At 38.0% G+C, this 144179-nt stretch overlaps 2 protein-coding genes, 1 long non-coding RNA gene and 1 pseudogene across 8 annotated transcripts in view; 1 reads left to right on the top strand and 3 right to left on the bottom strand.

Annotated features, from left to right (window-relative positions):
* TGFBR3 (transforming growth factor beta receptor 3) overlaps window positions 1-7469 on the bottom strand; it is a 207880-nt gene extending 200411 nt beyond the window's left edge. For both annotated transcript variants that reach the window (XM_078451688.2, XM_078451687.2), the window contains exon 1: window positions 7145-7469. The gene's annotated coding sequence lies outside the window, so the exon portion shown is untranslated. The remainder of the gene's footprint in view (window positions 1-7144) is intronic.
* A 20075-nt stretch (window positions 7470-27544) lies between these two features.
* Window positions 27545-61597, bottom strand: LOC132671328 (uncharacterized). The gene is made up of 2 exons (XR_009607053.2): window positions 61412-61597; window positions 27545-27776 (listed from the first exon to the last, which is right to left on the bottom strand). It is a non-coding gene; the product is annotated as an uncharacterized LOC132671328 (long non-coding RNA).
* A 44-nt stretch (window positions 61598-61641) lies between these two features.
* Window positions 61642-142504, top strand: BRDT (bromodomain testis associated). 5 transcript variants are annotated; one of them, XM_078451675.1, is made up of 20 exons: window positions 61645-61889; window positions 63403-63504; window positions 72860-73000; window positions 73164-73403; window positions 74191-74328; window positions 78899-79013; window positions 84130-84302; window positions 84967-85320; window positions 90806-90934; window positions 97531-97719; window positions 98306-98475; window positions 98558-98847; window positions 98934-99047; window positions 99124-99282; window positions 107105-107163; window positions 109528-109699; window positions 116973-117073; window positions 136192-136397; window positions 137040-137214; window positions 142291-142504. In XM_078451675.1, the coding sequence occupies exons 4-20, from the start codon at window positions 73215-73217 to the stop codon at window positions 142357-142359; spliced, it is 2802 nt and encodes a 933-aa protein (XP_078307801.1). In that variant the 5' UTR covers window positions 61645-61889; window positions 63403-63504; window positions 72860-73000; window positions 73164-73214; the 3' UTR covers window positions 142360-142504. The 5 variants fall into 5 exon arrangements, with proteins under 5 accessions (XP_078307805.1, XP_078307801.1, XP_078307802.1 ...); XM_078451677.1 differs by lacking the exon at window positions 61645-61889 and adding an exon at window positions 63212-63308; XM_078451676.1 differs by lacking the exon at window positions 72860-73000.
* On the bottom strand, window positions 114644-114948 carry LOC132671327 (protein S100-A11 pseudogene; annotated as a pseudogene).
* Window positions 142505-144179: the final 1675 nt, after the last annotated feature.

The following is a 144179-nucleotide window of genomic DNA, read 5'->3' as shown; positions in this document are numbered from 1 at the left end:
AAAGTATATATTAATTCCAAAGAAAACACTTAAATCCCTCATTATTATACAAAAGTGAATTTTGTCCTAATGAATTAGATGCTACTTTCCCTTTTCTACCTGGTTAAACTAAACAGAATCCTGCTTTGTGTTCAATTATCTCCCATTTGAACTTTACCAAGAGCCCTCCACCCAACAAGGTATCTAAATGGGGTACCTTCCGGAACTATTTTTAAGAATTTAGTAGGACGGGTTCTACAGGAAACTCCTTGTTTGCCCACACACTGAATGAAATGAAAATCTTGAATATCTTAGAAAGCAACCACTCTAATAATGAAATAAAGATGCCACAAACTGAAAAAGGCATAAATACAAAAGAATATGAAATGTATCAAAGTAGGTCATCCTTCCTCAGGCTCCAAAAACATGATGCAACAATTGTCATGGATGAGTATGATGAAGTCAAAAGAAAAAGACAGGAGTGCCTTCACAAAGTTGGCTGTTATCTTAAATATTTTTTTCACGATTCAGATAGTATATTATGAATACGACGACAGGTAACAATCTCTATAAAAAATTTAAAAACTAAGCAATGTCTGCTCAGAAAGGCTTTGACAAAAGGAGACAGACCAACAATAGTACACAATGCTGATTTAGAAGATCAGAAACTTCTCCCACACACATAGGGAAGACCTTACAATGTAATAATACAAAATGTATGTAATGAGTCAGTGGTGCTTTCCCTCAAAGTTGAAGTTAATTTGCCAGCCAACTGCACAAAGTCTAATATAACAAAAGGAGACATTTATTCTTTATGGACACTCAGAAGAGAGTTCTGTGTTTGAGTATGTTTTGTTTTAAAGGAAAAACAGAAAAGAGATCACGTATAACAACACAGGCAATACCACACAAAAGGAGTTGGGTATAACATTGGAATCTAAGTATTTCACCTAAAATAACCTTCCAATTATGGGGGAGGAGGGGAGCCACATTCTGCTCCAGCAACCATCATACAGTGAATGATGAAATGAAATTTGCAAATACACACCCGTGTATTTTTGCATTCATTGACCAATTTCATACTGTCAAGACACATAAATCACTAAAAATGCTAATAGAAGTATACTCTCAAAAGGGAATCTTTTCATGTGCCAAGTTGAAATTAAGTATTCACCAAGTTTCCATTAATAAAACAGTAAGAACAAAATAAGAAATCCAAAGTAGATTTCTTTGGTAGACCATCCACCTGGTCCATGTGGTGTCCTTACCCATCAATGGAGGTTAGTCATCTCACCTGTCACACTGCAGCCCTTGTCTCACAGGGCAATCCGATCAACAGGAAAGCTCAAGGACTAGTATCTGTAAAGACTGTTTTCTAAAGATCATTCTTTCAAGGACTAATCAACCTACACGTGTTTTTGCAAATGTTCCATTTGCAATTTCACACAAAATCCTGACCTTCAGCATGTGCCAGGGAAATGAATTATGGTACTTGGAAGGAAAGGCCAGCAGGTGCTTCTTCCTCCACAAAGAGCACCCTACTCTGACCCCCTTCCCCCTGGAGTCCAGTGCCCAAGACACAGGGAGACTATATGCTTCTGTATTACCATCCTTTCTCATAGAGATAGAGCTTGCATTTTAGATTTTATCTTCAATTTTTATTGTGGCAACAATTTAACAGTAAATCCTAAAAATGAACTTTGCCATGCTCTACTCTTATTCAGAGTCCTCTTCCCAGACTTGAAGAAACTTTCAGCACAAACACTAGTGTTAATCTTTTTTTTCTTCCGCCCTGTAATTACCCTAAGCAGGAGATATCAGGATGGCCTGAGGGCATAACTCTAGGGCTCTTTTTTCAGACCTTCAATAATAATTGAAGATTAAATAAATTAAATAAAGATGCCCTTAGTTGTCCTTCTATAAGTCTTGATGGTTGGCCTAGGAAACTAAAGAATAAAAAAAAAATGTGTAAGGTCCAAATGAGAGTGGCCTCATGCAGAATTTTTACAAATGTTGTTCCAAACACTAAACACTGTGCACATCTTGGTTGGTATAAAAGTCATTATTCTCTCTGAAAGAAGGAAAATTGTTTGGAAATCTGTGCTAAATCTTTAGCAAGGGCTTTGCAAACAGAGAAAAGAAAGCTCAATGTCAGTTAACAAACAAATGTTGTATTTCAAAAAGGTACAGAAATGAACAGAGCCCAGGAAATGGACCTAGATCATTTTTTATAAAGTCCTTCCAAACTGTGTTATTTCAGCTTGACTGGAAACCAAACAAATTAGCAATAGCTTTTGTTTTATGCAATGCTACAAAGAGACAATGCTGTATCATTCCAAGTATTAGCTCTGAAGATGTGGAACTAGAGAAATTACTGCTGTGTATCTTGGTGCAGTAATTTTCTTCCAAAACCACAACAGCTCTTGCTGAAACTGTTAAAGGCTAACTGTTATTTGTGAAAGGCTAGTTTTTCATATAACCGCAAATTACTTTTACATTGCAAACTGTCAATATTCCTACAGGTGATACAAGGTTACTTATAAGTTAAAGATCCTTAAAAACATTTGCTTACTTGAGTTATGCAAATTTCAAAAAGTAGTTAATATTTCTTAAGTTTCAAAATTTCAAGTTAAAAAAACACAAGGAAAATGCTCCAATATACAGAATAAAAGTAACAAAATCTTTTTTCAAATAGCTGTTAAGAGCAAAAGAAAGAAAAAAAAAAGGGAAGGCTGCCCTCATTAACTAATGAACCTGACAATTATAATTAGTTTTTGTCCAATAGCAACAAAGGGGGGGGGGGAACATGTTCAAGATAGATTGTCAAGAATAGGGATAATTCAAAATGACGACAGCAAATTCATCCAGAAAAATATATTACAGCAATGTAATACTTATCAGTCTGAATTCTAACTGTTCTGTTACACCTGAAATGTAAAGTCAGAACTTTCCACAGATTTATGATCCCAGGAAATTGGTGATCACTTAGGTACTAAAGAAGTCAGCAGAGATCACCTTAGCAGCATACTCAAAAGGACACTTTGAGTTCCCTGAGATAAGGTTAGGCCCAGATTCTCCCTGCAGGAAACTCACCTGACTTTCACAAGCTACAACTAAGTTTGCATGCAAAAGGGAAAGATTAATTACTTTGAATCTTTTTTTTTTTAAGTTTACTTATTTTTGAGAGACAGAGAGAGAGACAGAGAATCCCAAGCAGGCTCCTCACTGTCAGCACCAACCCATGAGCCGTGAGATCAGGACCTAAGCCGAAATCAAGAGTCAGACACTCAGCTGAGTGAGCCACCCAGGTAACCCTAATTCCTTTGAGTCTTAAAAAGAATTGGACAATCCCTTCCTTTAAATTAACCAATTCTGTCAATCTATAAAGGCTTTCCAAGACAAAGCCTTAGGAAGCCTTAAGGCATCTTGGCCCCCTGCTATCAGAGGCTTGAAAGAGGACAACTAATTCGCCAACTCCAAGACTCGGAACCAGAAGCCTATTAGGAGTAGGGGGTTTGAAAAATGTTTGCTAAAGGAGTGTAAACTACATGAGAGCATGGAAAATTAAGTTAAATCCTAAATAAAATGCTAATCTGAAGTAGCTTTTGCAATGCTGAGATTTTGAAAGAAGAGACTAAATTTTAAAGTTATTTTTTAAAAGGATCCACATGATCCTAACTTGCTAAATGAAATAAAGTCAAAACTACCTAATACACAAGAAACAAGCTGGGGCACCTGGGTGGCTCAGTCAGTTGATCATCCGTCCAACTCTTGATTTCACCTCAGGTCATGATCTCACAGTCAAGGTATCGGCTCACATCAAGCTCTCTCCCTCCCTTTCTGCCCTTCCCTCCCAGCCCCCAATCACACACACACTCTCTCAAAATAAATAAATAAATAAACAAAGAAGGAGGAGGAGGGAAACTGGCCTACCAAACTGCAGGCAAAGATTGAAAACTTTGCTTAAAAGTCAGTTTAACTGTTTTTCCAGGCACGTTAATTTTTTAAGTTTTTTAAAATTTGAGACAGAAAGCACCAGCGGGGGAGGGGTAGACAGGGAGGAGAGCGCGAGATCCCCAAGCAGGCTCTGCACCACCAGCCTAGAGGAGGACGCAGGGTTTGAACGCAGGAACAGTGAGATCATGACCTGAGCCAAAGTCGGACAACTACCTGACTGAGCCACTCAGGTGCCGCCAGGCATGTTAATTCTTAAATAATGTTTATATTTTATTTACAAGATCAGTGTCTATAGACACGTCACACCTCTACAAGACAAATACAATACGTCTGAACTATCACTATATACGAAAATATAAGCCTCTGAAGAATGCCTAGAATTGCTGCTACTCAGGATAACAATCCCTCAGTCTTTCAGTCTTACACTTGGAAGATGCTAATGAAGAATTATAATGACAGGATTGTGAGTGTACCAACCTTCCCGAAAACAAACTCACTACATCCAATTTTCTACAAAAGACAAATGAGGACCATTACAAAAGGATACACAATGGATCTCTCTGGACTCCCAGTTCTCCTGGATAATTGAAATATTGTTCAAATTACACAAAATTAGGGGCGCCTGGGTGGCGCAGTCGGTTAAGCGTCCGACTTCAGCCAGGTCAGGATCTCACGGTCCGTGGGTTCGAGCCCCGCGTCAGGCTCTGGGCTGATGGCTCGGAGCCTGGAGCCTGTTTCCGATTCTGTGTCGCCCTCTCTCTCTGCCCCTCCCCCGTTCATGCTCTGTCTCTCTCTGTCCCAAAAAAAAAAAAAAAAAGTTGAAAAAAAAAATTAAAAAAAAAAATTACACAAAATTATCTTACATACACTTCTTAGGGAAAACAAATGGAAAAAACTACATGCACGTGTATTTAATATCTGTCCAGCCACGAGAGAGTTGACATATATCCAACATATAGGCCTGGTCCTCAAGGTCATTCTTATTATAATCAGTTGAAATTAAACCCAGTTTTCCAGTGTAAACTCAGAAAGCAACTTGGTGATTTCGCTAGATAAAGCCACATTTCCCACTTCTTAAATGTATTTTTAATACCCTAAAAACTGGTTTAAGTGTCTGACAGACATCAATAGTGTGTTATACTCCCCCTATTGGCTAATATTCAAAATAACAGTGAATTCCCCCAGGGTTGCCTTTGAAGTGCTGGGGTTCAAAAGTTAGTTGGTGATTTTTATATTTAAAAACATGAGCTGGATCAACAGTTGTTAAGCAAAGCTGCCATGTAATGGTCAGATTCCATCAAAACAGGAAAAATTAAAGTTGACAAATGACAAAGACAAAGTGAAGGGCTGAAACTATGCTGAAGCCTTGAAACACTAAACAATGCAGAATTCAAGCCAAAAGCAGAGAACACCAAGAAACAGAGCAACATCCTTTAACTGACACAATGGCATGAAATCAATTTCATTTTAATAGCCCTTAAGGGGGTAAGAATTATTTCCCTGCCTCCTGTGCCAACCCCAAGCTGTTTCCTAAGGAAGCCAAGTAACTCTGACAATGTGTAGAGAATAGAAGAAATTAAGAATAAATATTCATATGAATTAATCCAAATCAAGATTCTGTTTCTAATTACTTGGATCCAGTTTCAGAGCTGTAATTTGGCATCCCAGTAAGTATATCACCTAAATTAATTACAGATACTTTGTTACTGTTTCAAGAGATATGTCCAACTCAAACGGGAACCTGAACAACAGAAGATGCCTGGGCTCACCCCACACAAATCTGACTGCACTTGTTAGCTCTCCCTGGCTAAGTTAGCTCTGGAGTCACAACTAACAGAAAGTTATGCGTTAGCTTGGGCAAATTACTAACCTCTACAGTCTTATCTGTAAAATGGCCCTGATAATGTTTTTACCACAGAGTTGGTATGAGGTTTAAATGGTCCTCAAGGCATGCAGGAGAGTGACACAGTTTGGGCTCAATAAACGGTAGCTATTATTACTAGAGAGAAATAGCTGATTTCACAGGGAAGTAACTGTTTGCAGCCTTAAAGTACCATTTCAGGACAACTAAAAGGTCTTGGCATGTGCTTTGTTACCTCTAGATGCTTCTTTCCACCCAAACCGCTCACTTACTTTTCTTAGATGGGAGATGTTCAGAAAATGCCTGGTTCCCCATCTCCGGCTGTCACTCCTAGCATCCTTCACCCTCTTTGCTCTTTTCCCATCACCTCCGTCTCCGGACAAGCAGCTTTCACACCTGTGTAGCGCTTGCTCGGCACCAGGCACTGTTCTATACTCTACACATACTAAATCATTCAATCCTCACAGTGACTTTATGAGACCAGACCTATTATTATTCCCATTTCACAGCTAAGAATATTGAGTGATTTTCTTTTCTCAGCTCTTCTGGTACACACTAAACTAAGTTCCACTGTGCCCAGGTAATTCTCGCTTGACCACGCCGACTCCCTACACTACGTGATTCTGGAAAGTGGGCAAATGCCCACTTTAATAACAAGTCTGCAAGCAGATTCTTGTAGCCACAGCCCAAGATTTCCAGTTTGTTCTAACCAAATGAAGATGCTAAGGGAAGCCTTCAAAATGAACTGGGTAAGGGGCTAATCCGTTAACAGGGGGCGCGTTCTCTGCGGGGCCCGGGTCTGCAGCGCTCCGCGCCGCCCTCACTAAACCAGGAGGGCGCCGGCTGAGGGGAGCGCAGCTCCCGTCGGTGCGCGAGTCTCCGGGCGCAGCCTGTGCAACTGCAATTGAATGCAAACCCACAACAAACCTTTCCCACCGACGCTGTCACGCGCCCCGGGTAAGTGGCCGGCGCGCCCCGCGGGGATTGGAAAAAACCGTGGAGAGGAAGAGTGAGGACAGGCGTGGAGGAGGAGACGTCTTCCCCAGGACAGCGCATCGCCGGGAGCGCTGCCCACCCGACCCAAGACGGCCGCTCCCCACGCACCGCTGGCCACGGGTCGCGGCTCCTCCGAGCGTAAACAGTGCTGGACCAACGCCGCCCTCCCGAGCCCGAGGGGTCCGTGCGGCCGGAGCGACCCCGGCCGTGAACAGACACGGAGCCTCGTGCAGCGCCGACAGGCACCGCGCAGCCTGCAGAGCCCGAGGCCGGAACGTGTGCAGGGCTAGTGGCGCGGCCAGGGGCGTCCCGGCACGGGCTGTAGCGCCGCGGGGCCGGGCCCGCACGTACCTCGGAGGCGGCGTGTCACGCAGAGATCCACCCGCCGCAAGTCGGAGGAACGCGGAGGAAAGTTTCCCCGCCCAGCTCTCGGCGGCGGTGAGCTCCAGCAGCTGCTGCGCCGCGGCGCAACTACGCCATCCGGACCCGCCGGGACTTTCACCTCCTACAGGGAGCTCCGGGAATCGTCCAGGGAAAGTGGCCGAGCACGAGAGCCGCCGAATGCCCTCCCTCACTCACTGGGAAGAGGAAAGCGCCACTCCGCGTCCCCGAAACCCTCGATTACCCCCATCGGGCCGACCCAGCGCTATAGCTCTCCCTCACACACACACGCGGGCGGGGCCGGGCGGGACGCCGCAGCAATCAGCGCGCGGGGGGAGGGGCGCTCCTCCCCCGCCGCCCCACCGAGGGCTCCGCGCGGCAGAGAAACTCCTCCTCCCGCCGCCCGCCCCTTCCCCCTCCCCCTTTTCCTCCCCGGCTGATGGATGAGCCCCGAGCGCTGCTGGAGCCAGCGTTTCCCTTTGGGCTGAGGGTGGTGGAGGAGAGGAGGAGCATCGCGGAGCGGCCGGGCTGCTGCGCGCCCGAGGTGGGGCGGCGAGTGGGTGTCTCAGTCCTGCGGGCGGTGGGGGTCCGCGGACGCTAGCTGCAGGGGTTCGCTAGCTGCAGGGGTTCGCTCCCTCAAACTACGTCCTTCAAACTTTCTAGGTCTCTGGAGGAGTTGGGTTTTTATTTGGTTACCTCGGGCTCGATATAAAAATTCTAAATCCTCCAGTAAACTGATCACACCCTCCTGCCCACTTTTTAGCAAAGCTCCTTCATGCACACCTTCATTCTGTCCCTGTTTGTTTTTCTCACCTCCGATCCTGCTTGTTCTCTCAAGTGGCGCTCTGAGGGTGGGCGCCAATGGGGTCTTGCCGCCGCCTCTCTAACAGCGGAGAGCGCGTTACCCGGCCATTCTCCGTGCTCGATAAATACATGAATACAAATAGAGGAGCTAAGTCAACACTACTGGCGTGATCCTGTCGTCCGCTCGATGCAAACGAAGGTGCAGCCTCTGCGTACCTGCGCCTGCGAACTGTACACCGCAAGAGTGACGAATGCAGTAATCAGAACCCCACTTTGACACTACCGTTTACACCTTGTTTTTCTATTACAAGACATGCTTAAGGCACAGGACACTGTTTTACCAACAGGCTGCTGAAATGATCATGTGGTGAGAAGTTTCTGAGACTGGACTTCCAGTCCTGTCTTTTCACCCTTAGACCAGCTGTGGGACCTTGGACAGACAACTTCAACTCTCCAAGGCTGTTTTCTCCTCCGCGAAATGAGGACCTTGGCCTAGGACCCCTCTCCCAGCTTTAAAGTGCTCCGGACCTAGGCCTTTAATATACTGGAATGGAATAGGGAGGTTTCTTACACTATTGTTTATATCATTATTTGGGAAGTTATTCGATTTCCCTACTTCCCTTCCCTACATTCCCTACTCCCTTCTTTGAAGAGGAAATATTTCTTATCCTCCTTTGTCTTGTGCCGATACAGAGGGAATCCACGAGATATTTTTATAAAGGTCAAATGGTCTCTGATTACCTGGGTTACCTAATTACCTGTAAAAACCTCCTCCATGAACCATTTGTTCCATACCCATATTTATGGACCACCTAGCTTGAGAGGGCTGAGCTAGTCCTTGGAGATATACATAGGCATACTACCCTTAAGAAAGAAACAGTCTAGGTGAAGTTAGCCTCAGCTTTGATATAGTCTTTATAGATTTAAGGCCTTAGATTTCACATAGACTCAAATTACATAGTATTCATGCCTCACATTGTCAAGTTTTAGTTTCAAGTGCAGACATGAACACTTGAATTGGGTATGAATATCTAATCCCACATTTAAATGTATCAGTCATGTTAAAGCTCTCTAATTTTTTAAGGGTTTTTATTTTGTTTTGTTTTCAAGTAAACCCTACCCTAACATGTGGCTCCAACTCATGACTTTGAGATCAAGAGTGGCCTGCTCTACTGACTGAGCCAGCCAGGTGCCCGAAGGCTTTTTAATTTCTAGATAAAATGGCATTGTTGAAGAAGAGAGAGAAAAACCAAAGTAACTTAATTCTTAGGAGTGTCTTGTCTTTTAAGAGTGAAGTGACTGTTCACAATGGAGCCACATTCTCAGTCATGTAACCATCGAAATCTATTGAACAATTACTCTGTGCCAAGCAAAGTCCAAAATATTCTATACTTGTAAATATATTTACTTCTTACAGTCCTATAAGGCTATATACAAACTGAGGCCTGTCAACAAACCTACATATATAGTGAGGCCTTATAACTTGTCAAGAGAGTATAACTAATAAGTGGGAGGGCCAGGATTCAAACCTACATCCATCTAGCTCTTGGCCCAAGTCTTCAACTACCAGGACATACTCTCCACAAAACTTTACATATTGGCAAAATGAAAGATTTGAGAGATTTGGGGTTGGTTGGGTTTTATTGTGAGTTTGTTTGTTTGTTTGTTTGTTTTTGGCAAAACATCTTTAAAACTCAGGGCTGTTTGGGGTACCTGGGTGGCTCAGTAGGTTGAGTATCCGACTCTGCCCAGGTCATGACCTCACAGTTGGTGAGTTTGAGCCTCCAATAGAGCTTGCTGCTCTCAGCACATAGCCTGCTTTGGATCTTCTGTCCCCCTCTCTCTCTGCCCCTCCCCTGCTTGCACTTTCTATTGCAAAAATAAGTAAAACATTAAAACTTTTTTGAAAAGATAAATAAAATAAAATTCAGGGCTTATTTAATTAGTTCAGTAGATGATATGGAAAAATACAAGAAATTATATGGAAATTTACAAAACTGACAATGTCTTAGAGATGTTTCCTCTTTAAATCTTAATTTTTTTTAACATTTATTTATTTTTTGAGAGAGAGACAGAGAATGAGTGGGGGAGGGGTAGAGAGAGAGGGACACACAGATTCCAAAGCAGGCTCCAGGCTCTGAGCTCTCAGCACAGAGCCCAACGTGGGGCCCGAACTCACAAACTATGAGACCATGACCTGAGCCAAAGTCGGATGCTTAACTGACTGAGCCACCCAGGCGCCCCCTCTTTAAATCTTTACACGAATAATGTGATACTATTTGCATAAATCCAGACCCCTGAAGCATTGAGCAAAGCTTTAAAATAAATTTTTGGCTCTCCAGCAAAGTTTAAAAAAAAAAGGATACCCCTACCCTTTATTAACAGCAATATTAACTGATTTGGGGGAATGAAGCCTCTCCTTTCACTGGTTACAAATCAGGACTACATTCAAGTTATAATATTTGTCACCATAAGACACAAGATTCTTTTGGCCCAAGGTGGTGTCTTGGTTATTTGTTCAGAAATATTTCAAAAAGAATTGTAAGTAGAGGGCTGAAATAAAGAGGTACACTTTACTGCACTTGGATAAAAATGTTTGACAGTGAAAGCCTCAGTAATTTACTGAGGCTGTGTGAAACACCCCTGCTACAAGTGCAGACCCACCCATTTTACGAGGATTCATATTCAGTGTTATATCTCTAGATACTGTTGATTAGCAGACAACTGAACAAATTCAGACTAACCTGTTACTGTTCCTTACAGAAGTGAACACCTCCAATTTCTGAAAGACTATATCATTAGAAAATCATTTGGTTTTGCCTTTTTTTTAATGTTTTATTTATTTTTGAGAGAGTACCAGCAGGGGAGGGGCAGAGAGAGAGGGACAGAGGATCTGAAGTGGGTTCTGTGCTGACAGCAGCGAGCTTGATACGGGGCTTGAACTCACGAACCACCAGATCATGACCTGAGCCGAAGCTGGACATGTAACTGGCTAAGCCACCCAGGTGCCCTGGTTTTGCTTTTTACTTTTTTTTTTTAACAAGTCCTCATATAGTATTTAGCACATGCTTTGCACTTGACAAATTGTAACTCATTAAATCCTGATAATAGCTCTAGTTTCCTCATTTTACAGATTGGAAAACATGCGCAGAGAGCTTAAGTCACTTCTCCAAAATCACACAAGTGGCAGGGTCTGGTTCTCTAAGTCCAGAGTCTGCTCAGAACCTCCACTTTGGGCTGTGACAGGTGAAAGTGATCCCCCTTCCACTCAGGGAGAGAGGGTCTTATTTTTTTAAGCTCGATCCTTTAAAAGTTTCAAAAGATAAAAACAAAAGTTTGTTTAGGAGAAATATTACCCTCTACCACCACATAAAAATAAATTACTTTCATGCAGTAAAGAGGGGAGAAGGGACCCTAACTTTAAAGGTTGTCTAAAACAGCCAACATCTTGGAGGCAATTGCATAACAATTCTTAAGAATGTGTGACAGAATATAAGCCAAATGTCCCAAAAGTGTTGTGACAGGATACTGGTCTACAAACTACAGTATGTTCTCCTATTTTCTGCTCAGTTGACATATTACCACAGACAGATTTACTACTTTATTTCTAAAATTTGCCTATAAAGATTCCAATTCATACTTGTATCATCGTAATCTAAGGCCACAATCTAAAGTTGCATTTTCTGTATATCTATATCCAAGATTTGATTTTGGTTTTCACTGATAAAATTTGAGGCTAGCCAATTTCAAATTAAAGAGGAAAAGTACTGTCAGATGAACCTACATGCAGAGCAGAGCCTAAAAGAGACACCTAAATTCAGAGAATTTAGAAATAAAAATCCACAGCCAATTCCCTTACAGTAACCACAGAGTTCCTGAAAACTTGTCATTTCCTGTGCCTCCAACGGAGGTTTTCACGATGCACCTTCAATTTCCCCCTCAGAAGGGCTTCCGACAAAGCAGGAAACCTCACACCATTTCAAAGTAACAACAAAACCCCCTGAGATCCCTGCGTTCTTCCCTCCTTAGGGAATGTGGCAGAGTGACTGCTTTCTTTCTGTGTCAGGGAGCAGGGATTCCAGAGGGAAGACTTTACCCTGCCCGCCCCCGCCCCCCACCTCCTTAGCTGCCCTACAGAGCACTTTTGTTTTGGCCTGGAGAAGGAAGACAAAAATCACAAACTAGGACCTTATTTTATATGGGAAACCAAAAAAAAGACAAGGAGCACCCAGGACATATATTAGTATCTGTGAATATTACAAATCTCATTGCTTTCATTTTAACAAATACAAGAAACTCTGCTTCTTAAAAATACCCCAAATTTAAAATTATTATTGCCTTTGTTATCAACCCTCTGTCATTATTATTTTTTAAGTTTATTTATTTATTTTTGAGTAGAGGGGAGGGGCAGAGAGAGAAGAAAGAGAGAGAATCCGAAGCAGGCTCCACACCGTCAGTGCCTAGCCGGACACAGGGCTCAAACCCATGAACCGTGAGATCATGACCTGAACCGAAACCAAGAGTCAGACACTCAACTGACTGAGCCACCCAGGCGCCCTCTGATGTTATTATTATTATTACCCTTTATTGACCCTTTATTACCCTTTATTGACTTACTCTGTGCAAGACCGTGTTTTAAGTTTGGCCTTATAAAATTCATTTCCAAACATATTTTGAAAATGGATATTTCCATGTATTCGTTATAAAATTACCCGTTATAACATTTCTTTAGGTCACTTACTGTTCTTTTCATATGCAATGTAAGCAGGAGAATTTCTCAACTGGGTCCTGCAGACATATTCTTTTGGTTTCAATAAGTTCAATAAGAAATTTGTTTTTATTGGGGCGCCTGGGTAGCTCAGTCAGTTAAGCATCTGACTTTGGCTCAGATCATGATCTAATGGTTTGTGGGTTTGAGCCCCGCATTGGGCTCTGTGCTGACAGTTCGAGCCTGGAACCTGCTTTGGATTCTGTCTCCCTCTCTCTGCCCCTCCCCCACTCATGCTCTCTCTCCTCCCTCTCTCTCTCTCTCAAAAATAAACATTAAAAAAAAGAAATTTGCTGTTATTATTTTTTTGTTTTAATCATAATGATAATATCTAAAAGGCAATTTTTTACTCTCTTTTGGGGGGGCAGAGATAATTAAAAAACAACAGACTTTCTTATAATAAAAGACTTTAGTTTCTTAAATCAGTGTTTTTCAAAGTGGGAAATGTATCCTCAGAGTTCACTAAGAATTTTTTATTTAAAAAGGGTCCTTACATTGTTAACGTTTGAGAAATGTGTTATAAAATTTTTAATTAAAATTTCTTTAAAGTTTCTCCAGTTTACTCTTACAATTTATGCTACTTTCTGGAAGATGTTAGTTTCTTTCATGTTCCAAAACCCAACCAATATTCATTGAAAGTTGCAAAGCCATATTATAAGGTAAAAGATGCATAGAGAGGTGACAGGAAATAGAAATAAAAAGACAACTAAGGAACAGAAAAGTGTTATATGTTAACTATCAAATGTGACTGTAAGTGCTAAAAGAATTGAGATGATCAGAGCAAGGTATGAAGTGAGTTGAAGATATTCAGTGGATGCAGACAATGGAAAAAACATTCTGAACAATGAGAGACTGGTCCCAAGAAAGAACCTAGAAAAGGAATGGATTATTCACTACTCTGTAAGAGGCTGGGTGGCGGGTGGTGGGCTCACAATCCTTTTTCCATCTAAGGCTTCTAAGTCATTGCTCATTACCTGGATTCTTGACACTATATGGCTCAACATCCCCTAATCTAATTCAATTTCTCCTTTTCTCAACCTTCCAGTTTGCCCTCTGAAATTTATGACAAATTAACAGTAAGATCCCTTGTATATTCCACCTCTGGGAAACTCTGGGTTCTCAGTTCTTTGACTTTCTCCCTTCTAGCAAGCTGCTTTTCCATCCTACTCTGGTTGCCTAGTACCAAGATAATGTCCAGGTCTTTTCATTAGAAATAACTGTTCCACCTCCCAAATCTCAGTTTCAAGCATTTCTCTCTGACCCCCAGTCTTTACTGTTCTAACTGTACCGGCCTCCAGTAACTTGGCTCCAACAATTCTTTGGCCACCCCCCCCCCCCCACCAGGATCTCTAATCCTTTGACCACGTTTTCACTGTTCACCACCATGTGTGGTCTCACTTTAAATTTAAGACCACAATCCTCAGTAGGTTCTTAGTGCTGCTCTGCAATCTTACTGTTTTTTCCTTATCAGCTCACTATTATTCCCCAAGAGGTTATTTTATTTCTCCTCCTCTTTCCTTAAATCTTCATACCTTCCATTCCCTACTTGAACTCAATTGATGTCCTTGCTTCACATTTTACTAAGAATATTGAAGTCCTCAGAAGAAAATATCTTCACCTTCCTGCCACCACATCTGCAGATTTATCTGTGTCTATTTTTCTCTGTTCTGATTTCTTTCTTTTTACCCTGCATGAATTGGTCCTGCTCCCTCTATCTGCACACTAGATTCCATTCCCTCAACTAATTAAGGAATTTCATCCTGTAATAATTCCTCTTCACCTGCATTCTCAGATTTCTCTCTCTCAGATCATCCCCATCAGCTTACAAACATGCTATAAAGTTTCTGATTTTAGAAAATCCTACTTGACCCCACATACGCATCTCATCCCCATTTCTCTACTCCTTTTGTAGTAAAACTCCTCAAAAGGGGTATCTACATTTCTTGTCCATGTTTTTTCACTCACCATTTCCTCCTTAACCAGTTCCAGTCAGATCACCCTTGTCAAGGTCACCCCATGGCCAGACCAGTGACAAATTCTCACTTTACATTTTACTTAGCCACTCAATAGCTTATGACCCAGAGCTCACTCTTTCTTTTTTGAGACATTTTATTTGGCTGCAGGAATATGGAGCATTAGTGTTTTTTAGTGTTTTGCCTCCTAACTCACTGGCTCTTCCTTCTAAGTCACCTATGCTGGCTTTTCTCCTTGCTCCCAGAACCTAAATGTTGGCTTGTCCAAGGGTAGTGTCTTTGATCTCTTTTTCTTCAAAGTGTTATCATCTAGAACCATCTCATTAAGTATACCTACACATTTGATCCTCAGAATTTTATCTCTAGCTTAGACCTCTCTTTTGAACTCCAAACTCACGTATTTAGTTGGCATCTCAACATCTCCCCTCAGTTTGCTCAATAGAAAAATCACATGTTAGTTCTTCCTTCAAATTATTACTTCCCACTATTTCTATTGTAGTTAAAATACCATAATCACTAAACCATTTTTTTCACCTATACAATTGTGATAGCTCTAGTCTCCCTGCTTCTAACCTTGCTTCCTACCCATTAACATACATATATATGCACACATACATCCTTAGTATTTTCTTTTCTTTTCTTTTTTTAATGTTTACACAGGATCTGAAGCAGGCTCCAGGCTCTGAGCTGTCAGCGCAGAGCCTGAGGTGGGGCTCGAACTCACGGACTGTAAGATCAAACCTGAGCCAGTCAGTCACTCAACCAACTGAGCTACACAGGCACCCCATTTATTCAGTATTTTCTATGTACAGTTCATATTGGTGAATAACCTGGCTCCTACTTAGATCAGGCTTCCTGTATAAGATCACATTAGACTACAGGCTCATGAGGCAGGGACCATGACTATCTTAATCAGCACTGTATTCCCTCCTCCTGGCAGAATGTCTTGCATCTAACAGGTACCCAAGAAATATTACCAAATTAATGAATGGCTTCATTCCAGAGATAGATACCCACAGCTGAGAGACTGAGAACAGTGAAATTTTACAACAACCATTGAGAGAGATGCACCTCTAAAGGCTTAACAAGAGGCTGACCCAAGAGCTTTGGATGTTATGTAGGCCAGGACCTGGGAGACAGCAGAATACACTGAATCTGGAAGAACTGGCACCGATTTATCCAGACATGAAGCATGTGGTATAAACATGAATGAAGCTTGACCTGGAAGCCAGAGGTTCTAGCATGAGGAAGGGGCTTCCCGATCTCAGCCAGACCTGTTAACAGATAAACCAAACCCCCAGATTATAGCAAATAAACACACTAACTAAAGTTAACTGAAAGAAGAGAAAGGGTTAAGTGCCATAAAGAGTGGAAATAATATGTAATGCCTTAGCATACCAGTCTTATTTTATTCTATGAAAGATAAAAATCATATCCATACTGCTATCATCCTGCTGGAAAATGCTGGCCATCTTGAAAGGCTAAAGGCACTGATACTATAGGAGAAAAAACAGAAGTTAAAGGATCTTTGGCTACTCCCCAAGTGTGAGAGAAAGGAAGGAAGCATTCATTAACTTCAAGTCTCCTCCCTTCCCACTCACCTTTTCCCTTGGAGAAAGGACAACATACTTTCTTCTTCGCCTCTGGTCCACTTCACTACACAGCCCCACTAGTAGGGGCTACTCTCTATAGAATAGCTTTCTGTATAGAATGTGGAAACAACTTCAACTCTGTTTTAAAAATCAAGGGAATCAATTGTTCAGGCCCTATTTAAAAATCAAAAGGCTCCTAGGGTTTTGTGCATTCTGTAAAGCTTTATATTCCTCTTTTTTCTTCTCTTTTTTTTTCTTCTCTTTTCCCTTCACCAAATTTCCTCCTGCTTTTCCTTAAATGTAATTTTACTAAATTTAAATGCATAAGCAGGGGTACCTAGCTGGCTTACTTGGTAGAGTACGTGACTCTAAATCTCAGGGTTTTGAGTTTGAGCCCCACGTCGAGTGTACAGATTAATTAAAAATGAAAATAAAATTTTAATTTAAATGCATAAGCAAAGTATCTACATTTGTAGAGTTCATGAACATTTGTAAAAACTTACATACAAATTAGCAAGTTTCATAGATTTTTTTTTTTCCCTCATACGAATTATCTTCCAGTCTTTCATTGTGCCAAATATCTTCAAAACTTCACTGGGTATTCTTTCAACTCTTCTCAAGGCCTGAAAAATTTCAGAATACAAAGTTTGGAGGGAAGAAAACTTTCACTGGGAATTCTAAACTACAACGTTGCATATGACCTGGGATAGTCTCAGATTTCATTCTGTTGGATGGAAATCTCTTTCAACATTTTTTTCCAGAGAGCTAAGTGGTATGTATCTTAAAACAAAAAAAAAAGAAAAAAGAAAAGAAAAAGAAAGACAGACTGAGGCTCCCAAACTGGTTCTTCAGATACTTGACTTTTCTTAAATAACTCCAACTTCACCTCAGCTGGAATTTCAAGCGTCGCTCGAGTGCACTTGTGTCCTCACCTGCTTGCTTTTCTTTCCTCTTTTTTTTTTTTTTTTTTTTTTTTAACTGACTGGTATTTCAGCGTATGCGATGATCTTTAAGAGGAGGATATAATGGTCTCTTCCATAGAATTCTGCTGCTTTTACAGGTGTCGTTCCACTAAACTATTGTAGCCCGCTAAGGTATCGTGCAGCATCTGGGTATTCATACCGTGGACGTGCAGCATTTAGCACATTCTAGAGAATATACAACTTGACTTGGGGAAGAGGTATATCAGTTGGAAAGGGTGATATGCCTGAAAAGCATATTTTTAAAGGCTTTGTTATCTTTAGGAAAACCTCATGTAGAAACACTAGAAAAGCATCTTGTCCCAAGGGCTTTGATGTGGGACGGTTCTGGTTACAGAGTATTTTCCTTGTATATATTGGTACATTAAGCTCAAACCAACCTCATAATTATGTGATTGTGACGAGATTAACTGAATGGACAATCCAAAATCCTGAAGGTCAGCTGAGGGGCCCTCTATCCAATAATACTTTTACTCTTCAGTTATTTTTAGGCTGGCTTGGTGAGAATGCGGCTCGGCAGCTATGCAGAGGCTTACACATGTTTTGTTTCAAGACCCGTTTATTACTATTGTGTGGGCTGAAATGGGTGCAACTTACCAACTCAGGCACAAAGTAGAAGACCGACCTCAAAAAACAAAAACAAAAAAGTTCTTATTTATAAGAAAATTTCAAAATACGAAGAACCTAACAAATACCCGCGTATCAACACCCAGAATTGGTAACTGTTAACATTTTAATAGTTCATTGTCTTTCCAGTTAAGAAATAAAACACTGCAGATAAAATTAGTCTCCTGGATCTCCCGCTCCAGTCCAGTTCAGACTGATTACCCTCCCAATCTCTTCAGGGGAAACCACTTTCATGAATTAAGTGTGTGTCCTTCCAGAGTGTTTTGCTATACTTTTACATGTACATACATGTGTGTTTGTATATAATATATATACATATGTTAATATATATAGGGAGAGAGCAATGCTTTGTAGTATGAATGTGTCTATTTCACATTACATAAGTAGCATATAATTTAAACTTGCTTTTTCATTCAAAGTAATGATTTTTATTTTTTACAGCTTATTTGTCACTTATTTTGCAGGGGGGAGAGTGTGCAGGAGGGGCAAATAGAGAGGCAGAGGGAGAGAATCCCAAGCAGGCTCCTCAGCACCAGCAGCGCGGAGGCCCATGAGGGGCTTGAACTCATGGTTTGTGAGTTCACGAACTCACCTGAGCTACCCAGGTGCCGCCAAAGTTAGGATTGTTAAATCCATCTGTGTTGCATATGTGGACTAAGTTCATTTTTCTTAGCTGCTAGATAATATTCTACAGTATTAGTATACTATTTTAAATTTATCAATTCCCAGGGCACCTGGGTGGCTCAGTGGGTTGAGCAACCCAATTCTGGATTTCTGCTCAACTCATGATCTCACTATTCATGAGATGCAGCTCTGTGTCTGCTCCACACTGACAGCATGGAGCCCCCTTGGGATTCTCTCTCCCTCTCTCTCTGCCCCTCCCCCTGCTAGTGCTCTCTCTCTCTCTCTCTTTCTCCCAAAATAAATACATAAACATTTAAAAAATATAAAAAATAAAGTTATTTGCTTTGCCTTGACTTCTAGTAAAGTCAAACATGGTTTCATATGTTAGCCACTCAATTTTCTTTCTCTGTGATACATGTTCCATTCTTAGAATAAGCAAAACTTAAACAAAATTTATAAACTAGTATCTCAAAAAGCAATCATATTAAAATCCTGACATAAGTAGTTACTGTTCAAACTGGTATCTTAAAACATTTTTTCATTTTTGTGCATCATGTGGAATAAACTGCTTTAATTGTTCTTTTTAAAAATTAATTAATTTCTTAATTTACATCCAAGTTACTTGGCATATAGTGCAATAATGATTTCAGGTGTAGATTCCTTAATCCGCCCTACCCATTTAGCCCATCTCCCCTCCCACAACCCTTCCAGCAACCCTCTGTTTGTTCTCTATATAAGATTCTCTTATGTTTTGTCCCCCTCCCTGTTTTTATATTATTTTTTGCTTCCCTTCCCTTATGTTCATCTGTTTTGTATCTTAAATTCCTCATATGAGTGAAGTCATATGATATTTGTCTTTCTCTAATTTCACTTAGCATAATACCTTCTAGTTCCATCCACATAGTTGGGAAGATTTCATTCTTTTTGATTGCTGAGTAATACTCCAGTGTGTGTGTGTGTGTGTGTGTGTGTGTGTGTGTGTGTGTGTGTGTGTATACCACATCTTCTTTATCCATTCATTCGTTGATGGACATTTGGGCTCTTTCCATACTTTGGCTATTGTTGATAATGCTGCTATAAACATTGGGATGCATGTGTCCCTTCGAAACAGCACACCTATATCCCTTGGATGTATACTTAGTAGTGTAATTGCTGGGTCGTAGGGTAGTTCTATTTTTAATTTTTTGAGGGACCTCCACACTGTTTTCCAGAGTGGCTACCCCAGTTTGCATTCCCACCAGCACTGAAAAAGAGATCCTCTTTTTCCACATCCTCACCAACATCTGCTGTTGCCTGACTTCTTAATTTTTGACATTCTGACTGATGTGAGGTGGTATCTCATTGTGATTTTAATTTGTATTTCCCTGATGATGAGTGGTGTTGAGCATTTTTTCAAGTATCTGTTCGCCATCTAGATGTCTTCATTAGAGAAGTGTCTATTCATGTCTTTTGCCCATTTCTTCACTGGATTATTTGTTTTTTGGGTGTCGAGTTTGTTAAGTTCTTTATAGATTTTGGATACTAACCCTTTATCTGATATGTCATTTGCAAATATCTTCTCCCATTCCATCGGTTGCCTTTTAGTTTTGCTGATTGCTTCCTTCACTGTGCAGAAGCTTTTTATTTTGATGAGGTCCCACTAGTTCATTTTTGCTTACGTGCTGAGTAAGAAGTTGCTGTGACTGAGGTCAAAGAGGCTGCTGCCTGCTTTCTCCTCGAGGATTTTGATGGCTTCCAGTCTTACATTTAGGTCTTTCATCCATTTTGAGTTTATTTTTGTGTATGGTGTAAGAAAATGGTCTGGGTTCATTTTTCTGCATGTCTCTGTCCAGTTTTCCCAGCACCATTTGCTGAAGAGACTGTCTCTATTCCATTGGATATTCTTTCCTGCCTTGTCAAAGATTAGTTGACCATACGTTTGTGGGTCCATTTCTGGGTTCTCTGTTCTGTTCCATTGATCTGTCTGTTTTTATGCCAGTACCCTACTGTCTTGATGACTACAGCTTTGTAATACATCTTGAAGTTTGGGATTGTGATGCCTCCAGCTTTGGTTTTCTTAATTTTTCTTAATGCAAATAAAAATATGCTTCGGAGTAAGGCAACAGGTAATTTTAGAAGGAACATGTCAGAAATAGTGCTCTGCTAAAGATAAAACTATATACTAAAAAAAGTTAAAAATACACAGTCAATACTACTCTCTCCTAATCACATTATGTCTTGTAATGACTCTGGTGGCTCTACTTTTTAGGTTCAAAATAAATGTTTCTAATGCTAATGTCTTAAGCAAAGTGACTTTTTAAAAATTCAAATATAGTTGACACACAATGTTCCATTAATTTCACGCGTAGAGCACAATGATTTGACAAGTCCAAATATTGTGCTTTGCTACCACGAATGCACCTACCATCTGTCACCACACACCACTATTACATTGACTATTTCCCTAACCAAGGTGACTTTTATCAGGGACTCACTATGAAAAGTCTACACAGAAGGATTTTAGGTCCTCCCTCTGATGTGTCCTAGCTTTGACTACAAATAAAACAAACAACACTAATTGAGTGTAGTCATAGCAACCCTGAATTTTAAGCTGAAAAGGTAGCACATGTAAGGAGTCTTAAAATATCAAGAAACTGCTTTGACTCTTGACTCTGTTGACTTGAATTTTGTGTGCAGATACTTATTGTAAAAGAGTTTCTTCTTAAGTTTTTATTTTAATCACCTGGTGCTCATCAACATGTGCACTCCTTAATCTTCATCACCTATTTCACCCATCCCCACACACATTTCCCTTCTGATTATCATCAGTTTGTTCTCTATAGTTGAGTCTCTTTCCTGGTATGGGTCTCTCTTTTTCTCCCCTTTGCTCATTTGTTTTGTTTCTTAAATTCCACAGGAGTGCAGTCACATGGTATTTGTCTTTCTCTGACTGACTTATTTCACTTAGCATTATACTCTCTAGCTCTACCAATGTCTTTGCAAATGGCAAGGTTTCATTCTTTTTTATGGCTGAGTAATATTCTATTGTATACAGCATATCTTCTTTCTTTATTCATCTATTGATGGACACTTGGGCTTCTTGGCTATTTTAAATAATGCTGCTATAATCATGTTGAATTAGTGTTTTTGTATTCTTTGGATAAATACCCAGTAATGGAATTGCTGGATTGTAGAGTAGTTCTATTTAAAAAAATTTTTTTTAAAGTAATCTCTACACCAACGTGGGGCTTGAACTTAAAACTTAGGAATTAAAGAGTCCCATGCTCTACTGACTGAGCCAGCTAGGCACCTCTCTATTTTTAACTTTTTGAGGAACCTCCATACTGTTTTCCACAGTGGCTGCACCAGTTTGCATTCCCATCAACAGTGCAAGAGGGTTCCTTTTTCTCCATATTCTTGACAACACCTGTTGCTTCTTGTGTTGTTGATTTTAGCCATTCTGACAGGTGTGCTCACTACAGTTCTGATTTGTATTTCCCTGATAAGTAATGATGAGCATCTTTACATGTGTCTGTTGGTCATCTGGTTGTCTTTGTTGGAGAAATGTCTGTTCATATCTTCTGCCCCTTTTTTAATTGGATTCTTTTTTGTGTATTGAGTTTTGTTAAGTTCTTTATATATTTTGGATACTAACCCTTTATTGAATATGTCATTTGCAAATATCTTCTCCCATTCCATAGCTTGCCTTTCAGTTTTGTTGTTTCCTTCACTGTGCAGAAGCTTTTTATTTTGATGTAGTCCCAATAGTTCAATTTTGCTTTTGTTTCCCTTGCTTCAGGAGTCATATCTAGACAAAAGTTGCTACAGCCAGTGGCAGAGAAATTACTGCCTATGCTCTCTTCTAGTATTTTTATGGTTTCAGGTCTCACATTTAATTCTTTAATTCTGTAATAGGGTTCTGGGTTTTGTTTTGTTTTTTTAGGATTCTGAAATATATTCCTCCTAGAAATCACTCTACTCCTACTAAGTTTAATTATTTAAATCTAATCTGTTAGCTCTTAAATAGACCACTTCTTTTGTTTGTTTGTTTCTTTCTTTCTTTTTTTCTTTGAGAGAGAGAGAAATTGCAGAGTGCATGCGCACACAAGCAGGCGAGGGGCAGAGGCAGAAGGAGAGAGAATCTTAAGCAGGCTTCACACCCATAGCAGAGTCCATGTGGAGCTTGATCTCAAGACTATGGGATCGTGATCTGAGTTGAAATCAAGAGTTGGACGCTTAACCAACGGAACCACCCAGGAACCCCTTAAATGGGCCATTTCTAAGCTAACTGTCATTATTTTAGTAACATTCAAAATATCTAGTAATGAGAATTCAAAATATGCCAACAGTAATTTCCTAATACAACAGCTAGTTTTTTCTTAAAAATCAACACTGTAAAGTATCCCATACAAGAAACTCTATACCTTGACTATTTTCACCTTGGAATACGCATTCTTGACTCACTATTTTATGTTGACACCCTTGCAAAATCAACAAGGTGGTCCAATATTAAAGCTGTCTGTTTAGAAAATAGTTGGGGTTACAGAAAAGCTGAATCATCATATAGCTTTACAGTATCTCAAAATAATAACTATGAAAACTGCTGCAGTCCCACTCTCTCTTTATTTCCCCAATGGTGCTCACGGTGAAAGAGAGGGACTTCACAGCAAACTCAGGAGAAATGAAAGAAAGTTACTCTCTTAAGGAAAGCAGCTGACAAAAATATCATGCCTTTTATGATGTAGGGCAGCATTCTCACACTAGTTTGCCAAGGACTGCTTCCTTGGTCAAATGGACTTAGGAAAAACATATTAATATACTCACAAGGAGGGGGGGCACCTAGGTGGCTCGGTCTGTTGAGCATCCAACTTCAGCTCAGGTCATGATCTCATGGTTAGTGGGTTTGAGCCCCGTGTGGGGTTCTGTGCTAACAGCTCAGAGCCTGGGGCCTGCTTTAGATTCTGTGTGTGTCTCTCGCTCCCTGATCCTCCCCTGCTCATGCTCTGTCTCTCTCACTCTCAAAAATAAATAAACATTAAAAATAAAAAATATATATTCACGTGGATATTATTAACCACCAACATATTAACCAGTAAATATTACCATATAATATTTAATGTTGGCACAGTTACATTAACATTAACATAGTAACGCCTCTAAAAAGTTCTAGAGTAAAAAAATTCAATTTTTAACTGTTTTTAACCCCACATTTCCCAAACTTTTTGACCCCAGTGTCCTTTTTAAAATATAATACCCATAGAACTAATATTCTACAGAACATAGTCTGGGAAACTCTGATGTAAGATAAAAACCATAATTTATTATTTGATTTAAACAGTTATGCATTTCATCAGTGTATTTCATCAACAAATATTTCCTCTACTGGTGACTGATATCTACCAGAATGAGGTTCCAGAATGTTGTCCCTGGCTCACATTTCAGAGAAAGAGTTCTAGACCAAAAATCAGGCCCTTTCCTTCCCTGTCTGCCTTTATGCCCTACAAATGGCCTTTATTTAGTCCTTATAAAATGGCAAGAAACTCTCTGACCTGAGATACTGCCCACCTACCCACCTTGAATCAAACACTAGGCTTGAGGACTACTGTACCTCAGTTCCTTGTAATCTGAGTCAAATACCTGGGCTGCTTCTCCTGAGCTCCAGTGTGAAGATAAAGTACCATCAGGCCTTAAGATACTAAAGGAGTATTCTGAATCACCCCCCAAATTAAACTAGGTTCATATACAGTATTTTTTCAATTGTGATAGAAAAAACATAGCCTAAAATTTATCATCTTAACCATTTTTAGGTTTGCAGTTCAGTGTTCACACTGTTGCACAACACATCTCCAGAACTTTTGCATCTTGTAAAACTGAAATTCTATACCCATTGAATAACAACTTCCCCTTTCTCCCTTCCCCCACCCCCTGACAACACCATTTTATTTTCTGTGTTTATGAATTTGACTACTTTAGATTCTTCCTATAAATGGACTCATACAGTATTTGTCCTTTTGTGACTGGCTTATTTCACATAGCATAATGTCTTCAAGTCTATTCATGTTGTAGTATGTTATGGGATTTTCTTTTTTAAGGCCAAGTAATATCCCATTATATACATTTTATTTAGTAATTTGTCCATTGATGAACATTTGTGTTGCTTCTGACTCTGGACTATTGTGAATAATGCTACAATGAACATGGAGGTACAACTATCTCTTTGAGAGTCTGCTTTCATTTTTGTCTATTTAGCCAGGAGTAGGATTGCTGGATTGTCAGGTAATTCTATTTTTTACTTTTTGGGGATCTTCTGTACTGTTTTCCACAGTGGGTACACCATTTTACATTCCTACCAACAGAGCACAAGGGTTTTCTCCACATCCTCACAACACTTATTTTCTGGTTGTTGTTGTTGTTTTTTTTTTTTTTTTTACAGTCTTATGTAGTTATTATGTGTATTTTTATTGGCTTTTATTTTATGAAAAAAATATAACAACTCTTCATTAATCCAAATTTTTCTTTTTAATTTTTTTTTAACGTTTATTTATTTTTGAGACAGAGAGAGACAGAGCATGAACGGGGGAGGGGCAGAGAGAGCGGGAGACACAGAATCGGAAGCAGGCTCCAGGCTCTGGGCCATCAGCCCAGAGCCCGACGTGGGGCTCGAACTCACGGACCGCGAGATCGTGACCTGAGCTGAAGTCGGACGCTTAACCGACTGAGCCACCCAGGCGCCCCAGTCCAAATATTTTAATTACCTGGAACACAGACAAGTGGTCTCCAAAGAAAAATAAGTAGTTTCTCCAATATGAAAGGAAATCACAGTAAGAACCAAAATTACAAATATACATTAAGGTAAACTATATTTAAAAATCAGAATGAAACAAGTGAATCATTTTTGCAATTGCTTGATCTTTTATATAATTAAAATAGTAAGAAATTGAATTTGTTTTTAGTCAGCTATTTGTTCAGATAATAGCATTGTATACATTTGAACATTACAAACACTATGATATACTGCATTATAATAAGTTTAAAGATATTAAGCTGACTTTTTCAACTGTTTTTGAAATTCTCTGGAAATAAACATATGAGAATGAATGGTGTGTGTTTCTCTGATACTAGAGAGATTTCTAAGAAGTTTTCCTATCAATAGTAGGAGGGCCTATTTTAATATTAGTGCTTTAAAACTTACAAAGTACTGGGGCACCTGAGTGGCTCAGTCAGTTAAGTGTCCGACTCTTGATTTTGGCTCAGGTCATGATCTCATGGTTTGTGAATTTGAGCCCCGGGTTGGGCTCTGCGCTGTCAGTGCAGAGCCTGCTTATATTCTCTCTCTCCCTCTTTCTCTGCCCCTCCCCCTGCTCATGCTCTCTCTCTCTCTCTCTCTCAAAATAAATAAACTTAAAAACAAAAAGAAAAAGAAAAACTGAGGTACAAATTATCTGTCCAAAACCATATATATGAGTGGTTAGCTGAAACTCAAAGCCAGGTGTTCTCTCTCCAAATCCCTCTTTTCACTCCTCCATGAGAAAACATAGTTCTATTTGGATTAGTTTAGTTTTGAAAATATTTTTTCACATCATTTTGGGGTCTCTAAATACACAGAACATTTTTTTTCTTTTTTCAAATAAGGGCTCAATTAATTACATTTTGGACTTAGTCTCTGTGTGGGAAGTTAAAGCAAACATGCAATGCCAATACAGCTCCCGGTTATGAAGAGTCAACATGAAAACAAGTTATTGTCACACATCCAGATGACAGGGGTCAGCAGCCCACACCCACACAAGAGACTTGGCTTATGAAAGAAGAAGTTTGTAGATGAGGACCAATGCCATGCTTTCCACTCCCTTCCTGCCTGCTATGCCTAGAATCTCATAGATCAGCAGAGATGCCTTCCAAGGCTTCCAAAATTACTGAGGGTTTGTGCAATTCTGGAAACAACAGCAACCCCAAGGTTCTGCTAAAAGTCTAACGGATTGGTTAGTTCACTTTTTTTTTTCTATGCCAGCCTAGGCCTCTTTCTCTCATAAGAGAAAGAATTTAAAATTCAGATATCATACAATCAATCAATACTAAGATAAAATAAAATAAAAAATAAAAATAAATAAAATTCAGATATTGAATTGCTGATGCCAAATTGTGATTTACCCATAAGAGGTTTGAAATAGGACTCTCATGTGAATTATAAATTCTTAAACTTGGCTCATAGTAGGTATAAAAAGCATACATATATTCATATACATATAAGTTCATAAGAAATATCTACTGGGAAGTACACATATTACATATTATATAATTGTATATGGATATAGATATATCCACTAGGAGCCAGGAATATCTCCAAAATATGCTGGAAATTTTGATAATTGAATGAATTCTTACGAAGTTTGGAAACTTAAAGAGAGAACAGTGGTAAAAGCCTATGTTTTGAAATTAGAAAGATACAGGCTTAGATGTTGGTTCTCCTACTTGCTGGCTGTGTGAACTTGGGCATACTGCTGACCCTGATTCCTTATCTGTAAAAGGGAAATAATAACATCTACCTTTTAGAATTTCTGTGAGAATTAAATGTAAAACAATGACAGGCTTTGCACACTTCCTGGCACATAGAATGTGCCAATACATTGTAACTGTTATTAGCACAGAGCTTTCCGATCATTTCTCTTGGCATCAATTCCTATAGAATAATCCTATTAAGGCTGAAGATATAGGTGATTAAGCTGAATCTGTAATGACACTCTGACATAACTTAGAATTACATATTTGAATAATCCTTAGGGTCAGTTTACTTAACACTTGTCTCTAGGGTACAGGAAAATGTTAGTTATTTGAGCTTTCTAAATTTAGTATTCCAAACCAACAAAAACTTAATACTTTTCCAAAAGAAATTTTGATAAGATTTTCTATTACTCACAACTGTTGACGAGTTACTTTTGCTTGTACTGACTTGATCATTCTCACCTCTAGATGGAAAGCAATATTCAAAGCTCTTTTGGTTGAAAGTGATAGAAATGACACTCAAATTAGCTTAAGAAAAAGGGAATGTATTGGCTCCAGCAACTGGAAAGTTGAAGGGTTGGTTTAGCTTCAGATGGTGGTAAATGTTGCCAGAGCTCTGGCTCCCTCCGTGTGTTGGCATCATTCTGCAGAGAGCTTCTTCCATGAAGCCTGGGGTTAGGACCATAAGCTGCAGGCTTATGTGGTTCTTTCAGCTTGACAGCACAGAGTAAAAGGAGCTCCTCTCTCTCCTGGCAGCTATAGACCGGAGAGAAACAAATCTTAGAGAAGATTCTTACTAGTTCAGAGTAGGTGGGGCACTGCGGTCATCTGACTGGGACCACATGGCCTGGGGAGAGGAGATTCCCAAAAGAAAATCAAGATCTGATTCCTGACAAAGGAGGATGGTAAAGCAAGAGATACCCACAGCAGATAGTCTGAATTGGATTGTCTGAAAACAAGGACCTGAGCAAGGCCATCATGGCATCTATTAAAATATACACTATTTCATGGAACCACATAAAAATGTTTCAAAGGGCATTGGGATGGGACATGCTTGACTCATGACTTAGCTTCATGCTAAGCTCCACATGTGGTAAACATCTGCAAAAAAAAAAAAAAAAAAAAGAACTTGTTATCCTCATGTGTTCTGTATCCTAAGCAGTATAGTATGTGTGTGATTACATGGAAAAAAAGGAAATTATTTTTCCATATTGCAAAAGCAAATAATACTATTAATAAATAATAATCACATACAATTAATGAAGAAGAAACAAAGGAAATATGCCTCCATATAAAAAAAGGACATTGGGATATTAATAAATAATAGTCTAAAATTTTGCGAACTTCAAAATAAGAACAAAAGAGTTACCATTCTATAACCGATTTACATAATACCAAAAATAAAACAAAAAGAAGACATTAGCATTACTTGCATTAGCAGATGACTGTTGAGTCCATTTTTCTAAGTGAAACAGTACAATTCTTTTTGCAAGGGAAAATAAGTTACTGTGAATGTAAAGTGCAAAAAGGAAAACTCTATTTTCTTCATTTAGCCCCATTGATGAAAATAACTTTTAAACTCCTGATTTCATTCCCCAGCATTTCAGTAAGCAAGTTCATAAAATACTGATGCCTTTCAAATTAGAAGATTCTTGCTGAGACCTCACTCTGCTCTACAAACATGATCTCATCTTTCAGCTTGGTTACATTCCAAATCCAGGAGTGAGGGCAAGTTTATGATCAGGGAGGAAAAAAGGAAAATATTTACATAAGCCCCATAATACAACTTTTCTAAAAATCAAAAAGAAATCCATGCTATATATATATAAACTCTCTGATACAATCCAAATAGGGAATAGTCACAGAATATGGGGAAGAGGTTTGAAAAAACAGCCACCCTTTGCAATGGAAACATGAAAAAGAATGAGATGAGCCATCTGAAGACACCCTCCCAAGAGTGACACACCCAAAATTTGATGCCTTATTATCAATCTAGTGCACAGTGTCTCCCTAAATCACCAACATATTACATTAAAAATCCCATATGGAAGGTATCACATCCAAACATCAACTTACTAATTAATATGTAATAAACTAGCATCCCAGAAATGAAATATCGCAATGAGGAAGCTTTTGCAACTCGTAAGCTGAACATCAAGACTTTTCTTTTCTTTTTTTTTTTTTTTTTTGGTTTATCTCCAGAGCCCTTTTGAAGGTCAATGGACACTGTACACCCTATCATACATGGTAAGTTACTAATATCACTTTATGAAAATCTAATTTTTCCTCAACTATTCTCAAAATACTTACTAAGTTAGGAATGCCTGGGTGGCTTAGTCGGTTAAACATCTGACTTTGGCTCAGGTCATGATCTCATGGCTCGTGAGTTTGAGCCCCGCGTTGGACTCTGCTGAGAGATCAGAGACTGGAGCCTGCTTCGGATTCTATGTGTCTTTCTCTCTCTGCCCCTCCCCTTCTTGTGCTCTCTCTCAAAAATAAATAAAAACTTAAAAAAAAACTATTTCCTAACTTCTATCCTGACAGTTTTGGTACCTTATCTGTACCATTTCAATTTACCTAAATAGGGTATAGTGTAACACCACCAGCCTTTAGTCATGATGTCTATACAACCAAATGTGAAAGGTAGACTGGACAGCTTATTCACTCAATACAATTAAGACAGATATTTATTCTACTCTGTATAATTCCATGTTAGATCTGTGTTTGAATTATGGAGTTTCTTTCCTTAACATTCTAATTTTATTGTAAACTCTTTCATTTTTGATTCAGATTTTTCAATCCATTTAGATTTGGATTAAGATTCACTCTGTTGTAGCTCCTTCTTTTCACTTACACATGTCCCTTAAAGTATGCCTTCGGGTCCGCCACTTTGTCTAGCATACAGCCACTTATGCCTAGGTGTTCAGATAGCATTCCTTAAGTGAATGACTAAAAGCCCCAAAAAGTTCCAAAAAAAGGGAAGATACTGTTCCCAACACGCATTTTTAGCCAGCATTTATGCTGCCAACCCCTATTTTGCTGAATGAGTATGAGGAAACCATTCTGTTCTTTCACTGGCGCCTTCAGGAAATGCTCAGGGCTCAAGCAGAGAACTACTGTTTTCTGTTACCTTCCATGTAAACCCACTGCAGACCCTCACCCCATCTGCCCCAACTTACAACAGCAAGTCAGCAAGTCTCCAGCTGAAGTTTCCTTTCTTTTTTGTTTCTTTCTTTCTTTAAGGGATATTATTTTTTTAAGAGAGAGAGAGAGCACAAGCAGGAGAGGGGCAGAGGGAGAGAGAGAATCCCAAGCAGGCTCCATGCGCAGTGCAGAGCCCACTTGGGGCTCGATGCTGTGACCTTGGGATGGATCACGACCTGAGCCCAAAGCAAGAGTCAGACGCTCAACCAACAGAGCTACCGGTACCCCAAAGTTTCCTTCCTTTAGGTCCCCTTGAGTTAGATCAGTGAATCCAAGGGGAAAGAGAGGGACAGCCCACTTCGGTGTGCATCCTACTAGGGACCTGGCTACTAGGGAAGAGGTTCTCTGATCATGTGGGATGTTGTCCTAGATTAAGCAGTGTTCCCTCATTTGCCCCTCCCCCTCACCACTTCCTTTTGGTGACATTCATTGAAAAAATAGGTTAGAAGTCTGGGCTCTAGCCCAACAACAATGTCAAGTTTGAGTCCTGGCTCTGCTAATTCTGTGACCACAGGCCACTGAATCTCTCTGAAGCTCAGTTTCCTCAGCCATAATTGGGGGTTAGTAATTATTGCCGTGAAGATGAAATGACACACTCCATGTAAAGTACCCAGCACAATAAGTGCTATTACATGTCAATTATCATTAGAACTTGTTGTCAGACATGAATTTAAATGTTGATTATTATCCCTACTTTGGATTCAAAAGGCAATCTAAATGTAAAGAGATGTATGGTTTTCACTCCGCTGTAGCCTGGCACAGAGGAAAGCTGAGGAACTATGTCCAAACTTCAGTCTTGTTACTTATTGTTTATTTATCTGTTCAGAAAAGTCTTCTCTTTTGTGAATTATGTCTGATAAGACCTGCCTCTCCATATATGTCAAGTACTGGTTCATAGCAAATACTTTATAAATGTCAGTTCTCACTCTCCAATCCAGAACAGATCGCTCTGGCAAGGTTCTAAATTGAAGATAAAGTGACTAATTAGATCAAGGGATAGCAAATAAAACAGCAAAATCTGTTACCAGCTCTGCCACTAGCTAGCTGAGTAATCTTAAACTTTTTGGCTCTCCTACAGAGAAAAGCAGAATTTTCTATGGAGATGTATATAGATTTAATCATAGAGAAAGCAATCACTTGTATATAGTAAACTATGAGCTAATGTGATGAACTTTCATACTTTTTTAAAATCAAGAAAAATAATATATCATGATATATTTATTCTATAGGTGTTCTTGGACTCAATCTATAATGATCTCAAGAGCATTTTGATAGCATGTTATTTATACTTAGATTAAGATGTGGTTAAATGTTAAGCATTTCACTTCCACCTACCAACATAAAAGCTACCCAAAACCATCTCTTTAGCTCACTTCTGTGTCCTCAACATGTTGAACTGTGCCTGGTATGTGGGAAGCCCTATAATACTTGCTCAATTAGTGAACAAAAGGATGATGGAAAACGGTTTTTTATGATATGCAGTCAGGGCTCCTATCTCAGATCACCTGATGTTTACAAGTTGTTGGGCAACTTCCCATTACTAAGCATTCTTTTCAACCCTTAAATGATAGATATGTTAGGCAAGAGGGTTCACGTCTCTGTAAAATCTGGTAACACAAGCAGGATCCAGTCAAGTACTAGGGTTTTTTTGTTTGTTTTGTATAGATTATAGTGCAATTTTAACAATAACAAGAAAAAAAATGAGGATCTGAGGCTTTAACTCTACAAGGTCAAAATCACTAATTAAAAAATAAACTTTTTTATTAAAAAAAAAGAGATTACCTTATTTCAATAAAATGTTTTGACCTCTATTTTTGCTAAAGCACCTTCTTGTTTGGGCATTGCAGTAAAACTATAAGTCAATTTTGAGACTGTTAACCCCAAAATTCTATTTTGTTTGAGATAAACTCTTTTTACAGATTCATCTCAAAGAGAAGACATCTTGTTTTTCTGTTCAGGCATCTACTGATAAGCAGCCAGCTGTTTATGCTCCAAACACTTCGAACACACCCTAAACAATGAGATCTGTGAAACTGGAATGAAGCTTTGAAAAATATGAATAACAACGACAATTATGACAAAAGATTAGCTGCAGTACTCAATATTTTCTCATGCACACTTATATATTTAAAACTAATAGTACTAGTTTAAGAGTACTAATATGTTTCGTACTCTACTAAAAACACTTGTTGCTTTAAATTTCAACTGCCCACCCAAAATATCAATTGAAACCAAAAAGTAAGCACTTTCATTTATTTATATTTCTACATCTACAAATACCCAGAAAACACAGCATCCATACAGCATTATTTTTTAGAGGAAAGAAATATGCTCACAGTGGAATGTCTCTGATGTTTATATTAAATGAATGTAGATACTAATCTCTCAAAGAATCTGAAGACTTCCTTTCCGTCCTAGACAAAGTAGAGTCCTCTGATTTAATATTTAGTTTGTTCATTAATCATCTTAGCTCTGCATTAAAAAAAAGCCCAATATGTTTTACAAAGCAAAACTGCTGACTCCTTGTTTACTTAAAATATGGTAGAAGCAAGCATGAACGAATCATAGAAAATACATTTTCGTCATCAAAATACAAAAGATTAAAAACATACTCTGTCTACATTAATAAAACTTTCAAAGGGATCGCAACCAATTCTGTCAGCCTCAGAAGTTCCTATTTTGGCAGTTAAAAGAGAAGAACATGAAATATTTTGTGAATTATTTTTCTTTGTGGATAATTAAACACAAGCCATGAGAAAACAAATGTACAGATGTACACCATATTTTCATCACTCTGAAGACTAGAGTCATTTATTTGGAGACTTAATATTCAAAAGAACTATGTTTGAGACATGTTACTCTTCTCCTAGATTAATGTTTTTTGGTAATTCTATCAAGTTTTGCCCCCGTGTTCTCCTTTTTATTTGAAGTAACTGAGTTTGTTTATCATCTTTATTCTTCTAGGGAAGCCAAACACACTGCCAAATAACCATGCATATGATTAAGGTGTGAGTGTCGGGTGAGGGTTGGCTCTGTATGCTGACAGGCATATCACAAAAGCAACACCATTTCTCCTGGGGCCTGAAAGAATGTAGAATGTGTCTTCTTCTGTTGGGTGTGGGAACTGATGTTCATAAGTGGACACTGATAAGTAACTATATGTACACTATATTCATATATGTACACTATACACACACACACACACACACACACACACAGACACCCTAAACGTATCTACACACAACTATCATAAGGACTAGGCAGAAACAGTATACAGCGCCATAAGGCTGAAAATAGGGGATTTGATGTAGTGGGAAGAGAGAGATGTCAGGATAGCTTCCCTAATAAAGTGGGTGTATTATTAGCTTCCCTAAAAAGTGAGAATATGGGGGAAAAGAAAGTATTCCAGACTCAGGGAGCAGTGAGGAGGGTGCCCGGGGAGCTGGAGAAATGTCAGTGCAACCGCATCTCACATGCAAAGCTGATAGGGATGGAAGAGGAGATGAACTCAGAAACACAGGCAGTTGTTAGATCAAGGAAAGCTTTATGGTTTTTTCTCCAAGGACACTGAAGGGTGAGAAGTGTGCTTGCATGCTGAAATCCTCACTCTGGCAGCAGAGCTCGCAGGAGGGTCTGGGACAGTGGGGCTAGGTGTGGGGCTCTCTCGTAGTGTTTCTGCTGTAGGAGAATCACAGGGGGCCTGCTGCTAAACTGAGGACGGGAGCAGCGGAGACAAGAGAAGGTAATATCAACTGGCCAGTAAATGTAACCATCACCTTGGAGAAAGTAGAAACTTCATCCCTTAAAATGCTGCAAATTCCATGCAATAGATTTTCTCTCATCATAGAGTAAAGCCATCTGCTGTGTCACTGGGGTTTCTTCCACTTTTCTTCTCATTCTGGAAAAGAGTCTGCCAGCTTAGATTCCATCAGCAGTACACCAGGGGGAGAGGGAAGGAAGTCTGACAGTGAGTTTCCAGGCTATGGCAGAGATGGGAGGAATCTGAGGGGGGCCATATATCTTTTGGGGGGCCACCACTCAATCCAATACATTCTCCATTACCCCTCACAGCCAATTCATCCATAAGTCCTGGAGAATGCATCTTCAATTTTTATCTCTCAGCCATCTCTCCTCATTGCTATGAAGATGCTATGCTCCACTGCTTTATTGCCATGACCCCCACTAAAGGTACTTTGTGTCTCTTGAGAATTTCTGCAATGGCTGCCTAGCAGCACTGGTCTCTGGCTTCTTCTACTCTTGGCCCCCTCCTCCAGAGTTCATTCCCTATAGAGCAGCTTTTTAAATATATAAATCAGACCATATCACTCACATGCTTAGAAACTTCCAAAGCACTTAGAACTCCCTTTGCACTTAGTACAAAATGTGGCATTATCCAGTGCCTGCTCCCATACCCAGCCATCCACCAGCCTCTCCTGCGAACAGGCCCAGCCATGTGGGCCTCCTTCTAACTGGCCAGAGAGGCTGCCTCTGGCTGCCCTGCGTAAGGTGTTCTCGGCTACCCTCTAACACAGCACCCTATCCGTGACCCCTTAGCATTTCTCCACTTGGAGTTCATTTACCAGTTTAGTCGCCATCTCTTGGCACTGCACCCCTCAGAGGTAGGAACCAAGCCCTTCCTATTCAGCACTATATATCCAGTGATTGGCTAAATACATGGTGGACGCCCAATACGTAATTTGTTAAACAAATGATTGAGCTGATTAATTAATGGTTCCTGTTGCTTATAGAACTAAGAACAAAACTTGCCTGGCATTCCAGGTCCCTGGCCTCTAGTCACCACCTACCACTTATGCTGCTCATGGGCCACTCTCAGTGGGAAGCCCCAGCTTCTACAGATTCTGTCTTATCTTCCCACTTTGATTCATGCCATTTTCTCCTTCAGGAATGTCTACTCCCTCCTTTTGCTTACTACATCTTCGTTGTTTTTCTAGACCATTTGAAATCTCTCCTCCTCCAGGAAGCCCTCTTGACATCACCTCCACCTATGTTATTCTCTCCCACCTCTGTTTTCTTCTGGCTACTTTGTGGCACAAACTGTTCTAAGTGATTCTCACCTTTGCCTCCAACTGGACTAAAAGGTATAAGAGTAACTCTCTGTTTTATGCTTCTTTGAATCGACATTATAGGAACTGAGACAATGCAATGCCCCAGAAACCAGCTGGGACTATTTTCTAGTCTCAGTTCTGTCCACAAGTAGCCATGTGACCCGGGGCACTTTACCTCACCTCTCAGTTTATTTTCTTTATGTGTAAAATAAGGGGTTAGACCATACTATGTAAAGCCTCCTTTAGCCCTAAAATGACAAAATTTTAATAATCAATCAATTTATTTAACAAATTTGCTTCAGAAGTGGCTATAGAGATTTAGTTATTATATAAGGAACTCAGAAGAGTGCCAGGAACTGAGAAAGCCCTCACTAAATGAGTTGCTGGTTACTTCATTTTTTTTTTTTTCCAGCAAGAAAATGAAGGCTTGGCGATTTAAATAAAGTAACCCAAGGTCAACAGCAGGTAATGACAAAGCCCAGGACCTCCAACTTAAAAAAAAAACAAGCTTTCCCATGACTCTGTGATAACAGTCACCTTACATACAGAGATTTTATAATTTAAGATTTTATTTATTTATTTTTAAATGTTTCTTTATTTATTTTTGAGAGAGAGAGAGTGCATTCAAGTAGGGGATGGGCAAAGAGAGGGGAAGAGAATCCCAAGCAGGCTCCATGCTGTCAGCACACAGCCTGACACGGGGCTCAATCTCAGGAACTGTGAGACCATGACCTGAGCCGAAATCAAGAGTCAGATACTTAACTGACTGAGCCAGGCGGCCCCAAAGATCTTATTATTTTTAAGTAATCTCTACACCCAACACAAGGCTCGAACTTAAAACCTTGAGATCAAGAATTGCATGCTCCGCTGACTGATCCAGCCAAGCGCCCCTACAGGGATTTTAGTTTATAAACCTTTCCATAATCATCTTATTTCACCTCCGTACCAACTCTGTGAGGCAGGTATTATTATATTATTTTTCACACAAGTGAAAGTTCAGTGAAGTTCAGGGGGGCTGAATCACTTGCTGAAGGTCTCACAACCAAGTGAGCAGGTAAACAAGGATCACACCCAAGACTTGAGCCTCCTAGCCTAAATTGTCTGTAATAGGTACAATTAATGAACATTGTCAAATCACGTTTCTGCCAATAAAAATGTAAGCTAAAAATATACCGACAGAAAACTTAGCAACTTAGAAAACTTAAGAACAATCATTGGATGAATTGAAGTGATAGCTTCTGCTATTCCACTCGAGTGGTCTTCCAGATCCATCCAGGGCTCAGTGCATGTGTGGTTCTCATTAATACTAATGTGAATCGCACACGCCAGCTCTTCACAGAAAACACACCCGAAAGCACTCAGCCATTTAAGAGACAGAAACTTCCAAGAGTCAGGCACAAGAAGTCATGTGACTAGGCACCCTGCTACCCACTGACTCTGTCTGCAGACATAGTGTGTAAGCTTCATAACTCAAACTATTTTTCCCCCTGAACATACTTTGAAGTTTGGGAAGATGCAAAAAGATGCATTTCAGGATCAATCCCAAGCCAAAAGGGGAGGTTGGAAAGCATTTATGGTTTGTTTACTTTTTTTTTTTTTTTTTAAGATTTTATTTTTAAGTAATCTCTACACCCCACACGGGGCTTGTGCTCACAACCCCGAGGACAAAGAGTCACATGCTCCACCAGCTGAGCCCCTGGTTTGTTTCCTTTTTAAAAGCTAAAATGGATTTATATTTTCAGACTCTTTCACCATGGGAAATTTAGACTGACTAGCCAATTTCCAGGAAGGTCATTTCCCTCAATTTGAGTGAAACTGTGGAAAGAGGCCTGGACTACAAGGCCCAGGACATGGGTTCTAGTTCTAGCTCCAGTTTTAGCTTCTTTACTTGGATAAATCCCTTAAACTCGAGCCTCAGTTTCCCTGCTTGAAAAAGAAAACAGATTAAAAATAAACAGAGCGGCACCTGAGCAGCTCAGTCGGTTAAACGTCTGACCGGCTCACGTCATGATCTCAGTTTGTGAGTTTGAGCTCCACATCCGGCTCTGTGCTGACAGCTCAGAGCCTGAAGCCTGCTTCGGATTCTGTGTCTCCCTCTCTCTGCCCCGCCCCTGCTCACCCTCTCCCTCTCTCTCTCTCTCTCAAAAATAAATATTAAAAATTAAAAATAAATAAATAAATACTAAACAGAAAAATATCTGTCGTGCCTACTTCACAGGGGCATCATGAGATATTGTTTGTGAAAGTATTTTGCCTACTATAAAGTATTCCTCAAATAATTAATTAATATTACTGCTCCCAAAAGGTGAACCTGAGGGGGGAAAAAAAAAAAAAAAAGCCTCCATTTGCAAAGTATATACGCATATCCTGCCACCTAGTGGCCACATGAAGTTATTTTTAATTTTGCTCCTGGTATTAAGATCAAATTAAAGATATAAACCTTGTTAATATTTTTAGAAACTTTGACCCAATCCACTCAACTTATCAAATCTCCCATCAACTTTTTCTGACTCTATGTTGTATCACCGATGGAGCAGAAAAAATAATCATCAGAAACATAATTACAAAACAGTAATCTATTTGAACTAAAATTTATAACCTGCCTAACACCACATTTTTTTCCATGTCAGATCTGGGTTTTTTTACCCCAGCATATAATCATTTAACATGAGAGTAGTTATCAGGTGCTGCCTTGTGCCAGGGCTACAGCAGGCAATGAAACAAAGTTCCTGCTTTTAAGCGAGCTTACATCATAGTGGCAGAGGCAATCAACGGATAAATATAAAATATGTTAGTTGATAACGAGTTGTATGAGAAGAAACAGAATAGGGGGAATAGAGAGTGACTGGCAAGGCAGTACACGTTCCACTTCAGATACCATTATCAGGAAAAGCCTCTCAGGTTTTCTTCAGGAAACCTAAAGTGAGTGGGGGCACCTGGGTGGCTCAGTCGATTAAGTGTTCAACTCTTGATTTTGACTCTGGTCATGATCTCATGGTTCACGGGATCGAGTCTGGCTTCAGGCTCTGCGCTGACAGCATGGAGCCTGCTTGGGATTATCTCTCTCTCTCTCTCTCTCTCTCTCTGCTCCTCCCCTGCTCGTGCTCACACTCTCAAAATAAATAAAATAAACATAAAAAAAAAAAAAAGGAAACCTAAAGGAAGTGAAGGAGAAAAATGCTAAAATTTGGGAGGCAAGAGTATTTGACTCCGAGGGAACAGAAGGTACAAAATCCTGAAAATGGTGTAAGTTTGACATGACTGAAGAACAGCAAGATCAGTGGAGCAGAGAATAAGGGGGTGGTAGGGATGCCAGGTTGGTAGAGGCCATGGTTAGAAAGTCACATTTGGCATTGGCATCCCTGAGTCCAATAGGAAGGCATTGGAGGGTTATGAGTAGTGGAATGACCTAATCATTCTGAATAACCCTCTGACAAACAAAATAAAATACCAAATAACCTGACAGACAAGTTTAATGGAATGCTTGGGGAGAAACGGTTCCCGTAAGAACATAAATTTCTCAAAACGTTTATACAAGCAGCTCTTTTAAGGGAACTCACAGGGAGGGTGATACAAGAAGAATGCATAACATCTTTACACTGAAATAAGTGAAGTCAGAAAAGCCAGAGTTATTTTTACTCATGATTGCCTCAAAAAAAAAAAACAAAAAAACACACCAAACTTTCGTAACAATTGTGCATAAATGCTGAAGACACTCTTCAACGCAGAAAGTAAATATTTACTGAATGTCCACTACAGGTAGGTGACCTGGCAAGTTCAGTTTGGATCACACAAGACAGGACCCTAACCTTAAAAGCACTCAGAAGACATCTAAGGAGATAAAAGGCATGCACATAAAAGACAACACAAAGCAATGTATAAATGCTGAAGGGGAGCTGGTGCCAAGGCCACAGTTCATGGGAGAAAGGGCTTTGTGAGCTGCAGGAACTGAGGCAGGGAACACGGTGGGGGCAGGGTCTAGGAGAGGTGGCCTGGGTCTAGGACAGAACCCAAAAAAGTCAAGAAGCTGTGCCTGGAATTAGAGACTCACAAAATTTTAGAACTGGAAGAAACTCATCACAAGAAAAAAAAAAATCTGTGTCTATGTATGGTAACGGTTGTTAACTAGACTTATTGTGGTGATCATTTCGCAATAGAGAGATGATACTCTACTTACAATGGTTTGATTTACAGTTTTTCAATGGTGTAAAGGTGCTATGCATCCAGTAGAAAGCACACTTTGAATTTTGAATTGTGATCTTTTCCCAGGCTATCGATATGCAGTACAATGCTCTCTCGTGATGCTGGGCAGGGAGCCGAAGCTCCCACTCAGCCACACAATCACAAGGGTACAAAGCCAATACACCTACAACTACACTGTACCCATACAACTATCCGGGCTTTCACTTTTAGTACAGTATTCAATCAGTTACATAAGATATTTAACACTTATAAGGGTGCCTGGGGGGCTCAGTCAGTTAAGCGTCTGACTCAATTTTAGCTCAGGTCACGATCTTATGGTTAATGAGATCGAGTCTCTCGGCCGGCTCCATGCAGACAGTGTGGAGCTTGCTTGGGATTCTCTCTTTCCCTCTCCTTCTGCCCCCACCCCACTTGTGCACTGCTCTCTCTCTCAAAATAAATAAACTTTAAAAAACAGATATTTCGGGTGCCTGGGTGGCTCAGTCTGTTGACCGACCGACTTTGGCTCAGGTCATGATCTCAGGGTGCATGAGTTCAAGCCCCACATTGGGCTCTCTGCTGACAGCTCAGAGCCCGGAGACTGCTTTGGATTATGTGTCCCCATCTCTCTCTGCCCCTCCCCCATTCATGCACGCACGCTCTCTCTAATATAAAAAAAATTTCTTTTTTTTTATAGGAGGAAAGTGAGCTGAGAGCCAAATCTTATTCGTCCCAGAGAAGGACAAGAATCAAGGCTAACTTGGGTGCACTTTCCTCTCCCTTTTCTTTTCACTTCTCCACTCTTCCATTATCTTCATTCATTAAACAATGTTGAACTCATGCCAAGCAGACAGTGTTAGTCACTACAAGAGATGCAAAAAATGAAAGGGACATTGGGTCACATTAGGTCTTGCTCTGAGTCTGATGGTGAGGAGAGAATGTGTATGGCAAATATCTTAAACATAAAGAAGAGAGTAAGGACTTTGACAGAGCACTAAATGTTTAATGTACTAGTTGTGGAAGGTATATTCTATAAATGGAGGACCTTTCTCTTTGTCTATGGGCTGCTCCCTGGTCCTTGGCAACATTAAATGAATGAATGAATGGGAAATAAAACTGGAAAAGTAGGTGAAAACCTGAAGAGCCTTGGATGACAAGCTAAATTTTTGCTATTTTTGCTTATTTAAAGACTGTCAGGTGCATAGAATTGGATTGAGAATAATCCTTGTTTCATGACATACTCTCATCATTGGATCATCCTTTATTAAATAATAAACTAACTAGTTAGTTTTAACAAGGCAAATAAACATCCATGAACCCAGCCCCAACATAAAACCTACCACTTAACTTTGTCTATCTGTGCACACCCTTCTTCCTATCCCCTACCTCACCCTCCAGGGGGAATCCTGCTCCTCAATCTTGTCTCCATAATTGCCTTTCTTTTCTCGCTCTTTCTTTTTTAATTTTTTTTTTAATGTTTATTTTTGAGACAGGGAGAGACAGAGTATGACCGGAAAAGGGGCAGAGAGAGAGGGAGACACAGAATCTGAAGCAGGCTCCAGGCTCTGAGCTGTCAGCACAGAGCCCAGCATGGTGCCTGAACCCACGAACTGTGAGATCATAACCTGAGCTGAAGTCAGACGCTCAACTGACTGAGCCACCCAGGCATCCCCTTCTTTCTTTTTGAGAGAGAGAGAGAGAGAGAGAGAGAGAGAGAGAGAGAGAGACAGCGTGCACAGGGGTGGGGCAGAGGGAGAGGGAGAGAGAGAATCTTAAGTAGTCTCCATCCCCAACACGGAGCTGACAGGGGCTCGATTTCTTGAACCGTGAGATCAGGACCTGAGCTGAAATCAAGAGTCGGACACTTAACCAACTGGGCCACCCAGGCGCCCCCTCCTTACTTTTCTTTTTAATAGGTTTGTTTTAACAGATAGATGATAAATATTTCCTAAAAGTACTTTTTAGTTGTTTATTATTTTCTTCAAAGAGTACCATGTCATAAGCTTTTGGGACATATATTTTTTCACTGAATCTGTTGTATGATATGCCAGTATGTATATATGCCAGTTTATTCATTCACACTCCTGTCAGCAGATGAGTTATTCCCTGGTGTCTGCTATTCTATTGTTAACTGTACTGTTAGGAACATTCTCTACATGTTTCTTGATGTAGATGGGCTGGAGTTTCTTTTGGGGATATATCTAAGAGTGCAATTGCTGGGTTGTAGAGTATGTGAAATTTCAATTTTAGAAAATATGGGGCGCCCGGGTGGCTCAGTCGGTTGTGTCTGACTTCGGCTCAGGTCATGATCTCATGATTTGTGGTTTGAGCCCCACGTCAGGCTCTGTGCTGACAGCTCAGAGCTGGGAGCCTGCTTCCAGTTCTGTGTCTCCCTCTCTCTCTGGCCCTTCCCTGCTCATGCTCTCACTCTCTCTCTCAAAAATAAACAAACATTAAAAAAAATACAAAAAAAAAAAAAAAGAAAGAAAAGAACGCCAAACTTTCTGAAAGTGTTTGCATCAATATGCTCTCTTCAGACTCATTTTAACTTCTTAAAAAATGTTGTTTAACGTTTTTATTTATTTTTGAGACAGAGAGAGACAGAGCATGAGCAGGGGAGGGGCAGAGAGAGGGAGACACAGTATCCAAAGCAGGCTCCAGGCTATTAGGACAGAGCCCGACGCAGGGCTCGAACTCACGGACTGTGAGATCATGACCCGAGCTGAAATTGGACGCTTAACCGACTGAGCCACCCAGGCACCCCAGATTCATTTTAACTTAATCACCTCTTTTAAGGCTCTATCTAAATACAGTCACATTATGAGGTACTGAGGGTTAGGACATCAACATACAAATTTTGCAGGGTAAGGGGGTTACACAATTCAGCCTATAACACCTTCTATTCCTTATTTACTAAGAGTTGATATATGAATGGAAATTGAATTATATCAAATGCTTTTTTTTTTGCATCTATTGATAAGATCGTGTTGTTTTCCTTCTTTAATCTGTTAATGTGATTATTTTCACTTGTGCTAATTTTAATATACATTTATTATAAGTCGGTATACTATATTCAAACTTATTTTTCACTCTTCTTTCAGGTTTACCCCCTTTATCCTATGAAGGGTAGCAAAATATACCACCCTAAAATATACCCCTTTGGTACACTGATTATTTTGATTGTATGTACTTGGAAACAGCAAATTCAGGGAAAAGTTTTCTCTGAACTAATATGTGCCTAAAGACAGATCCTCTAATAGGAATTCACTTGTCACAAATCCCCTCCCCAGGAGTTTCATCAACCAGGGAGGATTGACCCTTGTCACAGGAGATGAGAAGCCAACACCAAACCCTAACAACCTTTGTCACAAGCTGTCATACCTCAGATCTGTTCTTCCAAGGGCTCATTCACCTCTCCTAAAAATCAGTTATTTTTCCCTAATGGGCCTATGTTTCCCCCTCCTCTTTTCTTGTTAAGATGAAATTTAAGTCTAAACTCTAAGCCACTTCAGAGTTACTCATTTTTCCCTGGGTATCTTTCATAAATACATGAGGCATATACGCTAATAAACTTCTGTTTTTGTTAACCTTTCATTACAAGGGTCTCAACTAGGAACCCAGGGAGGTACAGAGAAAATTATTTTTCCTCCCCTATATCTATAATCAGCACAAAGCAAGAAAAAGTTTTTCCAATTTGTGTCAAGTAAAAGCCTACTCCTGAATTTGGTAATCTTTAAAAAAATTTTTTTTACATAAAGTTTGCAATCTTGTAAAAAAAATTTTTTTAAGCAGAAATTTAAATCCACGGACATTTCAGCTCCTTTCTAATGGGTTTTAAAAATGGGGTGCAATGAGCACAAGCCCAAGACTTGATCCATGAAAATAATATAATAATAATTTTACTTATTATTGTTGGTATTTGTTGTGGATTAAATTGTATTCCCAAAAAAGTATATGCAAGTCCTAACCTCCCTATCCCCATATCTGTAAATGTCATCTTATTTGGAAATAAGGTGTTTGCAGACATAATTGAGATGTAAGATGAACTGTCCACAAGATAAGGAATGCCAAGGATTGTTGGCAAACCAGAAGCTAAGAGAAAGGCATGGATAGATTCTCCCCTGCAGCATGTCCCTGCCAACATCAGGATCTCAGACTTCAACCCTCCAGAATTATGGGAGAATATATTTCTGTTGTCTCCCATCATCCAGCCCGTGGTACTTTGTATTTGCAAACAAATACAGTATCTCTTAAGTCCAGTAAGCATCCAACTTCGGCTCAGGTCATGATCTCACAGCTCCTGAGTTCGAGCCTCACGTGGGACTCTGTGCTGACAGCTCGGACCCTGGAGCCTGCTTCAAATTCTGTGTCTCCCTCTCCCTCTGCCTCTTCCCCACTCATGTTCTGTCTCTCTCTCTCTCTCAAAAATAAACATTAAAGAAAATTAAAAAAAATAAAAAGAATAACTGTCTTTACTAAAGAGAGTAAATGCCTCTCTAAATCACAAGATTCCCAGTTTACTCTGAAATTCATTCCCAGCTAGTTATATAAAACTTTGTCATGGGGCGCCTGGGTGGCTCAGTTGGTTAAGCGGCCGACTTCGGCTCAGGTCATGATCTCTTGGTCCGTGAGTTCAAGTCCCGCGTCGGGCTCTGTGCTGACAGCTCGGAGCCTGGAGCCTGTTTCAGATTCTGTGTCTCCCTCTCTGTGACCCTCCCCCATTCATGCTCAGTCTCTCTCTGTCTCAAAAATAAATAAACGTTAAAAAAAAAAAAAAACAACTTTGTCAGATAAATGTCACATAAATAGCCTTAAAAATCAAGCAGGGAAGAGGAAAATATCTTAGTGATAGACCCAAAGCCTAAAATTAATCTTTTGAGTTCTTTAACCTATTGGTTATGTATTTTATAAGGTCTACCTTCTTAGAAAGTACGATTGCTTTGTCTTTTACTTCTGAGATTGTATCTTATATACTTGTCCACTTTAAACAAATTATGTACAATTGTTAGGCAAGTACCAATTATGGCAAGACATTAGTTAAAATTAAAGCACTTCTTTTGATTATTGTGCATAAAAAACATTCATTCTGCTTTTGTGTGTGTGTCTATTTCTTCCCGGTACTTTATTATGAATTTTTTCAAACAAATAGCAAAGATGAAATAAATTTAAGTGAGTACCAGTATGTCACTCTCTACCATTTTACCATTAACATTTTTGTACACTTGTTTTATCACCTATCCATTCCTCTGTTGATCCATTAATCCATCTAATTTTCTGATGCATTTCCAAGTAAATTTGAGAAATCAGTACATTTCCCCCTACATACTTCAACGTGTGTATAATTGACTAGTGTCAAATATTTTTCAGTTTAATTTCTTTTGACGTAAAATGTACATACAATAAAATGTTCAGATCTTAAGTGAACATTCAGAGTTTTGACAAGTAATATGCCTGTGTCACCCTAAACTCTATCAAAATATAGAATATTAACATTACCTAAGAAGGTTTCCTCATACCCCTCCTGGTCATTTCCCACCCCCCCCCCCACCCCCACCCCTCCCAAGCCACTACTTTTCTGATTGTTTTTCGTCCTTTTGCCTGTTCTAGAACCTCATTCATCATTCTTATTTTATTTTATTTTATTTTATTTTATTTTATGTATTTATTTTACCAGGAACCAAATACAGAGGTATTTTAATTTCATTGGATTTTATCTTATGTAAGTATTTATTTTACCAGGAACCAAATACAGAGGTAATTTAATTTCACTGGATTTATGATGCTTTGTTTGGACTCTCTCTTAAGAAAAGTTGAAGTGGGTACGTTAATCATCATCCTTTTTTTTTTTTTTAATTTTTAATGCTTATTTTTTGAAGGAGAGAGAGAGAGACAGAGTGTGAGCAGGGGAGGGGCAGAGAGAGAGGGAAACACAGAATCTGAAGCAGGCTCCAGGCTCTGAGCTGTCAGCACAGAGCCCACAATGAGGCTCGAACTCACTGAGCTGTGAGATCATGACCTGAGCTAAAGTCAGATGCTTAACCAACTGAGCCGCCCAGGTGCCCCATCATTATTCTGCTTTTAAAATGGACTTTGCTTGGATAAAAATGTGTGCATCAGTAGGAAGGTAGACAGTCAAATCACTGTATGTAAATTTTTTTTATTACACAAGCCATTTGTTAACTTCCACATCTAACAGGAAGGATAAAACTTAGAAGAGAATCTTTCATTCACAAAACTGTGGCAAATTTTGTATTTTTATTATTTTTTTAAATTTTGTTTATTCATTTGTTTTTTGAAACGGGGGGGGGGGGGTTGCGGTGCAGAGGGACAGAATCCGAAGCAGGTTCCAGGCTCCAAGCTAACAGCACAGAGCCCGACGCGGGGCTCTGACTCACAAATGGTGAGATCATGACCTGACATGAAGTCAGATGCTTAACCAACTGAGCCACCCAAGTACCCCAAATTTTGTAATTTTAAAATGAGATTGTGATATAATAAAAATTAAATATTTGTTCTTTGTTCCAGTTCCTGGCATAGAGGTCCTAAAACCCTTGAAATCTGTAGAGCGATGAGTAACTTTTCTATGGTAACAAGATGATTCAAGGTGGGAGCCCCTAGCTAGTTCCAGGATTGGGGGCTAGCTGTCAAATAAACCACTGGGTAACCAGAGAGTTCGAACTTTTAGCCCCACTTCCCTGGTCTTCAGGGAGGGGAAAGGAGTCAGGAGACTGAATTCAATTACTAATGGCCAATAATTTAATCAGTTGTGCCTGTGTGACGAAACCTAGATAAAAGCCCCTAGATGATGGGGTCTGGGAGCTTCCAGCCTGGTAAGCACGATGATGGGCCCAGAGGGCGGCCTGTTCAAGACAGCATGGAAAGTCTGTGCACACACACTCACCTCTCCCACCAATACCTCACCCTATGCAACCCTGCAGTTTGGCTCTTCCTGAGTTGTATTCTTTATAACGAGCTGGTAAGTATAATAAATAAGGTGTTTTTTTCTGTGCTAAGTCATTCTAGGGAATTATCAAACTTGAGGTGGGGCAAGGGGCTTCATGGAAACCCCTAAATTTTAGTCTGCTGGGCAGAAGTGTGATTACCCAGGCTTTCTACATGTTCACTATTAACAATGGCTTAAATTTCTGCTTCTCAGTTATGTTTTAATAGGAATATGGCCCATGACCACTAACTATGTATTTGGTGCTACCTTCTCCTTATAAACGCTAGTGTCAGAGAATTATATAAATAAGTGAGGTGCTAAAGCTCCTGTTGAGAGATTAAGAGATCAACATAGTAGAAAAATAAAGTTGAAGGTTTAATTGGGATTGTGCTTTTCTGTTACTCAATTAGTCCAGTAAGTAGACCAACTTTGATGACAGTTTGGAACCATGTAAAAGCAGCTCAGAAATGTGGAAGCTCTTCTCAAGCTCATGCCACTGTGGGTCATTATGTATCATCTTTCCTGAGGCTCAAAACAGATTCTGGAGTCATTTGAGAGATGTCTCTCAACCCTTTGTTTTTTTGTTCCAATTGAAAATCTCTTTCCTGATGCTGCTCATCAGGTTTTCAAATGACTGCTGCCATTTCCATATTTTGGTCACATTATGTATTTTATTCTGATTTGCTTGCAAGCCCTTCATGTTGAGGTATTTCAAGGATTTATCAAGGAAGAATTTGGCGTAGTTATAACATATGCCAACCTAGGAATGCTGCTTTTTTTCTTTAATATTAACTAATCTCTACACCCACTGTGGGGCTTGAACTTATAACCCCGAGATCAAGAGTTGCATGCTCTCCTGAGTCAGCAGGCACCCCTAGGAATGCTGCTTTTTATACAAGGGTCATTTCTTTTGCTAGATATTAGCAACCTAAACTTCTATTCTTCGTACTCATTCATTTTAAGTGTTGAAGTAAATGTTAAGTTTCTCTGGCAACATACACAATCCTGTTTTCTTCAACATTTTTTATTTATTTTTGGGACAGAGAGAGACAGAGCATGAACGGGGGAGGGGCAGAGAGAGAGGGAGACACAGAATCGGAAACAGGCTCCAGGCTCCGAGCCATCAGCCCAGAGCCTGACGCGGGGCTCGAACTCACGGACCGCGAGATCGTGACCTGGCTGAAGTCGGAGGCTTAACCGACTGCGCCACCCAGGCGCCCCCACAATCCTGTTTTCTTATTGCAATTCTGATTTGTCTTTTTCTTGCATATTACTGGTGTGGATTATAGTTAATGTCTTCAACTTTATTAAGTTCTTAGACATCTTCTTAATACTGCTTCATCTCCTCTATTCACTTGTTTAGACCCATAGATTATTCAGTAAGAGATCCTGCTGCATTGCCATGACCTCTCAATATCTTAACAAGAGCTTTTAGCACCAGCAAGTATCTTCTTTATTTGGACAGTTCATTTTGGCCTCAATCCTTTGCAGCCATCTGCTGTGGCAGTTGGGGCTCAAAGGTGCCAGAGGGACCCACAGCCCCAGCAGAGACATTCCACACACCTGAAGAGTTTCCTCAGTGGTGGAGCTAACAGGGCTTCTGTCCCCTGCTCCATATCTGCTTTTTAATCAAACAAAAAAAGAAAGTAAACTATTGTAATATTTAATATACACAATGACACAGGTACCTAGACTAAGGAATGTAGGTAGACATTTGTTGTATTCATGGATGCCCAGCATTTTTTTATTAGCCTTTCCACATGGGTAGAAATTCCCACATTATGAGGCCATTAGCCTCGCTTGAACACACAGCAGGTGCAGTGGCTCAGCCAGTTAGTGATACCATCAGACTTCGATTCATTGATTCAGGAGTAAGTAAGAAAGGAAATTAATTGGGCTCTGAAAGGAATGTCTATCCTTGATGGCACAGTTGATGGCAGAGGCATCCAACTTTGGGGGGGGGGGGTGGGTAGCGAGGACTGTAAGGTCAAGTTCCTGATGCAGAGAGGTCACCGTGAAAGACAGAAGGAGCAACTTGAGTAAAGTTTAGTGGGGCAGTTGATAGCAGCAATTTTCATTTAAGGCTAGTTCCACAGCAGGTGTGGAGTATTCCTGAAGTTTAGCTTTGAGTCTAGACTTCTCAACAATTTTGTGAGCTCCCTAATATCTGGTCCTTTTCCTGCTTAAATTAGCTAAGGTAGACTCTGTTCTTCGCAATTAGAAACTCTGATACAGCGAGATATTGGAAGTGTAAGTGGGAGCTAATAGTCGCAACCTTACTCAATAGTGAGTATTAATAGGAATAAAATCGTTCATTTTCAGCACACTGTAGTTGCAATTTTCATGGCTCTGCTTAAGAGTCACATAGGATATTATGTGGCATAATAAAATATAGGTATTTAATTTTGTTCCCCAATGCTGGCACAGAGCTCCTAAACCCCTTGGAATCTCCGGATAGAAGCATGGGAGTGCCTTTGTTATTCAACACAAACCCTTTGTGACCACACCCGAGTTTGTGCCAACAAGGTGGCTCCGCGTGAGGCCCCTAGATTGCTTCAAAATGTGAGCTGGTCACCAGAAAGACCATTGATTAGAAGGTTGGAACTTGCAGCCCCATCCCCGACCTCCAAGTAGGGACCAGAGATTGAATTCCGTAAAAACTCTTAAACAAGAAGGTACAGGGAACTTCCCTGTCAGTCAACACACACTGAAGGGTCTGAAGGTTGGCTGCCAAGGAGAGGGTATGGAAGTTCCACACAGGCTCCCCTCACCTCCACCCCTTATCTTGCTCTGTGCATGTCTTCCATTTGGCTGTTCCTGAGTTGTATCCTTCATAATAAACCTCTAAATGTAAGAAAAGTATTTTTCTGAGTTTTGTGAGGCATTCTAGCAAATTATGCATTTAAGGAGGGGTCATGGGAACCCCACGGGCAGAAGTGTGGATGGCCTGGGTACCCCGTTTGTGAGTGGCATCTAAAGTATGGGCAGTCGTAAGGGACTGAGCCCTTAACCTGCTGGGTTTGTGCTAACTCCTGACAGTGTCAGAATTGAATTAAATTACTAGAAACCCTGTTGTTGTTGGAGAACTGGTTGTTGGTGTCAGAAAAATCACACATTATACAGTTTGACTTTAAAAGGTTTCTGCAAATAAGACACAAACTGAAAATAATAATAAACAGAAGCAGTGTTATAACAGAAGTATTAACAAACAGCAGTGTTAATAGACAGAAGTATATTATGAGTTTTCCAGGTAAAAACTGTGGCACTTGATTAGATATAACAAGTAGTTATAGAATGAAGAAGAAAATATCTGCTTTTTAAACACTCATGCTATGGAAAGAATATTTTGAAAGTTGATCTATAAAATTATCTCCATTGTTTGGCAATTTTGTTCCCCAAAATGATGTAACTGTTACCTCTAAAGTCTTGCCTGGACAGTAAAAAGACTTGGAGATGTAATTTATGGTTTGTTTAAAAACTTCAACAGGTTTTGAAACTATTTGCTAAAAATACTAAAAATGCAAAATCTCCTGGTTCACAAAAACATTGGTTAACATCAGGAAAGAAAGAAATTTACTAGCCAGGTCTTAAAAACTGAGAAATTTGTGTAATGAATTATAAAAATGAGTATCAAGACTTATTAAGTACATGGTGCCTGGGTGGCTCGGTCATTAAGCATCTGACTTCGGCTCAGGTCAGGATCTCACTGTTCGTGAGTTCAAGTCCCACATTGGGTGACCCCGAGCCCTGCTTCAGGTGAGCCCCGCTTCTTTCTCTCTCTGCCCCTCACTCATTTGCATCCTCTCTCTCTCTCTCTCTCTCTCTCTCTCTCTCTCTTTTAAAAAAAAAAAAAGACTTACTAAGTACGGGCAACAGTGTATTTCCATTTGAATCTTTATCAGATAGAATTGTTATTAAAACCAATACCAAAATAAACTGAACTAGATCTTTAAATCTGAGACTGAAACCATAAAACTCATTAAAAAAAAAAAAACAAAAAAAAACAAAAAAACAGAGGCAGGGGCCCCTGGGTGGCTTAGTGGTTAAGTGTCCAACTTTGGCTCAGGTCATGATCTCACAGTTTGTGAGTTTGAGCCCCGCATCAGGCTCTGTGCTGACAGCTCAGAGCCTGGAGTCTGCTTCACATTCTGTGTCTCCCTCTCTCTCTGCCCCTCACCTGCTCACACTCTCTCTCTCTCTCAAAAATAAATAAACATTAAAACAAAAAAAAAAACAAAAAACAAAGGCAGTCATCTCTTTGACAGTGCCTTTGCAACATTTTTCTAGATATGTCTCCTCAGGAAAGGGAAACAAAAGCAAAAATAAGTTCCGGGGACTACACCCAAATAAAAAACTTTTGCACAGCAAAGGAAATCATCGACAAAACAAAAAGGCAACCTACTAAATGGAAGACAATATTTGCAAATGATATATGTGGTGAGGGATTAATACTCAAAATATAGGAATATAAACCTCTATGCAATTCAACAAAAAAACCCCAAATAATCCCATTAAAAATGTGCGGAGGATCCAAATAGACATTTTTCCAAAGAAGACATCCAGATGGCCAACAGACACATGAAAAGATGCTCAACATCACTAATCATCAGGGAAATGCAAATCAAAACCACAACGAGATTTCACCTCACACCTGTCAGAATTGCTAGTGTCAAAAAAACAAGAAATAACAAGTTAAAACAAGGATGTTGAGAAAAAAGTAACTATGTGCACTGTCAGTGGGAATGTATGTTGGTGCAGCCAGTGTGGAAAACAGTATGGGGGTTCCTAAAAACATTAAAAATAGAAATATCATATGACACAGTAATTCCAATGCTGGGTTTTTTTTTTTTTTTTTTTTAATTTTTATTCTTAATTTAAAGAGAGAGAGAGCATGAGTGGGAGAGGAGCAGAGGGAGAGAGAAAGAATCTTCAACAGGCTCCATGCTCAGTGTGGAGCCCAATGCAGGGCTCGATCCTATGACCCTGGGATCGTGAACTTAACTGGAATCAAGAGTCAGATGCTGAGCCATCCAGGTGCCCTTCCACTACTAGGTATTTCACCCAAAGAAAATGAAAACACTAATTTAAAAAGATATATGCATCCCTCTATTTACTGCAGCATTGTTTACAATAGCCAAGATATGGAAGCAGCCCAAGTGCCCACTGATAAATGAATGGATCAGGAAGATGTGACACACACACACAAACACACATACACACACACTGAAATATTACTCCGACAAAAAAAAAGAATGAGAGCTAGCCATTTGCAACAACACAGATGGCCTAGAGGGTATTATGCTAAGTGAAATAAGTCAGACTGAGAAAGACAATACCACATCATTTCACTTACATGTGGAATCTGAATAACAAATCAAACAAATAAAGGAGCAACAGATCCATAAATATAGAGAACTCAGGATGGCCAGAGGGCAGGGAGGTGGGGGGGGTGAGTAAAAAGGGGTGAAGGAGAGTGGGAGGTACAGGCTTCCAGTTATGGGATGAATAAGTCATAGGGGTGAAAGAGACAGCATAGGGATTACAGTCAATGCTACTATGATAATATTGTATAGTGACAGATGGTAGCTAAACTTGTGGTAAGCACCACATAACACATAGAGGTGTCAAATCACGATGCTGTACACCTGAAACTAATGTAATTTGTATGTAAAATAGACTTCAATAAAAAAAGGAAAAAGCAGGGGCGCCTGGGTGGCTCAGTCGATTAGGCATCCGACTTCGGCCCAGGTCATGATCTCGCAGTTTGTGAGTTCGAGCCCCGTGTCGGGCTTTGTGCTGACCGCTTGGAGCCTGAAGCCTGCTTCGGATTCTGTGTCTCCCTCTCTCTCTGCCCCTCCCCCGCTCATGCTCACACTCTGTCTCTGTCAAAAATAAAATAAACTAAAAAAAAGCAAAAAGCAAAAAATTATCTAAAACATTAATTTAAAAAGCAACAAATACGTACAAATGCATTACTCTGACTATATCACTTATTACATTAAATATTACGGGTGTATGCTAAAATTTTTACTCATGGGATACCTGGTCATACACACACACAAACTGGATTGATCTATGCCAGTGTTTTCTAAATGTTATTTATGGATGTGTACATCAGAATCTCCAGGGTACCCCTTATATGCTATTTCTTGAGCCTTGTATTCAAGACAAACCAGCACCAAACTGACCTATTCTCTTGGGTTTAACAAGGGGTGAAAGAGAATTAAACATGTAATAATTTCATGATGCTGTGACTCCCTGTTTTTTATTGCTATTGTCTGTGAAGCATCTCAAATCACTCACCAGTGAGTTCTTCCCACACTTTAATCCATTGATTTGCAGCATTTCAACACAGATTCCATGTTAAGTAAAATCAGCATTAATGAAAAACCTAGACTTTATGCCATCAGCTGTTATTTACGTGTTTTTGTCACTTAGTGAACTAAAGGAAGGCACCAGAGGTAGAGAAGACACAAATACAAGGAAATGAGTGAATACAGCTGGAAAGAGAAGAGCAGAGATGGCTTTTCCTTCCAGGACACTCTTGCCTCCCTGTTTCTCAATCTCCTCAACTCCAGAGACTTTCATTTCTACCGTTTTTCACCCATCCACCTTGGACCCAGCCCTCACTCAGAACTGCATGACCTCCAGGGCTTCAAAGGGAGTTTCCTTTCTCTGATCACATCCCTCTTCCTTCCCCTTCGCCTGAGTTTGTTGACCTGCTTTTCCCTGTTGTAACTCTGGTCCCTTTGCCCTTCTCTTTTTTATCAAACCAGCTGGATGACCTCATTTCCGGTTTCTCTTTCCCTGATCCTTTGCCTAAAAAGGATCTAATATTGGGAAAGGGTTGTAAAACCCTGTTCCAAATGCTTCAGAGCCCAGAGTCCTTCATGCTACTGACCTCATTTTTTTTGTGCCGAGTGCCACGCAGGGCCTGGTTAGAGGTTCCCTACATACTTAGGCGTGAGCATAAGGCGTGAGCATACATGCTGGCGTGAGCATAGCCCATAGACACAATCCAAAGCCTTACAGCTGAAACTTATCATCTGGGATTCTAAGACTTCTTAAAAATTGAACTTAATAAGTTCTTTGAATGCCATTCAGAAGTATAAAAAGCGTACACCTATTAGATTTCTATACTCAAGTATTTGTTAAATAGATGATAGTGAAAAAAAAACAACAAAACTGTTCATTTTCAACAATTATCGCATTGGAGACTTTCGCTTATAAAAGAGACAGTAACAACATTGATCAAAATAGAATGAAAGGCATATACGGTTTTTAAATAAGTAGCATTATCTCTCTGAAATTATATTACCTTATTGTACTTTTGAGAGACAATTTGCTTATTCTATTAGCCTAAGGGATCATAGGTTATAACACATTATCTCATTACTTATAATTTGAATTGCTTCATCTTCTGGTAGAACTTAGGATAAAGAAGTATAAGCATTGATACTGTAACAGTGTTGGTAGCTACACTTGTGGCCAGCCCAGCATAAGCTATAGAGATGAGATGCATCATTACATTGTACACCTGAAACTAATGTGTGTAACACTGTGTGTCAACTACACTCAAAAAATTTTCTTAAATACAAGCATTAATGGGGTGCCTGGCTGGCTCAGTCAGTGGAGCATGTGACTCTCAATCTCAGAGTTGTGGGTTCAAGCCCAACCCTGAGTATAGAGATTACTTACAAACAAAAATCTTAAAAAAAAAAAAAAAAAAGAAAAGAAATATAGGCATTATTAATTCTGACTTCAAACCTCAGCATTTCTAGGTGAATACATAGAAGTTATAGATTCAGCTATATAAAAAATTTTTTTTTAAATTTTACCATTTTAAACATAGTCAAAAATCCTTTTTTTAACCACTAATAACATGTAAAATTTATCTACATGTCAATAATTAGCTCTCAAAGTAAAGTAAAACAAATTCAAAGGAAAACTAACCAAAATGAGTGAATAAGAATTTCCTCCCCTTTCATGATCTGTACTCCACTTTGTCAAAATAAAATCTTTCTGTTGCTTATTTTTCTCTGAGGAGCCTTTGTGTACACTGTAAAAATTACCTATGTGCCAATAACAATTTAGGAAGTGGCTGAGTAACAATGTGCAATTCTCCAATAGAAACGAATCCCTAGAATGTATTAGGTCAGGACAAGGGGTCAGAATTCACTAAAGTTAACATAAAAGGCTCCTAAGAAACAAAGAATAAGCAATGAGTAGACAACAAAAGAATCTTGACAAAAAGGTCTGGTTTCCTTTGAATTTAAGTGCTCTCATTTTACTAATGGCTCTTTCTCTGATTCTGTCAGAGGGGAATTTCGCTCTTTTGAATAACTTATTTTAGTTCTAATAAAGAGTTCAGATATGGGAAAGACCCACTGGATCACTGAAGGGATCTTCTTCAGTCTCCTAATATGGATTATAATTGTTGAAAGGAGCCAAAAGACCAGTCATTATTACACACATAAATTTTTCCTGTGGTCTCTTTGCTTTTTCAGTACAATAGAAAATATATGTGCCAATTTCCAGCCAATTGGTAGGGGTTTAGATCCATAGAGTTTTCATAATTTCAATGACATTTGAAAGCTGGTAGCCTGTTTAAATTGCTGGGCAACACCAGCAAATATTTAGGAACTCCCTAATCCACTCCAATACAAGATAGTCTCCTGTACTTAATACAGGCCGTGTCGGGGAACTTCAGGCCTCTTCTCAAGCATAAGTCAGGGCACCATCTCTTACTTTTCACTTTGGACAGTGGATTTCTCAACTGAGAAATATATATCACTTTACATATTTGTCCCTTTTGGTGAAGAGTAGGTCTTTAGGCATAAATCATTTATTCATTATTAGACCACTATTAATTGAATACCTGCTATGTGCCAGATACTCTAATGGGTACTGAGGATAAGGCAGTGAACAAAACAGACAAAAATTTCTTCTAATGTTTATTTTTTTATTTTAATATGAAATTTATTGTCAAATTGGTTTCCATACAACATCCAGTGCTCATCACAACAGGTACCCTCCTCAACGCCCATCACCTACTTTTGAAAGAGAAAAAAAACATACGAGCAGGAGCGGGGGTGGGGCAGAGAGAGACAAGGACAGAGGATCTGAAGCTGGCTCTGTGCTGACAGCAGAGAGTTGGATGCGGGGCTCTAACTCAGCAACCGTGAGATCATGACCTGAGCCGAAGGGACACTTAATCAACTGAGCTACCCAGGCACCCCAAAAGACAAAAATTTATTTTCCGAGCTTCCATTCTATGGAGAGAGAGATATATTAAGTAAACGATTCTATAATGTATCAGATGGTTATATGTGCTATGGAGAAAACTATAGGACAGAAAATGATTCGGGAGTGTGGGGATGGCAGTGGTAGCTATTCTTTTCTTTAAAAGGCAGCTTGACAAGCATTGTTGTGACTTTTCCTTCAGTCACACTAAACTATAAGGCAAAGAGTAGAATGTAGACCTAAAAAGGATTAAATTTAAGGTTTAATAAGGGTTTAATAAACGTTGTAATCTTCCCAAGCATGAAATAAGGAAGAGGAGGTAGAGGAGTTAGGAGTGATTGCAAGAAGGGATTATCATGATTGGCTGTAATATGAAAGCTGGATAAGAAGGGAATAGGGGACAGTAGGTGGAAGGATAGCAAAAAGGTAATAGGATTAATGGGTTACTGACTGATTCCTGTGTAAGTGAGGAGGTGCAGGATTGTCAGAGTCCTTAAGTTCCTAATACTGTCCTGGGACGGAAATCAGAAGCCCCACGGAAATTTGATCCTCCATTTTTATTTTGGAGTATGTGGCTCATCAACACCCCTCTTCAGCCCTTTAGGAATCTAGACTTGGACAAATGGACACTTCATAATGGGTCTTCTCATAAAGAGCCTGAAAGTGCGATCAAAGCCAAACAGACAAGCATCCTTGCTACTCTAGAGGGCTGGGAATTTCTGAGGACTTCCAGATTAGGTTATAGCCTTTTCACAGATTCTCTGTAACTTCCTACTGGACCTGATTTATATTTTTTATGCTGATAGAAATTCTTTATATCATATAGTTTCAGCATTGTAGATGCAAAATTAACTTTTAGTATTTTCCATTGTGATTTTATTATTTACAAAATCTTGATTGACAGGGTTAATGGGACCAAATCTTACAAATAAATCTTAAGCTGATTAACTAAACTCAAGCTTTGTGGTACTACTATATAAAATTTGTGGCTCTTTTCTCACAGATGGGGCTCATGATTACTGCCCACCTCCCCAAAATTATTTGTAATCTTTATTTGAAATGATTATATTAAGATAACTCATTGTTTGTTACACATGTACATTCACATCCAAATTTGAATCTTCTACACATTTAAGTTACATTTGAGAAATATATATTCAATTATATTTAATGCTATTTCCAAAATAAATTTGATAAAGGAAATTACACGCTTATACCTATGGAAAAACATTACACATTTTGTTAAAACGTTTAACATTTAAAAACTCATTTAATTTTACTTTAAAAAAAATTTTTTTAACGTTTATTCATTTTTGAGAGACAGAGTACAAGTAGGGGAGGGACGGAGAGAGAGGGAGACACAGAATCTGAAGTAGGCTCTAGGATCCCAGCTGTCAGCACACAACCCGATGAGGGGCCTGAACTTGAGATCATGACCTTGAAATGCCCAGAGTCCAAGAGACCCCCAAAAACGAACCACCAGAGTCCAGAGTCAAAGCTAAGCAGCAAGGGTCATTTATTGCAGGTTCGAACCTGGACCTGTGCGCACTCGTTGCCGGTGACGCTAAGAGGCCCCGAGAGAGGTTTTTACACCCCTTTTATAGACAGGTACAAATAAGTCATGGGGAAACCAGGGATTTTCCACAGTTACAGAGCTGCAATTGGTTGATGTTTAAAGTTGGACACTTAGCAGTATTCGATTGGTTCCTGCCTTTAGGTCAGACAACAACCGGGGGTACAGGTATCACAATGATTGATCAGGAATACACGGATGTGCCAAGCAACAATGATTGATCAGGAATACACGGGCGCGCCAAGCAATTGTACAGAAGCGGAACAAGCTGGTTAGGCTTGGTTAGGTTTCAGTTTCCCGTAACTTAAGCTTTTAAGTTTCAGTTTTCTCAGGCCTCTCAACCTGACCCGAAGTCGGCCGCTTAACTGACTGAGCCACTCAGGTGCCCCTCGTTTAATTTTACTTTTAAAATAGAATGGAAAGTCTGCTGGTAAAAATATTGATATCTAAGGCAAGTAAGTAAAAGGTCAAAATTTTCAACTATGAAATTGAATAGGGAGGAAGCAAGACTGGGACTACAAGCCATACCTCCCCTTGAGTTAAGTGTATGTGTTATTTGACTCAAAACATTTTTCCATGCTTTGTCAACTAATAGGCAGATGGTGTAGAGCCTTGGAGATCACTGCAAGACTTTTTCACTGAGGGTCATGGGTAGCCATTGAAAAGTTCTGAGGAGTGGAGTGACATGAGATGATTACCAAGATCATTCTATTGCTGTATTGAGGCTAGACTGAAGAAGACCAAAGGGAGAAGCAGAAGCACTGGCGATCTGTCTGCTGCAATAAACTAGATGAAACATTATATGGACTTGGACTACTTTGGATTCTGGATAGGTTGTGAAAATGTAGCCACAAAGATTTGCTGATGAATCAAATCCTTTTAAACTTGATTGGCTGTAAGATGTGAGACAGGGGATGACTGAATTTTTTTAATTTTTAATTTTTAATTTTTATTATGTTTATTTATTGTTGATAGAGAGAGACAGAGCACAAGTTGGGGAGGGGCAGAGAGAGAAGGAGACATAGAATCCAAAGCATCCAAAGCAGGCTCCAGGCTCTGAGCTGTCAGCACAAAGCCCGATGCAGGGCTCGAACTCACAAACCGCGAGATCATGACCTGAGCTGAAGTGGTACGCTCAACCAACTGAGCCACCCAGGAGTCCCGAAATGTTTAGCCTAAGTAACTATTATAAGACTGGAGCTGCCATACACTGAGATGTGGAAGACTGTGGGCAGAGCAGTTTGAAGGGGGATTATCAGGAACTCAGGTCTGGACATAAATACCAAGTTTAAGATGCTCATTAGACTTTCCACATGGAGATATGCAGTAGGCAATTGGAAGTATGAGTCTGGAGTTCAGGAAAAGGGTTCAAGATAGACATGTAAATTTGGGAGCCAAGGACAGATAAGCCTTGAGACTGGATGTGCTGTTCCTAAGGGTGTTTCAGTAGGGAGAAGGTCCAAGGAGTGAGCATTGGATAATTCCAACATTGAGAAGAAAGAACTAGCAAGAGCTGACTTGCAGATTTAGCAACACAGAGTTAACATATTTTTATTTTTAGTAACAAATTATCCTCTATAGCTGTATGTATTAAATTGCTTCCAAATTCCTATACAAAACCATTTACAAATTTAAGTTCTTTTTTTATGTTTATTTATTTTGAGAGAAAGAGACAGAGTGGGGGAGGGGTAGAGAGAGAGGGAGAAAGAATCCCAACAAGGCTCCACACCCAGCACACAACCCACTTCAGACCTGAGCCAGATAATCAAGAGTCAGACACTTAACCAATTGAGCCACCTAGACACCCTGTAAATTTAAATTCTCTCAGTTATCTGGGGATCCTTGTAAATCCATAGGAGACCAGAAAGATGGGCTTCCTCTTGTTGAATGTGATGCTAGAATGTAAGATGGAAAGTTGAAAATGTCTTTCATCTATATTCATGTGATATATTGATTTAAACTAAAATGGAACTTTTTTATGTTTTTCTAAAAAAAACCCATAATTACAACTATTTTATGTCACAGAATAGCCTTGTGATATCCTAGTCTTACTATATTATACTGTTGCTGGTCTTCAGCCACTTTTTTACCAATAATTTAGAAGCAACTTTCTGTATTATCTGTCACACATTCCCTGGAAAATCTCAATACTGGGGAAAAGCAATTATCTTCTCCATGAACAATTACAAATTTCTCCATCTTAACTGTCTCAGATATGTCTTACTAAGACATTTTCCCAGTCAATTTTTTCTCCTGTTCTCCATAAACATTATTTCAAAACTATTCAAAAATATTCAAAATATTTTCCCAGTCAATTTTTTCTCCTGTTCTCCATAAACATTATTTCAAAACTATTCAAAAATATTCAAAACTATTTTACTCTTGTAACTTCTTTCCTGCCTTCCTCTCCCATCTTTAACTTAGACTGAATTTTGAGCTGTATAATAAACTCACCATTCAAAACCTCTATCCAGATATTTTATGGGCACCCTAAATTCATGTTCAAAACTGCACTCATTATCTTCCTCCTCCCCCAAACTTGCTCCCCTCCTACAATCCCCTTTCCAGTAAATGGTGCCTTCCTCCAAATGCTCAAGCCAGAAACACCATATCATCTTTACATCCACTCTAACAGCAAATCTTTGGGAGTCTACCTCCCAAATAAACCCATTCTCCAGATTCTCCATTTTACAACCATTTTAAGTTTCTTTAAAAAACTCAAATCTGTTTTTGTCACTGTCCCCCTCACTACCTCCCCCACCTTTAATTCAAATCTGATTTGTCACAGTCCTTAAAACTTGGCAGGATCAAAGGATAATGTACTTAATGATAATACACTCTGACTTTTGATACTTTGCATTCATGGTGCTTACTGTGTAGTGGGGAAAATAGACATTAACTATTTGCCTGGCTGTATAATTACAATTGTAATGGGTGCTATGTAATATGGTTGTAATGAGAGTGTATAATAGGAAGACCAATCTAGTGGAGGCCTCCTTGAGGAAATGACTGAGCTGAGACCTGAGGGTAGGATGGGAGTAGAGAGAAGAAACCATCGTAGAAGCCCTGGGGGGAGAGGGGGAAGAAAGGGAGGAGAGAGTAATAGGGTACTGGGAAGAACTAAAAGGTCAGTGTGGCTGGAAATACGGGAACTGTTGGTGGGGTGGTTGGAGCTGGAGATAGAGAATTCATGTAGGCCTTGTAGCATTTCTTTTTTAAGTTTATTTATTTTGAAAGAGAGCCCGTGTGTGCATGGGGTGGGGGAGGGGGACAGAGAAAGAAGGAAAGACAGAATCCCAAGCAGGCCCTGAGGCCATCAGCACACAGCCCAATGCCTGGGCTCCGATGTGAGATCTGGACCTGAGCCTGTGAGATCATGACCTGCAGCAAAATCAAGAATCGCATGCTTAACCCACTGAGCCACCCAGGTGCCCCCTCTTGTAGTTCATCTAAAAGGTTTTGATATTTATCTTAAAAGTAATGGGCAGTAATTGAAAGGTTTTAAGGGTGTTAACAAAATGAGATTTAGCTTTTTAAAAGATCACTGGAGTGTGGACTATGCGCTTCTCCCTTATATTGGTTCTCAGGAGGAGAGCCAAAAAGTTGACAGCTGAACAAGATTTGCACAGGTCATTCCTGGCTTTTACTTCCTTTGACTTCCCTTAGGCCTTTCCCAGCATAAAGGTCACACCCTAGGTCTATACCTAGATCACACCCTAGTTCCAATCTTTTTCCTACCTAATAAGGGTTTAAACAACAAAAACAAGAACACAAACATCAAATCTAAACCAAGTATACGCTACGGTATTGACTCTTCGGTGTTAAATACACTCTTCTAATACACGTCCACAAATAAAAAGGAGTTAGTCGCCAAGACTCTCAAAATCTTAAATCACTCTCTTCAAGCAGCTGTCTTTAAAATACTCTTAAGTGCCATTTTAAAACCAATGAGCTCATGTGGGCTCCCACCTCACCTGCTAATACTGAGCATTCACTACGTGCAAGAGATGGGAACTTTGGGGGGAACTGGAGAAAAGTACGAAAACGACGAAAACAATGCAAGCCAAAACTCAGGACCCCCTCCCCCCAAAACAACACAGGTCTAATGCATTAAATTGTTTTAATGATAAACTATTGGGTGGCACTCCTTCTCCTAAACCCCCAGCTCTTTGCACCATACCTGGCATTCAGTAAAGGCTCAACAAACGTGCACTCCCAGGGTGAAAGACCTTGAACCTCGGCGAAAGCCGGACTGCGGAGCTGATACCTAGCGCACTTTACCCGCCGCCGGGCTCCAGGCGTGGCCACGTGACACGCTCAGGCCAATGGGCGGGCCGCCTGCAGCAGGTCTCCCATAAAGGCGCCTGTCGCTGCCGGCTAGTGGCCGCCGCCATTAGGGCGAGAGCTGGCGGCGACGGTCGGTGAAGGACTGCTACCTCGCACCGCTTCATCTTGTGCAAGCTGGAGGGGACGATCAGATAAGGTCTTTTTCACCAAAGGTGACAGAGCCTCTACCTGGAGCATTGCTTTGGGATCCGGGCCCTCGGCGGGACCCTGAGTAGGAAACAACCGTTTTTTTCTCTTCTCCCCTCCCCCATCAACACTGCGACTGGCGAGGCAGTTGGGGAGGCCATACCCGTGCGTGCGTTGCTGCCCAGGTGAGCTGCCAGTTGCTTTTCTTTGGCTTACCAACTGCAAGCTTGTTGCCCCAGTGGACCCTTTTAAAAACTGGGGACCTTCCTCTTAAAAGCTTTGGCATTTTTTGCAAAGAAGGGGTGGGAAGAAGGAGGTTAGGGCGAGGGGGTGACGTTCCGGTTACACAACCGCCTACTCCCAACTCTTGAAAAACATTCCTGGTCTTTGTGCAGCTCTTAGGCCTAGGATTGGTGGGTCTCTGGATGTACTGTAGTTTTGGGTGTCCAGAAGAAAGTACGGAGCTTTAGCTGTTGCTGGCATTTTATTGTTCATCCTGGGTATCATCGTTTGGGACAGGAAGATCCCCAGCCTTGATTTATTCCTTTATTTATTCGTTTAACATTATTAAGCTCTTAACATGCTTAATTAATCCTCTGTTGAGTGCGGCAGGTCAGGCTCACCTAACCTCAAGGCACTGGCTTACGTTAAGAATTCAGATGAAGTATCTACAAGTATCTACGTGGTGCTTTGGGACCCGTGGGAAGGACCCGAGTGGGTAGAAGGGGATGGGGGAGGTATCTGGGTAGAAGTGATAAATGAGCTGGGTCTTGAAAGACAGATAGAAATTAGCCTAAAGAGTGATGGGAGGAGCTCTGGTAAGCAGGGGAAAAATTTCAAAACCATGGACAGGTGTGAGCACAAAGTGGGGGCCGGGGGTCAGTGAAGAAGTGTAAATTTTTGGGTGTGGCTTATGCAGGTTGGGGATTGGGATAGTAGCAACATGAGTCTAATGAGACAGGCAAGGGGGGTTATATATGTGTATATCATGAACAGCAGTGGGTTGAACAGTGTGGTTGTAAATTACTGAACAAAAATCACAACCTCACCTTTGTATCAATTCAGGTGGGAGTAACAAGTGATTGAACAAAAAAAGTGGTTTGGGGGATCGAAAATAGAAATACCCTATGTACTCAGAATATGTAAATTTATATACCAGAGTCAGGGAGTGTGTAGATGGAGTTTAAAAAAAAAAAAAAACCCAAAGAGCAAGGGAAGAACGCTGGAGGATATTAATAAGTTAGCAGAAAATGAGATAATGAAGGAGATAACATCCTCTGGATTTCCAGCCTGACTCCATTTGTTCCCATATCACCCAGTTCCTATCTCTGTCAAAGCAGTAATTATCAGTATCCTGTTGTAATTACCTATTTGTAAGTCTCTATAAAGAGACTGTATCCTCAATTCCTAGTTCAGTGCTTGGCACCATTGTAGGTGCTTTATAAGTATGTAATAAAAGAACAAATAGAATCTGGAAAAGAAAATAGTGGTATCCTGGAAACCAGATAAGAATTTCAAGAGAGTCAAGATAGTCTAGTGACAGATATTGCTGAGAGGTCAAGTAAGATGTAACTCAAAAAGAATCCATTTAACAACTAAGTATGGTAAGTATTAGCCTTAGTGTAGGGGGAATTTTAGAGGCATGGCTGGGACAGAATTGAGTGTGAGGTGGGGAGTAAAAACAGTGTCATTTTTTAGGATGCTCCGGTGTGAGGTACAGAAGAGAGAAGATTGAGGCTTCAAGGAGACAATAAGATCGAGAAGAATTTTTAAGGAGACTTGAGAAAGTGTATATGGAGGGTAAGCTAGTATAGAAATGTTGATGATACAAGCAAGAGAGATCAAGGACTGTTGTTATCTCATTATGTAGAGTACCTGGGAACCAAGTTCTAGACAGGGAAGGTGTCCCATTTCTAGAATGAAAGGAGTAGACGAGAAGATTGAATCATTGTGAAGAGTATACATTTTCTAGAAATTATTTGTTTGACTTTAAGTGAAGCCTGATTTTAATTTGAAGAAACCATTTTCTCCCTTGAATTGGAGACTGCTCATTTGATGAGGCAGGATTTGGAGTCCCTATGTGAGCTCACACTGGGTGGATTGCCTTTGACCTTTCTGAGCCCTGGAACCACGTGGTATTCAGAATCCAAACTCTTGAGTTCCTTGCTGTACTGCTTCCCTGCATGTGTAAAATCTACCATGAAGTTCAACCAGAAGTACCACCACACAGCAGAATAACTTATTCTGTGCTATTTATTGAAATGATGGAAGATGTTTTTGAACAATCTTTATTCAAAACCTCAAAGTTCAATTCCATCCAAAATTGAGGCTCAAAATATATTAATTTACATTATTTTGTTTTTCTTTTTTTTTTTTTAAACAGTTTGGCTGCTTTTTAAAAAAAAAAAAATTTTTTTTAACGTTTATTTATTTTTGAGACAGAGAGAGACAGAGCATGAACGGGGGAGGGTCAGAGACAGAGGGAGACACAGAATCCGAAACAGGCTCCAGGCTCTGAGTGGTCAGCACAGAGCCCGACATGGGGCTCGAACTCAGACCATGAGATCATGACCTAAGCCAAAGTCGAATGCTTAACCGACCGAGCCACCCAGGCACCCAATTATTTTGTTTTTCAATCAGCTCAATTCCTTGAGACTTCAGTAAGCATATAGCGCAATACAATTTAATACTTGCACCACTGAGGTGGTAATAATTGAAGAATTTTGTAAACATTTTTTTCTTGGCAAACTCAAGAAGTTGGTTTTTGCCAAAGAGATCAGACTCTTCCTGATATGTCTGTGCCTACATTGAATTTGAGGTGAACTTGTATGTTTCTTGTAACATTTTGGAAACATGTTTTAGCTTATTTGTGCATTTCAGGAAACCTTTGGCTTGGTTTATAACTTTTGTCAGGAATGACTGGAATATTCACAACCGCTTCAAAGACTTTTGTTTCTTAGAAGTTTAAATTTTTATTCTTGTATGTTGGTAGAGATATAAATTAGAATCTCTCAACGGCAATTAAACATATAGCAATATGTAAAAGTGTTGTCCTAAAAATCATTAATAGAAATATATCCAAAGGCCAGGCCAAAAAAATATATATATCTCTAATAGGTATTGGCAGATGTAAGCAATGATGTATTTATGAGGATATTGATTGCAACATTATATATATTTAATGGGAAGCCATTAAAAATAGAGGGACTGGGGGTACTTGGAGGCTCATTTGGTTAAGCAAGTGACTCGATCTCTGTTCAGGTCATGATCTCATGGTTTGTGAGGTGAAGCCCTACATCAAGCTCTGCACTGATAGTGTGGAACCTGCTTGGGATTCTCTCTCTCCCTCTCTTTCTGCCTCTTCCTCTCTCTCTCTTTCTCAAAATAAATAAACTTAAAAATGGAGCTGCCCTGGGACCATTTCTAATATGAATTAAGTGTAAAAAAGTTTCTAAAAGGATGCACAAGAAACTGCTAACAGTAAGGAGGGGTCCTCGTTGGCTAAGGAACAAGAATGGGAAAGGAAACTTTGTATGCCACGTGGATGTTAAAATTCAAATAAACTCATTTTTTAATGAAGTCTATAAATAGTATATAATCCTTAAGAATTTTCCCAAAACTCAAAAGATTATTTTATAATGAGCTATTAAGTGAACAAAACAGGTCTGATTTTCAGGGCAGCTGGGTGGCTCAGTTGAGTGTCTCTTGATTTCAGCTCAGGTCACGGTCCCAGGATCATAGGATGAAGCCTTGCATTGGGCTCTGTGCTGAGTGTGGGGCCTGCTTGGGATTCTCTCTCTCTGTCCCTCTCCCCTGCTTGCATGTGCTCTTTCTCTAAAATAGAAAATAAAATAAAATAAACATCTGATTTTCAGCCAATTTCTTCATGGAACCATAGAATGATCTGACAAAGTGATACTAATTGTGTGATTATCTTCATCAAAGTAAACCAGAACTTTTCAGAATTTGTTACATTGTCTTTGTGCAATTGTCAGTGGTGGTTGTTATATAACACTGAATTCTTAAGAGATGAATTCTTAAGAGATAAGATTTCATTTGCCTTCACTGTCTTTCCATGGATAAAAAGTGTCTGAAAGCAGAAACAATAATAAAATGACAACTCACCATGAACATTGGAAACAACAGTGAACTTTCACAGAGATAAGAGAGGCTACAGGTTATGTATATTTGGCAGTATACTTGTAACTCCATAGTTTAATCATGTTGGAGTATAAGTAAGTGACACCTTTGAGCTGATTAGAACCTACCATTATATCAAATAAGGTGAAAATCTTTTGGGGGTTTGTGTTGCTGAACTATTATGCTGGCATTTTGTTTTCTATTACTGAGAACATTTTCTAATAAAAATTAATAATAAAATTATTAGGATTAATAATAAAAGGCTTTAGAGAAAGTAGAATCGTGTCAGTTAACAGAAATTTGCCAAATATAAAACACCACAACTCCTTAAAAAAATTTTTTTAATGTTTTATTTTTGAGACAGACACACAGCATGAGCAGGGGAGGGGCAGAGAGAGAGAGGGAGACACAGAATCCAAAGCAGGCTCTAGGCTCTAAGCTGTCAGCATAGAGCCCAACGCGGGGCTTGAACTCACAAACTGTGAGATCATGACCTGAGCTGAAGTCAGACACTTAACTGACTGAGCCACCCAGGTGCCCCCACCACAACTCCTTTAAAAATTTTTTTAGATAAGGGGGTGCCTGGGTTACTCAGTCAAGCGTCTGACTTTGGCTCAGGTCATGATCTCACAGTTTGTCAGTTCGAGCCCCATGTCAGGCTCTGTGCTGACAGCTCAGGGCCTGGAGCCTGCTTTGGGTTCTGTCTCCCTTTCTGTCTCTCTCTCTCTCCCTTTTTCTCCCTCTCTCTCCCTCCCTCCCTATCTTTCAAAAATAAATAAACATTAAAAAACTAAAATTTTTTAATAAGAAATGGAAGATTAAAATACATTTAAAAGAAAGACTGGGGTAATTACAAAGAATATTTTATAAAGGAAATAATTAACTATTCTTTTGCCCAATGATAAATCAGAGCTCTTGTTCATGATCAGTCCATTTGCAGCCTTCAGCCACAGTGTACCATAAGTTTATTGCTTAAAATTTCTAATATATAGAAAAAATAGACCAAGAACACCTGTATATCTACCAACAATTGTCAATATTTTGCCCTGTTTGCTTGTGTATATAGGTTTTTCTCCCAAATCATTTAGAACCTATTTTAATGTTGTTATTCACATCAAATTTTTTGAGCATACATTTAAACACTTCTCTTACATAATCACTATACTATTCTCATATCTATCATAATGTATTCTCAAACCTGTCAAAATGAACAATTCCATAATTTTCCCTAGTTGTCCCCAAAATATATTTAATAGTTGATCTCAAACCAGTATTTGATCTAGGATGATAAAATTGAGTTCTGTTATGTCTTCAGACATTTTCTTTTATAATCTTTTTATAAAAGATAGACCATTTGTCTTTTTTTATTTGTTTTAGGTCATTTGTCTTATAGAATATTATATATTCTACATTTGTCTGTTTTCTTAATGGTTTTGTTTCATTTTTTTTCTAGCACTGTACCACAGAACTTTCCTGCAGTGATAGCAATGTTTTATAGCTGCATTGTCCCATATAGTAGCCAATAGACTTATAACTTATGGCTATTGAGCATTTGAAATGTGGATGAGTTTTTGACTTAGGAAATTTTGGTTAATTTGAACTTAAATACTTCCATGTGGCTAAAGGTTGTTATATTGGACAGTGCAGCTCTAGCCTTTTAATTTTTTTTTTAAGTTTATTTATTTCATTTTGAGTGGGAGAGAGAGAATCCCAAGCAGGCTCTGCACTGTCAGCGCAGAGCCTGACATGGGGCTCCAAATCACAAACCGTGAGATCCTGACCAGAGCCGAAACAGAGTCAGGTGCTCAACCCACTAAGCTACCCAGATGCCCTAACCCTTTAATTTTGTTACATGAAAATTAAATCTAAAAGATTGTTAGATATTTTTGGCAAAATATGTAGATGAACCTACAATGGTAGCTCATTATCACCCAAAGTCCTTGTTTGCTTTAGAGTTCACTCTTGGTGTTGTACATTCTGAGGGTTTGGGCAAATGTATAATGGCATTTATCCATCATTATGATCTAATATGAAGTCTTTTCACTGCCCTAAAAATCCTCTGTGCTCTCCATCTTTTTCTCCTTCCCTCTCCCCAACTCCTGGTAACCATTGATCTTTTTGCTGTCTCCATAGTTTGCCTTTTACAGAATCTCATAGTTGGAATCATACAGTATGTATGTAGCCTTTTCAGATTGGCTTATTTTGCTTAATATGCATTTAAGATTCCTCCATGTCTTTTCATGGCTTGATAGTTCTTTTATTTTTAGCGCTAAATAACCTTCCGTTTTCTGGATGTTTCCCAGTTTATCCATTCTCCTTCTGCAGGACATCTTGGTTGCTTCCAAGTTTTGGCAAAGTTTTAATAAAGCTGCTATAAACAACTGTGTGCAGGTTTTTGTGTGAAAAGGTGTTTTTAAGGAAAAAATTTAAGGCTGACTAGAGCATATCTACAGACATAAATACTAGCAGAAATTAATTATAAATAACTAATTTGTAAAGGCAAATTACAAATAAGACTTAATTACAAATAAGACTATAGAAAATATAGTCTTAAGAGCAGGAAATATAATTATGTATTGTATAATCTTTAGAGGAAAACTTTCTTAAACCTAATTTAAAAAGGAACCTACAATAGCAGAAATGAAGGAATTGTTAATGAAATAATAGGATTCTGGAAAAGGGGAAAGATCTTCATGGAAAAGGGGAGGCACTTATGAAGTAAGAGGAAATAGAACAGGAAGTAAAAGAAGTCAAGGGAAATTAATTTTTAAAGGGTGTCTCTTCGGGACACCAGGGTGGTTCAGTTGGTTAAGCATCCAACTTCGGCTCAGGTCATGATCTAACGGTTCGGTTCGTGGGTTCGAGCCCCACATCGGGCTCTGCTGATAACTCAGAGCCTGGAGCCTGCTTCAGATTCTGTCTGTCCCCCTCTCTCTCGGCCCCTCCCCCACTAGTGCTCTGTCTTTGTCTTTCAAAAATAAATGTTAAAATTTTTTTTAAATAAAGGGTTTCTCTTATAAACTGAGATCCTTTGCAAAAGGGTATAGTGGAGTTGAGGTTTTGATGAGGGGAACAGGTTTGGAAAAGGCATTTTTTTAACTGATAAGAATTCATTAAGTCATTCATTCATCTATTTTTTAAGGCAGATTCCTGAGCAACAAGACTTAAAAGTAAAACATTCTTTAAAAAAATTTTTTTTAATTTAATGTTTATTTTGAGAGAGAGAGACAGAGCATGGGAAGGGGAGGGACAGAGAGACAGGGAGACACAATCTGAAGCAGGCTCCAGGCTCTGAGCTGTCCACAGAGTCCTACACAGGGCCTGAATTCCCAAGTCATGAGATCATGACCTGAGGTAAAGTTGGATGCTTAACAGACTGAGCCACCTAGGTGCCCCAAAAGTAGAACATTCTTGATTTCTTTCCCTATTTCTCCCTATATAAAAAGTCACATCTTCTCTATCTCTAACATAAAACTGAATCTGAACACTTTAATTCAGCCTCTGTAGTCTCTGTCCTAGGCATTAGTCAAACAAGACCTCAGTCTGTCCTATAGCAATACAAACAAAGCAGGAGAGAGGGTTTGGGAGACAGGTAGTAAACCAGTAGATAAACAAGGTAGTGGCAAAACAGTAATAGCTGATGGATTAACATTGCAGACAAGAATGCCTATTTATGGGGTGCCTGGGTGACTCAGTTGGGTAAGTGTCTGACTTTGGATCAGGTCATGATCTCACGGTATGTGAGTTCGAGCCCCGAATCGGGCTGTGTGCTGACACCTTGGAGCCTGGAGCCTACTTTGGATTGTGTCTCTCTCTCTGCCCCTCCCCCACTTATGTTCTGTCTTTCTCAAAAATAAATAAAACAAAAATTTTTTTTTTAAATGCCTATTTAAAATGACGTTGTGAAGGAAAAGCATGGAGAAATACTTGGACCACACATAACAAAGGTTTTGTATTCAGACTATATGAAGAACTAAAAATCAGTAAGATAATAGCAGACAACCAAATAGAAAAATGGGTAGGACACTTCAGCAGGTGATTGACAAAGAAGATATTCATGTGGTCAATAGACATTAAACAGGTTTTTCATATCATGAATCCTCAGTGAAATATAAAAATCACAGTGAGATCCCATCATACGCTCACCAGAATGGCTAAAATGGAACGCACTGATAATTTTTTTTTAATTGAAACAATTTTTTTTGTGTTTTTATTTATTTTTTGAGAAAGAGCACGCAGGGGAGGGGCAGAGAGAGGGAGACAAGCAGGCTCCTCACTGCTTATGCAGAACCAGATGCGGGCTGGAACCCACAAACCATGAGCTCATGACAAGAGTCAAAGAGGCTCAACCAACTGAGACACCCAGGCACCCTGCTAACCCTAAATATTAACAAGGATACGGAATAAGTGGGATTCTCAAACTGCTGCTCCTATAAATTGGTACATTTTTGAAATCTGGTATCTCCTAAAGTTGAATACACAAAACTTATGACCCAACATTTTCACTTCTGAGTTTATACCCAAAATAATGTATGTGCATATTCACCACAAGCATGTTCATAGCATGTACAAAGATGTCAGACACTGTAAGCAACCCAAAAGTTGCAAGATGAGTTGGATTGATTGTATAGTCCAATTCAATCATAATATACTATACAGCAATGAAGATGAACAAATAACAGATAAATCTCATAAACATGATATTGATGAAAGGCCATATGCAGTGTAATACATAGTAAATAATACTACATTTATGTAAAGGTCAAAAGCAGTCACAATTTAATCTATGGGAAAGAAGTTATCTTAGTGGTTATCTGTGTGAAGAAGAGGGTCTAGTAATTGGGACACTCCAAAGATAGGTTAACTTTAAATAATTGCAAAACAGAACCAGTTTCAGTTGTAACACTAGACTATCCCCTTTGTTAATAACATTAATGGTTGTAGTCCATGGGCACCCGGGTGGCTAAGTCAGTTAAGCCTCTGACTTCAGCTCAGGTATGATCTCGTGGTTCACAAGTTCGAGCCCTGTGTCAGGCTCTGCTGACAGCTCAGAGCCTGGAGTCTACTTCACATTTTGTGTCTCCCTCTCTGCCCCTCCCCAGCTTATGCTGTCTCTCACAAAAATAAAAACATTAAAAAAAAAATAAAAAATTTTAAAAAAAGTTCACATTTGTATGACATGAGAAGAGTGTAATGAAGTGAAATAAATTATAAGATTGTTAATCGCCTCCAAGTTAATTCACTTCAGTGTAGTGATTCTTAATCCTGGCTATACATCACAAGCACCGGGGATATGTAAAGAGTAAACTGATTTGCAAGCCCTGTCTCCAAGGGGCCTGGGCATTTGTCGTTGGTATTTTTAAAATGATCCACAACACCTCACATCCATTATAATGGCTGGTAATTAAAAAAATAAAATTAGGGGCACCTGGGTGGCTCAGTTGGTTGAGCGTCCGACTTCGGTTCAGGTCACGATCTCGCACTCCGTGGGTTCGAGCCCCGTGTCGGGCTCTGGGCTGATGGCTCAGAGCCTGGAGCCTGCTTCCGATTCTGTGTCTCCCTCTCTCTGCCCCTCCCCCATTCATGTTCTGTCTCTCTCTGTCTCAAAAATAAATAAACGTTAAAAAAAAATTTTTTTTTTAAATAAAATAAAATTAAATAAAAGCGTTGTGAGGAGGTGGAGAAAATTGGAACCCTGTAGACTGTTGATGGGAATGTAAAATATTGCTGGTGCTATGGAAAACAGTATGGGACTCCTCAAAAAAAACAGTTACCATGTGGTCCAGCAATTCTCACTTCTGCATTTCTGGGGTGTATCCATAAGAAATGAAGGCAGGGTCTTGAAGAGATAACTATACACCCATGTTTACAGCAGTATTCATAATAGCCGAGAGGTGGAAGCTAACCAAGTGTCGATGAAATGAATGGATACACAGAATGTGACATATACAGATAATTAAATATTGAACTTTATAAAATGAAGGAAGTTCTGACATGCTACAATATAGATTAATCTTGAGGACATTATACTAAGACAAATATTATATGATTCCACTTAGATACCTAGAGTAGTTAAATTCGTAGAAACAGGTTGGTGGTTGCCAGGGGCTGGGGTGAAGAGAGAATTATTTAATAGGTATAGAGTTTCAGTTTTGCAAGATGAAAAGGTTCTAAAGATTAGTTGCTCAAAAATGAATATACTTAATACCACTGAACTGTACACTTGAAAATAGTTAAAATGGTAAATTTTATGTATTATAATTTCTTTTAAAAGATCCAGAAGTGATTAATACGTGGTTGAGAACTAACACTGCTTTAATTTTTTTTTTTTTACATTTATTTTTGAGGAACAGTGAGACAAAGTGTGAGTGGGGGAGGGGCAGAGAGAGAGGGAGACACAGAATCCAAAGCAGGCTCCAGGTTCTGAGCAAGCAGTCAGCACAGAGCCTGATGCGGGGCTCGAACCCATGAACTGTGAGATCATGACCCGAGCTGAAGTCGAACGCTCAACCGACTGAGCCATGCAGGTGCCCCTAACTAACACTGCTTTAGTGCAAACAAATACACTGGCTAAATCTAACACTGTTCTAAAAAAATGGACAATTTATTTAAACTCGCTTTTTGTTTCATTGATGTACTTCGTAGTACCTTTGCTCTTTTATCCTTAAAGTAATAATGCTGTGTAGGAATTTTAGATATTGTCTTACTGAAATACGAAGTTTTACTTTAGATATAGTAATATGCACTAAAGACTAGCATTTTAATATGTGTCATATTTCTTTCTAATAGGTTTTAAAAGGCACACTTTAGGGGTGCCTGGCTGGTTCACTCTGTTGGAGCATGTGACTCTTGATCTCAGGGTCATGAATTCAAGCCCCACGTGGGCATGGAGCCTACTTAAAAAAAATAAATCACTTAAATTAGCCAGAAAAATCCTTTATTTTGCCTTTCTTCTTTTACTGAATTAATAATTGTAGAGTAACTATAAACATTCCTGTTAATTCTTTTTTACCAGGAACTTACAGACTTTTCCTGTTAAGACCTCAGTTTGTGTTTTAGAAAGGCAGAAGAAATACTGTGAAATTTTAAATACCTTAAATCATCCAAAACTAAGGCATACATAATGAAAGAACTCTTAGTACTTACATAGAAAAAGGTTTGTATTTGTGTAAAAATGGATTCATTTATCATTTGGCTTTTTTTGTCTTAATCATGATGTACTGCAAAATATAATACCACTCTTTAACCCTTTTTAGTTCCTATAGAAACTATATTAAATGTGCTTTGAAAGTAACTTAGTTTTGTATTTGTGTTTTAAGGACGTGTATTTGTAGACAACATTGTAATATCAGTGTTTGACGCAGTTAAGAATGTCTCTGTCAAGTCGACAAACAGCAATTGTTAACCCTCCACCACCAGAATATATAAATACTAAGAAAAATGGGCGATTGACAAATCAACTGCAGTATCTACAAAAAGTTGTCCTGAAGGCTTTATGGAGGCATAATTTTTCCTGGCCTTTTCAGCAGCCTGTCGATGCTGTGAAACTAAAGTTGCCTGTAAGTGTGTCCTATGATTATGTTAGCTATAAAAGAAAAATCCCATAAATCTCTAAAAGAAATAAACTAGTCTTTAATATTATAAAATATCTTTAATAAAGACAATTTATTCCGTACCACTGAAGAATTTCTGAATGAGCATTTTTTTAAATGACAAAGCTCATTTTTCTAAGCATTAATTCTTATTTTAACAGTTTGTAGTAAATTATAGTTAATGCTTTCTTGTTATAGAATGTGTCACTTGACTTTTTTTTGAATGTGTCGTTTGACCTTTTGATGCAAGGTTGTCATGAATGTCACCTTCTCCATGAAGTTGCTCTTGACACTTTTGTCTTAGAAGCATCATACATAAGACTTAGAGGCATCATACATAGAATTCAATTTTAGGTCTTCTGTTAGGAATTTTTAGCCATCTGGTAACAGAATGGTTAAGTAATTTGTTAAGTAGTAAACCATGGCACTGGGATTATACTCTGGGTCTGTCATACTTCATAAATTCTAGGTTTTTCTTCATGCCTTTCACTTTTTATTTTCCAGGATAGTTCTACTCTTATGCTCTTGTCTTTGTTAGTCTTATTTGTTGTTTATTTTTTTCTCTGAAGAAAAATGCCATGGCAGTCAGCTTTGTTTCTCATCACAAAAGTTTTGTTTTCTAGATTATAGCCTTTTAAAGGTAATCAATTGCTCTTTCTAGTTACACGTATATAGCTTCTTAAATTTCTTTGTGTACCAATAGTTGTATTTGTTCTTACTACTAACATTTAGAATTTTTTCATGAAAACCACAGGATTATTACACCATTATAAAAACCCCAATGGATTTAAATACAATTAAGAAGCGCTTAGAACATAAATATTATATGAAGGCTTCAGAGTGTATAGAAGACTTCAACATAATGTTCTCAAATTGCTATTTATACAACAAGGTATGTAAGGTTTATGTTATACTTGATTATTTTTTTGGTCTTACATATAGAGGATGTGCATAAAAAGTGTGCTGATTTCAGTTTTCATACCTTGATTTGGGGTATTTTACATATTTTTTTTATTTAAAAAAATGTTTTTTTAACGTTTATTTATTTTTGAAACAGAGAGAGACAGAGCATGAATGGGGGAGGGTCAGAGAGAGGGAGACACAGAATCTGAAACAGGCTCCAGGCTCTGAGCTGTCAGCACAGAGCCCGACGCGGGGCTCGAACTCACGGACCGCGAGATCATGACCTGAGCCGAAGTCGGACGCTTAACCGACTGAGCCACCCAGGCGCCCCTGGGGTATTTTACATATTTTTAAGGATAGGGGTGTTTTTTTTTGCTGGATTTCATAATTTTCATGTATCGATATTTTTTCACGATCTATTTGCCATAATTTTGCCTGAATACCTGTAATGGTTTTTGTTTTCTTTTTTTTCATTTTTTGAAATGTTTATTTATTTATTTGGAAAGAGAGGGAGCATGTGTGTGAATGGGAGGGGGGAAGAGAGGGAGGGAGAAATTCCCAAGCTGACTCTACCTTGTCAGTGCAGAGCCCAACGTGGGACTTGATCTCACAGACCATGGGAACATAACCTGAGCCAAAATGCCAATGATAGCTGGTTTCTGTGAATAAAGTATCATTTATGTGTTCTTTACCATACTTCTGCCATTTCAGTTATAAATGATAAACCAATCTAAGTTAAATGTTCATGGTATGGATTCAAACAAATTACGTACATCTAAACTTCATGACATGACAAGTTAACCTAAAGATACTGTGTTCTATTCCAGTAGAAATGTTTGCATTTGTGTTGATGCATTAGCTTGTCTGATACTGTATGTGGACATTTTGACCCTAATTTTCACTTTTGCTTTCATCTGTAAAACTGGATTTGTGTATTAAGCTTTTTCTCCATATAGTATTCCTGTTTCCTAGAACACTGCATCCTTTTTAAACTGTTCCATATCTAAATATTTTAAAACTTGCATCCCATTTACTCAAAATCACTAGTGATGCTGAAATGTAATAGAAATTTGGTTCCCAAACTATCAGTGCCACCTTAAATTTAAGACTCTTAACAAGAACCATATGATCCTCTCAATAGATGCAGAGAAAACATTTGACAAAATACAGCATCCTTTCTTGATAAAAACCATCAAGAAAGTAGGGATAGAAGGAGTATACCTCGAGATCATAAAAGCCATATATGAATAACCCAATGCTAATATCCTCAATGGGGAAAAACTAAGAGCTTTCCCCTAAGGTCAGGAACAAGACAGGGATGTCCACTCTCACCACTGTTATTCAACATAGTATTGGAAGTCTTAGTCTCTGCAATCAGAAAACACAAATAAAAGGCATCCAAATCGGCCAGGAGGAGGTCAAACTTTCACTCTTCGCAGATGACATGATACTCTATATGGAAAACCCAAAAGATTCCACCAAAAACATGCTAGAACTGATCCATGAATTCAGCAAAGTCGCAAGATATAAAATCAACGCACAGAAATCAGTTGCATTCGTATACACCAACAATGAAGCGATAGAAAGAGAAATCAAGGAATCGATCCCATTTAGAGTTGCACCAAAACCCATAAAATACTAGGAATAAATCCAACCAAAGAGATGAAAAATCTATACACTGAAAACTATAGAAAGCTTATGAAAGAAATTGAAGAAGTCACAAAAAAATGGAAAAAGATTCCATGCTCCTGGATAGAAAGAACAAATATTGTTAAAATGTCAATACTACCCAAAGCAATCTACATATTCAATGCAATCCCTATCAAACCAGCATTTTTCACAGAGCTAGAAAAAATAATCCTAAAATTTTTATGGAACCAGAAAAGATCCCGAATAGCCAAAGCGATCTTGAAAAAGAAAACCAAAGCAGGAGGCATCACAATCCCAGACTTCAAGCTATACTACAAAGCTGTAATCATCAAGACAGTATGGTACTGGCACAAGAACAGACACTCAGATCAATTGAACAGAATAGAGAACCCAGAATTGGACCCACAAATGTATGGCCAACTAATCTTTGACAAAGCAGGAAAGAATATCCAATGGAATAAAAACAGTCTCTTTAGCAAATGGTGCTGGGATAATTAGACGGCAACATGAAGAAGAATGAAACTAGACCACTTTCTTACACCATACACAAAAATAAACTCAAAATGGATGAAAGACCTCAATGTAAGACAGGAAGCCATCAAAATCCTCAAGGAGAAAGCAGACAAAAACCTCTTTGATCTTGGCCACAGCAACTTCTTACTCAACACATCTCTGGAGGCAAGGGAAACAAAAGCAAAAATGAACTACTGGGACCTCATCAAAATAAAAAGCTTCTGCACAGCAAAGGAAACAATCAGCAAAACTAAAAGGCAACCGACAGAATGGGAGAAGATATTTGCAAATGACATATCAGATAAAGGGTTAGTATCCAAAATCTATAAAGAACTTAACAAACTCAACACCCAAGAAACAAATAATGCGGTGAAGAAATGGGCAAAAGACATGAATAGACACTTCTCCAAGGAAGACATCCAGATGGCCAACCAACACATGAAAAAATGCTCAACATCACTCATCATCAGGGAAATACAAATCAAAACCACAATGAGACACCACCTTACACCTGCCAGAACGGCTAGCATTAACAACTCAGGCAACAACAGATGTTGGCGAGGACACGGAGAAAGAGGATCTCTTTTGCATTGTTGGTGGCAGTGCAAGCTGGTGCAGCCACTCTGGAAAACAATATGGAGGCTCCTCAAAAAACTAAAAATAGAACTACCCTATGACCCAGCAATTGCACTACTAGGCATTTATCCATGGGATACAGGTATGCTGTTTCGAAGGGACACATGCATCCCATGTTTATAGCAGTACTATCAACAATAGCCAAAGTATGGTAAGAGCCCAAATGTCCATCGGTGGATGAATGGATAAAGAAGATGTGGCATATATGTATGTGTGTGTGTGTGTGTGTGTGTGTGTGTGTATACTATATACACACACACACACACACACACACACACACACATACACACAATGGAGTATTACTCGGCAATCAAAAACAATGAAATCTTGCCATTTGCAACTACGTGGATGGAACTGGAGGGTATTATGCTAAGTGAAATTAGTCAGAGAAAGACAAAAATCATATGATTTCACTCCTATGAGGACTTTAAGAGACAAAACAGATGAACATAAGGGAAGGGAAATAAAAATATGAAAACAGGGAGGGGGACAAAACATAAGAGAATCTTAAATATGGAGAACAAACTGAGGGTTACTGGAGGGGTTATGGGAGGGGGGATGGGCTAAATGGGTAAGGGGCATTAAGGAATCTACTCCTGAAATCGTTGTTGCACTATATGTTAACTAATTTGGATGTAAATTTTAAAAAATTAAAAATAAAATTAAAAATAAATAAAATAATAAAAATAAAAAATTTAAGACTCTTAGTCAATATGAATTTTTAAAAAAAATCAGAACTAATGGTATTCTGAAAGTGCCATTGGAAACTTCATTTTAACAATGTCAAGTGTATTTTTACATTTTTTTTAATTTTTTTTTTCAACGTTTTTTATTTATTTTTGGGACAGAGAGAGACAGAGCATGAACGGGGGAGGGGCAAAGAGAGAGGGAGACACAGAATCGGAAACAGGCTCCAGGCTCCGAGCCATCAGCCCGGAGCCTGACGCGGGGCTCGAACTCACGGACCGCGAGATCGTGACCTGGCTGAAGTCGGACGCTTAACCGACTGCGCCACCCAGGCGCCCCTACATTTAACATATTAAAATGAAGTTCAGTAATTTTCCTGATATACCTAACTCGAAGTCAGTGTTCTCTGCTTTAGGCTTTTTATCAGTAGTGAGTAAAGCAAGTAGAAGACTTCCAAGCAGGTAGTTAAGATTTAAAAACTGAAAGAAAAAAAAGGGGCGGCTGGATGGCTCAGTCATTTAAGTGACCAACTCTTGATTTTGGCTCAGGTCAGGCTCAGGTCACCCTGGGATTCTGCTGAGGGTGGAGCCTGTTTGGGAATCTTTCTCTCCCTGCCTCTTTGTCCCTCCCAGCTTGCGCCCATGCACACATGCTCTCAGAATAAATTTTAAAAAAAGATTTAAAAACTAAATTAGCTCTGCAGTGTCATTTTATCACTTATAGTTAACTGAAAACAATCACATCAAGTCAAGTCTTGTACTTTGCACAGCCATTAATATATTTTAACTTATTTGTGAGGTAGAAATTTTAATTTCTAAAACCTTTCTGTATTAGTAGGATTGGTTGGATTGTAATCCTCTATTACTCATAAAGGCTACCTGGGTTATTTTTAGAAGTTACATGTTACATTCTAACATGACTTGTTAGAATTTAAAATATGAGCCGCTGCACTATTTTCTAAACTTAATTTAGAAGCAATAAATACTGTTTAGTAAATACTAAGAGTACTGTGTCACTTCTTCTCTAAGGTAGCCTGAATTGTTGACCATGTTGTAATCTTATATATTTTCTAGCCTGGAGATGACATTGTTCTTATGGCACAAGCTCTAGAGAAGTTGTTTAGGCAGAAATTATCTCAGATGCCACAAGAAGAACAAATTATAGGTGGTAAGGAAAGAATAAAGAAAGGTAAGACAGAAAAGGTTTATGTTTTCTTTCTTTCTCTGTGTTTTATATTATATGCATGTGTACTTGTGCATGTATAAATATAATGACTAGAACTAAATAAATCCCTCAAAGGAGATAGGCAATCCGAAGTCCTTCTATATCCTATTTATTGGTATAAGGTGTCCATTTAAACAGTAAGGCAAACTTTGAAAACAAGGATGGCTATCATATAAGATTAGAGAGGATTGTCTCGATTTATGGCCTTGGAGTCTGAGATTTCCTATAGCACAGTGCCATTCACATAGTAAGCACCCCATAAATTTATTAGTATTTTTAGTGGATCTTGTATCTGTGCTATACTAATAAGAGGGCAAAACTTTTCAATGTTCCTTGTACCAAAGATCCCATAGCTAAGAATGAAATGTTACTGTTGTGTCTGAGGATTCGCCTATCTTTTAATTCAAAACATACAAACAAACAAACAAACTTTAGAGGGAAATATTTTACAGCTAATAATCATAATATTTAAATATGGAGTTACAAAACTAATCTTAGGTATTCAGTTGGATTTATTGTAGAGGTTAACCAAAGTTGTCATAGATGAAATGTTGGTTTATTTTTAGATCACTGCAGGTGTACATTTTGGCTAAGTTTCTTAATCACCATTCCATGTTAGTTTCTTCATGTATAATATCAGGAAAATATTTAGCTTTTGTGTTAGTAAAGTATATAGTTAAGTGGCTGGGATATAGGAGACTTATACCACTATAAGATTGTTTTAATTGATAATAATGTGTGCTTTTTTCCTTGTTGTTGATAGATCTTTAAGATGGGTCATGCTTAAAGCTTTACCCAATCCTGTGAGATACTCACTGTTTATTAAAGTTATTATTTGATTCTCACCTTTGGAAAAGGTTGTTCTTAAGTCTGACAGTAAATGGCCTAGGGTTCTGCAAGAGTATATCAGTATGCCATTTAAATTGTTAAAGCAAAGTGATAATTATTGCTGACTTAAATTATCAAGCATGGTAAAAATTATTTATCTTTAGAATGCTTCCCTTAAAAAAAGATTTAATACTTTCTTGGTGGTTAAGTTGTAGCTACTTGTTTCAGATGCTCAGATTATTGCTAAAAGCATAAGATTCCGTCAGACAAAAGTTCTTTGACTTTGTTTTTCTGTCATTATGTATTTGGATGTTTGTCACTTAAAATGCACATATTGTGATGGTTACAAAGATGTATAACCAACCTAACTCTCAGCTTCAATTTACATTTTAGTTAGAAATAAAACTTTAAAAAAAATAAGACATGCATTATAATAGATGTCAGATGAAATTACACATAGTATGTGCTATAGTCCAAAAGAGTAAGAAATTCACACTGGCAAAGCTGGGGAAGGCTTTAGTGGTGACAGAAGCTGAGTTTGGTCTTGATGGATTGGTAGACTTTCCAAATAACTTTTTTTAGGAGTTTTCTACTGCCAGAGTCATGTCATTTTTATGCACAGTGGTAGGGAAATTGTCATATGACAGCCAAATAATGTAGTTATGTGTTGATACATTATGGCAAAGAAGAAATTTAAATTTAGTACATTAAACTGAATTGATAGATGAAATACTTGAGTAACTTTTAGGTGCCACCACACTGGTCAGCGTTCTTGAGATATATCAAACAAAACAAAAACTTTTGCCATCTTGGAGTTTACATTGTAGTAGGAAAAGAGAGGCAAACAAGCATGATGGGTTTAGAGTGGGCCTCATTAAGAAGTTAAGATTTGAACAAAGAAGAACATTCCAGGCAGGGGGATCAGCTAGAGCAAAGGTCTTTAAAAGGATCCTTTCTCTCCCTGTCACTTTGGGCCATTGCCTTCATGAGCTGGATCAGTCTTCATGTGACAATATTTAAGTAATATTTTTCTATTCTCATTTTACTTGATCTTAATCAGTATTTGCTTTAGAAGGCTACTGTCTCTTTCTTGAAATGCCTTTATTCTTTGTGCACACTCTAGTTGTGTGAGCTTACTTCCCATTCTGTAGTCCTCTTGGCATTATCATTCTTTTCTAAATACTGAAAACAAACTTTTTTTTTTGAGAGGGAGAGAGTAGGGGAGGGGCAGAGAGAGAAGGAGAAAGAGAATCCCAAGCAGGCTTTGCACTCTTAGTGCATGGGGCTCGACATGGAGCTCAAACTCACAAACCATGAGATCATGTCCTGAGCTGAAATCAAGAGTCAGACGCTTAACTGACTGAACCACCCTGGTGCCCCTATTCTTTTCTATTCGATTTCTAAAGTATTGGGGTTTTCTTTTCAGGGCTTGATATTAGTATCCTTTTTCTAAATTCCATCTGTATGCTATTAATCCTCAAATCTATATCTCTAACACAGTCCTCCCTGAGAAACCAATTATTATCTTCAAGTCACTGGACATTTCCACATGGATGTCTTCCACTTGGATGAGAGATACACATCTTTCATTTACCTTGCTTATAGTTAAACACTGAACTTCTTAGGTTATTCTGTATAACAGAAAATGGTACTAATAAACAGTTATTCAAGCCAGAATAGTAGAAGTTGTTCTTGATTCCTTCCTTCTTTGATTCTTTCTCCCCTTCTGTTCATTAGTAATCATTTGAATTCAATCCTAAGATTGTTTTTGCAATAATACTAACTTGGGCTACAATCTTCTTAGCCCCTGTGATCTCGATTGTTCTGTGTTCTCTACACAATAGCAAAAGTAGTCTTTTATTTTTATTTATTTTTAAGTTTATTTATTTTGAGAGAGAGAGCATGAGCAGGGGAGGAGTAGAGAGGAGGGGAGAGAGAATCATAAACAGGCTCCACCCTCAACACAGAGTCTGATGTGGGGCTTGAACCCATGAGCCACGAGATCATCACCTGAGCTGAAACCAAGAGTCGGACGCTTGACTGATTGAGCCACCCAGGTGCCCTGCAAAGGCAGTCTTTTAAAAATAAACTATACATCAAAAAATAAAAATACATCATTAACCTGCTTAAAACCTCCTCTATAGCTTCTCATATTAAAATGAAGTCTGAATTCCTACCGTGGCCTTTTGGGATTAAATCTTTGCCCATTTCTCTATTCTCATCCTGAACTACTTTCATCTCACTCATTGAAGTTTTCCCTACTGATTGTCTTGGAATACAGTTTTACTGCCACCCCATTCTCTGGCTGCTACTTCTTTCCAGTAACATCTGAATTGATACCTCTTCAAAGAGACTTCTTTGGCTATCTTCTTTATAGTAGGTCTCTGTCTTTTGTCAGTACTCCCACTTATTTCCTTTCTAGTGCTTAGCATCAATTGTAATCAATTTGATTACTTTTTTTTTCTATTTCTTATACTAGACAATATGGTCAACAAGGACAGAAACTGTCTATCTTGTTCATTATTGTGCCTGAGCACCTAGAATGGTGGCCTGATACATAATAAGCATACAATAAATATCCATTGAGTCCTCTTATGTCCCAAGTACTGTATTAGGCACAAGGGATATTGTAGAGATCAAAACAAAGTTCCTTTCCCCTCACAGAGCTTTTTGTTTTTGTTGAGGAAATTGGTAACATTAAGTAAATGTAAGTATTTCTCATTATATGTATCTGTTTAGCTCCTGAGTTCAAAGAGCCACAGTTGGAATATCAAAAGATAGGAGGTTATCTCAGTCTCTTTGGTTCCTAAGTTTTAGTTAGTGAGTAATGAGAAATAAGAGATTGAGGAATACCAGCCCTGTCTTAAAATATATTCAAAAAAATATATTGTTGAGAATTTGGAGGGTCAGGGATATCTATATATTCTATGTCAAATGTGATAAGGGCAAAGAAAAAAATAAGAATAAGAGAATAAGAAAGTGGTGGGAGTGGAAGGAGAAAGCTGTTCTATATAGGGTAGCTTGAGAAGGTAACATTTCAGCAAAGGCATGAAGGGAATGTTGGAGTAAGCTGATGAGGCTATCTCCTTACAGGCAGAGCAAATTGTCTGCTTATGCTTACCAAATTTGAGGACAGTAGGCCAGTAGGCTAAGTGAAATTAGTGAAGGGGTGGAGTGATAGGAAGTGCAGTTGGAAGGAGGGCAGAGGTGGGGACATGGGGGAGGAGCATAGGTAGAGAGATGACACAGGTCCCTACAAGGCATTGTAGGGACTTTGGCTTTTATTTGAAAAGAAAAGATTAGAAGTCATTGGGCATTGAACAGAAGTGTCATGTCTTATTTGAATTTAAAATATCACTTCGAGGGCTATTTTGAGAACAGACTACAGGATGTAAAAGCAGAAGAAGGAAGGGCTCATAGGATACTACTGTAGAAATCCAGTTAAGAATTGATGCCTGGGACCAGGGTGATTACCACTTGTAATTGTAATCAGATTCTGGATAAGAAAATAGAGCCAAAAGAGTTTGCTGACGGATGGGGATATTGGGTTTGAACGACCATGGAGTCAAAGATGACTCTAAGGTTTATGGTGCGAGTGATTAGAAGAGTGGAGTTACCGTAGCAGCCCTCTTGGTGTAGTGGGCAGCACATTAGTCTCATAGTCTGAAGAATGGAGTTACCTGGATACAAGGATGGACTTTTGAAATGATAGATTTCAGAGCGATGTGATCCAAATGTCTTAAGGGTTGGTGTTCTCTGGGAACATACAAGGCAGAAGACCATACACAGTGGTTCCTTCGGCAGAGTCATCTGAAGGATATATTGATAAGAAGATTATGTTCATATCTATTGTTTTGTGTTAACCAATGATGGGCTCTGTCATAGTTTTAAGGTTCTTGGATATTTATGCAGAGCATTCTGGAGACCTCACATAGTATTATGTAGTTTGTCTCCAGGATGTCTAAAATTTACTGAAGCTACTCACAGAGCTCTATTAGTGTAAATTTAAGCCAGGCACCTTTCTGAATAAAATTGATAAGTCTTCCATTAATATCAGGTTTGAAGTCTCTAATATTATATCTAAATTGGTCTAACAAATGTTAGCAAGTACCTGTGGGAGGGTTTCAAAGGAGAATGGGAGTTTCCTGTGTTTATATTACTAAAAAGCTGAACTAAGTGAATTAAAATAGAATACTAATAGAAAAATGGTTTTATATTTTACTCGTATTTACTCTGGTTCACACTTTACTAGGGATTCAACATAATGTAGCAGTTCCTTCTGGTAAAGAAAAACAATCCCCAAAAGCACTGGACAAAGTATTTAAGCAGCAAGTGATTCCCTCTGTATTTCCTAAGACATCTATTTCTCCTTCAAACATGTCACAAGGTACTCCATTCAACACTACCTCACAAACAGTGGCCCAAGTAAGTTTACTATGACTTTAAAATGTTTCAGTGTAAGGGATTGTTGTAATGACTAAACCTTTTTTTAAGTTGATCTGAAAATTGGTCTTCAGTATACCACAGTCAATCTTTGTGTACATTTTTTAACAGATCTAGAATGTGAACCAAATTTTAGAGATTTTTAGGTAGAATTTGAACTGGCTTATATGTTTTTATATTAGTATCAGTTGCCCAACTACCTATTTTGTGTGTGTTACGTAACTTCTTTTGAATCCTAACTTGATGGGTTGATAATTTAAAATTGTATACCGTAGCTGATTTCAGGTACTCAGAACTTGTTTTTGCATAACAGTGACTTTTATTGTTTCCCATCTCTCATTGATCTCAAAGGTTTGCATAAGACCATTCTTTGGGATGTAGGAAGAAAATATTTGAGCTATTAATTTACCTGTAGAAAAGAAATTAACTTTTACTAATATTTACTAATATTTAAATATTACTAATATTTAATATTTACTAATTTACTAATATTAATATTTAATATATAGACGACATGGTACTGATAATTTTTTCCTTTTTTTTGTTGTTTTTTTTTTTAACTGTAGGAGTAACCATCAAAAAAAGTTTGAAAACTGTTGCTGTGAATGTCACTTTAATTACAGTTGTTGTTATTGAATTGTTTCAGGTTACAAGGGGTGTGAAGAGGAAAGCAGATACCACGACTCCTACAACTTCAGTAGTTAACGCAAGTGGTGAATCTTCCCCAACACTTGCAGAAAAAAAATCAGTGAAAATGCCACCTATGAAAGAAAATGTGCTGAAGACTGTTTTGCCAGATTCTCAGCAACTATGTAAAGTCATAAAGAGTGTTGAAGTGACCGAACAATTAAGGCACTGTAGTGAGATTCTTAAAGAAATGCTTGCAAAGAAACACTTGTCCTATGCATGGCCCTTTTATAATCCTGTTGATGTTAATGCTTTGGGGCTCCATAACTACTATGATATTGTGAAAAATCCAATGGATCTTGGAACTATTAAGGTAAATGTTTTCTTAATAGGAAGAACTTCTTAATTATAAAAGTATTCTTGTCGTTGTAAATTTTTTTTTCAAGTTAGTTAACATAGAGGGTAGTCTTGGCTTCAGGAGTAGAACCTGTGATTCATCTCTTACATATGATATCCAGCGCTCATCCTGAAAAAGTGCCCTCCTTAATGTCCATCACCCATTTAACCCACCACCCCACTCCAGCAGCCCTTAGTTTGTTCTGTGTTTGTAAGTCTTTTATAATTTGAATCCCTCAGTGTTTTTATCTTATTTTTCCTTCCCTTCCCTTATGTCTGTTGTTTCTCATATTCCACATATGAGTGAAATCATATCTTTCTCTGACTTAATTTCGCTTAGCATAATACCCTCCAGTGCCATCCACATTGTTGCAAATGGCAAGATTTCATTCTTTTTCGTCACCAAGTGGTATTCCAGTGTGTGTGTGTGTGTGTGTGTGTGTGTGTGTGTGTGTGTAGAGAGAGAGAGAGAGACCATATCTTCTTAATCCATCAGTTGATGGAAATTTGGGCTTTCTCCATAATTTGGGTATTGTTGATAGTGCTGCTATAAACATTGTGGGTGCATCTGCCCCTTTGAATCAGCATTTTTGTATCTTTTAGATGAATTCCTAGTAGTGCTATTGCTGGGTCATAGGGTAGTTCTATATTTAATTTTTTGAGGAACCTCCACAGTTTTCCAGAGTGGCTGCCCCAGTTTGTATTCCCACCAACAGTGCAAAAGGGTTCCCCTTTCTCCACATCCTCACCAATATCTGTTGTGTCCTGAGTTGTTAATTTTAACCATTCTGACTGGTGTGTGGTGCTATTGATGAGGTTAGCCATCTGGTTATCTTCTTTGGAAAAGTGTCTATTCATATCTTCTGCCCATTTCTTCACTGGATTATTTGTTTTTTGACTGTTGAGTTTGGCAAGTTCTTTGTACAATTTGGATACTAACCCTTTATCTGATATGTCATTTGCAAATATCTTCTCCCATTCCATCAGTAGCCTTTTAGTTTTGTTGACTTTCCTTTGCTGTGCACAAGCCTTTTATCTTTATGAGGTCCCAATAGTTCATTTTTGCTTTTATTTTCCTTGCCTCTGGAGACATGTCAAGCAAGAAGTTGCTGTGGGCTAGGTCAGAGAGGTTGCTGCCTGTTTTCTCCTATACGATTTTGATGGTTTCCTGTCTCACATTTAGATCTTTCATCCATTTTGAATTTACTTTTGTGTATGGTTTAAGAAAGTGGTCCAGTTTCATTCTTCTTCATGTTGCTGTCTAATTATCCCAGCACCATTTGCTAAAGAGACTGTCTTCTTTCCACTGGATACTCTTTCCTGCTTTGTCGAAGATTAGTTGGCCATGTATTTGTGGGTCCATTTCTGGGTTCTCTATTCCATTGTTCTGTGTGTCTGTTTTTGTGCCGATACCATACTGTCTTGATGATTCTAGCTTTGTAATACAGGTTAAAGTGTGGGATTGTGATGCCTCCCGATTTGGTTTTCTTTTCTTTTTTTTTTTTTTTTTTTTTTAATTTTTTTTTTCAACGTTTTTAATTTATTTTTGGGACAGAGAGAGACAGAGCATGAACGGGGGAGGGGCAGAGAGAGAGGGAGACACAGAATCGGAAACAGGCTCCAGGCTCCGAGCCATCAGCCCAGAGCCTGACGCGGGGCTCGAACTCACGGACCGCGAGATCGTGACCTGGCTGAAGTCGGACGCTTAACCGACTGCGCCACCCAGGCGCCCCTTGGTTTTCTTTTCAACATTACTTTGGCTATTTGGGATCTTTTGTGGTTCCATACAAATTTTAGGATTGTTTGCTCTAGCTCTGTGAAGAATGTTGGTGTTATTTTGATAGGGATTGCACTGAGTGTGTAGATTGCTTTGGGTAGTATAGACCTTTTAACAATATTTGTTCTTTCTACATCACTGTCTTCCCACATTTTTCTTTATAAACAAAATGTTTAGGTGTATTTGAACACATAATGAAGTTATTATAATTTAAGCCCTGTAAGTTTGCTTGAGAAGTATCAGAAATATTCCTAAAATATTTTATAACCCCGGCACTTGATAGAACAATTCTCCTAAAAGCTGCTTCTTGATCTTTTCATTTTCTGTTCTCATATGGGCACACGGGTTGAGAAGTCTTACACCATTTACTTCTATTCTGAGGGGTAAGTTTTAAAACCTACTAATGGCACTTTGAGAATTAATTGAGACTTTGTTTTCATATGTGAACCAAATACTAGTCTCTTTGAAAGTCAGAGGAATTGTTTTGGATGTGCCTTGTAAGTACCGTCTTTAAATTTTTTTTTTTAATGTTTATTTATTCTTTTTTTTTTTTTTTTTAATTTTTTTTTCAATGTTTTTTATTTATTTTTGGGACAGAGAGAGACAGAGCATGAACGGGGGAGGGGCAGAGAGAGAGGGAGACACAGAATCGGAAACAGGCTCCAGGCTCCGAGCCATCAGCCCAGAGCCCGACGCGGGGCTCGAACTCACGGACCGCGAGATCGTGACCTGGCTGAAGTCGGAGGCTTAACCGACTGCGCCACCCAGGCGCCCCATTGTTTATTTATTCTTGAGACAGAGACAGAGCGTGAACAGGGGAGGGGCGGAGAGAGAGGGAAACACAGAATCTGAAACAGGCTCCAGGCTCTGAGCTGTCAGCACAGAGCCCGACATGGGGCTCAAACCCACGAACTGTGAGATCATGACCTAAGCCGAAGTCGGACGCCTGACTGACTGAGCCACCCAGGCACCCCAGTACTGTTTTTAAATATACACAAAAGCTAGGTTTGTATGGAGCTGACATATCTGAACTCCTCCTCTGACTTCTTGGTTTTATTTTAGCTAATGTTATCCAATCCCCAGTAACTTTGGTCTTATTGGAGGGAAGGAGCAACTTTATACATGTGAGAAAAGTAAGTGTGTGTGTGTGTGTTTTGTTTTTTAGATGCAACATACGAGTGAAATGATATGGTATTTGTCTCTCTGTCTTATTTTGCTTAGCATAATACCTTGTAGGTCCATCCATGTTGTTAGAGATGGCAAGATCTCATCCTTTTTTATGGCTGTGTGTGATATATGTGTGTGTATGTGAGTGTGTGACTGTCTGTGTGACATATTCTTTATCCATTCATCTGTTGATAAACACTGAGGTTGCATCCATACCTTGACTATGTAAATAATAGTGCAATAAACAGAGATGCATATATATTTTTTGATTTAGTGTTTTTGTTTCCTTATATGAATTATTTATATATCTTGGATATTAACCCCTTATCAGATGAATCATTTGCAAGTATCTTCTCCCATTCAGTTGGTTGCATTTTTGTTTTGTTGATGATATCCTTCGTTGTGCAAAAGGTTTTTCATCTGATGTACTTTATTTTTGCTTTTGTTTCCCTTGCCTGAGGACACATCCAAAAAAATGTTGCTAAGGCCCATGTCCAAGAGATTACTGCCTATGTTTTCTTCTAGGAGTTTTATGGTTTTATTTAGGTCTTTAATCCGTTTTTGAATTTTTGTGTATGGTGTACGAAAGCGGTTCAATTTTCATTCTTTTGCATGTAGTGGTCCATTTACCTCAGTACCATTTGAAGAGAGTCTATTCCCTACTGTATATTCTTGACTCCTTTGTCATAGATTGACTATGTAAGTATGGGTTTATTTCTGGGCTCTCTCTATCCTGCTCCACTGATTTATGGGTCTATTTTTGTGTCAATACCACACTATTTTGATTATTATAGCTTGGTAGTATATTTTGAAATCTGGGATTGTGATTCCTCTAGATTTGTTCTTTTTTTTTTTTTTTTTTTTACATATATTTTTGAGAGAGAGATAGTGACAGTGTGAGTGGGGAGGGGCAGAGAGAAAGGGAGAGAGAGAATCCCAAGCAGGCTTTGCACTTTCAGCACAGAGCCCAATGCAGGGCTCGAACCCACAAAATCGTGAGATCATGACTTGAGCTGAAACCAAGAGTCTGACACTTAACCAACTGAGCCACCCAGTCTTCCTGGTCCTCTTTCTTAAGATTGCCTTGGCTATTCAAGGTCTTTGTGGTTTAGGATTGTTTGTTCTAGTTCTATGAAAACTATGATTAGCATTTTCATCAGGATTGTATTGAATCTGTGGATTTCTTTGGGTGATATGGATATTTTAACAATATTAATTCTTCAAATTTCTGAGCATGGTTTATCTTTTCATTTGTGAAAAGACATTTCTTTCATCAGTGTCTTATAATTTTCAAAGTAAAGGTCTTTCACTCTCTTGGTGACATTTATTTTTAGGGAATTTGTTTTTGTTTTTGCTTTTTGATGCAGTTATAAATAGGATTGTTTTTCTTAATTTTTCTTTCTGCTACTTCAGTATTAGCATATAGAGGCAGTATGTTTCTGTATATTAATTTTGTTTCCTGCAACTTTACTGAATTCATTTATTCTTATAGTTCTTTGGTGGAGTTTTTAGGGTTTTCTGTATATAGTATCATGTCATATACAAAAAGTGAGTTTTACTTTTTCTGTACCACTTTGAGTGCCTTTTACTTTTTCTTGTCTAGTTACTGTGGTTAGGATTTTCAGTACTATATTGAGTAAAAGTGGTGAGAATGGACATTCTTGTCTTCGTGGTCTTAAATGGAAAGCTTTGAGTTTTTCACATTGAGTATGGTGTTAACTGGGTTTTTCATATATGGTCTTTATTATGTTGAGGTATGTTCTCTTTAAGCCCACTTTGTTGAGAGTTTTATCATGAAAAGATGTTGAAGTTTGTCAATTTTTTTCTGCATTTATTGAGATGGCCATATGGTTTTTATCCTTCATTTTGTTCACATGTTTTATAAGATTATTGAATCATCCTTGCATTCCTGGAGTAAATCTCATTTGCTCATGGTGAATGAATTTTGCTAATCTTTCGTTAAGGATTTTTGCATCTATATTCATCAGGGATATTGACCTGTAATTTTTGTTTGTTTGTTTTTGTTTTTGTCTTTCATTTATTTCAGCTTTGATCTTTATTATTTCCTTCCTTTTACCAATTCTGTTGAATTTTTTACGTCTTTTCATTTTTAGGAGAATTTTAGTAAAAACCTTTCATTTAGATGTTCAGGGTTCATTTAAGGAATTTATCTTTTCACCACTTTCCTAGGATCAAACTTGTCTATCCAAGATTACCTGGAAATGCACTGTTTTCCTGCTTTTGTGATTTTGTTTCTGTTTTTTGTTTTTGTTTTTGTTTTTACTTGGAATGTCCTCCTTCCTTATCTCTGCATGTCAAAATTCATTGGATATTTTCAAAGTCAAAAAATACCAAAACAAATATAGCAGAATTTTTACATATGTCAAATTTGGAGGGTGGGTATCTGTTTCTGGTATTGTCTATATTCTTCTGTTATTTGAACTATTTAGTAATGTAGGTGCTCAAATAATTTTTGAACTATGTTGTTTGTGAATCCTGTAATTTTTCCTTAATTTAGGGAAAAATGGACAACCAAGAATATAAAGATGCATATGAATTTGCGGCAGATGTTAGATTAATGTTCATGAATTGCTACAAGTACAATCCTCCAGACCATGAAGTAGTGACAATGGCAAGAACACTCCAGGTAAGTTGATAGGTGTGCTCTGAAAGTGAATTTCTCCTTTTTTTTTTTTAATTTTTTTTTAACATGAAATTTACTGTCAAATTGGTTTCCATACAACACACAGTGCTCACTCCAACAGGTGCCCTCCTCAGTACCCATCACCCGCTGTCCCCTCCCTCCCACCCCCATCAACTCTCAGTTTGTTCTCAGTTTTTAAGTCTCTTATGGTTTGGCTCCCTCCGTCTCTAACCTTTATTTATTCCTTCCCCTCCCCCATGGTCTTCTGTTAAGTTTCTCAGGATCCACATAAGAGTGAAAACATATGGTATCTGTCTTTCTCTGTATGACTTATTTCACTTAGCATAACACTCTCCAGTTCCATCCACGTTGCTAGAAAAGGCCATATTTCATTCTTTCTCATTGCCATGTAGTATTCTATTGTGTATATAAACCACAATTTATTTATCCATTAATCAGTTGATGGACATTTAGGCTCTTTCCATAATTTGGCTATTGTTGAAAGTGATGCTCTAAACATTGGGGTACAAGTGCCTCTATGCATCAGCACTCCTGTATCCCTTGGGTAAATTCCTAGCAGTGCTATTGCTGGGTTATAGCGTAGATCCATTTTTAATTTTTTGAGGAACCTCCACACTTTTTTCCAGAGTGGCTGTACCAGTTTGCATTCCCACCAACAGTGCAAGAGGGTTCCCGTTTCTCCACATCCTCACCAGTATCTATAGTCTCCTGATTTGTTCATTTTGGCCACTCTGACTGGCGTGAGGTGGTATCTCAGTGTGGTTTTGATTTGTATTTCCCTGATGAGGAGCGACATTGAGCATCTTTTCATGTGCCTGTTGGCCATCCAGATGTCTTCTTTAGAGAAGTGTCTATTCATGTCTTCTGCCCATTTCTTCACTGGATTATTTGTTTTTCGGGTGTTGAGTTTGGGGAATTCTTTATAGATTTTGTATACTAGCCCTTTGTCCAATATGACATTTGCAAGTATCTTTTCCCATTCCGTTGGTTGCCTTTTAGTTTGTTGATTGTTTCCTTTGCAGTGCAGAAGCTTTTTATCTTCATGAGGTCCCAATAGTTCATTTTTGTTTTTAATTCCCTTGCCTTTGGGGATGTGTCAAGTAAATAATTGCTGCAGCTGAGGTCAGAGAGGTTTTTTCCTGCATTCTCCTCTAGGGTTTTGATGGTTTCCTGTCTCACATTCAGGTCCTTTATCCATTTTGAATTTATTTTTGTGAATGGTGTAAGAAAGTGGTCTAGTTTCATTCTTCTGCATGTTGCTGTCCAGTTCTCCCTGCACCATTTGTTAGAGACTATCTTTTTTCCATTGGATATTCTTTCCTGCTTTGTCAAAGATGAGTTGGCCATACATTTGTGGGTCTAATTCTGGAGTCTCTATTCTATTCCATTGGTCTATGTGTCTGTTTATGTGCCAATACCATGCTGTCTTGATGATTACAGCTTTGTAGTAGAGGCTAAAGTCTGGGATTGTGGTGCCTCCCGCTTTGGTCTTCTTCAATATTACTTTGTTTATTCGTGGTCTTTTGTGGTTCCATACAAATTTTAGGATTGCTTGTTGTAGCTTCAAGAAGAATGCTGGTGCAATTTTGATTGGGATTGCATTGAATGTGTAGATAGTTTTGTGTAGTATTGACATTTTAACAATATTTATTCTTCCAATCAATGAGCACAGAATGTTTTTCCATTTCTATATATCGTCTTCAATTTCCTTCATAAGCTTTCTAAAATTTTCAGTATACAGATCTTTTACATCTTTGGTTAGGTTTATTCCTAGGTATTTTATGATTCTTGGTGCAATTGTGAATGGGATCAGTTTCTTTGTCTTTCTTTTGCTTCATTATTAGTGTATAAAAATGCAACTGATTTCTGTACATTGATTTTGTATCCTGTGACTTTGCTGAGTTCAGGTATGTTCTAGCAGACTTTTGGTGGAGTCTGTTGGGTTTTCCATGTATAATATCACATCACCTGCAAAATGTGAAAGCTTGACTTCATTTTTGCCAATTTGGTGCCTTTGATTTCCTTTTGTTGTCTGATTGCTGATGCTAGAACTTCCAACACTATGTTAAACAACAGCAGTGAGAGTGGACATCCCCGTCGTGTTCCTGATCTCAGGGGGGAAGCTCTCAGTTTTTCCCCATTGAGGATGATATTAGCTGTGGGCTTTTCATAAATGGCTTTTATGATGTTTAAGTATTTTCCTTCTATCCCAACTTTCTTGAGGGTTTTTATTAAGAAAGAATGCTGAATTTTGTCAAATGCTTTTTCTGTATCGATTGACAGGATCATATGGTTTTCTTTTCTTTTATTAATGTGATGTATCACGTTGATTGATTTGCAAATGTTGAACCAGCCCTGCAGCCCAGGAATGAATCCCACTTGATCATGGTGAATAATTCTTTTTATATGCTGTTGAATTCAATTTGCTAGTGTCTTGTTGAGAATTTTTGCATCCATATTCATCAGGGATATTGGCCTGTAGTTCTCTTTTTTTGCTGGGTCTTTGTCTGGTTTGGGAATCAAAGTAATGCTGGCTTCATAGAATGAGTCTGGAAGTTTTCCTTCCCTTTCTATTTTTTGGAACAGCTTGAGAAGGATAAGTATTACCTCTGCTTTAAATGTCTGGTAGAATTCCCCAGGGAAGCCATCTGGTCTTGGACTCTTATTTGTTGGGAGGTTTTTGATAACCGATTCAGTTTCTTCACTGGTTATGTGTCTGTTCAAATTTTCTATTTCTTCCTGTTTGAGATTTGGAAGTGTGTGGGTGCTTAGGAATTTGTCCATTTCTTCCAGGTTGTCCAGTTTGTTGGCATATAATTTTTCATAGTATTCCTTGATAATTGCTTCTATTTCTGAGGGATTGGTTGTAACAATTCCATTTTCATTGATGATTTTATCTATTTGGGTCCTTTCCCTTTTCTTTTTGAGAAGCCTGGCTAGAGGTTTATCAATTTTATTTATTTTTTCAAAAACCAATTCTTGATTTCATTCATCTGCTCTACTGTTTTTTTTAGATTCTATATTGTTTATTTCTGCTCTGATCTTTATTATTTCTCTTCTGCTGGGTGTGGGGTGTCTTTGCTGTTCTGCTTCCAGTTCCTTTAGGTGTGCTGTTAGATTTTGTATTTGGGATTTTTCTTGTTTCTTCAGATAGGCCTGGATTGCAATGTATTTTCCTCTCAGGACTGCCTTCACTGCATCCCAAAGCACTTGGATTGTTGTTATTTTCATTTTCATTTGTTTCCATCTATTGTTAAGTTTCTTCTCTAATTGCCTGGTTGACCCATTCATTCTTTAGTAGGGTGTTCTTTAACCTCCATGCTTTTGGAGGTTTTCCAGACTTTTTCCTGTGGTTGATTTCAAGTTTCATAGCATTGTGGTCTGAAAGTGTGCATGGTATGATCTCAATTCTTTTATACTTATGAAGGGCTGTTTTGTGACCCAGTATGTGATCTATCTTGGAGAATGTTCCATGTGCACTCGAGAAGAAAGTATATTCTGTTGCTTTGGGATGCAGAGTTCTAAATGTATCTGTCAAGTCCATCTGATCCAATGTATCTCTCAGGGTCCTTGTTTCTTTATTGATCCTGTGTCTAGATGATCTATCCATTGTTGTAAGTGGAGTATTAAAGTCCCCTGGAGTTACCACATTCTCATCAATAAGGTAGCTTATGTTTGTGATTAATTGTTTTATATATTTGGGGGCTCCCGTAATCGGCTGATAGACATTTATATTTGTTAGCTCTTCCTGATGGATAGACCCTGTGATTATTATATAATGCCCTTCTTCATCTCTTGTTACAGCCTTTAATTTAAAGTCTAGTTTGCCTGATATACGTATGGCTACTCCAGCTTTCTTTTGACTTCCAGTAGCATGATAGATAGTTCTCCATCCCCTCACTTTCAATCTGAAGGTGTCCTCAGGTCTAAAATGAGTCTCTTGTAGACAGCAAATAGATGGGTCTTGTTTTTTTATCCATTCTGATACCCTATGTCTTGGTTGGAGCATTTAGTCCATTTACATTCAGTGTTATTTTGAAAGATACGGGTTTAGAGTCATTGTGATGTCTGTCGGTTTCATGCTTATAGTGATGTCTCTGATACTTTGTGGTCCTTGCAACATTTCACTCACGGAATCCCCCTTAGGATCTCCTGTAGGGCTGGTTTAGTGGTGATGAATTCCTTCAGTTTTTGTTTGTTTGGGAAGACCTTTATCTCTCCTTCTATTCTGAATGACAGACTTGCTGGATAAAGGATTCTTGGCTGCATATTTTTTCTGTTTATCATATTGAAGATTTCCTGCCATTCCTTTCTGGCCTGACAAATTTCAGTAGATAGGTCTGCCACTAGGCTTATGGGTCTCCCTTTATAAGTTAGAGCCTGTTTATCCCTAGCTGCTTTCAGAATTCCCTCTTTATCCTTGTATTTTGTCAGTTTCACTATGATATGTCTTGCAGAAGATCAATTCAAGTTACGTCTAAAGGGAGTTCTCTGTGCCTCTTGGATTTCGATGCCTGTTTCCTTCCCCAGATCAGGGAAGTTATCAGCTATGATTTGTTCAAGTACACCTTCAGCCCCTTTCTCTCTCTCTTCTGGAATTCCTGTGATACCGATACTGTTCCGTTTGATTGCATCACTTAGTTCTGTAATTCTCCCCTCATACCCCTGGATTTTTTTTTATCTTTTTCTCAGCTTCCTCTTTTTCCATAATTTTATCGTTTAATTCACATATTCTCTCTTCTGCTTCTTCAATCCATGACATGGCCACCTCCATTTTATTTTGTACCTAATTTATAGCATTTTTTAGCTCCTCATTACTATTTCTTAGTCCCTTGATCTCTGTAGCAATAGATTCTCTGCTATCCTCTATGCTTTTTTCAAGCCTAGTGATTAATGTTATGACTATTAGTCTAAATTCTTGTTACGTTACATTGCCTAAATCATTTTTGATTAGTTTGTTAGCTGTCACTACTTCCTGTAGTTTCTTTTGAGGCGAGTTCTTCTGTTTCATCATTTTGGGTAGTTCCTGGGGTGGCGCCAAACTGCAGGGCACTTCCCCTGTGCTGTCTGGAGTAACTTGTGTTGGTGGGCAGGGCCATAGTCAGACCCGATGTCTGTCCCCAGCCCACCGCTGGGGGCACAGTTAGACTGGTGTGTATCTTATCTTCCCCTCTCCCAGGGGCAGGACTCACTGTGGAGTGGTGTGGCCCCTGTCTGGGCTGCTTGCACACTGCCAGGCACAGTTGTGGTGCTGCTCTGATGGGATCTGGCGTATTAGCCTGGGTGGATCCGCAAGGTGCACAGGGGCAGGAGTAGCAGGCTCAGCTTACTTTGCTGTAGGTGGTCCCCTGCAGGAGAGGCCCTGCAGCACTGGGAGGGAGGCAGACCCGTCGGAGGGATGGATCCGCAGAAGCACAGCATTGGGTGTTTGCAGTGCAAGCAAGTTCTGTGCCGGGATCTGGTTCCTTTTGGGATTTTGGCTGGAGGATGGGCGAGGGAGATGGCGCTGGCGTGCGCCTTTGTTCCCCACCAAGCTGAGCTCTGTTCTCCGGAGCTCAACAACTCTCCCTCCCGTTGTCCTCTAGCCCTCCCGCTCTCGGAGCAGAGCTGTTGACTTATAACATTCCAGATGTTAAGTCCTGCTGGCTGTCAGAACACACTCCGTCAGGCCCCTCCGCTTTGCAAGCCAGACTCAGGGGCTCTGCCTTGCAGGGTGGGCTGGCTGCTCCTTCACTGCCCCGGCTCCCTCCGCCAGTCCATGTAGTGCACACCGCCTCTCTGCCCTTCCGACCCTCTTCCGTGGGCCTCTCGTCTATGCTTGGCCCCGGAGAGTCCGTTCTGCTAGCCTTCTGGCAGTTTTCTGGGTTATTTAGGCAGATGTGGGTGGAATCTAAGTGATCAGCAGGACGAGGTGAGCCCAGCATCCTCCTACGCTGCCATCTTCCGTGTTCCTGAAAGTGAGTTTCTTCTGAACAGTTTGGAAATTTTTGAACCATAACTGAAAAGACAAAGAACACCCTACTTCCCAAAATAAAGCACAATTTATTAAAGTGTAGAGATTGTTTGTTTGTTTTTGAGGTATAGCATACATTAGCACATCTTTTTATGAGGCTGCTGTGCACATAGAAGATATTGGAGAAATATTAGCGAAGAGGGGATAGTAGATAACTGAGATAGGATTGACTGGAGCCCATGTCTCCCTGAAGGGAAAGCTCGAGGACTGTTGAGGCTGACCCAGTGGGAGGTAGTGGAATGATGGATCAAAACATGGGGCAGAAGATCCTTGAAAGAACATTCTCTACACAACTTGAGAGGTCTGTCTTAGAAGAGACCTAGAAGAGAAGAGAAAAGTTGCTAAGGTTAGCAAGCAAGGAAGCACGAGTCTTATATTTCTTCTTTGGTAAATTAACATTGTGTAAGTTTAAGGTATACAACATAATGACTTGATGTATATATTATATAACAATTACCACAAGGAAAAATAGAATTATCAAAATGTGACACTTTTGTTAAAAGGTGTTATTGCTGCATTAAATTGGAAATACAGAAAATGTTTATAGTCTCATTTTCCAATATAGGATGTCTTTGAAATGCATTTTGCAAAGATCCCAGATGAACCTGTTGAGAGTATGCCTGTATGCTACATCAAAACAGATACCACAGAAGTCCATGATAGAGAAAGCAGAAGTGAAGCTTCCTCTGAAGATGACTCTTCTGGTGATTCTGAAGATGAACGAGTTCAACGTCTTGCAAAACTTCAGGAGCAGGTAGTTGATTGTATTGGTAAAAGTTTTGGTATTTTTGTGAGCTCTTGATGCAGATCTATTATAAAATGCTTTTTGTAGATTAAAAGCTGTTACATTTAGATCACTTAGCAACTGTGGCTTTATTTACTTATTGGCACATTTATAATGTTTAATAGTCTTTCTTACCCAAAGGTCTATATATCTTAAAATTCTGTTATTTATATTCTTAACCCCAATGAATGGATTCTCATTGAAATGATTTATATGATGTAATCCAAGATATGGATGAGATTTTAACATTGCTACCTTTTGTGATAAAAGGTTAACCTTCTCTGAACTCAAGCCTGAAAAAAACAATTAAAAAGTTAAGATTACTGGAAATTTAATTTTCATGGTCTGGTTATAGATGAATACCTAAGTTTATGGGTTGAGCACATGATAGTATTTCTAATTTAGTGTATGCCCTTCAAAATAATGAATTCGTGAAATAAAATAAGAACCTGAAGGACATGAATTTCAGCATAGTCCTGACTTTTGAGTGCCTTCATTTTTTTTCTGATGTCTTTACTTAGAGCTGTGAATGTTTATAGAATTTTTTCTTTATCAGCTGAAAGCTGTTCATCAACAGCTACAAGTTCTATCCCAAGTACCTTTCCGTAAGCTAAAGAAAAAGAATAAGTCTAAAAGGGAAAAGAAGAAAGAAAAGGTTAATAACAGAGATGAAAATCCAAGGAAAAAGTTTAAGCAAATGAAATTAAAGGAAAAGTCTAAAAGCAAGTAAGTATCTTTTATTAAAAATGCCTTATTCAAATCATAATATTATCTCAAATAATTTTGATTAAATTTAATTTTTGTTTAGTCAGCCAAAGAAGAGGAAACAGCAGGTGTTGGCTCTGAAACCTGAAGATGATGCTAATGCTAAACCTATGAACTATGATGAGAAAAGGCAGTTAAGCTTGGATATAAACAAACTCCCTGGAGATAAACTTGGGCGGGTTGTTCATATAATACAATCAAGAGAGCCTTCACTGAGAAATTCCAACCCTGATGAGATAGAGATAGACTTTGAAACACTAAAAGCATCAACACTGCGAGAACTAGAAAAGTATGTTGCTGCATGTCTAAGAAAAAGACCACTAAAGCCTCATGGTATGTATTTCTGTGTAGCAGTAGAGGTCAGTCTGGTATTTGTTTTTGTTTTTGGGAATACTCTTTTTTCCTCTTAAATCCTATAGGTAAGAAGATAATGAAGTCCAGAGAAGAATTTCATTCACAGAAAAAACAGGAGTTGGAAAAGCGGTTACTAGAGGTCAATAATCAGTTAAACTGTAGAAAACGTCAACCAAAATGTAGGTGGCAGTCCTTTAAATGTTCCTTTGATGATGTAATTCTGGTAGCCTTGTAATGTACTTCCCTATTTTGTAGCTGAGAAGACGCAGTCATCCAAGGCTGTTGGAAGTGGTTCCCGATTAAGCGAAAGCAGTAGCAGCAGCAGCAGCAGCAGCAGCAGCAGCAGCAGCTCCTCGGGGACTGAAAGCAGTAGCAGTGATTCAGGCTCCTCAGACAGCAGTGATTCTGAATCAGGTTAGCTGTCCCCTTAAGTGTACTTGTGTTTGTGTGGAAATTTTTTCCTTGTACTATTGAGACTTCGATTTTTAAGAAACGTCTGTCACTTACCCAGAACCTATGGTTTGGATGCCACACTTATTATTGAATTGCATGTTGAAAATCTTACTATTTTCTTTAAAAGATGCCGTGTAAAATGAAACTTCATATTACACATATGTGACTTAGAGGTGTGTAACATCGAAAATAAGTTTACTAAAGGTGGGATAGTTTCTTAATATATAACACCAGATCTTAATGCGAGAAAATAACAAATAATAAAATTCCAGTCTTCATTTTTTTATAAAGTGAAGGATTATTTGAGAACATTTACTCTCTGTGATGTATCAGACTACTGTAATGTTGCAGTTATGTCCCGTTGTGACAATATATTCTGACTGAATATATTGAATGATTTCATCATTTTGAATTAAGCCAGTCATCCCAGAAAATGTTTAAAGGAGAATTTTATTCACTTCTGTGTTTTCTTCATTGTAGAATATTATCTTCCATTCATAGAAAAATGTACTTCACATTGAGATTTCCAGTTATGCTGAAGTACCATATTACCTTGGGTAGATTTTCATCAACTGTTATCAAGCTTAACTCATTCATGTTTTGTTTGTGCTGTTTCACTGATGGTCATGTAGTTGACAAGTAATCACTGCCCCAAGGATGCCCAAGTGGCATTCCATCATTATCCACCAGAAGGCATGTTCAGAATATAGAGCACTTTTCTACCCCAAATTTTGCTTTATTTTGAATGAGATGCTTCTTGTTTGTCATGAGATTCAGTTCTCTTCAAAAAAAAAAAAAAAATCCTACACAGAATATTGTCACATCAGGGATTCTTACCTTTTGTAAGAATACCCCTCTTATTTCACTGTGGTAGTAAAGTCTTGCTGGCTTGGAGTCCCTTTTGTTTCACTTTTGGTTCTGTTCGGTTTGCATTTATGTGGTGCTGATTGCTGCATTTTGTTTTTACATTTCTAAAGTATATAGTGGTAAACATTTTTGTTGGATTTGTCATACTAGAAAATTTTTAAATTGATTTAGGGCTGTAATTATACATTATTTTCTTATATTTGACAATAAAGCATAAAACAATGCTGGAAAAACTAAAGTTGCATTTAGAATTTTAAATTGTAATAATTAGCATTTGTAACTTCATCTAATAAAGCATTTGTGGCCTAATAAGTTACAGCACTTTGTCTTTTATTTGTAAGATAAAGCTGTTTGAGTTATCTAATTATATATTGGCTACTGATCAATAGATGCCTTAAGCATTAGTGGAAAAGTGATATATACAGAGTGCTTCAATAAAATACCTTAATTTCAGTTTCTGATAGATTCTTCCAACACACTGCTTGAAGGAAAGATGTTTATCATCTACTATGTGTTCTTAGAATGGTTCTTATATATGGTTTCCTAACTTTCCAGTGGAATAACTTGGCCTCAGAATTATAATTTTTTTCACACATTTGTGTTGAATTTTTATTTTATGACTGATGTCCTTGTTTAATGTTATCTTTCTATAACAAGTACTGTTTTTAAAAACATTGTTAAAATCAAAGTAGCACATTGTTATGTTTCAACCTACATTATGAGGGTATATAGGTTTGTGACACTAAGGTCAGTTTTTCTTACATGATAGTATGAATTTGTGAATTTCTTTGAAATTTTTATTGTTTTATAAACATTCAAACTGTGTACTTGGAAACACACTTACATGCATGTTATAAATTGCAAACTCAGTGCTTACCTTAAATGAGCATTAAGTTCTCTCCTGTTTTTTTGTTTTTGTTTTTGCTTTATTTGCTTAACAAAATAAATTAGTAAATGAAGCAATAGGACCTTTGTCTTAAATATTAACTTCACTTGTACCCATTAAAATACCATAAGGCTTTTTACTTCTGGTGTGTAAGCTAAGAACATTTTTTACTTTCTTGACAAAAACTATAAATGAAAGGATTGTAAATTATGAAAAATAATGAAGTCATATCATAGCAATAATAATACTTAATGCAAAATAGTAAAAAGCATTTGCTATTCTTAATTATGTATATGATATTATCAAAGAGCAGACAACAAATCCCAAATCAAGTCTCAGGGTAGAGGGAAATGGAGCTACTTACTGAGAAAATACAATTTGTGAAAATTAGGAATGTCAGCAAAAACTTTATCTGTTACATAAGTACAAATTAACTGAAAAAATATATAAGATTTTGTAGCTTTTAAATTTATTGTGGTTTGTTCAGAACTTAAACTTAGAGTTAGAATATCTTCATTGCCATAACTCTGGTTAATAAGGCTTTTGATTATTCAAGATAGGAGATAAGAATATATTTTCATTTCAAAACTTTAATAGAGGAAACTTTTCTGATAGAAAGATATTGATCTTTAGCAATTTTTCTTAACCTTTTTAATACCTGCCTTCTAGAATTTTATAGCAGTTTGGCTATATGCAATTTCCTTAGCAAAATCATAATCTTTTGTAATTTTGGTTATCAAGGATGGAGCTCTAAATTAACTTTTATTAGTTCCTTAATATTGATTCATAGTTCTTTAATTATCCTTATTATGAGCTGCTCTGTCTTTACTGCAGTAGCATTCTGTTTAGATGTGTGAAATGTTTGAATGGTAACATCTGTGAAAAACATTTAAGTGTTGTAAATTGTGTTACAGTTGTTTATTCCACATTATTTAAATGATTATATTTCATGTATTTTCAAACCTTATTTTATGCACTTTTGAAAAATACAGGCTCAATTCTGCTTTATTAAATAAGATTAATTAAATGGCCAAGCTGTGATTTCCAAGGAAAGTTTTATTTAAAAATTCTTTAATTAAAATTTCAAACAAGATATTGAATCAGTTCTAAGGTGGAACTGGAATGAAATCCCAAATCTTTGAAAAATATAAATGAGATATCTTTGGAGTAAAAGCAGTACTTGATTGCAGATTTGTTGTGTTTTGGTTTTATCACTTAAATTATTTTCTTGACTGACATCAGTGTATGCAAATTGTCATGTGTAGCTTAGTCAAGAACAATTATTAAACGTTGGTAAAAATGTAACCCTTTTCTAAATGATTTTTCATAACCTTCAAAATATCATCAAATATCAGATCAAATATGTAAATGAGATTTGACAGTAAAATGAATTCCAGATGCTTATATCCTATGTTAGCTGGGCTTTGCTAGTATGTACACAAAACCTATTGAAAGTTTTCTTCTTCTTCTTTTTCTTTTTTTTTTTTTTTTCCTACTGATAGTTTTCTAATTCTCCACAGCTTTGGCTATCTTGAGTGCTATAATAGGGAGGAATATAACTAATAGATTCAATTCCATAGATAATATTACTGAGAATCAAATGGGATCATCTCATTGGTGGTAGTACTTTTAATTGAAATCTTAAAGAAAATAACTTAAGGAACTGTCTAAATGTTAGCTCAGATACTTGATTAGTGTGGAATAGAATTATTTTTCAGGGGGGGCAGCTGAGTGGCTCAGTCGGTTAAGTGTCCGACTTCGGCTCAGGTCATGATTTCAGGGTTTGTGGGTTCGAGCCCTGTGTCAAGCTCTGTGCTGACAGCTCAGAGCCTGGAGCCAGCTTTAGATTCTGTGTCTCTCTCTCTTTGCCCCTCCCCTGTTCATGCTCTGTCTCTCTCTGAATCTCTCTCTCTCTCTCAAAAATAAAATAAACATTAAAAACAAAAAAAGGAATATTTTTCAGGAATGTTTATAATTTCAGTTGTTTAATAGTTACACTCAAACTCAGTGGTTATGGCATCAATTCTTCACCTGATTAAGACAAAGTAAATTTGTCACTTCATTCATTAGACTTTTTGCTTTTATTGGCTTCAGTGTAATATTCAGAGGAGGAAAGTTATGAAGCCCTTTAACAGTTTCTTTTTTAAAAACACTTCCTTAGTTATGGGTGACTTACAAACAGGACTAAAACAATTTCTCTTTTTAGTTTTACAACCTAGGTTTTCTGTAGAAGTGATGAGGATATCTCTCTCTCTGTCTCTAAATAAATAAACTTAAACAATTTTTCTTTAGTTTTTAATATTTATTTATTTTTGAGAGAAAGAGAGAGAGAGAGAGAGAGAGAGAGAGAGAGAGAGACAGAGTGTGAGCTGGGGAGGGGCAGAGAGAGAAGGAGACACAGAATCTGAAGCAGGTCCAGGCTCTGAGCTGTCAGCACAGCTAACAGTTCAAGTCCAGATTTTGTTATACCTTTTTTAGGCGGAGAATGGTTTAGTGCATGTAGGAAGTACACAATGACAGTTGGGGAATGCTCTTTGGCATTTAAGAGAAATGATTAGTTTATCACTTAAAATTTTAAAACTATGATGACTTTCTCATCAACTATAGTATTTCAAAGCACTAGAAAGATAAATTCAAAGACCCAGCTTTGATTAAAAACCTATATATATTGAGGTCCACACTTGAGCCTTGAGTCTTTGAAAAAGAGTGGTAAATTTTGTCTTGTGTATTTAAAAATTATCTGTTCAAAAATGGGTCTTCCTGAATAAGCAGGCTGTCTAGAATAGTATTTTCTCAGTATGTTAGAATCACCTGCAAAACTTTTAAACTAGTGTCCAAACCTGAATTAAATATAGAATGGGGCTAGATATATGTGATATCTAAGTATCCCAAGTAACTTTAATACGCTGCTATGTTTGAGAACCATTGACCTAGGGGGTTTTTTGTTTCTACCTTTTAAAATTTTTTTTTTGTTATAAATGTTTACTTATTTTTGAGAGGGAGGGATAGCACAAAGGGGGGAGTGTTGGGGAAAGGGGGACCACAGAATCTGAAGCAGGCCTCAGGCTCTGAGCTGTCAGCCCAAAGCCCAATGCGGGACTCGAACCCACAAACCTGAGCTGAAGTTTGATGCTAAACCAATCGAGCCACTCAGGCGCCCCAGTTTCCACTTTTTGTACTTGGGTTGTGTTTATATATTAAAATAAGTACCAGACACTTCAATGAAAATTGCCAAAGCAGTCTGTAAAGGGAGCACATTTTTTTAGTTCAAAGACAAATTGCTTATTTGGGTTTTTTTGTTTGTTTGGTTGGTTGGTTGGTTTTGGTTTTTTAACCAACAGACCATGTCTTAGGTGATAAGTTTGGGCAAATCATTTAACATCTCTGGACATGCTTTTTTCCTATAAAATAAGGTAACAGAACCAGGTAGTGAATTCCAACTACCTTTTTAAACCCTGTTCTGTGTAACAGAAGTGTGATTTAGTTTTCTAATTCAAAATTCTTCAGTAATTTTTTTCCGCTATATATGGCATAACGTTCTGGTTTTGCATTATGGTATTATATTCATATTCAGCTTATTAAACTTTTCTTAGTCCATACTGTCTTCCTGATAACATTTGCTATATCTGGAGCATTTATCTCAGTGCTTTGATAGGTGATGGATATTAAACCAACTCTTTAATCAAATATTCAATTCCAGCTCTCTTTTATTCTATAATTAAAATTTTTTGCCTTAGTTTAAAATGAAAACTTTTTTTAATGTTTATTTTTGAGAGAGAGACAGAGAGCGAGCAGGGGAGAGGGGGCAGAGAGAGAGACACACACAGAATCCACAGCAGGCTCCAGGCTCTAAGCTGTCAGCACAGAGCCAGACACAGGGGCTCTAACTCAACGAACTGCGAGATTATGACCTGAGTTGAAGTCAGATGCTCAACCGAGCCACCCAGGCGCCCCTAAAATAAAAACTTTTCCATCAGAGTTTTATGTTGAGGTTTTGGGGGAGATGTGAAAATAGAACATATTACATAACATGCATAATATGCATTTGTTTAATAGTTCACATATATTACCCAATTTGAATCTCTTAAGGTGGGTATGCATATTATCACAGTTCCCTGGAGAAATTAGTTGACAGTATATATGTTGTCACTATAGTGCTCAGTTTCATTAAGATTTGCAAGACCTGAAGAGCTTCTTCACTAACTGAAAGGGGATCTTAAACTCGATAGTGAAAATGTATATGTTTGCCTTTTAACTACAAGGGCCAGGAACTCATAAACAGTTTTATGTTTTATGTTTCTAGAAAGTCAACTATGTAAAAGTAGAATGAGAATCAAAATGCTGAGTTTTAGGCTGTCATTAATTATTCTTCTGTCCATAGTCTAAGACTTTTATGAAACATACTGTATCGGATGGTTTTGACCTTTTTTTATTGCAGTATAACTGACATACAATATTAGTTTCAGGTGTACAACATAGTGATTTGGCATTTGTGTACTTTGCAAAATAATGACTACAGTAAGTCTAGTTACCATTCTAGTTAAAAAAATTTTGATGCCTTTTCCTAGTGTCTTCAGATTCAGAGAATTTTTAAAATTCTGAGCTATTATATCAGAAAACTAAGATAACGCCCTTGAATTTTTTAGTAGAACACTAATATATGTCATATTTTATTATACTTAAGAGTCTATGTAAATTGTAGAATAATGTAGTTTGGGTGCATATTTGAATATTTAAGATAGCTGTGTAGATGTGCATATATTATATGATCATATTAATGAAGTCTGTTTTTTTTGTTCAAAGCTGAAACCATAATTTATCCCCTAAATGTGAAAGCTACCTGGATCTATACCCTCAATCTTTCCTGTCTATATTCTTCCCTTCCCTTCCACCTCGCCCCCAACACTTAAATAATACTTAGTGGAGTGACATTAAGATGGTTCGTGTCATTTCAAAACTTGAATTCTTTAAACTAAAGCACGTCATTGAGTGGCATTTAGCAATTTTAACAATGTCCAGCATCAAACATTTTAGGAGAGGAAAGAACAGTAACACATCCAGTGGAAACTGATGGCATTTCAGGAAGCAGAAGGTAATTATTAAAATTAGAACGTTTTAAGTTTGAATAAGATTTGGTATTAACCAGCTTTGGTGCCCTGGAGCCTGAAACAAATAATGCTAAGGTGGCTCATCAATGCCCACCTGGAGAGATGGGTCAAGGCATTAACTGGCAGTTTGGTGCTTTATTGCACTGGCCTAGGCTTATGATTGGGGAGGACAGCGCCAGAAAATATTGTAAGATAAAGAAAGGAACTTATGAGTAGCATGTCAGAGATCTCTTTTTATATCTACTGTACCACCAGTGTCTGCTGTAAAGGTATTTCTAAAGGTAAAGAAGGTACTATAAAAACCATTTGTTACAACATAGTTAAGGCTGCCAAATAACTAGAGAGTAAATAAATAATTGTTTGGGATCTTCCCATAATGCTTAGTAAGCAGAGCAGACTTTACCATGAAATCAAATAGCTTCACTTTTCATAAAAGACTGTATCCTCTCAGATCAGTGATATATCCTTCTCTTATAGTAAGTTCTTAATTATTTTAATTAAGTTCCTTGTGGCTGTATTTATGGCTACTTGGTAAAAGATGATTTTGCTATAATTCATTCTACTTGTTTAAAACCTTATCTGTGTTGTAACTTGTTCCTGTTTAAACTGTCACTTATTCAAGCTCTTTACTATGCTGTTCTTTTTTGCCTAAATGATCCAAATTGAAATTTGTGAGTGGATATTTATTCAATTATGTGGAAAAGAAAATATCCCCTTTAAAACGCAAGTATCTCTTTAGAATTTTGACTGATTCAAAGGGCAAAAACCTGGTAACTATAAGAATTTCTTGATTTAAGAGGTTGGTATTAAAGACATTTTCCTGAGATGACCGTTCTATTTTTAATATGAAAACAATTTATAATTTAAATCGTAAGGTTTTAAGCTAACAAATATTGAAATATTTATTTATATACATTTGCAGAAATGTTTCCTAAATTTACTGAAGCAAAACAGAATGATTCTCCTAAAGAACAAGTAAAGGTAAGTTAATTCCTCCTTTTTTACCTTAGAATTTAAAAATGTATATTATAACTCAACTGGTATAGTAGTAGCTTCTTTAAAATTTGTTTTGATTTTGTTTATAACGAAGAGCTGTCACATTTTCAGTTTGTCAACTAAATACTCAAAGATTTCTTCTTAAAATTGAATACAGGAAGTATTTGGCTACATTTTTCTAATAAGATATAACTGTTCTATAAATCATATTAGAAGAACAAATGATAGAAGTTTTGAGTTAGTCTTGAGAGTAAATACAGAAGAAAGGCCTTGCTTTCCCTATGTGCACACAGTAGGATGTAGGGTGCACACAGTAAGGTGGGATTTCTAAAGGGAGTAGGAAAATGGTAGGCAGGGTTTCTAAAGATAAAGCTTATAATTACCGGCTACTAATTTTAGCACATCTATCATTAGTAGTTGACATGCTTTGACAAGGATAGAAGTAATTTTATCTCTTACTAAACTAATTCAAGTTGTAATTCTCATTAAAGCTTTAATCCTCTATACCTTCCTGAATATAGAATTACAGGTATATACCTTTATTAAATTATAAATTAACATCATCTAACTAGGTTACAGATGTACAACATAAATACGTGTGTTGAGGGAGCTATTATAATTATATCTTATCTTATATATATTATATAAGAGATATATATAATCATCCTGTTAAGAGGTTGCATGATTAGTGCGATCATCTATTTTCATAATTGAGAAAATGTAGAAGGAATATATATACTATCTGAAGGAGAAAATGCTTAAAATCGCTTTTAAACTACAGGGAAGGGAAAGAAATGGTTAGTACATTGACACAGATTAGGGACTTACTTTTTCTAAACAGAGGTAGTAGTGCGAAGAGAGGCAAAGAAGCACAGAAGTTGTGTTCAGGGAAAAATGGCAGCAGAGGGTATTTGTCAGGGATTAGTTGGCTTGGGGGACATAATAAAGAGGGCTTTGGACACCCAGATGAAGTGGTAATTAATTTGGTAGACAAGAATGAGTTCTCAAAGGTACAGATTGTCTGTTGCCATAGATTTTAGTGGAATCAAAATTATATCAATGAACTTTGAAAGCATCCTCAATACATAGCATATAAAATGCTGTCTTTTTATTTTAATGTTTATGAGGGATGGAGGGAGGAAAGGAGGCAGCAGAGAGAGAGGGAGACACAGAATCGGAAGCAGGCTCCAGGCTCTGAGCTGTCAGCACAGAGCCTGATGTGAGGCTCGAACTCACAGACTGAGATCATGACCTGGGCCGAAGTTGGATGCTCAACTGACTGAGCCACCCAGGTGCCTCTAGAATGCTCTCTTAATGATCTGTTTGTGGCCAGAATTTTTTCAGTGTCACTCACTGAGGAACAAAATGCCCGTTGATAATAAAAGAGGGAATTTTTTTAGAAATATGAGTAAATGCATATATTTGTGTGTTTCAGAAAGTGATTTTTTATTGATTTAAACCTCAGCATTTGACTTTAACTTTGCAGCTTGGGTCTATATTATTGTTGGAACATTTCTATGGCATTAGTTTTATTCAAGCTAGCATAGGTATTCATACACTTGCCTTATTTACTCACTCTAACCCCTTTATTAGATGGAGAAAGACTGTCTTACTGATCTCTGTACTATCTACAACTCAAAGCTTAGTAGATAAGGTACCTGGGCTTTGGTACTATAACTTAGCTTGTGACTAAATAATTGTGAGATTCTAGGAAAGTTGCTTTTATTATATCTGAGTCCTATTGTAAACTATAAACGGGGATAATAGTTATATTGAACTCATGAGATTATTGTGAGAATTGAAGAGCTTTATATAAAGGGTTTAGCCTGGTGCCTCACACATTGTAAGCATTTAATAAATGTTAGCTATATAATACAGTTGTTACTTACTAAATCAGAATTTTGTTGATAGTCTTACAGGTCAACTATCATGTGATTTTTACCCACCCTTCCCATTATGCCTATAATTCAGTAAGGTAAAGGGGGTAAAAGAAAGCAGATTAGTCTCTAGATTTGGTATAAAAGCTTACAGGAAAGCATTTGGAAATAAGCAGCACTATTTAATAACATATGTAAGTTTGTATGTATTATTAACTAAGATTATAGGCTTTGACTAACTCTACCTAAAACTATAGGATGGCCAAGTCTTTTAATCTTTCCACACCTTATTTTTCTCATCTGTAAGAATGGGATAATTATACCCTATAAGTTTGTATGACTTAAATAATTATATCATAGTTGAAGGTAGTTTTAAATTATATTCTTTTCCTCTCTGTTTCTACTTTTTTAGTTAAACTTCTTGTGTGGTTAAAACTCTGAAAGACAATTGTCTTTATCTTTGTCTTAACAGATACAGTCTTCTGTACAAGATGAAGCCTCTGCAAAAACTACCCTTTTTTGTCAGACTTCATATTCATGTGAAATACCACCAGATCACCATCAGTTAGCATTTAATCATCAAGAATTAGAACATTTACACAGTGTGCAAAACATTTCGTCTTTACAAATTCTGCCTCCCTCAGGTAAGAAATTAACTAGTTAATAGCTACTAAATTTCAGGTTAGAAATAATCACTGAAGCACATAGTTAGAAATTATCTGCTTTATTTTTAAAGGTATTCATTACATTTGAATAAGAAAATTATATGTACAGTTCACATGCAATTTACTTTTATATAGATTATATACATTGGCTTGTGGGTCAAATACTAAAACCTTTCACTGCCAGAGCCCATACTACTAAGTTCTGAGCAGATTTGGGAAATGTAGCTCTAATTTCCATGATTCCTATTTGAGTTGGAAAGGTAGGATGGAATAAGGAAAAGATAGAGGTTTTATAGGTAGAGAAATAAATTTTATACATGAGAAGTAGTTTACAGCTAAGGAAACTTAGGACAAAAATACTTGCCTAGTGGTAGTTCACATTTACCAAAATCATCTTCCAAACCTGGCTAAATTTTTATATTGTTACATTCATTTGACTACAAATATCTTGTCTGTTAGTCTTGTCAGAAGTGGAGTTATTGCCTGTCTCGTCCTGATTCTCCTGCCGTGTATGCCACAAACGATAATTCTCCGATACTGATGAGCCCAAATTAAGGAGTACCTGAACCTTGAGATAGTATTCAGGTCTAGTCTAGAGTCAGGTGTGAATATTCCTCATCCATGTCGCCTTCCCTCTAGTAGGCTGCCCACCAATTTCTATTTGGCCTTCCAAGGGCAGGGGTTTCTCCAAAGCAGAAGAAATTTCTAAATTGTTTTACTACAGTACAGATTAGGAGGAAGAGAGAAGTTTTGATCCTCCTTTAGTGCTTCCAGTGAAAGCTCTCTGTTCTGTGTTTGAGTATTTCATTTTGTATGTAACTCAAGTTATAGCTCTTCAGTGTGGAGAAGGGAATGGAGATCAAAATAGAAAATACCTAAAGCAACACTGGAAGGCATCCCAGGAATTAAAGAAAAAAAAAAAAACAAAGATCCAAAGTATAAAATATTTATATCCATCCTTTTGTGGAAAAAGGTTTTCAAAGTATGCAGGAGCATAACTGAAGATGTGTTAATTCTAGGTCATGAATTATCTTGAATGCAAGTGTTGCATTTGGGTCTTTTATTTTGCACACAACAAGTAGCTTTGTTTTTTGTTTTTTGTTTTTTGTTTTTAACGTTTATTTATTTTTGGGACAGAGAGAGACAGAGCATGAACAGGGGAGGGGCAGAGAGAGAGGGAGACACAGAATCTGAAACAGGCTCCAGGCTCTGAGCCATCAGCCCAGAGCCCGACGCGGGGCTCAAACTCACAGACTGCGAGATCGTGACCTGAGCTGTAGTCAGATGCTTAACCGACTGAGCCACCCAGGCGCCCCTAGCTTTGTTTTTTTTTAACGTTTATTCATTTTTGAGAGACAAAGCACAAGCAGGGGAGGGGCAGAGAGAGGGAGACACAGACACTTAAGCAGGCTTCAGGCTCTAGCTGTCAGCACAGAGCCCGACGCAGGGCTCAAACCCACGAACCGCGAGATCATGACCTGAGCCAAAGTCAGTCACCTAATCGACTGAGCCACCCAGGCGTCCCTCAACAACAAGTAGCTTTAAATAGTAGCCTAACAAAATCAGATTTTATAATCGGAACTGATTGCTGCTTAACTGTTTAGGGGACAGACAGATTTTAAGATGAAGATGCTCTGATGTAGGTGGAACCAAGTAAGGAAGCTGAGTGCTATGTAGTCTAGGAGAGAAATTATACGAGGACCATAACTGAGGCAGTAAGCATGGAAAGATGTGGATAAATTAGAAGAATATTTTTGTGGCACAGCGCATAGGCTTTGTTAGAATGAATGTCTCACCAAGGTATCATCCAATAGTTAGATTGAAAATAAGAGGCAGTGCTCACTTTGGGCGTATTTGAGGTACTAGAGTATCTGATTAGAAATATATGACTAGAAGTAGGTTTCTAGAACTAATAGGGTATAGCAAGAACTATAATTTATGAATCACCAGTGTATAGAAGCTACTTGAAGCTGTAAGAATGGATGAAAACATCCAGGAAAATGTACAAAGCAAGAAGAGGAAGGTTAAGGACGAAATTCTAGGAAACAAAACTTCCTCAGTAAAAATTTTAAAAAATTAGTTAAAAGACAATGTTATCAAATCACCAGAGTACAAAAGCGCCACAAGAGTATACTACAGTGCATTAAAGTAAGATGAGGAGTGAGGCTTAAAGTTGGCAGTTGAAATTTTTTACTTTCGCAAAAGGTTTTTTAGTGGCCATTGTGATTGAGGTAGAAGCTAGATTTTTGTAAATTGAGAAGTAATCTGAACGTAGCCAGTCTTTCAAGAAGTTTGTTGGAGAGGATAGCTGTAACTTTAACAGGAAAATAGGTGGGGGGTTTGTTTGTTTTGTTTTTTGGGGTTTTGGTGTTTTGTTTTTTGTTTGTTTTCTCAGACTGGGAGAAGTTGTTTTGTTATGTTTGAGTTTTTGAATCAGATTTGAGCATGTTTGAAGGTTGATCAGAAAGAGCCACAGTAGGGAAAGGTTGCTGTTTTCATTGTAGCACTTTTGTAGAACAATTGATAGGGATAGCCCTGAAGAAGAAATAGACAATGGAAAACCAAAAGAATGCATTCATGATGGTCTTTTGTTCCTATTTTGAGAAAACACCCTATCTGTGAAAAGTCAGGCTTTCAATATCTAAGTCTTCAGTTGGGGTAAGTTTATTGTATTTTACTTCAATTTGGGCTTATATGTGATTGTGAGTAACATAGTGTGTAAAAGGAATTTTGTATGATGCCACAGATGCTATTCTGTTGCACTAACCAGGTTTTTCAGAACCCAGTGGTTTGCATTTGCTAACTGTAGGTGGCACTATGCCCAAGGGAAACTACAAATGTATACAAGCTAAAATATATATAGAAGTTTACTTTTCTGGAGTTTAATCTCGATGGAAATAAATTTTTGGTTAAGTCTTTTAAACAATAAAGATTTTTTTCACTTAAGTTTTCTTAACAAAAAAAAGCTTGAAAAATGTTAGTACAGAAAAGCTTTAAGAAATTGAATCAAGTGTTGTGAGCTTTTCCCAAAATTACTGCCATCATCTCCATATGAACTAGAAGAAGCCTCTTTTTTTTCCCCTTAAAATAAGTTGAAGCTCTTAGTTATAAAGGATTATTAGTCTTATTCTTATTACTTATCCATTTCCCAGCTTATAAAAATCTTCACTCAGTTGTATTAAGAATTAAAAAAAATACTTACGCTGTCATATCATTGTGAATTAACATGGCAAATGAAAAGCTTAATCAAAGAGTTAGCCATCAAGTAGGAGAAATAAACAATTGGGTATGCGAAATAAAAATAATGTTCCCTAAAAGAATCAAAATGAAATTTAAGGAGGTGAGGAAGGCAAAATTACCTGATCTCTTTGGCAGATGTGTATTTTACAGATTAAGTTATCATTTGAGCTGGATATTGGAGGAAGAAGTAAGACTTATCTATGTATATCTAGGACTGAAAGGCATTTTGGATGGAGAAAACAACATGAATGAAGGTATTTAGGCAATCAATAATTGGATGTGATTAAACCTTTGGTTGGATGAATAGGAATATGGGGAAATGAATTTGGGAAGGTAGACCAGTTCAGATCATAAAGAACCTTGATATCTAGAGACTTTGGACTTAATGGTAATGGTATAGTCATTGGGGAGCCAGTGAAGGTTTTTTGTTTGTTTGTTTGTTTTTCGAGCAAAGGGTGTGCTTCAAAGTAATTAATATGCCAATATTATGTAGGCCAGTTGGAGGAATGGGCCATAGGGAACAGAAAGAAAATAGCAATTGTGTTTTTGCAGTAGCAGAAAAAAAAACAAAGTGATGGAAAGAAGGAAAAGGGAAAGGCTAAAAAATTATAACGGTCAAACAAGCAGGTCTGCAAAAGATGAATATATGCTAGGTTTTAAGAACAAAGGAATATAAGCTTCAGTGACTCAGAGAATATGGGCTAGATACTGGTCCGGGTTGCAGAACATAAGTTTTAGGAAAGAGGAGTTCTGTAGTGTTTTGGGTACTAGAGGGTAATCCCCATAAAAATGTTTTTCGGAAAGTTGGACCTTAACATACTTCCTAGGCTTCTGTGATACTATTTTCTTGATCGTCCCATCTCTCAGAATATTCCTGACAGATATCTCTGTATCTGCCTTAAGCCCTTAATATCTTTTTACTTCAGGGCTTTCCAGCCATGTTCCAAAGCCTAGGTTTACTGAGCTAGTGATCCTCTCCACTTTCATAGCAATAGGCTTGGAGCAGCCTTCCCATTTACCCAGATTTTCCATACATTGATCATTTTCTACTTATTATAACATGTAAAAGGTTGAAAGGCAGTGATCTATACATTGTGCCTAAGTGATCTTGGTGTCTGTTACTTCTGGTCTCATTTTTACAAATCAAGCATCGAGGCCCCATGCATGTTTATACACCTCTGCTGACCATCTTTCCTTCAGCATCTCATAGGTATGTCAAGCACAGCATGCCAAAACTGAATTTCCCGATTTTAATCTTTCCTCTTTAATTTTTTAATTTTTTGCTTTAAAAAACACTATGACTGGTGCGCCTGGGTGGCTCTGTGGGTTAAGTGTCCAACTTTTGGTTTCGGTTCAGGTCATGGTCTCCTGGTTTGTGAGTTCAAGCCCCACATCAGGCTCCATGCTGATAGTGCAGAGCCTGCTTGGGATTCTCTGTCTCCCTCTCTCTCTACCCCTCCCCCACCTCAAAAATAAATAAACTTAAAAAGATAAAAATAAATTATGAGAAATAAAAAACACTATTACTTTATTAACTACCAATAGAGCTAGCCTACATGGGGCAGTGGATGCTCTGGGCTCAGGGTACATGTAGGATGTGAGGAGGGGATAATGATTGAGAGTCTCTTTTGAAGGAGAGAGTGTGGTCTGGAGGCCAGACCCAAGAGCACCTCACATTTGCTTCTAGAAATGGGTAGACCTAATAAAGTAGCCATGGCAAGATATGGCCATTCCACCAGAAAGATGCAGAAATTCTTGGAAATCTAGCTGTCCATCACAGTTGAGGTCTAGTTTTTTCATCATACAGTCTAGGACACCAGGGTCCTTCCAGTTCTTTAGGAAGGCTTCCACTTCTGTATTCATGAAGGCTGGGAACTCTTTCTTGGAGAGGTGCAGTTGTTAGCCTCCTTTCCAGCATACTTGTGGGAAACAGCAATCAGAAGCTCAATGCACTGCTCAGTCTCAGTAGGGCTGGATATTTTTGCCATGTCTATGTGAAGCAGGCATGGAGCCTGTGACCAGGCAGTGGCAGCACTGCTCCTTTTTCATTCTTTTTTTTTAAAATTTACATCCAAGTTAGTTAGCATATAGTGCAACAGTGATTTCAGGAGTAGATTCCTTAGTGCCCCTTACCCATTTAGCCCATCCCCCCTCCCACAACCCCTCCAGTAACCCTCAGTTTGTTCTCCATATTTATGAGTCTCTTGCTTTGTCCCCCTCCCTGTTTTTATATTATTTTTGTTTCCCTTCCATTATGTCCATCAGTTTTGTCTCTTAAGTTCCTCATATGAGTGAAGTCATATGATGTTTGTCTTTCTCTGACTAATTTCACTTAGCATAATACCCTCCAGCTCCATCCACGTAGCTGCAAATGGCAAGATTTCATTCTTTTTGATTGCCAAGTAATACTCCATTGTATATATATACCACATTTTCTTTATCTATTCATACATCAATGGACATTTGGGCTCTTTTCATACTTTGGCTATTGTTGATAGTGCTGCTGTAAACATGGGGGTTCATGTGTCCCTTTGAAAGAGCACACCTGTATCCCTTGGATAAATACCTAGTAGTGCAATTGCTGGGTCATAGGGTAGTTCTATTTTTAGTTTTTTGAGGTACCTCCATAATGTTTTCCAGAGTGGCTGCACCAGCTTGCATTCCCAGCTCCTCTTTCATTCTTAATAACAGCACTGCCACCACCTATTTCAGCAAACTGAGTCATTTAGCATTTAATTCTCTTGACATGCATACTCTTTCTACATCTTAAATAATATGTGGCCTCAAGCACAGAAGGGATGTAGTTATGTACTTAAAGCTATACTCCCTGTTTTTCCCTTCCTTGTTGAACTGAGAAAACATAGGTATGTTAGGCCATGTAGGGACATACAAATTTAAACTTTGTTCTTTCATTCATGCCTCTAGTTTAACAGTTTTTTCTCACCCTTCCATGATCACTCCCATCTCTTAACATTCCTCTCTTTTTCAAGCCTCAACCTCAACTAGTAGGATTTGGCCAGAGAATCAGTCAAGGGATTGACAGATGGTAGAAGGTTAAATGTAAGTTCCTACATTATAGTATGTAAGTGGCCAGGATTTTGTGACCTTGGAATCAGTTAACAGAGATAGTAACTTAGTTGTCATTTGTCTCTTCTGACCTTTTGCTACTTGTTAGGGCCCATAGTAAAGAACTAGGGAGAAGTGAAAGAGAAATGACTCAACTAAGTTTCTGCATTAGGATATTCATGGTTGCATATGCCAGAAAACTCAGTTCGAGATGACATGAATGATGTAAGTAATTTTGTTAGTTATATACAACCACTGGTCCAAAGGTAGGTCAGTCTAGGCATGGTTTGACCAAAGCTTAAGGTATTTTTCTGTAGTTATCTTTACTGGTGATAAGTGAAACATTTGTATGCAAGTTTAACAGCTAATACAATTGCATAGTTTGTTCTTTTTACCTCAGAGTCAAGCCAACCTCTTGCATTTCGTACATGTTATCTTCTCACTAGCTAGTCTAGGTATTTAGTGTCTTAGTTCTTCCATTCTTTGTGTTTTCTTTGTTTTCAATTTGACCACCAAGAAGTATCTTTCCCTAGGATCCCTGCATTGGTGTAGGCCTGCTCTTTACTAAATGACTCACTTGTGTTGGGGTAGCATTACCATGATTGATTTGGCCTAATGAAAACCCATCTTTGGAGCAGAGGTCATTCTGCACACTGGGGGACTGCTATACCATGGGGACAGAAAAAACAGATTTTGGTGGGTGGCCACTGTGTCAGCTATCCTTTATGAAGACAAAACAAGAGGACATAAGTTCCAAGCAAAAAAATGTTTATTTTTCAGTAGAACAATTCCTCAACTAAGAATATTCCAAAGTTAAACAGCATAAACAAATTAATCCTTTTGTTTTCGTAGTTTCTGACCTGGGTTGGGGGGGAGAAGAAGTCAAATTATGGACAAACAAGATGAAATATCTTGATTATACTATTCTAAAAATGTGTGCATCTAGGTGATTGTGAACAACATTTGAATGGCCTAACTATGATGCATCAGTCTGGTGATAATGACACAACGGTGTTAGAATCTGAAGGTCCAGTACCTGTGCAGAAGGTAAGAGTGATGTTACTTTTTTTCCTAACAAATTTGAAGGGATTTAAAATTGAATATAGAAGTGGCACAAGAGGTGTTTTAAGCCTTAACTTGAATGAGATTTTGGATCTCTAAGCCTATTTGATAAAAAAAATTTTTACCTATCTAATAAAATTTAAAAAATTTACTTGTGAGCAGCACCGCCCCCCATCCTCTATCATCAGTTCCCATGCTTGTGTTTAAGTTTTATAATGCTGCATTTGCCAGCTATCCAGATTTTAAAGCATGTCATAAAGCTGTCTTTTAGAATTTGTGGTGGGGGATTTCCTAATGGAGTCTTTTTGTGTACTTAATCTCAAACCACACATTGATCATCCTTTCGACAAATATTATAGATGTTTGGGACACATTAAATAGCTCAGCTACTATTCTAGGCATTTGAGTCATTCTCAGAAACTTACTGTAAAGGAGGTGTTTATATACCTTGTCTTTTCCTTCTTTTCCTCCCTCCCTCCCTCTCTCCCTTTCTTTCCTTTATTTTTCCTTGCAAATACGTCAGAGGACAAGTCTTATTATTTCTTTGTTTCAGCACACTTAGGAATATGATTTTACCATAAGGAACACACTGATTTGGTCCTTGTGTTTTCTTAGTATCTTTAATTCTCTTTGATAATGTGCTAATAATTACTATCATCAAAGATTATGTTTAATTTGGGTGTCTTGTTATTGATAAGAACCATTTAAAAAAAGTGTCTTTTCTGATAATCCAACATTAATTTTTTTTATTTTACTGGTTTTTGTTTTATTTAATTTTTCAATTTTTTTAACGTTTATTTATTTTTGAGAGAGAGTAAGCAGGGGAAGGGCAGAGAGGGAGACACAGAATCCAAAGCAGGCTCCACGCTCTGAGCTGTCAGTGCAGAGCCTGACATGGGGCTCGAACTCATGAGACATGAGATCATGACCTGAGCGAAAGTCAGATGCTTTACCAACTGAGCCACCCAGGTGCCCCCTGGTTTTTGTTTTAATAACAGAAGTGTCACCTATCCCCTTTACGATGGAAAGAATAGTGCTGCAGAGTTTATTTACTTTAAAAATTTTATTTTCGAGAGCGAGAGCAGGAGAGGGGCAGAGAGAGAGGGACGCAGAGGATCTAAAGCAGGCTCTGTGCTGAGAGTGCACAGAGCCCAATGTAGGGCCCAAACCCACAAACCATGAGATCATAACCTAAGCCAAAGGCAGACATTTAACTGATTGAGCCACCCAGGTGCCCCAGTGCTCCAAAATTTCTTAAATATTTGGCTTACTGTAATCTTTATGTTTCTAATTTAACAACCCTGTTTATAATTTTGATTGAGCCAAAATAAAGTTTAAAAACAATAAGAAAATTTCCAAAAGGGCAAAAATAAGCAGCAAAACATCTAGTATATGTCATACAGTTGAAGTTTGTGCCATAGGTGAAAGTGACATAAGACCACTCTGATTATTTCCAATGTCTAGCATGTAGCAGGAACTAAAATGTTGACATGAAAGCTAAAGGAAGAATGGGATTCTGGGGCTTGTTCTCCCACAACAGACTTTCCATTCTTGACATTTCCTACCATTGCTCCCTCACTGTCAGTAGTATTACCTCCTATTGAAAAGAGAGGCTATGGAATTTTGGTGCTAGAAGAGCTCTTTGAGAATTAGTCTATGTGAATAAACTGCAACCCAGATGGTTCAAGCATCCTGCCCAAATAAGAGCTGGGACTAAGACCAAAAGAATTTCAACAAACACTCAGACTCTTGTCTTTTTACTTGGAAGCCCTAGCTTTGCCGTTTTTCTCTTCTGCCTCAGGAAAAGATGTTTCGTTACCAAGACTAACTCATCTCTGTTCTTAATTCTCTTGCATTCAGCAGATTTATTATAGTGGAGGTCTCCTACCATCTCTGTAATCTCTATTATTTTTTTTCTTATTTGTGCCAGTATCATATTGTCTTGATGATTACAGCTTTGTAATACATCTTGAAGTCCAGGATTGTGATGCCTCCAGCTTTGGCTTTCTTTTTCAGGATTGCTTTGGCTATTCGGGGCCTTTTCTGGTTCCATACAAATTTTAGGATTGTTTGTTCCAGCTCTGTAAACAATGCTGGTGTTATTTTGATAGGGGCTGCATTGAATGTGTAGATTGCTTTGGGTAGTAGCATCATTTTAACAATACTTGTCCTTCCAATCCATGAGCATGGAATATTTTTCCTTTTTTGTGTGTCTTAATTTCTTTCATAAGCTTTCTATAGTTTTCAGTGTATAGACTTCTCACCTCTTTGGTTAGGTTTATTCCTAGATATTTTATGGTTTTTGGTGCAGTTGTAAATGAGATAGATTCCTTGACTTCTCTTTTTGTTGCTTCATTATTGCTGTATGGAAATGCAATTGATTTCTGTGCATTGATTTTATATCCTGCAACTTTGCTGAATTCATGGATCATTTCTAGCAGTTTTTTGGTGGAATCGTTTGGGTTTTCCATATAGAGTATCATGTCGTCTGCGAAGAGTGAAAGTTTGACTCCCTCCTTGCTGATTTGGATGCCTTTTATTCTTTTATTGCTTTATTCCTCTTTGCTATTTGGATGACTTTTATTGCTGAGGCTAGGACTTCCAATACTGTGTTGAATAACAGTGGTGAGAGTGGACATGCCTGTCTTGTTCCTGACCTGGGGGAAAGCTCTCAGTTTTTCCCCATTGAGGATATTAGCGGTGGGTCTTTCATATATGGTTTTTATGATCTCAAGGTATGATCCTTCTATCCCTACTTTCTTGAGGGTTTTTATCAAGATAGGATGCTGTATTTTGCCAAATGCTTTCTCTGCATCTATTGAGGATCAATGTGGTTCTTGTCCTTTCCTTTATTGATATGATGTATCACATTGATTGTTTTGCAGATATTGAACCAGCCCTGCATCCCAGGTATAAATCCCACTTGGTCATGGTGAATAATTCTTTTAATGTATTGTTGGATCTGGTTGGCTAGTATCTTGTTGAGGATGTTTGCATCCATATTCATCAGGGAAATTGGTCTGTAGTTCTCCTTTATAGTGGGGTATTTGTCTGGTTTTGGAATCAGGGTGATGCTGGCTTTATAGAATTAGAGTTTTGAAGTTTTCCCTCCATTTCTATTTTTTGGAACAGCTTCAAAAGAACAGGTGTTAACTCTTCTTTAAATGTTCGGTAGAATTCCCCTGGAAAGCCGTCTGGCCCTGGACTCTTGTTTTTTGGGAGATTTTTGATTACTAATTTGGTTTCCTTACTGGTTATGGGTCTGTTCAAATTTTCTATTTCTTCCTGTTTCAGTTTTGGTAGTTTATATGTTTCTAGGAGTTTGTCCATTTCTTCCAGATTGCCCAATTTATTGGCGTATACTTGCTCATGATTCTCTTATTATTTGTATTTCTGCAGTGTTGGTTGTGATCTCTCCTCTTTCATTCTTGATTTTATTTATTTGGGTCCTTTTTCTTTTTGATCAAACTGTCTAGGGGTTTATCAATTCTGTTAATTCTTGCAAAGAAACAGCTCCTGGTTTCATTGATCTGTTCTACTGATTTTTTGGTTTCAATACCATTGATTTCTGCTCTAATATTTATTATTTCCTGTCTTCTGCTAGTTTGGGGTTTTATTTGCTGTTCTTTTTCCAGCTCTTTAAGGTGTAAGGTTAGGTTGTGTCTCTGAGGCCTTTCTTCCTTCTTTAGGAAGGCCTGGATTGTTATATACTTCCCTCTTATGACCACCTTTGCTGTGTCCCAGAGCTTTTGGACTGTGGTGTTATCATTGTCATTGGCTTCCATGTACTTTTCATTCCATTCATTATTTAGTAGGATCTTCTTTCATCTCCAAGTATTAGTGGTCTTTGCAAATTTTTTCTTGTGGTTGATTTTGAGTTTCATAGCGTTGTGATCTGAAAATATGCACGGTATGATCTTGATATTTTTGTATTTGTTGAGGGCTGATTTGTGTGCTAGTATTATCTATTCTGGATAACATTCCATGTGCACTGCAGAAGAATGAATATTCCACTGCATTAGGATGAAATGTTCTGAATATATCTGTTAAGTCTATCTGGTCCAGTGTGTCATTCAAGACATTGTTTCCTTGTTGATTTTCTGTGTAGATGATCTGTCCATTGCTGTAAATGGGGTGTTGAAGTCCCCTACTATTATGGTATTATTGTAAACAAGTTTCTTTATGTTGGTGATTAATTGATATATATATTGGGGTGCTTTCACATTTGGAGCATAGATGTTTATAATTGTTAGGTCTTCTTGGTGGATAGACCCCTGAATTATGATATAATGCCCTTCTTCATCTCTTGTTACAGTCTTTATTTTATTTAAAGTCTAGTTTGTCTGATATAAGTATGGGTACTCCGGTGACCATTAGCATGATAGATGGTTCTCCATCCCCTTACTTTCAATCTGAAGGTGTCTTTAGGTCTAAAATGGGTCTCTTGTAAACAGCATATAGATGGATCTTGTTTTCTTAACCATTCTGTTACCCTTTGTGTTTTGATTGGAACATTTAGTCCATTGACATTTAAAGTGAGTATTGAAAAATATGAATTTATTGCTAATATGTTGCCTGTAGAGTTGGATTTTTGGTGGTATTCTCTGATCCTTTATAGTCTCTGCTGCTTTTGGTCATTTTTGTTCTGTTTCATCTTTTCTCCCCTCAGAGAGTCCCCTTTAAAATTTCTTGCAGGTCCAGTTTAGTGGTCATGAACTCCTTTACTTTTTGTTTGTCTGGGAAACTTTTTTATCTTTCCTATTTTGAATGACAGCCTTGCTGGATAAAGAATTCTTGGCTGCATATTTCTCCAATTCAGCACATTGAATATATCCTGCCACTCCTTTCTGGCCTGCCAAGTTTCTGTGGATAGGTCTGCTGCAAACCTTATCTGTCTTCCCTTTTGGTTAAGGACTGTTTTTCCCTTGCTGCTTTCATGATTCTCTCCTTTCCTGAGTATTTTGTGAATTTGACTATGATATGCCTTGTTGATGGTCACTTTTTGTTGAATCTAATGAGAGTTCTCTGTGCTTCCTGGATTTTCATGTTTGTGACTTTCTCCAGGTTAGTAAAGTTTTCTGCTATGATTTGCTCACATAAACCTTCTACCCCCTTTTGTTTCTCTTCATCTTCTGGGACACCTATGATTCAGATGTTACTCCTATTTAATGTGTCACTGAGTTCTCTAATTCTTATATTGTGTTCTTTTGCCTTAGTTTCCCTCTTTTTTTTCTACTTCAGTATTCTCCATATGTTTGTCCTCTATATCACTGATTCTCTGCTCTGCTTCATCCATCCTTGCCACCTGGCATCCATTCAAGATTGCATCTCAGTTATAGCATTTTAAATTTCATCCTGACTAGATGTTACTTTTTATCTCCACAGAAGGGGATTCTGTGTTTTCAACTCAGCTAGTATTATTATCATGATTCTAAATTCTGGTTCAGACATCTTTCTTGTATCTGTGTTAAGGCTCTGGCTGTCATTTCTTCCCATTCTTTCTTTTGGGGTGAATTCCTTTGTCTTGTCATTTTGGAGGAAGAAATAGAATAAAATAAAAAATTAAAATTAAAAAATTAAAAACAACACAAAAAAATCAAATAAAGGATGCTAGATCCTAGGTGTGTTTTGGTCTGGTTGTTGAAAGACATTTGATAGAATTGAGAAAAAAGGGAAACAAAAAAAGAAAATGTTTGAAAATTAAAAAAAAAATTAATAAATAGCATAAAATGAAATGATGAAAGTAAAAGAGAATAAAAATTTACAAAAAAGTAAAAAATATAGAAAAAAATTCATTTTTATAAAAACAAAATAAAAATAATTTTTTTCTCTTTGTATTCATGAAAAAGAAAAGAAAAAAAATTGAATAGATGGACCAGTGAACAGAATGGAATACGATTGGAATTACATTCAGTTTTCCCTAGAAGTCAAACTATGAAGCACTCTATAGTCTGTAAACTAAGCAGGCAGAGAGATTTGTGGTATTCTTCTAGGCTGTGGTTGGCACAGTGGGACAGGGCTTGTGTAGCAGGTCCATTCTCCACTAAATGGTGCTGCTTAGTTTACTGGGGTGGATTGTTTTGGTGCATGTATTTTTGTATATGCATGCTTGGGAGAGGTGAAAATGGCATCACCCAGCTACCTTGTCTCTGGTATCAGAATTCTGTGTTCTCCCCGACTGGCAGTCAAGCACCTCTCCTTTTTCTCCAGCTTCTATCCACTCCTTGCTTCTACACCATCTGCTACCAAGCCATCAGCCTGCCAGGCAGTACCTCCCTCCCAAGTTTTATCTCAGATAGGGCTGTGTTTCCAAACCCGTCACTTCTGAGAGCCCTGTGGCTTTGACCCACTCAGACACTCTGTGGGACTCTCTGAGCAATGGCCAGGTTCTGGCCTGCCCCCAGAAGTGGCCACTCAGCCACGCTGCTGCAAATGCCCAGAGCCTGCGGCTGGATGCCAGCCCACCCCCAAAAAAGTTTGTGCAATCGTGTAGTAGCAGTGTTTCAGGGATTATGGTAAATTGCAACACACATCTGGCGCCAAGCTTCACCACCCCCTAACATCCTTATTCCAACACTAGCAAATGTGGCTGTTTGCTGGAGTCCGTGGGCACCTTTGCCTCTGTGGAGGCTGCACAGCCTCTACCAAATGTCTTCTCAGCAGGGGAACCACCTCTCCCCATGTGGCCTGAGGACCCCTCAGACCTTGCTGTCTGCTCCTCAGGATTCATCCTTCCCACCGGCGCTCCACCAGGTATCGAGCTGCAGAATTTCAGACTCTGCACTCCCCTGTTCATAGAGTCTTAGGGGTATCCAGACCCTCTCCTTTCTCCTTTTTTCTTTCTCCCTTTCTTGTTAAGTCACTTATGGGTGTTTGCACTCTTTGTCTTCAGCTGCTTTTGGGGGAGGGGGTGCTTTTCCTATACTCTGCCCTCCTATCTCTGTCCTCTCTCTGCAAGCAAAAACAGCTCCCTACCCTCTGCAACTTCTCTCCCCAAGTTCACCTCTCTGTGCTGCATCTGCCGAGTTCTGTGGTTCAGGTTATGCAAATTGCTGTGTTAATCCTCAGATCAATTTTCTAGGTGTGAAAGATGTTTTGGTGTTGATGTAGCTGCATTTCAGGGGCCAGAGATGCAAAAAACTTCCATGCTGCTCTGCCATCTTGGGCCCCTCCCCCTGAAGATGACATGCTTTAAATCACTTAAGTAGCCAAAGGAATTCTGCAACTCATTTTTAGTTCATTCCATGGGTAAGAACAAAAATAGGGTTCATGGGCAATTTTGGAAGCACTTGTGAAGGATATCTAGGTGACTCCTGGTGATGTTTGACTCTCTTTAGTACTTCAGGATAGAAATTAAGGGCCTGTGAGTATATATAGTCATAAATTTTCTTATGCTTTATTTGGGACTCTTGACAAGTTCTCCTAGTATTTCATGGAAATCTGTGAAAAGAGTAAGTAAGCATACTTATTAAGGAGAAAATTATCAAAAAATAAATTTCAACAGAGGATGTTTAGGTATTGTATACTTTCCTACCATAGCTAGGCAGGTTAAATCTTTTGTTTTTATTGAGAAATAATTGACATACAACATGTTGGTTTTCTGATGTACAACATAATGATTCAGTATTTGTATATAATGATTAAATATTTGTATTTATTGTGAAATGATCGTCACAGTAAGTCTAGTGCCACACATAGTTACAAATCGTTTTTCTTGTGATGCAAACTTCTAAGATCTATTCTCTTAAAACTTTCAAATATAATACAGTATTATTAAGTATGGTGACCATGCTATACACTACGTCTGCAGGACTTATTTTATAACCAGAAGTTTCTACCTTTTAACCCTCTTCACCCAATTTCCCCACTTGTCACTACCCTCCTCTGACAGCCACCAATTCATTTTATCAAGAGTTTGGTTTTGTTTGTTTTAATTCCACATACAAGTGAAATTAGACAGTATTTATCTTTCTCTATCTGCCTTATTTCACTTAGCACAATACTCTCAAAGTCAACCTATGTCATTACAAATGGCAAGATTTTCTTCTTTTTGTTGCCTGAATAATAGTCCCTTACTTGTAATGTTCCATTATTGTATGTGTACCACATTTTCTTAATCTACTCATCCATTAGTGGACACCTAGATTGCTTTCATGTCTTGGGTATTGTAATGAACACAGGCACAGTTTTTCTAGTCAATATATGGCCTTTTCATTTTGTAGATGGTTTCCTTTGTTTTATAAAAGCATGTGGCTATCCAGTTTTCCCAATGCTATTTACTGAAGGGGTGCCTGGGTGGCTCAGTTGATTGAGCATCTGACTCTTGATTTTGGCTCAGGTCATGATCTCATGGCTTATGGAATCAAGTCCGGTGTCAGGCTCTGTGATGACAGCATGGAGCCTGCTTGGGATTTTCTCTCTTTCTCTCTGCCCCTCCTGTGCTCATGCATGCACATGCTCTCTTTCTCTCTCTCAAATAAATAAACATTTTTGTTTATTTTAAGTGCTTATTTTTGAGAGACAGCATGAACAGTGGAGGGGCAGAGAGGGACAAAGGATCTGAAGCAGGCTCTGCGCTGGCTGCAGAGAGCCTGATGTGTGGCTTGAACCCACAAACTGTGAGATCATGACCTGAGTCAAAGTCAGATGCTTATTAACCAACTGAGCCACCCACGTGCCCCTAAATAAAAAATTTTTTTTAATACCATTTATTGAAGAGATTGTTCTTTGCTCATTCTATACTCTTTACTCCTTTGTTGTACACTAATGGACCAAATTTGTATAATTTCATTTCTGGGCTCTGTTGACCTATGTGTCTGTTTTTACGTCAATACCATAGTGTTGTGATTACTATAGCTTTATAATGTAGTTTGAAATTCAGAAGCATGATACTAATTTTGTTCTTTTTCAAGATTGCTTTGGCTATTTGAAGTCTTTTGTGGTTCCATAAAAATTTAAAGATTGATTTCTGTGAAAAATGCCATTGAAATTTTGATAGGGATTTCACTGAATCTGTAGATTGCCTTGAGTAGTATGGACATTTTAACAATATTAATTCTTTCATTCCAGGAGCTTGGGATATTTTCTCATTTATTTATGTCTTCTTCAATTTCTTTCATCAGTTTATTTCACCATGGTTACAGTTTTCAGTGTATAGGCCTTTGACTTCCTTAGTTTATTCCTAGGTATTTTTTTTCTTTTTTGATATAATTGTAAATGGCATTGTATTCTTAGTGTCTCTGACAGTTTGTTATTAGTGTATAGAAACAGCATAAATTTTCATATAATTTTGTGTCCAGCAACTCTACTGAATTTGTTTAATAGTTCTAACAGGTTTTTGTTGTTGTTGAGTCTATAGGGTTTTCTATATATACTATCATGTAATCTGCAAATACTGACAGTTTTACTTCGTCCTTTCTGATTTGACTGCCTTGTCTTTACCCTGCCAAATTGCTCTTGCTAGGACTTGTAATACCATGTTGAATAGAATTGCCAAGAGTGGGCATCTTTATTTTGTTCTTGATTTTAGAGGAAAAACATTCATCTTTTCACTGTTATATTAGCTGTGGGGCTTGTCAGATACAGCTTTTATTATGTTGAGGCATCTTACTTTGATGCCCACTTTATTGAGAGTTTTTACCATAAACAGGTGTTGAATTTTGTTACATGCCTTTTCTGCATTGAGATAATCATATGATTTTTATTCTTCATTTAGTTAATCTAGTATATCATATTGATTTGTGGATGTTGAACTATCCTTGCATCCCTGGAATAAATCCTACTTGATTGTGATACATGATGCCTTTAATGTACTGTTGAATTGGGTTTGCTAATATTTTGTTGAGGACTTTTGTATGTATGTATGTTCATTAGGGATATTGGCCTATAATTTTCTTGTGTCCTTATCTGGTTTTGGTATCAGGGTAATGCTGGCCTCATAAAATGAGTTTGAAAGACTTTCCCTTCAGGGCACCTGTGTGACTCAGTCAGTTAAACATCTGACTTCAGCTCAGGACATGATTTCACAGTTAGTGAATTCGAGCCCCATATTGGTCTCTCTGTTGGTACTGAGCCTGCTTTGGATCCTCTGTCTCCTTCTCTCTGTCCCTCACCCCCCCCACACACACATACACAATAAATACACTTTAAAAAAAAAAAAAGACTTCCCCTTTAATTTTGGGGGGGAGCTTGAAAAGGATTAGTATTAATTCTTTAAATGTGAAGCCATCTGGTCTTAGATTTTGTTTGTTTGTTTGAAGGGTTTTGATTACTTAGTGTCCTCACTAGTAATTATTCTGTTCAGATTTTCTGTTTCATCATCATTTAGTCTTGAAGGATTATGTTTTTAGAAATTTATACATTTCTTCCAGGTTGTCCATGTCATTGACATATAATTGCTTATAGTAGACTCTTATCTTCCTTTGTATTGCTGTGGTATAAGTTGTATATCTCTTTCATTTATGATTCTGCTTATTTGAGTCTTCTTTCTCTTGGTGAGTCTAGTCAAAGGTTTGTCTATTTCCTTTATCTTTACAAAAAAAAATCAGCTTTTAGTTTCACTGATCTTTTCTAATGTCTTTTAGGACTCTTTCTTTTTTTTAAGTTTGTTTATTTTGAGAAAGAGTGAGTGTGAGTGGGAAAGGGGCAGAGAAATATGGAGAGAGAGAAACCCAAGCAGACTCCACACTCAGCACAGAGCCCAACGTGGGGCTTGAACCCACGAACCATGATATCATGACCTGAGCTGAAATCAAGAGTCGGATGCTTAATCCACCCAGCCACCCAGGTGCCCCTAAAAATCTATTTCTACTCTGGTCTTTGTTTCTTCCTTCTGTAAGCCTTGGGCTTTGTTCTTTTTCTGGTTCCTTGAGGTATATACAGTTAGGTTTTGTGAGATCTTTCTTGTTTTTTGTGTGTGCATTTATCACTGTGAACTTTCCTCCTGAACTGCTTTTTCTGCATCCTATACATTTTGGTATATTTCCATTTTCATTTGTCTCAAGATATTTTTTACTTTTTGATTTCTTGTTTGAGCCATTGGTTGTTCAGTAGTAGAATGTTGTTTAATCTCCATATTTGTGAATTTTCCAGTTTTATTCTTGTTATTGATTCCTGGTTTCATAATGTTGTGGTTAAGAATGATGCTCGATAAATTTCAATCTTTTTAAATTTATGCAGACTTGTTTTGTGGCATAGCACATGATCTATACTAGATGATGTGGCACGTTAACTCTTAGAAGGGCCATCTAGACTTGAATTGTCCAATGTCTGATATGGTAGCCACTATCCACATATGGTTATTGAAACCTGGAAGTGTGGCTACTGCAACTGAAGAACTAAGTTTTAATCCTTATTTAATTAAATTTCAAAATTGGTACTCTGTTCACTTTTTGGAACATTTAAGTATGTTTGGAACAGCTTGATTGTGCATATCTACTTTTTCAGCTGTATGTTTCATGAAATGCAGTTGCAAATCAATTGTTTCCAATCAGTTTAGCATTTGAATTGAGATATGCTATAAATATATAATAAACACCAATTTGGACTTACAAAAAATATAAAATTATCTTCAAACTTTTACACTGAGTGTATGTTGAAATAATAATGCTTTGAGTATATTTGGATAAATAGTAAAATTTTACACTTTTTAAACTTGTTAATGTATTAGAATATTTTTAAAAATTTTAATTCCATTGTAGTTAACATAGTGTTATATTACTTTCAGGTGTGCAAAAAGTGATTTCAACAATTCCATACATTACTCATTGCTCATAATGATAAGTGTACTCTTAATCCCTCTCACTTCTTTCACCTATCCTCCCACCCACCTCCCCTCTAGTAACCATCAATTTGTATTCTACAATTAAGAGTCTGTTTTTTGGTTTGTCTTTTTTGTTTTGTTTCCTAAATTCCACATGAGTGAAATAATATGCTATTTGTCTTTCTCTGAATAGCTAATTTCACTTAGCTAGATGCTAAGTGATCCATCCATGTTGTTGCAACTGGTAAGATTTCGTTTCTTTTTGTGGCTAATATTCCATTGTGTATATATACTACCTCTTTATCCACTCATCTATCAATGGACATTTGGGTTGCTTCCATAACTTGGCTATTGTAAATAATGCTACAATAAAAATAGGGGTGTATATATCTTTTGGAATCAGTGTTTCATATTCTTTGGATAAATACCCAGTAATGGAATAGGGTAATTCTATTTTTTATTTTTTGAGGACTCCTCATACTGTTTTCCACAGTGGCTGCACCAGTTTGCATGTCCACCAACAACAGTGCACAAGGGTCTGTTTTTTTCCACATCCTTGCCAACACTTGTTTCTTGTGTGTTTGATTATAGCCATTCTGACAGGTGTGAGGTGATCTCATTGTGGTTTTGATTTGCATTTCCCTAATGAGTAACGTTGAGCATCTGTTCATGCATCTTTTGGCCATCTGTCTGTCTTTGGAGAAATGGCCTTTTCATGTCTTCTGCCCATTTTTAAATTGGATTATTTGTGGGTTTTGGTGTTAAGTTCTTTATATATTTTAGATACTGTTTATCCAATATGACATTTGCAAATATCTTCTTCCGTTCAGTAGGTTGTGTTTTAGTTCTTTTTATTGTTTCTTTTGCTGTGCAGAAGCTTTTTATTTTGATGTAGTCCCAATAGTTTATTTTTGCTTTTGTTTCCCTTGCCTCAGGAGACATATCTAGAAAAATGTTGCTATGGCTGATGTTAGAGAAATCACTGCCTCTCCTCTCTTCAAGGATTTTTATGGTTTCAAGACTCACGTCTAAATCTTTAATCCATTTTGAGTTTATCTTTGTGTATAGTCTAAGAAAGTAGTTCACTTTTCCTAACACCGTTTGTTGAAGAGAATGTCTTTTTTCCCAGCGCATATTCTTGCCTCCTTTGTCAAAGATTTGTTTTTGTCAAAGATTAATCATGGGTTTATTTCTGGGCTCTGTATTCTGTTCCATTGATCAATGTGTCTATTTTTGTGCCAGTACCATTCTGTTTTGGTTACTGTAGCTTTGTAGTATATCTTGAAATCTGGGATTGTGATACCTCCAGTTTCATTCTTGTCCAATATTGCTTTGGGAATTTTGGGTCTTTTGTGGTTCTGTACAAATTTTAAGATTATTTCTTCTCGCTCTGTGAAAAATGCTATAGATATTTTGATAGGGATTGCATTAAATCAGTAGATTGCTTTGGGTAGTGTGGACATTTTAACAATATTTGTTCTTCCAACCCATGAATATGAAATACCTTTACATTTGTTCGTGTCATCTTCAGTTTATACTTCTTAGAGTACAGGTCTTTCACCTCCTTGGTTAAGTTTATTCTTATGTGTCTTACTGTTTTTTGTGCAATTGTAAATGGGATTGTTTTCTTAATTTCTCTTTCTGCTACTACATTATTAGCATATAGAAATGCAATGGATTGGGGCGCCTGGGTGGCTTGGTCGGTTGAGTGTCCGACTTCGGCTCAGGTCATGATCTCACGGTTCGTGAGTTCGAGCCCTGCATCGGGCTCTGGGCTGACAGCTCAGAGCCTGGAGCCTGTTTCAGATTCTGTGTCTCCCTCTCTCTCTGCCCCTCCCCCGTTCATGCTCTGTCTCTCTCTGTCTCAAAAATAAATAAAACGTTAAAAAAAATTTTTTTTTTAAAAAGAAATGCAATGGATTTATGTAAGTTGATTTTTTTTTTTTTGTAACCCTGTGACCTCACTGAATTCATTTATCAGTTCTAGTAGTTTTTTTAGTGGAATGTTTGGGTTTTCTATATATAGTATCATGTAATCTACAAACAGCTAAAGTTTTACTTCTTCCTTACCAATTGGGATGCCTTGTATTTCTTTCTTTTGTGTGATTGCTGTAACTAGGACTTCCCACACTATGTTGAATAAAAGTGGTGAGAGCAGACATCCTTACCTTATTCCTGATCTTAGGGGAAAAGTTTCTATTTCATTTATATCTACTCTAATCTTCATCATTTCCTTCCTTCTGATGATTTTAGGCTTTAAGGCTTTTTCTAGCTCCTGTAGGTGTCAGTTTAGGTTGCTTATTTCAGATGTTTCTTTCATCTTGAAGTAGGCCTGTATTGCTAAAAACTTGTCTCTTACAAGAGCTTTTGCAGGTGGGGGGGATAGGGTAAGGGGCACTAAGGAAGACACTTGTTGGGATGAGCACTGGGTGTTATACTCGGGAGAATCACTGGAATCTACTCCTGAAATCATTATAGCACTATATGCTAACTAGTATGTATATTAAAAAAAAATTTTTACATGTAACAAAAAAATAATTTGTAGAATAAAAAAAAAGAACAGCTTCTCCTGCATCCCAAACATGTTGGACCATTATGTTTTCATTTTCTTTTGTCTCAATGTACTTTTTGATTTCCTCTTTGATTTCTTGGTTGACACATTTGTTGTTTAGTAGCATGATATTTAACTTCCATGTATTTGTGTTGTTTCAGATTTTTTTTCTTGTGGTTGATGGCTAGTTTCATAGTGTTGTAGTCAGAAAAAGATGTATAGTATGACTTCTTTTTGAATTTCTTGAGACTTGTTTTGTGGCCTAACATGAAATCTATACTGGAGAGTGTTGTGTTTCCACTTGAAAAGAATGTGTATTCTACTGTTTAATGATGGAATGTTCTGAATATACCTATTAGATCCATCTGGTGCTATGTGTCATTCAAAGCCACTGTTTTCTTGTTGATTTTTTGTTTGGGTGATCTATCCATTGGTGTAAGTGGGGTGTTCAAGTCCCCTACTATATTGTAATACTATTGATTATTTCCTTTATGTTATTAGCTGTTTTATGTATTTGGATACTCCCACGTTGGCTGCATAAATATTTACAGTTGTTCTATCTTGTTGGATTTTTCCCTGTATGATTATATAGTGTCCTTCTCTGTCTCTTGTTACAGTCTTTGTTTTAAAATCTATTTTGTCTAATACAAGTATTGCTCCCCTGGCTCTCCTTTTACTTCCATTTGCATGAGAACTGCTTTTCTGTTTCTACACCTAATGCAAGGTTCAATCCCACAACCCTGGGGAACCCTCCTGAGCTGAAATCAAGAGTCAGACACTCAACTGATTTAGCCACCCAAGCACCCCTGCATGTATCTTTAGTACGAAATGAGTCTCTTGGAGATCGCATATAGATGGGTCTTGCTTTTTTGCATCCACTCCAAAACCCTATGTCTTTTGATTGAAGCATTTGGTCCTTTTATATTCAAAGTAATTATTGATAGGAATGGATTTATTGCTATTTTATTGCTTGTTTTATGTTTGCTTTGTAGTTCTTCCCTGTTCCTGTCTTCTCTTGCTCCCTTCTCTCAAGGTTTGCCAGCTTTCTTTAGTGACAGACTTTGGATTCTCTTCTATTTATTTTTTTGCTTATCTATTACTGGTTTTTGATTTTTGGTTACTATTAGGTTTATATATAACATCTTCTATATATAGCTGTCTATATTAAAATGATGGTCCTTTAAGTTTGGACCCATTCTTCACTCCTGTCCTCCCCACCTATATTTCAGGTATGTGGTATTATACCTTGCATCCTTTTATTTTGTGACTCCCTTGACTGATTTTTATAGCTATACTTAATTTTACTACTTCTGTGTTTCCTACTTTTCTTATTCCTACTTAGGATGTTTCTTTCCACTCAGAGAATCCTCTTTTAATATTTCTTGTAGGGCTGGTTTTGTGGTGCTGAATTCCTTTAACTTTTGTTTGGGAAACTCTATCTCCTTATATTCTAAATGATAGCCTTGCAGGATAGAGTATTCTCTCTCTCTTTTAAGTATTTATTTATTTTGGGGGAGAGAGAGTGAAAGAAAGACAGCATGTGGGGAGGGGCCGAGAGAGGGAGACAGAATCACAAGCAGGCTCCGCACTGTCAGCGCAGAGCCCGACACAGGCCCTGACCTCATGAACCATGAGATCATCACCTCAACCAAAATCAAGAATCTGATGCTCAATGAGTCACCCCGACACCCCTAGATAGAGTATTCTTGATTGCAGATTGTTTTTTTCTTTCAGCACTTTGAATATATCATGTCTTCTCCCTTCTTGCTTACAAAGTTTCTGCTGAAGAATCAGCTGATAGCCTTGTGGGGTTTTCCCTTGTATGTAACTTTTTTTTTCTCCTGCTGCTTTTAAAACTATAGTTTGCCATTTTAATTTCTACATGTCTTGGAGTAGACCTCCTTGGATTGATTTTTGTTGGGAGCTTTCTGTGCCTCCTGGATCTGGATTTCTGGTTTCTTCCTCAGATTTTGGAAGTTTTCAGTTATTATTTCTTCAAATTTTCTGCCCCCCTTTTGTCCCTTCTTTTTCTGGGATCCCTATAATGTGAACGTTATTACCTTTGATGGTGTTGCTGACTTTCCTAAGTGTCGTTTCATTATTTATTTATTTATTTATTTATATTTTTGTCTCCTTTTCAGCTTGATTGTTTTCCATTACTCTTTCCTCCAGGTCACTAATCTCTTCTTGTGCTTCCTCTAGTCTACTATTTCTTCCACCTGTTTTATTTTTAATTTCAGTTTCTGAGTTTCTCATCTCTGATTGGTTCTTTATGTTTTCTATCTCTTTTTTAATGGTCTCACCGAAGTCTCTTCCACTCTTGTCTGAAGTCCAGTGAGTATAATTATGACCAATACTTTAACTTCTCCATCAGGCATATTACCTATCTGTTTCACTTAGGTATCTTGCTGTGTATTTTTCCTGTTCTTTCATTTGGGACACATTCTTCTGTCTCCTCGTTTTGTCTAACTCTGTATGTCTGTGTCTGTGTGTTATGAAAGTCAGCTACACCTCTTACACTTGAAAGTAATGGCCTTTTGAAAAAGAGGTTCTATAGAGCCCTGCAACGCAGTTGCTCCCTGTTCACCAGAACCTGGAGTTTCAGAGGTGTCTCTTATGTGTGTTGTGTGTGCCTTACTGTTGCCTTCAGCCCAGTCATCTGCAATGGCTCTCTTTGCCTGTTGTAGGTAGGATTTAGTCCCAATGCTCTTAATGAGCCAGTCTTTGGTTGCCTTGGGTTTGAGTTGACTCAGACCCAGCATTTGCCAGAGACACAGTAGCATAGGTGTTTTGCCCTGACAAGCTTTCTTTCTTTTTTTTTAATGTTTATTTTGAGAGAGGGAGAGGGTGGGGGAGGGTCAGAGAGAGAGAGAGAGGAAGACAGAATCTCAAGCAGGCTCTGTACTGTTAGCACAAGCCCAATGCAGGGCTCAATCTCATGAACAGTGAGTCAGTCGCTTAACCGACTGAGCCACCAAGGATCCCCGACCATGACAAGCTTTCATTAGTGGCTGGGTACTGCAGCCAGACTAGATGTCTGCCCCCACCCTATTGCTGGTGCTGCATTTGAACTGGTGTGTGTGGTTATCTTTTTCTCTTCCCATGGTAGGGGTCACTTTGGAGTGGTGCTGGCCCCTTTCAGGGCTGCTTGCACACTGCCAGGCTTGTGGCATCACTTTGGATGGTCTCAGTGCCCAAGGAATATTTAAGGACTTGGACTCTGCTTTCCTGGTTTCTGAGTTCAGAGCCCTCTTATTTTTAATGTTTCAAGTGTTAAAGTCCTGCTGATTGTAAGAACTTGCAAAATTTTGCCTCTATGGCTTTCAAAGCCAAATATTATGGAGCTTCATCTTCCTGGTGCCTAGGGTGTCCGTTTCTCTCTTCTCCCTGTGCTCAGCATCCTCCCTCCCACAGACAGTCCCACAGAGAGTCTGTTGGGTCTGTTTAGCTCCCCACCACCTCTAGCCCTTCCCACCCTCTTTGACATGGCCTCTTCTCTGTATTTAGCTGTGTAGAGGCTGCTCTGCCAGTCTTTGGTGATTTTCTGGGTTATTTACATTTATATGCTTGTTACCTAGTTGTATCCATGGAACAAGGTAAGCTTAAGATCCTCCTCCTCCACCTTCTTCCAGATAAAATCCCTGTACTGGAAAATTTTAAACTATATGTATTTCTATTGGATTGCACTGATCTAGATCATGACACATCTCCCTTAAGAACAGCAGTCACAATCAGTTAATTATTAAGAAAGGAAAGACAAAGGCATGTCAGAGGGTTCCCAACAAATATGGCATTATCTTTCTTTGCCTCTTATTAATAATTTGTATATTTGGTTTATTTTCCCTATAGGACCAAAAATATCTTTATTTACAGTGACTAGTTTACTTATTTTTATATTCCTTGCAGATTATCGTACTCTTAATATACAGTTGACCCTTGGGGCACCTGGGTGGCTCAGTCGGTTAAGCATCCAACATCAGCTCAGGTCATGATCTCGCAGTTCGTGAGTTCGAGCTCTGTGTCAGGCTCTGTGCTAACAGCTCAGAGCCTGGAGTCTGCTTCTGATTCTGTCTGTCTCTCTCTCTCTGCCCCTCCCCCACTCACATTCCGTCTCTGTCTCTCAAAAATGAATAAATGTTAAAAAATATATTTTTTTAAATATACAGTTGACCCTTGAACAACAGAGGTTTTGAACTGTGTGGGTCCCCTTATAGTTTTTGATACAGTTTGATACAGTTTGATATGGTTTTGATACAGTTTGTACAGGTTTTTGATACAGTATAGTATTGTAAATATATTTTTATCTTCATTGTGATTTTCTCAATAACATTTTCTCTTCTAGCTTACTTTATGGTCAGAATATAGTATGTAATACATATAACATAGAAAATATGTGTTAACTGACTGCTTATGTCACTGGTTAAGGCCTCTAGTCAACAGTAGGCAATTAGTAGTTTTTTGGGGGAGTCAGAAGTTATACATGGACTTTTGACTATGCAGGCATCGGCACCCCTAATCCCCATGTTGTTCAAGGGTCAACTGTATATGTTTTACATTAAATTGAAATAATTGGTAAGTATGCTATTTTAATTTGGTCTTAGATGATTGAGTTTATCTGTTAATCATATTTTCATATTTTTTCTGACATCAGTTACTTTTAACTTAAGTTTAATAAAATTACAGGAAGTTTTTTAGAATCTTACTGTGATCTATTACTATATCAAAAATTATTGTTTTCCTTCCAAAATGTTGACATCTGTAGACACAGACTGAATCAACTATTTGTTTTAGGATATAAAGATCAAGAATGCAGACTCTTGGAAAAGTTTAGGCAAATCAGTCAAAACATCAGGTATACTAAAGTCCTCAGATGAGCTCTTCAACCAATTTAGAAAAGCAGCAATAGAAAAAGAAGTAAAAGCTCGAACACAGGAACTAATTCGGAAACATGTGGAACAAAATACAAAGGAACCAAAAGTATTGCAAGAAAATCAGAGGTCTGTAATTTACTGGATTATAACTTGGGAGATATGGACTTTTTTTTTCCATTTATCAGTTCCTTTTTATTTATTCAAGTATTCATTCATATCTGCATGCATTGACTATGTGTAGCAATCTCCATTCCCTATGATGGACATATAATTTTAAATATATTAAATTTCTTTTTTGTCAAGTGACCATGATTAAGCTATTTAGTAGAATACAGAGCAAATTATAACTGCAAAAATCAAATTTTTATTGATTTTTTTAATTAACAAGTAGTATCTACTTTGAAGAGGATAGAACTTATCAAGTGATTAAACTATCAAAGATACTAATGTAACTAAATTAGAAAGACATTGTTTTCCAGAAATGTCTTAATGTTTCCATTCTATGTGTAAGAACGTAATACAGTTCTATATAACCTTGGTCACAGTTTCTATGTAAACTTCTCTTTGTTAATATAGATTGTCTTTGTAAAATTTGACATCAAAAGTTAAGCTTAAAAATGGCATTATAACAAAAACCGACATCACAACATGACAAGGGGAATCTAAAACATTGCTTTATATTTATACTTTAATGACATATCTTTGTAATGTAATAAAAACTTTTAAGGAACTTTTGAAACCCACTTTGAGCTATACTGTTTCTTTAAGGGACCTTGGCTGCATTCAACAATCTTTTTCAAATAAAATGCAAAACCAGTGCCTTGGAAAAGAGCAGAAAGAACATCAGCAGTCTTTGGAAACTCAAGATAAATACAAACTCTTGCTTCTCAAAGACCGTAATTTAGCAAGGGAGAAAGAACAAGAGCGGAGGAGGAGAGAAGCAGTAAGTAAATTTTAGTTCATTACATCTAAGGAAAGATTTAACAGAGTACTGTCTTTTACATGTTCAAAGATATATTCAGGGTGATTTTCCGTGACAGTGGAGTTACATCTTTAGTGAGGATCAAGTTTTAAATTCAGAGCCTAAAATAAAAATTTTATACTCAAAGATCTAGAATATAATCATAGAGTATTGTCTTAGAGCTACTAGACTATGTGGTTCAAATACTAGTTCTCCCATTTTCTAGACTTTTGGGCTTGGCAATTTATTTAACCTCTCTGTACCTCAGTCTACTTGTCGGTAATAAATAATACCTATTCTAAAGATGGAATGAATTTACATGTAGTAAACACATAGGAAAGTGCCTGGCACATAAAGTGGTTCATTACTTACAGTTATTACTCTTGAAAAAATCAATAAACTATCTATAAATTGTGGCCCAGAGTTATGCCATCTGCATAACTGCCCCAGGTCAGTGTTTCTTAGTTCAACACTAGAGGAAGAAGTTGACTTCTATTATATGTCAATTATATCTTAATAAGATTGGAAAGAAAAAAAACCTGACTTGCTTAGGAGTCTTAATATACAGAAAATGATGTTTTAAAAACTAGGATTTCTTCTTTCATCCATGGATTATTTTTTCATTTTTATTTTGTTTTGTTTTTTATTTTGAGAGGGGGCAGAGAGAGAGGGGGAGAGAGAAAGAATCCCAAGCAGGCACCATACTGCTGGCTCAGCACAGAGCCTGATGTGGGGCTCAGTCTGCAAACCATGAGATCATGACCTGTGTTGAAATCAAGAGTCGGATGCTTAACCCACAGAGCCACCCAGGTGCCCCTCAGCCATGGATTATTTATTTAGAAGTATATTAGTTTCCAAATATTTGGGAATTATCTGGCTAGTAATTTGTTATTAATTTCTAATTAAATTCCAGTGTAATCAGAGAATATATAATGTATTGGATTCATTGAGACTTTTTTTTTTTTAATTTTTATTTTGAGAGAGGGAGCATGAGTGGGGGAGGGGCAGAGGGAGATAGTAAAAATCCCAAGCAGGCTCCGCTCTCAGCTCAGTGCAGAGTCCAACTTAGGGCTCAATCTCATAACCGATGCTTAACTGACTGCACCACTCAGGCGCCCCCATTGAGACTTTTTTAATGGTCCACATTATGGTCTACCTTGGTAAATATTCTGTGTGCACATGAGCAGAATGTATGTTCTGGTGCTGTTGGGTAGCCAAGTTGGTTGAGCATGTTGTTCAAGACTCCTGTATTCTTGCTGATTTTCTGCCTGCTCATTTTACCAAATGTCCAGAGGGGGCATTGGCATCTATGATCGTATGATTTGCAGATTTGTCTTTTTATCTTTGTAATTCTATTTTATTTCACGTATTTTGAAGCTGCATTGTTAGGGACCTAACATTTAGGATTTTTATGGCCTCTTGATTAATTGACCCCCTTTTCATTACAAAATGATGTACTTGATTCCTGATATTATTTACTCTGAAATATAACCACTTCAACTTTTGTATTACTAGTGTTGGCATGATTTAAAAAATGTTTTCATCCTTTTATTTTTAACCTACCTGTGTTTTTATATTTAAAGTGAGTTTCATGTAGGCAACATGTATTGAGATCTTTTTTTTTTAATCCAATCTCTGCCTTTTATAGGAGTGTGTAGATCAACTGCGTTCAATATGATTATTGATATGGTTAAGTTTGAGTGCAACATCTTGTTCTTTTCTGTTTGTCCATTCTTTTTATCTCCTTTTTTTCCTGAATTATTTTAATCAAGCATTTTTATGATCCCATTTTATTTCCTTCATTGACTTATCACTAACACTTTGTTATTTAATGGTTGCTTTAGGATTTTAGTACATACATTAACTTAGCACAGTGTTCCTGTGAGTTATGCTATACCACTTCACATTTGATAGAATAGCTTTACAACAGTGTACTTCCATTTCTACCTTCCCTGCTTTTATGCTAATATTTAAGCCATAAAATAATCTTTTTAAAAGTTTTAAATAAGTTAAAATTTTATGTTTACCTGTGTAGTTACCATTTCCAGTGCTCTTCATTCATTTAGCTCCAGATTTCCAAATGATACAATTTTCCTTCTTCCTAAAGGACTTTTAACATTTCTTGTAGCGTAGGTCAGTTAGTAATGAATTCTTTCAGCTTCTGTGTATCTGAAAATATCTTTATTTGGCCTTTTTATATCAGTAATAGACTTTATATTTTAGAGCATTTTAGATTCACAGCAAAGTTGAGCCTAAAATACAATGAGTTTCCACATACTCCTCCCCTCCTCCCATCAACACAAAACTTTCCACACCATCAGCACCCCACAGTCCATGAACCAACATTGACACATCACTGTCAACCTTGGTTTATCAAGCAAAATCCATAGTTTACTTCAACATTCACTCTTAGTGTTGTACTTCTTATGGGTTTGACAAATGTATGATGACATAGATCAACAATTACAGTACCATCAGAGTAATTTCCCTTTCTGGGGTGCCTGGGTGGCTTAGTCAGTTAAGCATCTGACTTTTGATCTCAGCTCAGGTCTTGATCTCAGGGTTGTGAGTTCGAGCCCTGCATTGGGCTCCACGCTGGGGGTGTAGCCTACTAAAAAAATAAGAGTAATTTCCCTTTCTTAAAAGTCACCTGGGGGTGCTTGGGTAGCTCAGTCGGTTGAGTGTCTGACTTTGGCACAGATCATGATCTCACAGTTCGTGAGTTCAAACCCCACATAGGGCTTGCTGCTGTCAGCATGGAGCCTACACTGGATCCTCTGTCCCCTTCTCTCTCTGCCCCTACCCTACTTGTGCTCTCTCAAAAATAAATAAAACATTTTTTTAAGTCTGTTTTTCTTAAAAAAAAAAATTGCTTGTGTGTGTTCTACTCATGCCTTCCAACCACTGATCTATCTCCATAGTTTTGCCTTTTCCAGAATGTCATATAGTTGGAATCATATAATATGTAGCTGCTTCAGATTGGTTTCTTTCATTTTAGTAATATGAATTTAAGGTTCCTCTATGTCTTTTTGTAGCTTAATAGCTTTTTTTTTTTTTTTTGGGCTGACTAAATACTTCCATTATATGGATGTACCACAGTTTATCCATTCATCTATTGACAGACATATTGGTTGTTTCCAGCTTACAGCATTTACAGTAAACCACTATAAATATTTGTGTGGTTTTTGTGTGGATGTGTTTTAAACTGGCCTTTATTTTTTAAAATATGTTTTTGCTGGATATAGAATTCTAGATGGTTAGTGTTCTTTTCCCATTATTTATTTTTGAGAGAGAGAGAGAGAGAGAGAGAGAGAGAGAGAGCATGAGTGGGGGAGGGCCAGAGAGAGATGGAGACTAGAAACTGAAGCAGGCTTCAGGCTCTGAGCTGTCAGATACTTAACCAACTGAGCATGCAGCTCTTGATCTTGAGGTTGTGAGTTCAACCCTAAGTTACGTGTAGAGATTGCTTAAAAAATAAAACCTTTTTTAAAAAAAAGTGGTCTGGGTAAAGATTTTAAGAATTTATTTTGGGGGCGTCTGGGTGGCTCTGTTGGTTAAGCATCCAACTCTTGATTTTGGCTCAGGTCATGATCTCATAGTTGTGAGGTCGAGCCCCACAATTCTCTCTCCCTCCACCCCTCTCCTGCTCACATGCACTCTCTCTCTCAAAAAAAATTCTTTTGTTTCTATGGCATATTTAAAGAAATATTTATAGTTTATGAGTCACATATATTATCCTTTTGGTAGCTAAATCATAATTCTAAATCTTCTCCCACATAGCCAATAAGAATACTGATTCTCATCAAGGAAGTTAACCAATTGATTGCAAATTGGCACATTTATCCATCACTCTGGGCTGTTACTATTTACTGATAAAAAAAATTTTCTTTTAATTTCATAGTTGGTATCATTTCAGATGCCAAAGACTAGTACCACATGGGCATTTATAGAAGGCTTCAAATATAGGAAACATTTATTTCCTTTGTCTTAATTTGCTTTTTGTTTACTTTGTTATTTTTAATGGCTTTTTAGCATTTAATGAAAAACAGTGTGCTAAATGTTACATATGCAGTCTGATTCGATCTTCATAAATACCTACATTTGACAATATATAAAATAAACTTGGTTACAAAATTTGTCCTAGGTTACATAGTAAGTGGCACAATCAAGGAAAGCCTGTAACTTTAATGTTAATAGTTTTCTCTAATAGTTAAGATATTGGTTTATTCAGAAAATAATTTTACGTGTCTTAGCACACTATGTTGATTACAGAGGTAGATGAAACAATATAATCTCAGTTCACATTCTTATTAATATTTTGCCTACATTGAGACTTTACTCTCTTAGTTGAAGAGAGAAGTTAAACTTGTTCTCAGTGTTCTTGTAAGTTTTAAAACCTTTACTTATCACATGAGCAATATATTTTTTTTAATGTTTATTTATTTTTGAGAGAGAGACAGAGGGCAAGCAGGACAGGGGCAAAGAGAGAGGTAGACACAGAATCTGAAGCAGGCTCCAGGCTCTGAGCTGTCAGCACAGAGCCCGATGCGGGGCTTGAACTTACAGAGACCACAAGAACATGACCTGAGCTGAAGTCAGATGCTCAACCGACTGAGCCACCCAGGTGCCCCAGATATGGGCAATATTTTAATTTTTTTTTTTTTAACGTTTATTTATTTTTGAGACAGAGAGAGACAGAGCATGAACAGGGGAGGAGCAGAGAGAGAGGGAGACACAGAATCTGAAACAGGCTCCAGGCTCTGAGCTGTCAGCACAGAGCCCGACGCGGGGCTCGAACTCACGGACCGTGAGATCATGACCTGAGCCGAAGTCAGACGCTTAACCGACCGAGCCACCCAGGCGCCCCAGATATGGGCAATATTTTAACAAAAATCAGATAGTATTTGAACAGAAATAGAAAACTGCATAAACTCATTATGTTAAATAGTGTTCATTTTGTATAATTTGTTTCAAATGTTGTGTAATCATTTTTATATAGTTATAATGAAGGCATACATTTTTTAAAAGTAACATTGAATTGTTTCCTTCTTTCTACAGATGGCTGGTACCATTGATATGACTCTTCAAAGCGATATTATGACAATGTTTGAAAACAACTTTGATTAAAACTTTTTAAATTAACCGTCAGCTTAAAATGAATGATTTAAAAGATTAAAATGCATATGGTAAAATGATTGCTTTCAAACACCAGGATACCAATCTTATATTGTATTTTTGACTGCTCTAAAATGATTAAACAATTTTCACTATATTTTTTAATAGCTATATGTTCATTTTCTAAATGGTGTAATTTACAGGAAATTTTATAATTTTGAATCCCTAAAAATTGAATAAATTCCCAGATTTTATTTATTTTATAAATAATAGTCTGCTATGTATTATAGGCCTGTATAAGCAATGAAAATCCAAAAGAGATAGCCCCTTGTTTAAAAATGAAAAAAATATATAAAGGTATATAAAAACCAGTTCCTGTTGAGTTTTTAACTTTTATAACAAGTATCTATCTGCCTTCAAAAACATTTAGAACCTCTAACAAATAATACTTGGTTTCTTTGAGCATCAGGTTACGTAAAATTCTCTGCTGATTCTGTATGCAAAGTTGATAATGAAATCTAGCTTAAAGAAAATGTTACCTATGGTTTGGTTGATGTTAAATTTGAGCAAAATAATAGTAAATATGATGTAAGTTTCTATAGGAGCTTATACATTTCTTAATGTGAATATGTGATAGCAATGAATGTTTACATTTTTACTTAACTATATAGTATTTATTTTAAATCTGTAAATTATTTTTGTTTCATCATCCTCAAGTTGCAATTATGTATCAATCATGTGTATCTGCTTCATATATTTTAACATTTTGCACTCTTAAAGTGTAAAATGATTCAGGCAGTATTAAGATACCATCTAAAGTAAAAATTCAAAGTTTGTGTGTATTATTGAGAGAAAGAGGAAAAGTTTTCTTGACTTCACTTGTTTTATAATCAATATAATTTTTTGAAATACTTTACAGCCATTTTTAAAATTACAATCAACTAGTAGCTAAAATGGTGGTGACACCTTCAGGAAACAGCTAGAATTAAAGTGGTAATCATATCCACTCAACTATAGCTATTTTTTAACCAAGAAATTAGTATGTATATATATATACTGAATAGTATGCATTGTTATTTTCCTAAAAGATCATCTGTAGATTAGATATATCTGTGTGTGTGTATTTTTTTTTAAGGAAGATATATCAGATATATGTAGTGATTAGCAGAGAAAATATCGGCTTACTGACTAACTGATCCTTCCTATATTAGGCATTATTTTTTAGTAAAAGACTGTTTCGCTTTTTTTTAACTTCTTGTATGGAGTTTATTTCTGTTAATTTTACGCATGAAATACTGCATGTAACTTATTTGCCTTCAACTCAAGCCTAGTTTTGTGAGGACCCCATTTCTGTCCCCATCTCTTACTACTCTCCAACTTCTAAAACTGTTTCATATTGTTTTCTGGGATTCGGGATCAGTCCCGATATAATCAAGTTTTTGCTTGTTTTTTCCCTCTTCTTGAGTTGTCTGGAAATGTGGTCCCAGGACCAGCTGCATTAGCATCATCTGAGAATGTTTTAGAAATGCAAATTTTCAGACTTCAGAATTACTGAGTCAGAAACTCTGGGTGCAGGGTCCAATAATCCTTAGATGAACGGTGATTCTAATACACATTAAAGTTGGAGAACCACTGCTCTGACTGAACCTGGGCTCTCCCTTGCAAGCTCTCATTTAGTCCGTTTCTTCACTAGTGTTTTTCTTACTTTTGGGGTGCCACTTGCAGACCATCTTCCCCCCCACACCCTCGCAGTTCCTCCTTTTTATCCTCCGCTTTAAGTTTGTCATGATCATCAGACTATACCACCCATAGTCATTTACCATCCCTGGTTC

Source organism: Panthera onca, chromosome C1 (assembly GCF_046562875.1).
Source record: "Panthera onca isolate mPanOnc1 chromosome C1, mPanOnc1 haplotype 2, whole genome shotgun sequence".
NCBI lineage: Eukaryota > Metazoa > Chordata > Mammalia > Carnivora > Felidae > Panthera > Panthera onca.
This window is presented reverse-complemented; position numbering and strand designations above follow the sequence as displayed.

What these genes read in the sequence shown, in the direction of transcription:
- BRDT (XM_078451676.1), top strand. Translation starts at nt 73,215, where the DNA reads ATGTCTCTGTCAAGTCGACAAACAGCAATTGTTAACCCTCCACCACCA. An exon ending in CAGCAGTGATTCTGAATCAG is followed by an intron (nt 99,283 to 107,104) that starts GTTAGCTGTCCC and finishes ATACATTTGCAG; the next exon opens with AAATGTTTCCTAAATTTACT. An exon ending in GTCCAGTACCTGTGCAGAAG is followed by an intron (nt 117,074 to 136,191) that starts GTAAGAGTGATG and finishes TATTTGTTTTAG; the next exon opens with GATATAAAGATCAAGAATGC.